Genomic DNA, 140,875 nt, shown 5'->3' with positions numbered 1-140,875 from the left:
TAGGTTTGATCAACTTTTAAGTCCATCTAAATACCCTCTTAGTTTGAGAAGTAAAATACTTTTTACTAAAGTGATTTCGTATTTAGGACTTGAAACTTGAGATAAAATACCTATCACTATCTGCAATTTTTTTTTATGGTTCCACACACTTTCTCAAACTTTACTTTTGGTTGTTTGGCCTCGATTTCAATTTATTTGATATAAAGTTTAGAAAATAAATATGTAATACTTTTAATTATGGTAGTTGTATTAAAATATCATTTAATTTTGTGATTTTAATATGTCACGTGAAAGTTAAAAAATTATCAAATAAAAAGTAGTTATTTTTTAATAGACTACAAATAAAAGTAAGAGATTCTTTGAGATAGATGGAGTATACGTTTTTCACATTAATAACGAAAAGCGTCATAATTGTCTTTAAAATTTTAAACTTTAACAAAACATGGTCGTTATATTTTTAGAAATCTTTTGGTGTGAGATATAAGATATAATAATTATGTTATAAAATATAAAATTATTTTATCCACTTTTAATTGTCATAGTGAGAAAATAAGTTATCTCATATATAAAGTTTCATCCAAAATTAATTATTTTGAGATAATTTATTTCCAACTAAACGAGTCCTTCAATTAATAAAGCACAAAAAATTTATATACACCACATATGTATGGTGGCTTTTTATAGTGCTTGAGTGATTGGCGGAACGACCCAACAAGCATGTCGGCAATTGAAGTTTACGCCCCCTTTATTTGGAGTAGTTCCCATTCTCCGCAATTGAACACACTCTTGTAAAAAAAAAAAAAAAAAATTCCTATGCACGATGTTTCCTTGAAAAGGTTAAACGAAGAAGACTCCATGGAGTCAACATATTTAAATAGAAAAAATCGAACAAGTCACGTTAGTCGAATAATTATTTTTTGAGAAAAATTACGCGGTTAAGTAAATTTATACTACTTAATTACTTATCATACTTATAGTTTGCTATAATTATCACTCGCGACTAACATTATTCATTAATTACATTGGCTGACTTTGAGTTTGTATAATTAGTCACGTTTGTATATGTATAATTCGCCAGAATATACAAATACATATGTATAATATACATTTATCTAACCGATATACATATACAATTCACCTCTCTCCCACTCTCTGCCCTCTCTTGCTCGTCTCTCTCCTCCCTCTCCCAATCTCGCTTGTCATATATACAAATGCATATGCATAATATACAATTATCTAACCGATATACATATACAATTCACCTCTCTCATACTCTCTGCACTCTCTCGCTCGCCTCTCTTCTTCCTCTCCCAATATCGCTCGCCTCTCTCCTCCCTCTCCCAATCTCCTCTCTCCTCCCTCTCCCAATCTCGGTTGTCATATATACAAATGCATATGTATAAAATTATCTAACCGATATACATATACAATTCACCTCTCTCCCATTCTTAATTGCCCTCTTTCGCTCGTCTCTCTCCTCTCTCTCCCAGTCTTGCTTGCCTCTCTCCCCCCTATAACATGTAGCTACGAATTGTAATTGTCAAATATAGCTATGAAGAGTAATTAGTCTATTTTTGAGTTGTTACATGTGAAAGTTCCTCTTATTTAAATTGCCTTCTAACATAAGATATGAATAATTTATACATATCACGTATATATAGAGAGAGAGAGTTACGGTCTAGTTGATAGTATTAATTGTTTGAAATCTTTTCGTTAAAATTATGAGGGTTTGAACTAAATCGGAGAATAGTATACCATATTCAAAGTATTATTTTAATTAATCACCGACAAGAGTGTGATGGAAATGAGAAATGTTCTCCTCTTTCACTTAAAAAAGACTAATGAAAATATAGTCTAGTTTAATAGTGTGTTAAAACTTTCTAGAATCGACTTCTACAACACGTTATTGAATGGTCAGTAAATTTTGAACAAATAAAATATTCAAGTTGGTTGGGTTCATAAGCAATTTTTATCACTGACAGATCAGTAGCATTCTTTCTGTTTTTACATGTGAGAAAAATTCCGTCCGGCTTTTACTTTTGTTTACGATAATATATTCAACATAATTAAACAAATGAGATTATGAAGGATAGGAATAAAATTTAATCAGATTTTACTTTTATCATTGTAAGTACGGGAGAAATTGTTTTTGTTATACCCTTGGTTCAAAAAGTGAAGTACTCAGAAATAGGTTGCATGAAGAAAAAAAAAATGACACTAAAATATTAAGCTACATATATCAAAATGTAGTAACAGATTACGGAAGACATTGAATTTGTTTTTACGGAATTACTAAATACTACTATTAATTAAAGATAATAGGACGTATGAGGCGAGATCCATGCCTCTCCCACCTAAAGTACCATCACACTCAGCTTTCTACTTATCTCCTATTCGAATTCTCAACCTTCATATCTTTCTATCTAGGGTCAGGTTGTATTGAATTGAAGTTGTGTCATGTCATGTCTAATCTCCCCCCCCCCCCCCACCTCCCAAAAAAAAAAAATCATCTTTTGAACGTGAACATTCTTAACTTGTCAGTACTTTATCCTACATACTAGTGCTAGTCTATCCACTATTCTGTAGAACTTGCCGTCAAATTTTGCAATACGTTTTTATCATATAGTACATCGGATGCGAGTTCACATATTGCTCATCCCGTTCTAATACGATGTGCGGCTTTTACTTTTCTTTCTTTCATTAAATTCCGTCCGTCTTTTGCATATATTGGTAGGTATGTTTCGTTATTTTGGTAATTAATTAGTGTGCTGTAAACAATGTGGAAACTCTACTTGTATAAAACAAAGATGTGGAGATGGAATCTGCACCAACCAAGTGACTGACTTTGGAAATTTTGACTTCGTTTGGTTGTTTCTGTATTCAAATCAAAGGTGGAGCAAAAATTTTGACTCGATAATTTTAAATTTTAAAATCACGATTTACTCATTAATTTTTGACAAATTATTATACGTATATTCCATACATGTTTATTATAAATATAAATTTGAGCCAAATTTTTTGAATCTTTTCAAATCCATAAGCAAAATTATTATACGTATATTTCATACATGTTTATTATAAATATAAATTTGAGCCAAAATTTCTGAATCTTATCGACCTCGTAAGCAAAATTATGGCTCCGCTCTTAATTAGAATAGTCCACAAGCAAGGAGCTGACTAGAAGGTGTTTGCAGGGTAGGTAATCCTATAATATTAATGTAAAAGAATAATGTATTAATTAGTTGAATATGACCCATACTTTAGCTTCTTCCAAGGAAATAAGAAAGAAAAAAAAATAGTAAATAGAAGAAAATATAAAATCATTCACTAATGTATTTCTTGACCAAATGACTCTTTGCCTTTTTAAAAAAAAATGTTCAACATGAAAAAATTAAGTACTCCTTGCATTATATATTTTTTTTATTCTTTCTAAAAAAAAAAAAACATGTCAATAACATATTCAGTTTAGTTTCACAAGTCAGGTCTGAAAAGAATAAACTATACATAAACTTTTGCCTTTTTTTTGGGGACGGATAGATTGTTCTCGATAAAAATAGGGTATAACAAAAAGAATGTTAATATATATAATTTTAAAGAGATTATTTTTAACTTAAAAATATCTAAAACTAATTAATTTATTTTAGATTTCAAATTCTTCATTTATTTATTAATTTTGGGACCGAATCAAATGGTCCACAAAATTGAAATAGAGAGAATAATTAAAGTTAAATAAAGAGTATTAAAATTCAAAAAGAATATTTGAAAGTTGAAATAGTACATGGGACGAAGATTTCACTTGGAGAAAAACTCAAAATTTTGTGGTGAAAACCTTTATTCTACTTAAAATACTCCTAAACTAATTACTTCAAGTTCTAATTTTATGTTAAAGTTGAAATCATGAACAACATTAGAAAATAAACTAGACATAGAGTCTGTGTCAGCACGAACCCAATATATGCTACTCTTTCCATTTTAATTTATGTGACACAAATAATGAAATGTAGAGTCCAAATTTTTATTATATATTTCAAATTGTTAGTTATTATGATTTAGGTATATATACGACTATCTAATAAGGGGTTAGAAGTAGGGGTGTACAAGCCAAACCGTAAAGTCAAACCGAATCGACGAACCAAATCAAATCGAAAAAAAATCGATTTGTGGTTTGATTTGGTGGTTGAGAAAAAAATCGACCACTCTTGGTTTGGTTTGGTATTAAAAGAAAAAAAGTTAAACCGAACCCAAACCAAACCGACATAATATATTTGGGTTTCGTCTCGGTAGGTGTATTATTATACATTTTCCCAAAAGAACATTCATTCATTTCTTATATTATGTCGGTTTGGTTTGGATTCGGTTTAACTTTTTTTCTTTTAATACCAAACCATATCAAGAGTGGTCGGTTTTTATTTTATTTTATTTTATTTATAAATAAAAAATATTATTTATAATCTACTTTGTTAATATATTTTTAGTTAGTTTATAGTTTTCAATGTTTATATATTTTATTTCAAATTTGGGATTGTAAAATTTGTAAATATTTTATTTTGTATTAAGATTCGAAGTGACAATTATATTGCTATAGTTTTTCAAATTCAAAGTTAACAATTTACTTTGTAAATATTTTGTTTTGTATTTAGTTTGCATGTAGCCTTTAATCTTATTAATTCAACATAATGAGCGTTGATATTTCAAAAAAAATATTTTGTACTCATGTGAATTTTACCGTCTTTTCAAAAATTTCTATTCATTTAACATTTTTTAAGTTTAGCTTATCACACAGGTAAGCGAAAATATATTTGATCTCTTTTTCAAATACCGTATAGTTGTAAAAAATCAAAATAACCGACTAAAGCCGAAACCGCAAAACTGACTTTATGTGATTTGATTTGGTTTTTAGATTTAATAAACCGAAATAATTGATTTATATTTTTTTCAATGAAAAACCAAACCACACCGACCTATGTACACCCCTAGTTAGAAGTACACATGCAGTTAAAATTGCATGAAAGTTTTTTTTTTTTTTTTTTGGTATTGAATTATTACATCAGTGCTTCATACATAGCTTTTCGACACAAGGCCCAAAACCAATTACATATAACTGATTGTAATTGATGAAACATTTATATATTTATTTTATTATAAAGAATACATCAGCGTATAGTTGATACTGGATACATAAAATTGTGAATTATATATAGATACAAATAGTTAGGAATAAGTGAGGGAAAAGCGAGTGAAAGAAGTAGTTTTAAGTGAGATACATTTATCAGGTACAATGTATCTAAAGAAAAACTCAAAAATATATGTAATTATGAAACTATCATTTCATTGAGTAATTAACACCTAAATTAGCGTGTTTTATGAAACTTTCTCAAATTTTAATGAGTTAGTATGGGCTACATTAATAATGGGTTAAGTTTGGACATAATTCAACTAAATCCATTTATTTCTAGTAGCTCAAAGCAGTCCATAGATTTAGCCCAAAGTGAGGGCAGGCTTTTAATTCAATTTGTGTTTTTTCTAATTCCTTGATGGATGTTTAGCATTAGGTTCAGTTGAATTTCTCCAAGATTATTCTGCTTGTAGCACTACCAATAAACATAACCTTTGTTGTTAATAATAATAATAATAATAAAGATAACATTTAAAGGATGTTCGAGATTCTTTATTTATGTGTATGAATATGTTCACTAAAAAGAAATTCACTTATTTTTCAAAAAACATTTTCTATAAAATCATTTTTAGTGGAACACATTTCCTTTAGTACAAAAAACACTAATGTCCCTTAAAATTATTTTCCTAATCCGATATGAAATCCTTGTAAGTGTAATAAAATTTACATATTTTATCATTATAATTTATACACTAGTATTTAGTAATTGGGATCATTTCATTATTTATGGCTACTAAAATTTATTTATACAAAAAATGAATAAAAAGTAAGCAAAGAACTATTATATGATGTATATATATATATTTGACGGTCCAACAATTTTCAAACTATAGATAAGATATTTGTTATTTCTCTCTTTATAATTGTTTTTTTTTTTGTCTTTCTTTCTAATTTTGAAAGACTAAAAATTTCACCTTACAATTTTATATTTGACATAATTATATTTAATTTCTTTCATCATCAATGCTATTAATCTCTTTTTCTATATTCCCTTAATCTCATCACTAATATTACTAGTGTACTTGTCCGCGCTTCACGACCCAAAAATGGACGTGATGACACTCGTCTTATCCCACCAAGACAAGTCAGCCTAAAACTCAACCATTACAATAAAATGCAGAAACTTTATAATCAACTCAAAAATACCCCCAAAAATCTGGTTGTCACGTGTACAAGCCTCTAAAGTATTACAATTGATTCAAAAGAAAAACACAAGTCTCAAATGACCTTGTTTCTATAATAGAACAAGATCATAAATAGGAGTAAGAAAGTCTGTTGAGTTGACAAATAGCTACCTCACAAATCTCCAAGAAGCCTCGGAAAAGAAGAGAATATATCACAAAGGTCCGGACTAGTAACCTACAAAAAAATGTAGTAGCAAGGGGTGAGTACCAAATCACGCGGTACTCAGCAAGTAAACCTCTAAACACAAGCTAAGGGGATAGAATACGGGTACTCCTTTACACACCAACCGAACCTCCACAACTACAACCTGCATAAAACCAGCCCAACCTAACAATTTACAATTTGCAAAGCACATAGCTCAACAACAACACTCTAACAATTTCATATCCGCAACAACAACACTTTAACAATTTCATATCCTCAACAACAACATTCTAACAATTGCATATCTTCAACAACAGGCTCAATATTCATCAGTCACAAGTTCCACAGAAAGGTACTTACAAGATCAGCAACACACAAGATCAAGTTCACCAATAATAAAGATATGTAATGTCAAGTATAGTGATGCATGTCTGATCTAACGATACACACCCGTTGTCTCTCAGTCCGGGACCCATAGGGGACATATCTGTCCATGCATCTATCGCGGCGCGCGATATGACCCTCGATAATAGTAACCATTGTGGCGCGCAATACGTCCCTCGAAATATAGTATCCGTCGCGGCGCGCGACACGTTTCTCGAAATATAGTATCCATCGCGGCGAGCGTTACGTCCCTTGAAATGGTACATCCTCTTTAATTTCTTATTCTTTCTCAGTTCACATAACACTTGTCACAACTATGTCTCAGAACAATGCAAATGACATGTTCACACAAATAATGAGGAGATGACCATTTTCATAACATTGCACAATTCACAACAACACAATCATGATACAACATCAACAATGATTCAACAAACCTTCAAACCATTCTCAACACATCACAAACAATTAATCACATTGCCTTTTATTACCCCTTATTCATCATTAGAATTAATCAACGTGGACAATTCAACCCATCACCAAGTCTCATTACCCCCAAACACATATTACAAGGAAATACACGAATTTCATACACTTAACAAGGGTATAGAAATCCATTTGCCTCAATTGATTCACAATTCACTCCGAGACTTGAGCCTTCCCTTTTCATTGAGTTTCCAAATCAATGTAATCTATTCAAGTACATAACCACAATGAGATTTCAAACACTTATATTAATGTGTCTAGTCTAAACCCAAAAGCTCACTAATTTGAATCGAAAGTTGCTTTTGACTCCTGCTCTTAATATTTTCCAAGTTTCAAGGCTAAGGTCAAGTCTTAATTCCTCCAATTATTATAAATTTAAAGGTATTCAAGTAATATAATACCCCTAATATTTAATTACTTATCTCAATATATTAAAACTAGAATAATAATGTAACCATAACAAGAAAATTAAAGCACGAAACAAAAATCCAATTTACCATCAAGTAACCAGACAGTGACGTGAATTTGGGAAAACAAAGTAACCATGCATCTTATACTCCTAATGACTATCTAATAATTTGTTAATTGTTACCCTTAATCATTATGCCATCACTATTGCCATGATTGTAAGTCAAACTTGTGGCTGTGCAAATTCTCAAGTGAAATTTTACTATTTCTATACAAATAATATTAAGAAAGTGCACTACCTACTACAGTTATCAACATTTAACCAATCAAAACTATTAACTTTCTCACTTTTAATCCCATGAAATTGTTCCACCTACGCTGTCTAGCTAGGAGAATTTCCAAGTTCCAACTCCAATCTGTTTCAGCTAACGCACATAATTAACCACAAAACATATAATTAAGTCATGAATTAAGTTATCCCAATCCAATAAATAAATGAAACAATAAAGTTTAACAATTACTAGAACGTGAATTCTTTTGATTTTCCGTCGACCACCCTTAGCACTTATTTATTCAATATCATAAACTATGAAGACTTACTACTACTTATCAATTGTTTTGCACAACCACAATAACTTACGCTTACTAAGAATTGTATAGACCCAATTTTCAGCCAACTTAATTTTGTACCCTCAGAAAACAAGGATCATTTCATTTTTTACCAGTCCATTTAGTTATGATTAGTATTCATACCATGTACACTAATATATACGAATAAGAAAGAATAATTAGATAGATTTTTACCTAAAGGCACTCCCGCTTCCTCCTTTGAAATTGAGCGTCGTCATAGGGTTTCTCTCTTTCTTGTTGTGACTAAAAGAAATAACATCCCCTTTATTTACTTATGGTTTTATTATTTTACATGGGTTAAGTGGTATTAATTATACTATACCACTTGACCCATTAATCACCAACTGAAATTAATTATTTAAAATCAATCGTCAACTAAATAATCGTATTAACAAATAACTCAAAAATATCCAAACCAACTTCTCAAATTGATCAAAAGTGACTTGGGATAACTATTGAGATGAGTAAAACGGTAATTTTATAATAAAAAATCAAAACTGATTTTTTGGGTCATTACAACGCGGTTATAAGAAAAACTTAAATATATTTTAAAATAATTAATTTTACTATTTGATAAATGTTTTAATAAATAATATAATAAAAGAGAGAACACAAATTAAAATACGACTTCGATGTTACTTATTCAGAAAAATTGCTAAAAATAAATTTTCATACTGATAAAAAAGTTGAAAATATAAACGTTGATATGAAAAGTTAAAAAGTTGTTCTCTCTCAATCTATTATTATAATATTATCGTGATAATTATTATAAATAAATTGGAGTAATAACTATACAAATGATAACACCTTCTTTAATGTAGAAAAAATAAAAGAAACTTTTATTTGCTTTCAATAATAATAAATTTAATACACATTAATATATATTCAAATTTATTATGGTAAAAAGAAAAAAGGAAAAAATATTACTCTTATTATCCTTATTTACACTCCATTTATGTTGTTAAGAAGAAAATTAATTTATATATATGACATTTGTTTTAACACTTTTTAACATAAATTTGTTATTGAGAAAATTAAATTATGGAATTTAAAGTTTTTCTCGAATAAAAAAAGAGTTATGGATTATGTATATATATATATATATAATCTTAATTTTACTATACATATAAATTTGATCATTTTTTTATAAATATTTTTATAATTTCCCTATTTATAGGACAACAATATGAAATATCAAATGATATTATGAATATGATTATTAATATAATTTAGGAGTTATGATCATCAAAAGTCATTAAAGTACGGAACATAAAGATACTTGAATTTTTATATTTATGAACCAATGGAGGAGCAGTAATTGATAACAATTTTACTAAATCATTTTTATCCTAAACAAATATTTTTGTATTTTAATTTTTGACCAAACAGATTGTAATAGTGATCTTTGAAAATCTCAAAAACTAGAGAACTTCTAATATTAATAATAAAAAAAAATTAAAAATATGAAGACTACAAAGTTCCATATCAATAAACATCTTTTTATAAATTATACAATATTATGCAAATTATGAATTAACTTTACATTCTCATGTTCTATCATAATAGTTATTAGAGGTTGATTTACATGACTACAAAATTATATATACATGCTTTATTGAGTAGCATACATGTGTGTGTTGATTTTCTTTTCAACTTCTATTTTCAAAAATATCCTGACATGAAAACATAATAAGTTAATCATACAACAACAACAATAACGACAAAAATATAAAAAATGAAGTTAACTAATCAAATAAAATATTTATAGAATATTTAATTATGAGTTAAAGATAAAGGGAGGAACTTGTTATCAACATTACATAATGCTCCAAAAACTACAAAAAGAAGAAATTAAAATCTCTATAAACTACAAAGAGAAGCAAAGAGAAAAAATCAAACAGTTTTTTCTAAAAAAATTAATTGTGATTCATAATATCATGAATTCAAAAATAATAATATTGAATGTATAATTGCAACAGAGAAAAAGTGATAACCATATTAGGCATACCAAATAGTTTACCTTGTAAAATCGAATTGCACAGAAATATCTAACAATCTTCATCCTGCAAAATTAGATCAAAGAAGACAAAAAATTAACCAATAAAAGAGATAAAAGATGAAGAATAAGGAAAAATGTAAAAAATATAATCATCACATATGTCTCAAAATAAATTTTTATAAGTGTGATTTTGGGATGTCATAAATTTGTATATTAAATTATTTGAGGGTTATGAATATGAAAGGTTAGGAGTTATGAAATTTATTAATATTTATTAAGAGTAATATTTATGTAATTGAAGAGGTAAGAAAATAAAATAATTGAGAGAACTAAGAGAAAAATGCCAATAAAATCACAAAAAAAAAAGATAAATAAGAATGAAGCCCTTAGTGAGCGTCACGTCACCGTTTTCATATTCAGCTTTATTATAATATATAGATTTATTTCATTTCCTTACATTACTCATTTTCCTTTTTTGTTCTTTTTGACTTCTTTTATTTATTTAGCAATTGAAATTAACTATTGTAACTCTATAAGCATTGCATTTTATTTTTACAAAATTTGATTTGTCAATTTTAAAAAAAAATTCATCACCTGTTCTTCTAAAGATCCATATCTTCTTCTATATATAAGTACTAAAGTTGATCAATAAAAAAAAGAAGTAACATATCTGATATCTCATTAGGCAGTATCACTATTATTTGATTTCTCAAATCTTTTTGAACGTTTATCTTAATTTCTTTATCAAAAAATTGATAAACTAATATATTTCTTTTCTTATTAATTATTTGGATTTTATAGAAAGTGTACAAAGTTAATAATAAACCAGTATTGTTAGACCGAGGAAGTAGTATATAATGAAAAACACGGGCATGAAATTTTGCATTCTCTTTCCAAAGTTAACTTGTGACTTGTGCGATCCTCATTGGTAAACTCATCTCTTCGTCTATTCGTTTTTGTTATTTATATACTAATATGTTGTCAATTAAAACTCAATTATTTTTTTTTTGTGTAATTATGGATCGTGTTGTTAATCCTATACCAGTGAATGTCAAATTAAAATGATGGAGACCTATTTAGTATCATGAGCCTGATTAAATCAAGTTTTTGCAATCTGCTTGACCACCTTTTAATTCATGATTAAAACTTTTATTTTCTTCGTTTAGGTCGCTTGCTCTTTTATAGATTCGTGTTGGAATACTAAATTTATGTTAAAGGTAGGTTCTCAATGCACTCACTTATTTAGTAAATGAGAACTTTAGTTGTGTTGCGTATAGTTAGTATCTTCAAGTGTATTGAAGACCTTAGTAACTCAGTTGATTGACTACTTGAATTTATAGCTTATTTATAAGAGTTTTGATTTTCTACCTTGTAATTTCCTTCGCCGTTTCCCTTTACCCTACTCCTGTATGATAAAAAATTTAGCTGTCTATATATATATATATATATATAGCCCCACATAAATGGTCAAGGACATGAACTATGTACGTACCTCATCCCAAATGCACAAGGACAATACCATATTGTTGCTGAAATTGCTAAGGTGACTCGTCAATTTCTTGAACCAAGCGTTACTGATCTTTGTCCCTTTAATATATAGTTCAATCCTTGTTTCTACGAGCTTTGAAGAATCACTTGGTGCTAAACAAGGTATGTACTTAGTACCTATGTATGTATTTGAAAGAAGATAAATTGGGTAAAAAATAAGTTCAAAGTTCGAAGTGATTGACTTGAAATTTTGGTACACTTCCGTGTCTCACAAACCAAAAAATAAAGTTTCTAAGAAAACGGACTCATCGAAAAACGAGAGCCACGGGGTGTTACGATACCAATGCTTGGTTATCAACATTACATGCCAGAAATATTTGTTTTACAATAAATATTTCCTAAGATTGCTTTCACTTTCGATGTTTAGTTATGAATGGAAATAAATTTACATAATCTAACTATTTTTAAAAAGAAAAGAAAACAGACGACCAAATTAAAAATGAAAGGAGTATTGCTCATTGTAACTTTAAGTAATATCAAGTTGCTATCGATTTCAGTGGAGGATTGATATAATATTTTTTGAAAGGAAATCGTAAAATAAATATTTTGTTGAAAAAATAATGCTATATATAATCATTTAAAATTAGTCAGATTAATCTCATAATCTTTAATATAAGATTTTGTTTGAGTCTTTATAATTTAGAGTTTGTTAACTCTAGGGTATTTATGGTCTCTTGAAATAACAACAGAGAAATTATCGGTTTCAAAATATAACGAAGGATATAAGTGGTCTATTTCACATAGTTTAGGAGTAATTTTGACGCTTTTCCATAAATAAAAAAAAGATGAGTCAGGGTATATATGCACCAATTATTTAACTAAAAGAGATATATTTATTCTAAATCGCAAAATTAAGAGGTATATTGTTATGAACACCAACTCAGCTGAAGTTGCACATACCCCTAGTCGAGTCAGCAGCCAGGTCAATATTCCTCAAGTAACAGAAAGCGTGAGACGCAGCACAAGAGTGAGAAAACAACCAATAAAGTTAACGGATTTCGTTTGGCATCCAAATAATGAAACGCGTGAAGTGTGAAATAAGAAATTAGGAGAGTTGACACTACATATAAATACCCAGTAGCATAAGCATTGGAGTAGAAAAGTTTTATGTGAAAGTTCTGTATCCCCTCACCCCCTGTCGTTCTCATCTCCTTCTTTGTAGCTTTTAATTTCCCTGCAATTCATTATCAGTCCTATTTCCGTTTGTATTTGACAGTTAGCAATACAATTACTACTTGGTGTCATTGAGTACATATCGACAATAATTTTATTTTTATTAATATATTATTATTCACTTTGAAGTTTGGTGCAACACCGAAATTACAATTCTCTAAAATGTCAGTGTGTTTTTTACACTTATCTCTAACGAAAAAGAAATAAGAATTCTATAGTTTCCATAAACATTCGACGATGAAACTCTATACTGTTTCTTGAAATTGTCATTTCTTTCCCAAAGTTTCCACTTTCTAGGGGGGAAAGAACAGAGTGATGTTCTATTCTTTAATACTTCTATTTACTGTAAGAGTTTTTTTCCAGTTTCATTTAAATTTATTTTTTATTTTTTTAATTGCATATAATTAAAAAACATTAATCATAAAAATTCACATAATAATATTATTATTTATAAGAATAAAGATTAATTCTTTTTAATAAGAGGTTAGACATTTATTTGCAATATATTAGTTGGATGTTGATGTAAAAAATTTACTTATTAATATGAAGATTTGAGTTGTTTAATTCAAAGTTCTAAAATATTTTTGAGAAAAATGTAAGCACTTCTTCTTTATTTATTTTTAATTTTTTTTATAAGGTTCAATAATATTTCAAATGAATTTAAAATCACAATAAAAAATACTTTGATGCCTCAAAATTTTGGAGCCTAAGGCAAACACTTTACTAGCTTTACCTTGAGCCGCACCAATTGTTACTGCTGTATATTTTGTTGTTTGTTCTTTGTGGAATCACACTATCAGCAGCGCATGAAAATTGCGAATATGTGAGATATGAATTAAGAACCTGCGGAAAGAAGAAGAGATGCAAATGTTTTGATTAATGTTTTTACTTAATTGTATACTACTTTTGTACTAAGAATCCTAGGATTTTTGATGATCTAGTATTTGATTTAAGGGAGATTGTATAAAATAGCAAATTATTAATTCAAACTAAATGTTATAATCACAGTTTTACTTAATTCTAATCCGTAGCAAACACTTGTCATTCGCCTCTCTCCCCAGAAATCCCCTTCGCCACTCTCCCTGATCTCGCTCGCCACTCTCACTTTTATACAAACACAAATGTATAAATTGTGTTTGTGTTTGTATAATGCAGGAAAAAACTGTACATACAAATACAAATACATATTTCCGTCCTATATATACACTTATAATTATACAAATACAGATCTTCCCCTACCAGTTCTCTTTTGCCTTTCTCTCTTTCTAGCTTTATACAAACACAAATTATACAAATTACAATGTATAATTTGTGTTGTATAAAGCGCGAGAGAGAGAGACTTGATATACAAATGTTTTATTTCGATTCAATTGTATACGAATTCAAATTTTATGCAGATATATACAAACACAATCATTGATACATATGCATAGTAGTTACATATATACAATTATCTAACCGATATACATATATAATCGTAGCGCTTTTATACAAACGAATGTCTGCCTGCGATTTATACAAATTTGATATTCCATAGCAAACATAAATTTGCTATGGAGCGCAATTATACAAACTATAAATATAGCATACAAATATGATTTTTATGTTTGCTAAACCTAAAATTTATTCTTGATTTAATACTTGGATTTTCTCTTGATAATGGTTGCTGCTGAATTTGTTCTTTATTTCATTTGGAAATTAACACTACAAAGTAGTTTGCTTTTATCAATCTTTGCTTGTTAGTTTTTACGTAATTGTATCCTACTTTTGTACTACTAATCCATGCCACTAATTTAAAATTCATGTGGATTTGTCTAGAAATCATGAGAAAATGTGAGTTTATGAACTCACCATTGTAGTGATGTATCTAGACATAATTTACAGAAAAGGGGAGAAGAGAATATTATTGATCTAGGAGAAGAAGTTAATCCAATTGAGTCATTTACACTGGCTTATATAGCCTGAAAACTAACCAACTAACTTTCTACTTGACACATTAATCGAGGTAACTAACTAGTCTAATAAGCATCAATTAACTACACTAAACTAATTAACTAACATTGGGAAATTTACTGTAGTTAACTAACTCGTACAGTAACAGAGTTTTATATTTGAACAAATCCCGACAATTATTACGATAGAACAAGTTTTTACCGTCACTTAAAAATTATGCTGTTATATTTTACTACTAAAATCTGGTTATTAATTAATATATTATTGCAAAACATTATAATATTGGGTAAAATTTTAAAATGGCACTTGATGTCTTGGAATGTTGTTAGTGTTAAAGCATGGCCCAAATAAGTTGGTAAGTTTGCAAGAGAAGGCCATATGCTATGCATTGGGCTTTCTAAAACTAATTAATATTAAAATTTTAAATTAATCTATATAAACTAATGATTATATAAAAGAACGATTTCTCTACTTTACACAACTTGATATAATATCTCACATTAGTTGAAACTTGAAAGAATGAGTTATTGGCTATTCCCATAGCTTTAACTAATGTTTACAATTTACATCGTGAGTTAACTTTTAGAATTCAGTTTGAACAAGATTTTCATTCTTTGTTATATGGTATCTGAATAAAGTTTATTTACATTCTTGATTTTATTTAGTATTGAATCACTTATTATATTATTGACGCTTTAGATCTAATTCATGGTGAATTGAGGTGTCACCTGTGGATTCACGTGAACCTTAAGCTTTTTGTCCACTTCATTCTATCTAATATTGAGTTACATGTTATGTAATTCACGCTCCAGATCTAGTTCATGAGTGAATCTACGTGTCAAACTTGTGCATTCACGTGAACCTAAAACTTTTTGCCCATTTATTGTTATTTAATGTTGTGGTACATGTTATGCTATTCACGCTCTATATTTAATCCATGAGTGAGTCTACACGTCACTTGTGCATTCCGTGAACCTAAAAACTTGTATTTAGATCCTATATTTATCAGTACTAGTTCAGAATACGTGTTTTGCACGTGTGTCTCACATAAATCAATAAAATTATACACATTGAAGAACATGCAACTCTTTATAAACTCTCTAGCCAATTAAAGAATGTAAAGTCCACCGAATAGAAAATTTTGGTTGATAACTAAAATAGGGCCACGAAGCAAGCCCTACCCATTGATACCATCTGAATATATATTTTTCTCCTTTTAATGATAAAAAAGTGGAAGATATTTTGAAGGGGTTTCGTGCTTTTATAATAAGTAAAGAACAAATTACTCTTATCCGAGATTTCTATTTTATTTTGAGAGTTTGTGCTATAATATATATTATTCTTTCCAATTTAGATCAATTGTCTTACTTTTCTTTTACTTTATTTAAAAAAGAATGCATCTTTTTTTTTATTAAAAAATTAAGTTTTTAGTTTCAACTTTTCACGTGATATATTTAAAATTACAAGATTTAAAAGTTTTTTAAATATTTTAAATTTTGTGTCAAATCAAACGGGACAAACAAATTGAAATAAAGGGCATTAACATACAAGTTTCAACTAAAATCTTGATTTTGCATATTAGGATATCTTATCTATTTCAAAGATTTAAATATTAGGATAATAATTATTTAAAAAAATAATAAACGAATACTTTTAGAAATATTTTAATCAATCAATATTTAGCGTTATAATATTCATATTTTACGATATATTTATGGATTAATTTGTCAAAAAATTATTTACAAAAGAAACCCTCATATAAATCTAAAGGATTACAAAATAATTGAAATATTCCTAGTGTGAATTGAAAACACTGTTAATGGAGTTGAAAGTGATTTTTATTAGCAAAATAATTTTCTGAAACTATGATTCCTATTTTACCATTAAAATTAATTCTAATATTTGGTTCTACATATAATTAGGACTTCCTATAAAATAGTTCAAATATGAAAGTTTTAATAAATAAACTCTTTACTGATTTAAACTCATAAATATTAGGAAAAATGGTGAAAAGATGATTTTGTCTAAAGCGAAATCTTTTAATGAACAGCAAAAAGTTCAATCAACATTTATAAAGACCTTGTGCTTTTAATATAGTATAGATAAATTATGAAATTAATTGAATATTTATAAATATTTAACTATATTCAATTATTATATATCAATAAAATCATTTTAAATATTAAATCCTAGAACCACCCTGCATCCGCACATGTCCAAATTCGCCTGCCCCGCACATGCACATGTCTGAATCCGCCCACCCCACAAAGATTCAAACCCGCCATAGCGTGTATTCGTTCCATTTCATAGCCATCTCTAATTCAATTTGTTTTGTTCTGTTTTTATTAACTTTATTTTAAGATTGTGATATTATTATTATCACACAAATATTATGATATATTTAGAATCATAAAGTTCTACTGGCTTCACGTTTTTCTTCAGCTTATTTTGTTTCCACTCTTCACGCTTTTCTTCAATTTCATGTCGAATCAAACAAAATAAATTATATTAAAACAGATGGAATATCACTACTCTAGGGACAGTTTCATTTGAAATCTATATATCTCAAGCTATACATGGATACCTTATCATAACTTTTACGAGATAAGTTATCCACATTATTGTTATAATTTAAATAATATTTTAGCTCATACTTTTAACTAAGCATGAATTTTTTTTATAATATCAAATTCAAAATCAGAATAACTCACCTATCCTTTAATTAGGGGTGTACAAAATCGAACCGAAATCGAATTAAACTGTAAATCGAGTCAAACCGGGAAAAAACTCGACTAATGATTTGGTATTGAAAAAAAATCTGACTATACTTGGGTTGGTGTGGTTTTAACTAAACAAAGTCAACCCGAAACTAAATCAATCCGAAATTATATGTATAAGTTTTAAAATTTATTTAATACATACAAATATTTACTTTGATGTAATTTCTAAATATTACTTACACGTTTTCATACTTTTAACATATATTTTCAAGTTTTTTGAGACTTACAGTTTTGAATGGTCCAATAAAGGTTATAGTCCATATATATTAGTAACTCTAATAAAGCTCAATTCAAAATCAAATCAATACTAATGCTAATAAAATAAATTAATTCAATCAGCTCAATTCAACATTAAACATGGCAATAATGTTAAATATTTGTTCTTTAGTTTTTCATTATGACTTATCAATTTGCAATAAATATTTTATATGATTTCATTATTATTTTTTATTAAATATTTTAGTGTCATCACTCATCTTATATTTTGTGTTTTTTTAAGAAACACCTTAGATAATTGAGAAAAAAGTCTGAATTTAATACCTCCTCAAAAGTAGAGAACCACTTGTATTGTGGAATGTGTTCTACACGCACCTCCACCTGTCAAATCTCCCTTCTTTATTTTTTCACTTTTTATTTTTTTTCTTCCACCATTCTTGAGATGGAGGGGGTATTTTTTATGCTACCTTTCTGGGTTATGTTCAATCATGGAAATTGAATAAATATCCGATCAAGCGATTCTGATATAGCTTTGAATAGCAAATTGGTGGTTATTGCCATGGGGGCTGCCCTTTTCTCTTTGTTTTGTTCAAATCAAACGAAGTTGAGACCTGCACTTTTCTCTTTTGCTTTACTCAAATACAATAAGTTTGAGCCATCAATAACTCATTAGAATTGGAAAATCCATTACATATTTTCTTTGAGATTTTAGTTTGAAGAATGGGACGTCAGAGAAATCGATATTAAGATATATCAATGGTGATTTGTCTTTTAGACGAAGAAAGCCTCTTTTCTTGTTTGCTTTTAAAATTATAGATTAAAAAACTATAAAGATGAAAAGAACATTCAAAGAAAATAGAGAGATTCATCGGAAAAAATGTCTGGCAATCTGTACATCAAGAAATTAGTTGCAGGTCTATATTTTGGGGGAAATGAAAGAAAGGAAGACGACTAGGAAAAAAAAGAAAAGTACTTATAAAATAAGAAAATAGAATGAAAGAGACTGTCCCACTAAAAATTAATTATCAGTCCCTAATTGAAAAATGACACGTGTAGAGCTAACTATTTTTCTGTACACTTTTTCATTTGCTACGCTCGTGCAGGGAAGTAGTTCCACTTTCTTTGCCACGTCACATTTAAGGGCGTATAAAATTCAATTGAAATTAAATTAGAGGGGTAAATAATTACCCGTAAAGTTAAAGTGCCAAAGTAAGTTTCGCTGCCAAGTTCAGGGGGGATTTTATGTATTTTCTCTATTTTAAAGGTATATATGTGTCCACGTGAACATAAAAAATATTGCATCATTTTAAATAGTAATGTGTCCACGTGGGCACATATATACTTTTAAAATACACTATTAAAAAGTGTAGGGGGTAAAAGGTCCTCTATAAAGTTTGGTATCGTAACAGCAATTTCGGCCAAAGTTGGAGTAGTTTTCAGACCCTTTTCCCTAGATAATTGTATTTTGGTTGGACTAAAGAAATATTTGGAGCCAAGTTAATTATATGTTTGTATGAATACTTTACCAGGAAAAAAAATATCTAAAACCCCAAAAAAATCTAAGGTTTATTAGTTTGATTTGATTTAAAAATTCAAATTTCGACACAAATGGTTTGGTTTGGTATTTGGAAAACCCGAACCAACCCGAAATTGAAAAACTCAAAAAAATCTGAGTTTTATTAGTTTTATTTGGTTTATAAAATTAAAAATTTGTCACAAATAATTTGATTTGATATTAAATAATTTGATTTGATATTTGAAAAATTCAAACTAACTCGATCATGTACACCCTATCTTTAACCAAAAGATCCCTTAAAGTATTAAGTAAATCTATATCTTTTAGACAAATATACAAAAAACACCTAGCATTTTTTGTTTATTTCTAAAATTTAAATTATAATCTCCCAAGTAGGGGTGTTCACGGTTTGGTTTGGGTCGGTTATTGGTCAAAACCAAAACCAAACCAACTTAATCGGTTTTAAAATTATCAAAACCAAACCAAACCAAATATAATATACATATATCAGTTTAGTTGTTTTCGGTTTTGGTTTGGTTTGGTTCGGTTATTAACCATACATAAAAATAAAAGAAACAATTCATTCAAAACGTGAAAAAAGTGACAACAATCCATTCAAACAAAAAAAATAGTTAGAATGACTGGCATTACAAAACTTTCGATCATTAAATTTACTGAATAAAACTTCAAAATTCACTATTTTGGCATAAAAGGAAGAGACAATGACATTTTCAGATCCACAAAGAATTTCCATAGACGCTCATATACATGAAACCAATAAAAAAAATGTTCTCACCTTGGACATTTTTTCTTTCATAAGTAAATTATAAATAAATTTTGATGAAACATATATAAAATCTTTAAAATTGTTTATGAATATAATATATTATGTATGTATAATAATAAAATTTATGTATATAACTTGTTGGTTCGGTTTGTTTATTTCTTCGATTTTTTTCGAACAAAACCATAACCAAACCAAATACTATCGGTTCTTAACAACCTAAAACCAAACCAAACCAAAACCCAAATTAAATCGGTTCATTTAATCGGTTTGATTTGATTTTTCGATTTGGATCGGTTTTTATCCAAACCATGAACACCCCTACTCCCAAGCATACATCAATTCTAATTTCATTATATTTTGCACACCCTGGGGTGAAAATCATTAAAATTAGGGAAAAGGGTAAAAAAATGCCCTTAAACTATGTGAAAGAAATAAAAATATCCTCCGTTTATAATTTGACTCAAAATGCCCTTACCGTCAATACTTTGATTCAAAAATGCCATTGCAGTCAATATTTTGGTCCATAAATAACCCTATTGTAACAAAATGGGTCCAAAATGTCGTTTTCCAAATAAATATATATATTTTTTCTTTTTCAACACATCTTCTTCCTAATTAAAAAATTATTAAAGAACACTATTCTTGTTTTCTTTCTTCTAAAATCACTTTAACAAATAAAAATGTAGGAAATATTTTTTTCTTCTTAATCTCATTTTATCAATTAAAATAGAGTAACTGCATGTATCATTTCGACAGATAATATAGTCATATATATAAGGTCATAGTATATCCATCATAATTTATATTTTATATAACGATAAAAATAATGATAATAAAAGAAGAAATATTTTTATTTTTTATTTTTTTCTGAATTGAAGTAAGATAAATATTTGCTAATTTTAAAAAATATTATTAGAAAAAGAATGTGTTAAAAAGAAAGTAGATAATATATTTATTTGGAAAATGACCATTTTTGACTCATTAAATAACAATAAGGGCATTTTTGGAGCAAACTATAAACGGAGGATTTTTTTTTGATCCTTTCGCATAGTTTAAGGGCATTTTTTGAACCAAAATATTGACGTAAAGACATTTTTTAGTCAAACTATAAACAGAAGACATTTTTGTTCATTTCACATAGTCTAATGGCATTTTTGACCCTTTCCCCTTTAAATTATAGTGAGTTAAATATAATTTATCTCTCCTTAATGAAAGATTTCACGTTTAAACGTGTAAAACACATCCGAATAGACATAGCTTCCCGCTTTAATAAATTTTATACGATGCAAATTAAAATTGGATGAGACATCATACAAATATCAAACATTGCATCTTGTATCTTTGGAAATCAATAAAATAACAAAGAAAACATTTACACATAATGCTCACAAAACTGCTAGATATGGTAGTAAAATTAATTGAAATTTTGTCAAAAGAAAAGGACTAATCAGTTACTCTAACCAAGTGATGAAAAGTTGGAATAACAAAAGTATTTAATTATTGACCAGTCAATAAATTAATTGTCTCTCCCACTATGGAAAAATATTTACAACAAGCCAAAAAGCTCCTCGAATACATGTTTATTCAATTTAATTTAAAATGCACCCTGATTCAATTTCCAAACACTACATTAGCAATAATAAAAGTTTTTATTTTATTATTAAGATTATATATGGAATTAAAATTATTTACCCCATCAATATTCATGAAGTAGCAATAATTATCTTATTTCCTTTTTGAGAGAAGTATTGCAAAAAAAATTCATTAACTTGACTCAAATTATTAGTTTCGTCCCTTAACTATTTACAGTTTTAAAAACACACTTTTACTTGACTAACTAAACTTAGATACACCATCGATTTGTAACTAGGGGTGTTCACGGTTCGGATAAAAACCGATCCAAACCAAACCAAACCGATAAAATAAAACCGATTTTATTTGGGTTTGGTTTGGTTTGGTTTGGTTTTAGATTTTTGAAAACCGATTGTATTTGGTTTGGTTATGATTTTATTCCAAAAAAACCGAAGAAATAACCGAACCGAACTGATGAATTATATACATATATTTTATTAATATACATACTTAATATATTGTTTTTATAAACAATTTTAAAGATCTTATACATATTTTCATTAAAATTTCTTTATAATTTACTTATTGAAAGCAAATATGCCCAAGATGAAACATTTATCTTATTGATTTCATGTATATGAGGGTCTATGACAATTCTTTGTTGGACTGAAAATGTTATTGTCTCTTTCTTTTAGGCCAATATAGTGAATTTTAAAGCTTTATTGTTAGTAAATTTAGTGATTGAAAATTCAGTAATTTAAGTCATTCTAACTATTTTTCGTTTTGAATGGATTGTTGTCAATTTTTTCATATTTTAAATGAATTGTTTTCTTTATTTTTGTGTATGGTTAATAACCGAATAACCGAACCAAACCAAACCGAAACCGATAATCACCAAACCGATAAATGTATATTATATTTGGTTTGGTTTGGTTTGGTTTTGATAATTTTAAAACTGATTAAGTTGGTTTGGTTTTGGTTTTGACCAATAACCGATCCAAACCAACCCGTGAACACCCCTATCTATAACATAACATAACAAGTGGTCACAAACTATTTTAGGAGCATGTGGCTCTTAATAAAAACTGAAGTGGTGAAAACATTCCTAAACTTGACGACAATTTAGGAGTATATTTCACTCATGTTGCAAGATCGGAATTATTTAAGTTCAGTTAATCAAGTAAATATGTGTTTTTAAGACTGTCAATATTTTAATAATGAAACTAATGATTCACGCAGAATTCATGAGCATTTTCAATACTTTCCTCTTATTTTTTTCCTAATAATAAAATAAATTCACCCACATGTTTTCCCCCCCAAAAAAAAACACCAATACACTAAGGAACTAATAATTAAAAAATAGACCAAAAAAATTAGCAAAAATAAATAAATAAATAAGGAAACGCTTATTGTTCTTCCTAAAATAGGACGTTATTTCTCAAACATTAATGGAACCAATTATAGTAACCAAACAAATTAGTAAAAAAAATTAAATTCCAATATAAAAGTTGAAAAATGAAAAAGGAAGCAAATACTAGAAACATAGAAAGTTTTAACCTTGATATAGAAATTTTTTAATAATGAACCTTTCTTTGAATGAGTCATACCCGGTGAATTCAAATTAGTCAGACTTTAACTAGATTCCAACCTCAAATAAAATAAAAATATTTTTTTTTTTGAGAGAAATACAAATACAAGTAAAAATAGAAAAATAATTACTATCAAACTTAGTTTAGAAAATTAATTAAATAATTTAGTTAATATAAAAAAAGAAAAGAAAAAAAAAAGTAGTATTATATTATGGTCCCATAGAGAGTCCACGCGGACACTTTATATGGTTCTTGAAATCGTCATTCTACACCCCAAATTCTCCACTTTCTTTGGGGAAGAATAGAGTTCTACTCCTTTAACACTTGTGTTGAGAGTAAGAGATTTTATCAGTTTTATTCAAATCTAATTTTATTTTTTTTTGAAAAAAACACTTTCATGAGGAGTTAATAGGAGACAGAAAGGAATTATATGTCGTTTGTGATCACAGGTGTAACTGATCTGGCGTAGAGCTTCTGAAAAGCTTTGCCTTTTTTTTTTTTTTTTCTCATTCACTGTTGTGTTTTTGTTTTCTTGGTTCAATTTTGTAGGCAAGAAAAGTGTCTCTTACCTTCTTCCATGATTTTTTAGACCAAAAAGGTATGATCTTGATCTTTCAATTTGTATTTTATAACATATATCTATGCATGTGATGTATGGTGTTTGTACAAATTCTTGTTTATATATGATTTACATGATTTTGTTTGTACATTTTTCAAAAGGAAAAGATTTACATGATTTGTTTCTTGTATTAGTACTTGTGAGACATGGGGTTTAAAGGGTTTTTTTGTTGTGTTTACAGGAAGACTTGTTTTGGAGTTGAGTGCTTTGAGGCTTTTCATGTGAAAAGGTTCTGTTTTTCTAATTTGGCTGTAGAATTTCTGGGGTTTTCTTGGGACTGACGATTTTACCAGAAATTTAATTCTTGGTGTTGGTGGAAGGTGAAAGGGTTTAGGGTTTATCTATTTTTGCCCCAAAATTGTTAAAGATATGAAGTTGGAAAAGGATGTTAAAAGGGAGAGGGTGATGGATGGTGGCATTAGTTCAGTGAGGAAAGTTCGAATCATCTATGATGATCCTGATGCTACGGACTCTGAGAACGATGATGATCGTTTTGATAAAAATGTCAGTAGAATCAAGCGTGTTGTTAAGGAAATTGTTATTCCTGTTGTTTCATGGGAGAAGGAGTTTAAAAAATGTTCTAAACTTGATGACATTGGGATTAAAGATTCCAAGAAGATTCATGAAAATAAGAAGGTGCAGCTAAAATCGTCCGCTTTGCCTAAAGGAATTAGGATGAGGAAATGGGGGAAATATGCAGCGGAGATCAGAGATCCCTCGCAGGGGAAAAGAATATGGTTAGGGACTTTTGAGACTGTGGAGGCGGCTTCACAAGCATACGAGGCAAAGAGGGCTGAATTTGATAGAATAATTTCGTTGGGAAAGGGTAAGAATTTGAGCTCTGTTGGAGCTGCTCCTCCTGCTGAGTGTTCTGTGGCTTGTTCATCTCATCCGATAAATGGGAAAAATCGTGTGTACTCACACCCATCCCCGTCTTCGGTGCTAGATGTTCCCACATCATCAGCTGCTGCCCCGCTTGAGTCCAATGACAATCCAACGAGAGATATGGCTCAAATGCCAGATTCAGGTTGTGAAGATTTTAATTTGAGTTTTGAGGATCAAATGCTTCATGAATTTATTAACCAGGGCATTTCAGAATTGATCGAACATCCTTTGATAGAACAAGGGTCCATTAGCAATAGCCTTGTGGAGATGACTCAAGTGAATATCAAGAAGAAAACGATAGCCAGACCACCAAGTTGTAAAAAATTAACAAAGGGGATTGAGGACCACCGCAATGACAAGTCCATTTTCAGTGTATTAGATAAGCCTCCAATCATGTCTCCTTGTATTCGTACAGAGCTGCTTAACTTGAACATCGAGGAAACAGCAGTTATGGGGAATAACTTGAAACTTCTAGGCTTTGATGACAATGCTTTATTTGATAAAGATTTAGCACAAACGTTTGATCCATATACAGATGCTATAGCCTTGGACAGCACTTTTCAATGCTGTGATGGTTGGAATGAGTGTGTTTATTGCAAAGTTTTCACAGATGAAGTTGATCTAGATGAAGTTGACCTAAGATGGTTAGAAAATGTTTTGTTATAAGATCAAATCAGCAAGTTGAAGAGTGTTGTAAAGTCGAAAATGTGGGCAATGAAGGGGGTGGTTCTTGGGATTTTTCGCCAAGATGTTCCCAATGAGGTTTAAAAAGGGAAGAGGAAATTCTATTCATGTTGTTAGCTATTGCTAATTATCAATATATTTGAGCAATTGTGTAATGCTTAGATATGGTTACATTATGCACATATTTTCTTGATTTCATGTGGAGAATCTGAAAGGTGAAAGGTAGAGACCCTTCTTTTGCTTTTTCTTTTGTCTTTCATTAAGGGACTCACCTTTTCATGTTTTCCAGAGAAGAAAAATAAAATCGACCCGAATATGTGTTTTTGTATGCGATAGATGATCTTTTGCTTTCGTTCAAGTTGTGGGTGGTTCAAATTGTGGCACGACCTGAACTTATTTACTTTGATGCTATGAAATATTTTCTGAAAATGATGGATATCTACCATTTTATTAGCCAAGTAGAATAGAAATATCAAAAGAGGTAAATAATTACTTAGCTTAGTGGAACATGACACAGAAGGTCGTATTACTCGTTAGTCAATTTTTGAAATTTTAACTGAAAATTCATAAATAATTTCAGATACGTCCAATTTATTAAAACAAATTTTCAGAAAAGCACAAAATTAGCAGCTTTTTAAGGTATGACAAGGTCAAATGTAGAAGATGTTTTAAATTAGCAGTTGACTAGATATTTGAACGTCTCTCCTTATAAGGTTGCAACTTACCATGTTTCTTCACAAGTTACAATGAACAGTGCATTCTTTTGTTGGAAACAAACCGAAACAGTTTTCTTCAGATGAATCCAGCAAAACTATAATTCAGATGGTTTTATTATATTTAATAAAACATTTATTTATAATTAATAAATCACTAAGATGAAGAGGACAGACAAAAAAAAATGAAATGGATAGTCTTTTCAATCCCTTTAATGTATCTTCGCGAGTTTCCGTTCCTTCCCATATTCCTCCTTGTACACTTCTGTTCCTTTTGTTTGCGCAAGATTCTTCTATGCACCGATGAATCTGCTTTTATCCAATGAAGCAGTATGTCATGCATGATGGACCTTCCGAATTGTATTTCAACTTTTAACTCAAATCGAAAGGAATAGTCAAGTCTCACTCCCTTCATCAGCGAAAGCCAGTTCACACACTAGAGAAAGATGGTCACTTCCCCATTTCTGCAGAAACAAAAAAATTGAATAAAGTTCTTCTGCTTTGTGATGCATAAGAAGTTGATCTTAGCCCAGCAAACTTTACGCACTGAGATTGCGCCTTTTGAAAGTTAATCGTCTCTTAGCTTTCATCAACAATATTATATTCTCTACAGAAATAACTCACGAGGCACTTATATGTTTTTCCTAAGTAGTCCTTGAATCAAATAGCTAGCTATTACATTACCTCACTAGGAAGCCCTCTTGTTCTCCTTAAAATATCAACAGGTAAGGTATCAAGAACTCGTACTGGAACAAACTCTGTTGTGTGCCTGCATCACCTCACAATGTTTAAAAAGGAAACTACCATTGACGCATGGTTGTAATACTCAATTTCAGGCAAATGCACAGCTCCTCTTAAGTAAAATGTACCATATATAGTCAACAGTTCCCATAAATTTGGAATGATATGATGTTGCCAAGGGTTCTCCAGAGTTTTCCCTGGTTCTAGAGCTTCCCTAAAAATTTAAATACAAAGACTTATAAAAGCAACACAACATAGAACTGAAGTTCTATAAACTGAAACCTGTTTTACATGAACGAAGTAATAAGCAGGTAAGAAATTTTGAGAAAGAAACATATTAACCCCATGGGATTATCTATCTCACCTTCTATGTGGGATATCCGGGATTATTATACTTATCCCACCAACCAAACGACCCTTAAGCATACGAAGTTCAATCTTAAGCTCATAAAATTTCTACACATAATTCTAAAGAAAACTGCTAAAATTGAGTGCAGAAATACTACTAGGAAAAGGACAACAGAAGGAAGCCAGAGCAGGGGGAAAAAGTGTTCTTGCCTCCCTCCACCCCCCACCCCCCAAAGAAAAAGAAAAAGTACAGTGAAGGAATAAAAATATTTTGATCTTTTTAGTTTAACGCTTTAGAGATATAATTAACAGAAATAATTCATGTTTGTGTAAGCTTAAAATAGTTCCTCAAAAAAATATATTTGATTAGTTTTGATTCCTTAAATTTATCATAAGTGAGCATTTTTTCGACGAGAGAGAGTTGTCGGATGGTAAACACCCCTCACTTCCAACCCAAAGGTTGTGAGTTCGAGTCACCAAGGGAGCAAAAAGGGGTGGGAGATCCTAGGGAGGGTTAAAAAAAAAAAATTAAAAAAAAAAAGAAAAAGAGGGGGACAAAAAACAAAAGAGAACAAAGAATAAGAAGGAAAAAGGAAGAAAGAGATAGTGAAGAATAAGACGGTAAAGGAAACTATCCCCACTCTTTTCATGCTCTTCTTTTTTCTGACTTTCTTCTCTATTTGCTCTAGTTTTGCCATTTTCCCTCTCCCCTTTTCCCTTATAATGATTTCCATTTTTTCTCTCCTAACCTTTCTTTACTTTTACTTCCAAGGGGAAATATACCCTTCCTGCTCTAAATTTTAACAGTTCCGGATTGAGAATTAACAAAGTGGCCAAGGGAAACAACAGTTTAGGTGCAACCCTTTTTGAAAATAAAATAAAATTTTAATTGACGTCAAAGTATGTTGGTGTTCCCTGAATTCAACAACTGAAGATAAATCTTTCACATTATCAACTACACAATGGCAGAGATCCATTAAAACAATTAGAAAGCGATGAAATTTGGAAAGAAGAAAGCATACAGGAGCTCCAGCATAGGCACTGCGAAGTTGTAACTGATGTATCAAGTGACTAGCTCCTGTTCCAGTAGCAAGCATTAGCTCTTCATTACTCCATCTATAACTTAATCTGTTCAAGGATTATAGGATTTCATGCATGTGCAGTTACTATTTGTTACTTAGCCACTTAATGTTAAAGTTAGAACTATTTGATACTTAAAATTGGCAAAGCAAAAATTAGGTGCCCAGAAATAATACAACACACATAAAAGGAACCTCAGGTTGAAGCTTCTATTTTGCAATGGATAAATTTGGCCAGAGATTTGCTTTCGGTCATGCATTTGGATGTCCAACTGTGCCAAATGCCACGTGATTTAGAAATTGCAAAAACTTAAAAAATTTGCAAGTTTTTTAAGGTAGCTATCTCACCTTATTTGAAGTCAAAAACTGATACATTGCACTCTGAGCAGCAACAAATAGAAAATTAGATCTGCAAGCTTCAAAATATAGCATTTCCAACTTTCCAGAATAGGTAAATTACCTGAGGCATACTATTTAGATCTCCAGCAAGCACGACTGGTATATCACCCCATTCATGAGATAGCCTCTGGGCACTCTCAAGAAAGAGTCTAACCTATTACATTAAAAAATAAGTTGCAAGAATCAATTAATCCATAACAGCTATAACCAACTTTATTGAAACTTTCCCTGATAAAATATTAATAACTTATTTAAAATTTTCTCATAGTTCGAGATTGAACTACAGGAACATTGTCTATTCCGAATAAGTCTAGGTAAAACTTCTTGATCAGAAAAACAATAAGTCTAGATAACTTTTTTCATGTTAACCCACAAACAGCCACATTCTCTTCATTATCCGCATTTCATGTCAACAGATTATTTCTAGTTCTTTGAAACTTTATCACTACAGAATCACCCTTTCAAACCAGTTTAAGATTTAGTTAATGAAATTTAAATTTCACATGAAGAGTGAATAAGTATAGAACAACTAACGTTTAAGCAAAATAAACAAGGGAAGTGCTATGCAAGCTTTAAGAATCCAACTGGAGACACTCCTTACAAAAATAAATAGAGAGAGAGATGCTATAGGACAGATAAAATTGTTGGTCCTGGAACCAAATTCAGTGACACAGTCACACCACTAGTCTTTGTTAAGGAGGCAGATGTAAACATGCATCAGGTAAAGCGAAGACGCTTTCGTAAGGAATTGAAGAATTAAACCCCAAGCAGAATTAATCCTGCTTTATTCAAATTAAATGGAAAAAAACTTCCAAGCATAAAACAGTCGAAATACCATTCAGTCCTACATGCCTAAACAAAATGATAGTTTTGTTTGGAAGGGGGGTTTAAGAGGGGTGGAGGGGATGGGATATTGGTGCTGGCAGTAAAATATAAAAAGCTAAGTTAACGGAATATTCATCCAAGTGTTTAGCGACAATACTATTATCCAAAGTACTAAGTTGCTTCATCATAAAATGATTAAACATTAGTTGTTGCTGAAAACTTATACCTGTCCCAACTTGATGTCTCCACGATTGGGGTTGTAGAGTACGTGAATATTGCCAACCAGAAAGCTTGGCGAGGATACACTCCTAACCACAAACATTCGAACAACCATAACATTTGACCAGAATTGAGAAACTGAAACTAAAATTTACATAAACTAAGTAAACACAAAGCATCATACAAAATTCAACATTTGAGAATAACAATTAAATAGAGCAGACTTACTCCGAATTTGAAGCACTCATATCCTTGCTTGAGCTTTTCACATTCATCTAAAAGTTAATGAAAAGAACTACAGATCAAAATAGATACCAGTTGACCATTAGAGTAAACAACTCTTTGCGACCATCTTGTAGTGTGCAGGGGAAATAAGAGCAGGCTTGCATGATACTCTAAGAAATTTCATATAACATCCATGTCCAGAACAGAGATGATGAAGCGATATACCCTGTCATGTCATAACATGTGTAGAGTGCATGCATGTCATGACACCACACCATTATTCTTAGCAAGGAGGGGGCATTTTGGGGAGGGTTGAGTCCGTTGACTAAAGGAATCTAACAATGGAGCCACCACTGAGATTAGAAGCCTATTTCTTTAAGTAAGATTAAAAATGCCTGATAAGATGAAGATGCAGCTGTCTCAAAGAGAGGGTAAATCCAGAAAAAGACATGTAATTCTGCACTGCAGCAAACCGATTTGTTTGATCAGCTGATTTTGCTAAGTACAAACTACCAAAAGCAACATTGTCTAGTAACTTATCAAAATAATAAGCACACTGGAAGTGCCAAACAAAGAGATCAGACAAATTAAAAGTGACGCCTCCAATAAATTGAGCACAGCATCATGACACTGGGCAAAATACTATCCCTAGTGCAAAGACACTCCCCCCCCCACACACACCTTAAAAAAAATGAAACTATCAATGAAATGCATGGCCGGTTTACCTTGAAAACACAAAGTTGGCAAACATTATTGCGAAGATTAAAATTCTGGAATTCTATGCTCTCCTCATGCAGAATGTCAAATCTGTAACCAGATATATATTTGTAAACTGAGAGTAGCATAAATTAGAAAAGAAAAAAGATGGAAATGATTAAAGCAGTCATTTTTCAATCTCCATAGAGGTAGCCAAAAATGACGAGCAAAAACTGCAGCTTTTGCCCGAACCTAGCTTAGTAAGCAACAAGAAAATCAGAAAGAATCAAGACCATACAGTTTGCAGTTCCAAAATATTGCACAACCATCACTTGCATCACCTGTACGAGCCTAGTAAAGGAAAAAAAAAACAGGCATTTGATTAAAAATGTGACAAAGAATTCAACACACAGGTCATCCATAAAAAAAGTTCCACTACATTGTACCTGATAAACCCCTTTGAAGCCCTCTTTCTGGAGGAGATAATCCAAATCATCAAAACGGTCAACCTCCTGCAGGTATACAAGTAGAAATAAGTTTCTCTAAAATAGCTGAACATCTACATAATGTGTTCAGACAGTAATTCAAACTTTCTCGGCAAGAAGACAGTGAAATAATAATTACGATGTTTTTATTTGGATAATCGAGAAATCAGTTGTTTACAACTTCCAACTCTATGAATAATGCGTCCGAACCTCTTTCATATTGAACCAAATCATGGGTGCATCTTTTAGGATGTTAATTTTTATAACATATATGTTAGGCTTTCTTAACTTCTTAGCTCTATTTTCCTCTCCTTCCCTTTTATGATGAATAATTATACAGAAAGCTACAAACTTTGAAACTAAAACTTACCTGGAAACACATTATACCCGGATTATAGTCCCTAATTTCTTTGCATATGAGCTTCTTCCGGTAGTCCCAATCCAAATATTTTGGAGAGACATTGCGGTACAGGTCCTCATGTGCTGCTGCATTTTTTACCCCTAGTATATTATACGACATAAAAACAACTCTATCTGCAAAATTAAGATGATTATTCAGACACAATAAAGGCGGATACACATTTGTCAAATTCAAAAAAAAGAAAAAAGTATAGGATTGCAGACACATTAAAGACTAAATATAGAAGAACCAGTGAAATTTCTTATCAATTGGTAACCTTGATTTGGGGAAACGACGTGAGTAGAGTAAACCCATTTGCGCTTATCATCTGCAATTGCCCTCTTTGCTTTTCCTTTACGTCGTTTTTCTTTGCCCCTACTGTACGAGTATGAGTACGAATTTGCATATGAATGTGTATAAGAAGTGGAAGTATGATTTAGGGCTAGGGTTGCAGTTGCAGTTTCAGTCTCAGTTTTACGAATTGATACTCTTTGCTCCTTCTTGCTACGGTGTTTACCAATATCATGTTGACGAATTCTTCTTTTCGTTGAAGCTGAAAACCGAGAAGGCTGTTCCGCCGGTGGATCTCTGCCGTCGCCGGTTCGGCCCATGTTGCCGGGAGATTTGAATTTGGGCGGCGCGTGTTTAACCTTTTATAGGACGAATAGGGGTGAAACTAAAAAGACATAAATACTTTCGCATATTAGAAAAAAAAAAATTGTCCACGTTTATTTGTAAATAAATAATGACAATTAAAACCTTTATTTTCAATTGGAATTAAGTCCTACTACCTAGATATTACTTCTACTTCTATGAATGATGAGTTATAACAATTTCACAAATAGTTATTATAAATTAATAAATCTAATTAGGCTATTTAACAATAGTTTGCATATTTACGAGTCGTAGGTTGTTGCTATAGTTTAAACTGCTATAGGCGATCTCGTTTGTATAATTCATATGTTTGTATTATTGACTTATTCTCATCCCTATTTGTATAAACCGGTTAGTATCAATTGTTGTATTAATTTTTATATAAACTCAAAATAACTAATTTATACAAGCATAAACATCTGAACTTTAAATAGTTATACAAATTACATTATACAAAAGTTATACGAAATTATATCATACAAACCTACACGCTTATACAAACTAAAAAAAGTAGATGATGTAATTATCATTGAATATTGGTGGCAAGTGGTAATTAACAAAAACTGTAGTTATAATGACTAAGTAACTAGTATATGTTTGCTTAACCACGCAGTTTTCCTTTCTTAGAATGTGATTCAAAATAAATATAACTGAAATTAAGTATACACACGAGAAGAAAAACCTAATTATACATATTTTTAATTTAATAATTTTAATCAGGCTTTAGGTTATCTTCTCTATAACTTTACTAGCGATCTTGTTAATTCAAAACCTAATTATTGTCTTGAATCCCTAAATTAAATTATTTTTTTATTGTTAAAACGACACTTTTTTATAATATATAGTTTCTCTTAATATTTTATTATTTGCTTAAATTTAAAGTATAAGTTGAAGACATCTCAATGTTGAAATGCTAAAAGAGACTAAGAAAACTTTATTATCATAGTTCATTGTGCACAAGTAAAAAAAAAAAAAGGTCAAAAACTAGATATGACCAATTTATAAATGTGTTGGCATATAAACTATTTTTAAAAAAAGAGTCAATTCAAATAAAAAAAAAAGGTTATCCAAATAAATGTTGTTCTCTCTATATATAATAATAATATATACTACTAGTATAATATGTGTATACTCCTCCTAATGAGCAAGATTGTTTATACTATCACTATCTTTTTGCTCTTCAATATTAGCTTCTTGTATTGTAACTTCAGCATCGTCTTCTTCTTCTTCATCGGGAGAAAGCATCACAATAACAATAATTAATTCGTGGTCATCCATTCGAATAGCCCAGATTTGAATCCTATCGCCTTTTTTGATTTTATTACGGATACGCATTTTAGTCCACTTCCCATTCAACACATAACTTGCACTCATATTCATCTCCCATCTCCTTAATTCCAATTCGTCAATATCGAGGGACGGATCAATCACTCGTACTTTCTTCAAGTTCCTTCTGTTGTCATTACTATACATACAAAGATACTCTTCTTCTTCATCTGTTAGAAATTTCTCCACGATTTGTGTTGTTGGTATGGAGAGACGGTTCTGATGTTCACTAGTATCCGTTTTGTATATTTCCTTTTCAATAATCAATTTCACCTCTTTTACATCTTTCTCCAACTGATTGATTCGATTCTTGACAATTTGGGGCATTGGGAGGATTTCCCCTGTTTCAAATTTTGTCCTCTTGAAATTCCTCTTTTTTCCAACAATACGATATTTTTCTTCTTCTCTTTTTCTTGATATTATTCGTGCTTTAACTTGATCCTTGAGCTTTTTTTCTTTCATCAATAATATTTATTGGTTAAATGGTTCCTGTCTCTCCGCTTGGTGCATTGCAGTTTCTGCTTCTTTTTCTTTATCAACAACATGTTCACAAACAACAGCCAAAATATCTAGACGGGTCCAATCAGGATTAATAGGAATATCTTCCATTGTGATATTCATCTTGAAATTATTAATGGGACTAACAATCTTGGTATATGTAAGATTGAAGAACAAAAAGATTTTCTACAAATCTAATCAGAGAATTATTTCTTAAATAAACAAATCGAGTTTCAAGCTAAACCCAAACTAGAACTCCCACTTATACTTGGAAAAGGAAACAGTTTAACCAAATACAGAATAAATAAATCTTGATAACCTATGAAGACTAGAATTTTAAGTATTGATACTCACGGAAGACTTAAAAAGCTGTTCCGCCGGTGAATCTTTGTCGTCGCCGGTTCGGCCCATTTTGCCGGGAGATTTGAATTTGGGCGGCGCGTTTTAACCTTGATAGAGGTGAAACCTGAAAGACGCATAAATATTTTTCGCATATTAGAAAATTTGTCCACGTTATTTGTAGATAATGACAATTTAAACCTTGATTTTCAAAAAAATTAATTATGAATTCATTATCTTCTCTGTAACTTTACTAGCGATCTTGAATGGCAAAATTATGCAGATAAGCAAACATTTGCTAGTTAATTAGCTAACATGTTATAGTTTGAATGGAGACTCGCAGATTAATTTTAGCTATATTTTCGTCTCCTCTCTTCCTCTCTCTCGCCTTTCTCCTCTTTCATACGTATACAAATACAAATTATACATATAAATATACAAATATATAACAGATATACAAATACAATTAGTCTTTCTCCACTCTATGTCCTCTCTCGCTCGCCAGATATACAAATACATATGTATACCAGTTACAAATATACAATTTATCTGACAAATATACATATACAGTTCGGCGTTCGCCTCTCTGCTCTCTCTCTCACCCGCCTCTCTCCTCCCTCTTCCAATCCCGATCACCAGATATGCAAATACATATGTATACCAGTTACATATATACAATTATTTTGACAGATATACATATACAATTCGCTTCTCTCCACTTTGTCCTCTCTCGCTCGCCTCTCTCCTCCCTTTCCCAATCTCGCTCGCTTTTTTCATCTCCCTAACATGTAGCTACAAATCATAATTAATCAACTATAGTTATGAATCATAATTAAACTATTTTTGAGTGGTTATTTGTGAAAATTCATCTTGAATTGAATCTTGACTATCGCCATTGTTTCCATGTCGAAGCATGTGATATATTATCCTACTAACAATGTGTATATATTTATAATTGAATATAAATTCACTTACAACTTTAATTAATTAATTTTTTAGAATTAAAAATAGTGCCAGACAATTGATCAGGGTTAATCAGACAATTGAAGGAACAAAGTAGAAATTAATCAACTGAATGTTAGTACTATTACCTACCCCATTCCATATAGTTATGACTTATGAGTTATGACATTTCGTTTTATTAAAAGTCCAACCAAATTATTTGTAGTACACTTTCATTTTTGTCATTTTGATACGAGAAAGTTACTCTACCCATTTCATATTATATGTCATAATTTCATTGAACACAAAATTTAATAAAATAGAAAAAAATTAAAGAGTAATACAACTAGACATACACAATTACACATATAGACAATAATATTCTTTTAAAAATAAATTTAAAAAATAAGTAAGTCATATTAATTGAAACAAAAAAAATACACTTTATCCAACTCTTACAAAGTATCTAGTTGTTAGAACCCAAGAATGTTATATTTATTTTTCTGGGTCTGCACAATTAGAGAACAAAATCGAGACATATCTTGAATAACTGCTCGATAACTTGAAGTTTTAGTATATGTATCCTCGCACACCTATTTTTTATAAATACCCTGGAAAAAAAAGGTTGGTCAAACACTACTAAACCAAAGCGCGCATATATATCACATGCTATATCGCTTACCAGAACATCTCCCTTTATAATGCCTCGTGCCGTCACCTATGAGTCTGCATGGACTATGCTCTACAAATATCAATAACATACCCAGTATAGTCTACGAAAAGAGAAAATAGTGGTATGCAAATCTAATTTGACAATATTTTAGCTTAAATTTTGAAAACTAGCAAGTGTGAATACACAGTTTGAGCAAAATGTCTGACACTTGAAAATTGCCTGGTCCTCCAATATTTTAATGCCGTTGTTTTACTTTACTACTACAAATCCCAGTTACTCTTTGCTGTCTCTCTGTCCTTACAATAATTTCCTCACCTACCATACTTCAATTCAATTGAAAAAACACTGTCATTGTGTACCAAGAAAACAGATCAGAAAAATGACATGCAAATTTCTTGTTCTTATTTACCTCTTAATTTTATTTCTCGTTTTACCAAAATGCATACTACCAAAATCAGTAATTGAACCATGTAGTGCATCTGATTCATGCGTTTCTTATCTCTCATATCGCCTTCCATGGGACTCCAAAATTTCCGAAATAGCTTTCAGATTCCGAATCAACGTCTCTGATCTTTTAGTAGCAAACTCTATCGATTCAAATCAACCAAATCAAATCCTATCCGAAAACTCATTATTAAAAGTACCAATTTCGTGTTCATGCGTGGATGGGATACGAAGATCTGTATCCACACATTACACGATTGGTGCAACGGATACTTTGATGTCAGTATCGGAAGGGTATGGAGGACTTGTTAGTGCAGAACAAATAGGGAATGCTAATGGGATTGATGAAGAAAATACTTTATCAAGTGGACAGAGTGTTGTGATTCCTTTGCCATGTACTTGTTTTAATAATAGCAATAATGGTGCGGATAGTGTGTATATGTCTTATGTGGTGCAGAGTGGAGATGAATTAACAAAAATTGCAACAGAGTATAGTGTCACAGTTGGTAATTTGGAGATCATAAATGGACTTGGCCAAACTCAAATTGATCCAGGGGATATTCTGGCTATTCCACTTGCTGGTAAGTAACCAAAACACACACACACACACACCAAAAAAAGAAGAAAAAAACATGTTTTGTACTATTTTCTGATGAAGGATTCAATTGATTCCACCTACCATCCTCGTGTCATACTTATGCATAATGTAATACATGTAAAATTAAGATATTTCGTATAGTACTATTTTATTCATAATGTCCCCTGCAGCATGTTCATCAGCAAATCTGAATTGGTACAACGAAAGCCTAATAGTTCCCAAGGGTTCTTATTCTTTAACTGCTAACAATTGCATCAAATGTGGATGCAGACCTACTGATTTCAGGTAATCAACAATGAAATTAGTATAATGCTACAGATTTGCAATCAATTTAGTGATAAATTTCGTTTTTTTGTTCTAATTTTTTTATGTTTGATCGAACATAGCCTGGAGTGTTTACCCTCAGGAATTGTGGAGAAATGTTCACATTTACAGTGCAAAGACTCCAATATCTTCATTGGAGAAAGGCATGAAAATCATACAACTTCTGGTTGCAATGTTACAGCCTGTATTTATCGTGGACATCTCGGAGGCAAAATATTTAGAAGGTATATACTCCCTCCGTCCCAAAATAAGAAGATAATTATATAATACTCTCTCTGGCCCAATTTATGTGAAAAAATTCAAAGTATGAGGGTCACAACACTTCATTTTCGATTTTAATTTGGATAATATTTTTCTTTGTTTGGTTTGTAGTTTGGTGAATTCAACTGATGTCAAGTGTTTAGGTAAATATTTCAGTTCATGGATATTTTTTTTAATCTTCTCAGTTATAATATTGGTGTTTTAGTTGTTTGATTATTTTTTGGGATGTGTGTAGGTAAAGAGAGTGAGGGTACAGGGTCACCAATGGAGTCTCCAGTAAGTAATTACATAGCACCATATTTGAGTCCATCACCATTATCTCCATCTCATTACTCACATTCAACCAAAAATCATTCATTAGGACTACTCAATTCCAGTTCTGCTCATAGACATACTCAAAAATCACTATCTCAACCATTACATTTTATAATCTTATTGGTTTTTGAGCTTGTCTTTGAAATATTCTTGTAAATAAAAAGAAAAGGGATAATGAAAATCAAACTTCCACCTATGGTATAAAAGATTGTTTTCTTTTTTCCCAATTTATATGGTACTTTTCACTTTCTCAATAATTACTTTGCCCAAGCTAAATTGAATTATATCAACTTAATATCTTTAAATTAACATTAAAATTAAAATATTAAAAAATATATGAAAACTACGAATATGTTGTATTTTCTTCTCATGTTAAGCAGATAAAAGAAATACACAATCTCAAAAAGCGAAAAATGCTACGTAACTTAGAGATCATTAAACTATAGCTCAGTCCTGGTACATGGTAGGTGTGTGAGATTATTCTTCAATTATCCCTCCTATCGTTTTAGCTCTTTTTACATCTATTAATAAAAAAGTACAAGGTGTCATATAATAAATTGCCCTATATTTAATTTATAAGATATTTCTTGAGAATTTAGCATTATTAAAAAAAAAAGTAGTCCTTAAATAGTTGGAACTTGGAAACCTAATTATAATCGATAAAAAAACAAATTATTGCTAAAACGACAGTACTTATTTTTAGACGGATAATATAGTTAACTAATTTGTTGGATCTTGATGAGTTCCAATCAGTCTCCACCGGCCTTAGTTTAACTGGTAATGTAGTCATTAATCAAGATGATGGGCACATGATGGCAATGACTCTGACTATAGTGAACTGAGGTCCCCATTAATCAAATTTAGAAACCTTCTAATTTAGGGACCCCAATAGTGGGACAAAAAAGATAAAAGAGGTATTGTGTGTTTTTGGAACATAAATATTATTTGCTTGTGTTTAATTTAATATATAAGTTATGATACTGTAACTTTTATTTTTTAATAAAAGGTATATTCACGAAATAATATATAAATATGTCATTTAACTTGATCTCAACTGATATTTAAAATCTTTAACTTTTAAATATATACCAGTAGACACTTGTATACACTTGAATAAACAGACACATACATTTTACGTAATGTCTAGCAGTTACCTTGCATCACAGGTAAAATTGTGTGATTTTGAGGATTTGGTACACATGAATTAGACAGTTCTAACAACTTATTCACCACGTCAATTTGAGATAAGTGTCAGCATGTTTCAACTAGTACATTAATTTCATGCCTGTCTATTTTACTGTCAATTTATTGTTGTACCAAAGATTCTTTATATGAATGCCCATGACTTCAACAATTCACCTTCATCATTTTTGTATCTTGTGTTCCAATTAATAAGATAATATTATTAAATCTATATTAATGGTGTAAAATTTATTCATATTATTAATACATTTTAATTTGTGGCAAGAGATTAATTATCTGCCTTTTTCAAAGTATAAATCTGGATTGTCATGGACAGTTACTTATGTTAACAGAAGAAGAAAAGAGATTGATGTATGTTTGTTGGCTTTAAACTTTGATAACAAATTTATAAAAAAAATTAGTAAATCCGGAATTGTCATCAAAATTTATTTAAACACTTCAAGGGGTCGTTTGGTAACTGGATAGAGTTATATATCTATAAATAATGTGGGTATTAGTTATGCAGGTATTAGTAATATGGGTATTAGTTATACAAATATTAGTAATGTGGGTATTAGCTATGCTAGTATTAACTATGCATGTATTAGTTATACAAGTATTAACTATGCATGGTTTAGTTATGCATAAATTATTCATTTGAGTGTTGTTTTATATATTAAAAATTAATAAAATTATCTATTTTTTAAATTATAACATTTTTTTACAATTATAGCCTTTCCTTCTTTAACTTTGTATTTAAATTAAAACATTTCTTTAATTATGTAGAAGAAGAAAGCAGTCAAGTGCGAGTGATAAGGGTAATATTGTCATTTTAACTTTTTATCCATGTATTAGCTATACACGTATTAATTATTCCACCTTCTACTCCGCATAAATAATACACAAATTTCCTCATAACTTATACATGTATTAGTTATACAAATTCCAAAATTGTCAACCGAACGTCGTATTAATTTTATACATAAATAACTTTTTTTCTTATCCACCTACCAAACACCGTATTAATTATATACATGAATAACTTTTTTCTTATCCACCTACCAAACATCGTATTAATTATATACATAAATAACTTTTTTCTTATCCACCTACCAAACGTCGTATAAGTTATACGGACTCTAGTACATTGATAAAAACTTGTTTTATCCATCTACCAAATGACCCAAACATACAACAAAGTGTTCAAATTAAATATTTTTGGTTCCAATCATACGATATTCATCTCAATAAGTGTAAAACTCCGAACATTAGAAGCGAAAGTTTCTAATTGAAACAATTTGTGTTATGTGTTCAAATGCTCAATTGAAACAAACAATAATTCGAGTGTCTAAATAAAATACTGATAAGTTTATGCGACTCACTATGTATTAAAATTTAAACCTAATATTTCTTATGATATATATGTTTTCGTCTTTTGTATGAAGAAAATTGTGGATCTGGTTATCAAGATTCTGTTTCTTGATTTCTTACCACAAGAGTACTACTCCATGCATGGCCCATTATGCTTATAGCTGTTTCCAGATTTATTATTATTTTTAAAAAAAAAAAAATTAACATACAAATTAAAATTACCCTATGAATAAATTTTGAGGCCATTTTTAAAATCTGTTACCATCCACTAGTGGATCAAGTGGAGGAGAACAATGGTTCAGATTTTCTCATCAAGCAAACATAAGTTGAAAGAGACAAAATAAAGGACCACACACACAAAAAAAAGTTTTTAAAATTCTTATAACTGAAATAATTGAAATATAGAGACAAAAATGTCATAAATAACACTAATAGCAAGTCTTCTTCATTCACATATTAGAAATAGGTCCCATAAGAATCCTAAATTTAGACATTTAACCAATGAGAATACAGTGTTCAAGATGGATTTTAGAAATTCAACCAATCAACAATTAGATGTGCCAATTTATGGGACCCAAAACAGCTTAATCTTATTTTCTTCTTCAAGGAAAATATTAGCCAAAAGTGCATGGGCTCAACAAGTCGAAACAATAAACTGTTATATCATAAGAAGTTGTTGTGGGAACATAAAAATGAACAATTATTGTACTAACGGTCCTTCATATATATTGAACTGTTCCACTTTGTTTTTTGGGGCTTGTTCAAATTCACTCTAATTAAATCCTCCGTAGCGTTTACCAATTTCACTATACGCTCCTTTATTTTTGAAATTAGGATCTCGTTCTGATATTATACTAGGACGATTGTAAATGATGACTAGTGGAAGCAAGATGGCAAATGCTATTGGAGGAAAAACAGCTAGAGCTTGCGATAGCTGTTTGTCAAAGAGGGCTCGTTGGTTTTGCCCAGCTGATGATGCCTTTCTTTGTCAATCGTGCGATGTTTCGATCCATTCGGCGAACCAATTGGCGAGTCGCCATGAACGTGTTCGTCTCGAAACATGTTCTAACAAATCTACCATTACCAAATTAGTCGACAAAACTCATCAACCTGCTTGGCACCAGGGGTTTACTCGAAAGGCAAGAACGCCGAGAAATGGAAAAAAGGCACAAATCAGGCAATGGAAAAAGAACGAGGAAAATCAGGTCCCGGAAATTGGCAGTGATGAAAATGAATGCGAAAACGAAGATCAGCTGCTTTATCGAGTTCCGATTTTCGATCCGTTTGAAGCAGAACTCTGCAATGTGCCAGATGAAACTGGATCTATTGCTGATTTGGACATTTTGTTGAACACTGAAGATGCATGCGATGATTTGAACCTTCCTGAATTTCTTTCATCTGATATTGAGCTTGCTGAATTCGCTGCCGATGTTGAAACCTTGTTGGGAGGCGAAGAAGAACAGAGTACTCGGTTATTAAATGCCGATTTTGAAGATAACAAGGCGATTAAAATTGAAGTTGAAGACGAAGAAATGAGAGCTGTTGTTGCTTGTCATTTGGATCCTGAATTGGACATGGAAAGGGAAGGACTGAATTGGAACTTTGATGAATATTATGAAGAAAGAGTTGAGCAGAAAGTAATAGCAGCAGTAACAGAATTTGTCGCTAGTGCAGAGTACAGTGGTAGCAGTACTAAATCTGATGAAAAAAACAGGCTGTTTCTCAGGCTTAATCATGAGGCGGTTATTAGTGCTTGGCCAAATCAATCTTCGCCATGGACAAATGGAATCCGACCCCATTTCAATCCTGATGACTACTGGCCCGATTTCTCGGTATTTTATTCTTCTTCCTCCACAATCATTGTTCGTGTTGTTGTATAACTAGTTATATAATAAAAGCAAAACAAAATTAGTGAGATATAAAACTTCAGAATATATAGAGGCATTTTTTTTGTTGATTTATCATTGATATTTTTGTATATCTGTTGATTCAGGAAACATGTGGAGGTAATTTAGGATATTATGTAAGAAGTGGCGATGGAGGAAGAGAAGCGAGGGTATCGCGTTACAGAGAGAAGAGAAGGACAAGATTGTTTTCCAAGAAAATTCGATATGAAGTTAGGAAATTGAATGCAGAAAAAAGGCCTCGGCTGAAAGGACGATTCATTAAAAGGAACTCATCGTCCTCCTTTTCAGTGCCTAGTTTTCCTTACATGATGAATAAACGATGATGAATTGATCTTGTAGTTGATAGAGTTTGCATTATAACATCACCATTTTGCTTACACTAGCAATCTGGAATGACTTAGGTTCTTTTTATCATAACCTATGTTTTTATTCAATCAATAAAATAATTAATTCAGCTTAATTTGGTTACATATATAATCTTAAGCAAATATATTTATTTTCCTCCCAATAAAGTATGCAATATCATTTTTACTTCAACGAATAAACTTGAAAATAAAAAAGGATATCTCAATCTGCAGCCACTTAATTAAATTTAAAAAGTTCATGCTACCTAACACTCGTTGTTAGAGAAAGAGCTTATTAATATACCCTAATTACAATACAAAATCACCCAGCTAGTGCATGCATAATCAAATTGATAACAGATTGTATCAAGTCAAACTACATCACATAAATTGAGATGAAGAGAGTACAAAATTCGTTGGAGAAAATAAGAGTTCATGATCTTTAAAGACGGTATATATACACGTGTCAAGTTAAAATTAATTTTGTGATTGAGGTTGATTAATTTATATATATATAAAATGGGATGCATGTGGGAACTCGGAATAGACGGTAAACCCAAATTGAGAGTGACACAAATTGGATCCATCGTTCTTTCTAATTTAGTCAGTTAAGACATGGGACACCCACCCCAATAAAACGTCCAATAATATCTCGTTTGCATTATTAATCATTAGACTAAACTTTTGGTGCAAAATGCACCCCTCCTAAAATTTCACGATCTAAATAAAATGTCTTAGCACATATAATTATATATATTCCCATGAATTAGTAATTAGTACCACATTTTATTACGCTATTTTTTCCTGCAATTCTGATAGTTGATCCATTAATTGACTTCATATATGGAAATTACTTTGATTAAGATCTCAACATGTCATAATTTTGTTTTTCCTGTATTGGAAGCAAATAAGGCACTGTATGACCCAGTCAAATATATATGCTCCTTGTATTTAATTGGTCAATATATCCTATTAAATTAAGAAACCAAAAATAAGTAGAAATCGACTTTCATATACTAGAGAATTTTCGTCCTATTATATAATCGATCAAAGCAACAATTTTAAAAAATAAAAATAAAACTCGTATCAAGAGCACCAAGTGCAAAGGTTGGACCCATGCCCATGGACAATACAAAAAAATTATAATATTGTTGTGTCTGACCATGTGCACTAACAAGTAACAAGTTGTATTTGTTGCATATTAAAAAAACATAATACGCAGCAAAGATATTTGCAAGATAACTTGATAATATCTCTTTCTTTAGAGGGAAATTTATTAAAAATCTCACTAGCTCGTCACTTTCTTATGTGTCTGATACCATGGATACATTCAACCACATGAGATACATATAAATGTGTGATTCACATGTATCTGAGATACAGAGCTATTTCAATTCTCATTTCGCTCATCTCTCTCCCAATTATAGTGTATCCGGTAAAAAAAAAATACATGTATCTAGGTATATTTTCCTCAATATATAATAGGAAAGTCTTAACTAACGGTAAGATATGTAATTAGTTAAAGAAAAATTACTTAAATACACAACTTATTTTACCATTTTCTCTAAAATTCCTTATCATATGAAAAAATTACAAAAAATCTTACTCTCTCCTATTCTCAGATACATCACTTTACACGATGTATTGGTCAGATACATCATTTTATGTGATGTACCAGGACGTACACAATGTATCGGGACATTGAGTAATGTATTCAAAACCTAGACGTGATGTATCGGAACGTGGAGGGATGTAGCCAAGACCGAGATGGGATGTATCGCGACATTTTGGGATGTATCCGAATTCCACTAAATTTAAGGATTTTTTGTAATTTGGAAAAGAGTATGAATAAAATGTAATTATCTCTTAATACTATAAAATTTGTGTAAAATTTCCTTATTTAAAAGTATAAATAAAACAAAAATTAGTATATATGATATGGATGTACGTCTAATAAGATAGTTTATCCTCTTTGAAACTCTACACTTCTCATTCTCGTGGGCCTTGGCCCATTTATCATGTCGGATCATTGAACTTTATTTAAGGGATAAACGAAACAGTAAAGTTGCAAAATATTTCTTGACACATTAAATAATTAAATTGTGTATAAACCAAACTGTGTATATTCCTCTTCATACATAAAATATCAAGATCTAAAAGAAGGGATGATATGATAAATGCTAAATTATGATCATAATTTAAGAAAATTTTCAGTATCTCTTTTCTCTGTGAGGGCTATATATGTCTCTTGAAATGAAATCCGACGAGCGAAAAGAAACAAAACTGAACCATACATAGTACATGCCTGTGCCTGTGAAGCAAAGTTTGTTTATTACTTTTTTTTTTAAAAAGGCTTAATGCATAGTCATCCTCTTAAATTTATCATGATTTTCTATTAAGGTTGGTTTCAATTGAAAATCTCAAACTCTAATTAAGTTTTTTATTTAGACACTTTCATTCAAATTTTGAAACAAATAATTGTGTGTGATTCATCCGTCTATTAAATAGTTAAGTTAATTATTCACAATATGTTATTTTCTTTAATTATACACATCAAACTCAAACAGAAAATGTTGGGGGTTTACGTCTTATTGAAATGAATGCATATAATTAAAAAAAATGACATATTTTATATAGTTGATATACCTATCTAATAGACGAATGAGGGGTTTGCTCAGGTAAGTGTAAATATGTGACACTCTTGTCTTACTCGACCTCAAAAGTTAACTTATATTATGAGTGAAAGATTATCCAAGTCCATATAAACAGATCGTCATTCCATTTTGCGAATCAATGTCGAATCTAACCCACTCTTACATCCCTTTACACCAAGGCCCAATTGGAGCCCAAACGGGGATGGATCTGCCTCTGATACCATGTAAATATATCACATTTAGAACTAACTCAACCCCGAAAACTAGCTAATGAGGGAGGATTATCCAAGTCTATATAAGTAAACAGTCAGTCCATTCCCCAACCAATGTCGAACTTTAACCCACACTAACAGTAAACATCCTTCAACTCCAACTTTAAGGTTGTGAGGCGAGTCATCAAGTGAACGAAAAGGAGAGACCTCCTAAAGAGGGTAGAAAAAAATAATAGTCAAATGGAGAACACACTAATTTTTCTTTCAAAATTGAACTAAAGAGTGTAATTAGAACAATTTATTAAAATTTGAGATGTTCAACTAAAACATGACTTAGTTCAATATCTAAATAAAATATCCCGATAAATTTTAGAAAGTATACCATGCCTTAAAGTATAAAGGGAGAGAAGAAGTAAATCCAAAAATAAGGTCATGTCACAATCTCAGGAATAGGGGAATCCTAAAAGGTTAGAAGGAAGACAAATACAAAAGATTCAAAACATTTCTTACAAACAAGGGAAGGACGATTTAATTAGTCACGGAGGGACCAAACAAAATACTAACGACCTCGGATTGTTGTCTCATTCTTTTAATTCATCATTTCGACAACACTTTGACGTTAAAAGTTAGCGATTTATCAATAAGTAATGTTGCATCGTAATCATAATGCAATTAAGATACTAATAAAAAAAAAGACAATCGTCATTGTTGGATGAAGATTGTTGAGATAATTACCCAATTCCATATATAAGGAGATTATAAGGTACGCAGAAAATCAAATCTTCGCCCATAAAAGTTATATTTAAAATATCATTAAGATAATTTGAGATTTAATTAACAACACTATGTAATATTGACTTGTAGATTTCTTTAAAATTTTAATTAATTTAATCATGGAAAATACATTCTAGAAAAAGTGCATCGGCCCATCCCAACTCATGACGTATATATGTATCATTTGTTAAACATCAGTGTATATATATACCGTTATATAATGAATGATATATTTATTCTAAAAGTACAAAATTGAAAGGTATATTTATACATTTTTTTCCATTTTTGATATATATATATTCACTTCATTTAACAAATGATGCATATTTATTATTATCGTTATTGATGTGAACATGTATGCTCCCTCATTGTAAACATGTTCATCAAGAAATTAAAAAAAAAAAAAAAAAACTAAATGATGCACGCGTAGCTCCATTCAAGCATTATTACAAGAGCAATTTTAGTACGGCTAGATTTAGTCAAAGATTTTATTTTTTTATGAGATACAAGTAATGTTACTAATGTACTACACCAGCTTTTATTTCCCATGTAGAGTCATATCAAGTGACAAAAGCAAACGACAAAGAGAAGCTTGATCACGTCACATAAGTTAGTTTGATTTGATACGAAATTTAAGGGAAAAAAAAAACTTTTGAAACTTAGGATTTAAAATAAGTAGTATGTATTTGTATGACGACTATAAATCATTTCATTAAAGATAAATTGAGTATTTTAAAGTTAAATTGTTACTTAATAAAGAAACAACAAAGGGTCAAATATACTCATGTACTATTAGAAATAATTTAAATATACCCTCGTTATACTTTATGTCTAAATATACCCTTCCAGTTATGCTTTAGATCCATATATACCCTCCAATTATACGAGGGGTACATTTAAACTAATTGTAAATATGGGTATATTTGATCATTTACTGATAAATAAATGTGTCATTTATTTTTCGGACTGATTAAAAATGAAATTAAGTCGTAAATGAATTGAGCATCAGCTTCTTCAGTCAAAGTATCCATTAGGCAATAGACAGAGGCTTGTCTGCATGAATCATGATTCCCAAACTTCAAAAAATGATTAGAAGTGGCATAGCTATGTTGCCTATTGTTATAGGTTACTAGGTAGCTCAAAGATTCCATACCTACCTACCCTACAATCTTATCTAAGTCCAACTTCATGTATAAATAGCTGATGGGAGGGAAGCTTCAAGTTCCACATACACACACTAAAAAGAAAGAAAAAAGAGTGAAATGTTGCTCAACTAGTAAGTTTTTTTATTATTATTTTCCATCCGATTTCCGAAGCCCACATTCTCAACTAGTAAGTTAAGAATGTGTAGATATAAGTAGGAGCTCCTTTCAGGCCAAGACCGAGGGACGAGGAGCGGCAAGAGCTGCCTAGTCATGCATATTGGTTAACCTTAACAAACTAATATATATAGTGTTAAGATTAACTAGTTGCATGTCATGGGAGCAACTACTTCCGCTAACTTGTCTCACTTATTGGACTGAAGGGAGCTCCTACTAAATTTCACATATCATACAATTCATTCGTAGTTAAATTAACTATATAAAATATGTTGATTTTAACCTTAGCTTGTTCTAGCTAGTCTAGCAGTACTAACATTTTGATAATAGTAAGTAAGAATTTTATGCTCTAGTAGTTAGGCAACTTTTCAATCGACTTCTCCATGGCACTCAATTTTTTGATAAAAGGTAATCTATTTCTTTATTTATATACCGTTGTATAATTGCAGTATCTATATATATACAAAAAAAAAAAACAGTATATATTATACATATATGTATCAATCGTACTCTTGTTAATTAAACATGAAATAAATATCTCTAATCATTTTGGTGGCAGAGGTTGAAAGAGATACATCAGCAAGGCGTCCAGGAACTCAATTGAGATGAGAAATACAATGTATATGGAGTATATACATTCTAAGACAATTTGTTAGGACTTACTCTTTTGTATACAACATGTTGTGCTTTTGTTGTAGACATAAAAGGCTATATTTAGTTGGACTCAACCCATTTGTTTTTGTGTTGGTTGTGTATGTAATTAAGATGATTTTGGGCCTAATCAGTTTCATATTTTGGATGGATTCACACATACAAATGCATATAAAAAAGCCCAACTCAGTGAGTAACATACATGTTGAGTGCTCAATGAGTAATTATGATCATATAATTATCCACTTGAACCTAGCTAGCTTGGACGGACCTATAATAGAACTTGATTTCTTATATTATTATATGTGTATTATCTCATAACAACAATGTATTCCTTACCGGATGAATTATTGGTAACATTGAACCTACACATTTGACTTGGACAAATTATGCTGAATCCGATGGCAATATACAAAATTTTAATTAGACCTAATGAGAAATCAGTCAATATAGGCTTGTTTGGTCATGAGAATTTTTCAATTTTTTTTATCAAACGCCCACTTAAAATAGTCTTTGATTAGTCGATTGCCTAGCTAGGTACAATCATGATGTAATACTATTACAATTTGCATTGGTAAAAAAAATCTATTAACCAACTAATCCAAAAGCGGTTTTTCATAAAAGAAGAGAGAACAAATTACCTTTACCAACTCAAAATAAACAAACATAGATAATGTCAAAATATTTGTGATGATAACATGACAAAAAGTATTGTTTCTTTTGTACGTTATAAAAGGTGAATAAACCAGAAACTTCGATGAAACAAATAAATTAATTGATCAGAAATTTTTTATTGTAAGGGGATATAATTTAAATCTTATAAGCCAACTACCAAGTAAATGAAAGGTAGCTATTCGTAACACACCAAACATATTCTAGTTTTTCTTAAAATATTTAGAAACAGCCAAACATATTATGAATTTGACCATAAGTTAACTTCTCAATGGAGTATAATTTCAACTAAACAGAACATAGCTTCACATCACAACTGGTACTAAAGTTTATTCAAAAATAATTATTACTGTATTTGAATACAAGTTCATCCATTTTTCAATAAAAACGTATATCCGAAGAATATAAGTCAACCAAAACATAGCCTTACAATATGCAGATTCAAATTTATACTCTTTAGGAGTTGTTTGACGTGAGGCATAAGATATAATAATTTCAAGAATAAAATACAAAATCATTTTATCCATATTTGATTGGAGATATTAAATTTCATTAAATATCTTGTTCCGTTATTTATATATTAGTGATGTGATAAATACATGATAAAATAACTTATCGCAGAAAAATCTATCTCAAAATAACTTGTACCCCACCCACGAAAAATAAATAGTTTCGAGATAAGGAAGGGCAAATGTAACTTAGATTTGTATAATCATATCTCTATATCTAACATTCACATTCCACATGGACTTCTTTTACCGCAAAAAGAATTACTAAAAGAAATACAAATCTACTTAGGAATAGACTCTAATAATATAAATAAAAAAAACCACCTTCCAAAAACTAGGGGCTCTCACAGGATTATCTTAAATTTAAACCCGTCAAAATAAGCTCCAACAGTTCTATTATACACGTGGCCTCATCCAGGCCGTTCATTCGTTCATCAGCTTCTCGACAACGGTAGCAACCCCAGCGTTAGTTCCAAGCCAACATCGCTCGAAGCTGGAAAGGCTTCAACAGTCTCCACCGAGCCGCTATCCACATCACCACTTTCTCCTTCCCGGCTCGGTTCTTCCGTCCGCTGTTGGCTCAGACCCGAATTAAGGCTCGGGGACCCGACAGCCTCTTCCTCCTCCTTATGACACCAACTCCACATCACCCTAGCCGCATCGTCAACATCCGGCGACTGCTTCCTCGGCTCCGGCTTAGCCGATACCCGCTTAAACCGGGTTCTCGACTTAACTTTGTGCAGATCGGGATCCGAGTTATTTTCTCTAGACACGTGGCGAATATCACATGCTTTAAGCGAAGGGCTCGTTGCATCTGCAGCCGAGTCGACTGAAAGTTTAACAATCGGCGCACCGTTTAGAACGGCTTCAACAGCAGCTTGACAGAGAGGCCAGTTGCCGGAAGTTAACAAACCAGTAGAACCGTAAATTGGATTTACGATACGCCCACAAGCTTCATACAACAACGATCTGAAAATAGCTGCAATCAACAGAATCAAAATTAATCATCATCACATCTAATTAGTACATTTTAGCTACTTATAAAATTTAACTAACCAGGACGCAAATGGTCAGGTCCAGAATTGATGAGATTGAGAAGCCCAGCACGGCCATAAAACTTAGCGAGGAAAAGAGTGGCGTTAGATTGAGCTTCTGGAGATTGTATCCATTGAAGACAAGGTTTAATGGAGCATTTTTCATTGCAACCTTTCCGGAGAACCCGGCAACCATTACAGCTTAAACGCATAGTAGCTTAATAGAGAAGAAAGATCAATTTTGTGAGAGAAATGTTTATGGAGTTGAGAAGGAGAAAGAGTTAATATATATTGTTGAAGAAGGAATTGATTTTCCATGTGAGGGGGGGGGATTGGAAGTTATAAGGGGCGCCCGCAAGTGGTTTTAGAACAGTGGTATCCTGGGAATATTTCAAATCATTTAGCTGTTTCAAGTATTTCGGAAAAGCTTATTCACCTACTTTTCAAATATATATTACTCATATTTTAATTTTTAATTGACATTTTATGCATACGACGATACTTGTGAGCTGCTTCTTGTTAAAAATAAATTTGCAAAAACCACGTGTAAGTTGCTTACAAAGTTAGATGTAAGTTCTTAATAGAAATTTCAAATTTACTTACAAAGTTATTTCTTGAAAATCAATTTACTAAACTATTTATAAATTATGAAAGTAATAAATAAATATTCCTAATTACATGTATTCAAAGAACTCTCTATTCTTTTCATTGTCTTGTGAGTTTTGGATGCTTATATGTTATTTTCTTTATGAATGATCCATAAATAGGGTTGTATTTTTCTTAACTTGTAATGGTGTTACCCATTTCCCAAACATCTAATATACCTCCTCTTTAAGAAAGGGATCTTCTTACATCTCGTGTATAATCCGTGACGGAGCTAGGTAGGGTTTGTGGTTTCGAACGAATTCAATAATTTTTTTGTAGATTTTATATTTGTATTAGAAAATTAAATACATATATATATGTAGTTTACTTTGTAAATCTCCTAACAAAATTGATTTAACGGCTCAATGATTTAAAAATATTTCTCTTATGTCCTAAAATTTTGGAACCTCCAATTTTTAATCCGGACTCTGACTCTGTCTATAATTATAAAGTACATAATCTTCTGCTTCATTTTATTAATATTGTAAAAATAATATCAACACAGCAATAATTAATTATTATATTTTAATTGTTGTTCCATTACCAAATTTTACTATACAATTTTTCAGCACTCAGTCCAGTGTATTACAAAACGAATATTGAGGGTTAAGTTTGGTCATTTGGAAGTTCACGGCAAACAAAATTCATGGAAAATGAGAAGGCGGATAATGACATGCAAATTGGTCCAAAACCAGGGATTGTAGCATAGTGACACGTGTAAAGCCTGTCGAATGGGCCCACAACTCATGGCGGCTCGCCACATACTTCTTCTACTGCATATCCATTCACGCACTCTATACTATTATAATTTATTTTTTTACGTTATATAGTTTGTTAAATATAGAATTTGAACAATATAAAAAAAGTAATAAATTTGTGAGGCCAAGGTAACAATAATTGTATCTTTTTACATTTCCTATCATATATTTTGCGTGCAAGCAAACAAGGGAATGAGAATTAAACTTTTTATTTCTTGTTTCTTCTTTCACAATAATTATATCACAAATACTCAAATCATTTTTAATCGATATGTTCACTTATGTTATGGTCATTTGTCAATATAATAACTAGTTATTTCGAAGGCTTCCCTGACTATTTTTCTTTTTAATGTTAGTATTGGGTGTCAACTTACACATTTGTTATGAACTCATTTAAATTCAATTTTAATTACGTAATTTGTTACTTTTGATTGAATTGTGAAGTTTCAAGCAACATAGATAGTTTTATGATTAAAAGTTCATATGAATTTGAAACAAAATCCAATTTGAGAGTAGATAGAGGAAATAGTAGAGTATCTTCAATTAATTACAATGGTTGTATTGATCGAAATATTAATTTGATTTTTGGATTTATTCAAAGATGACACATTACAGTTATAATCTAATTATGTTCAGCCCAATAGAAATAATAATGAGCAAATCAGCATGGCTCGAGAATAATGTGATCAAGAATGTTTCAATGATTGATAACGATAAGTTTTGTGGGTATTAAATTATAATTAATTTTGAACACACTTAGAGGGGGGCAACATTATATATTTATTTTTAGGATGCAATTAATTTTAGGTGTTTGGTTCTAGAGATTAAGGATAAAACAAAAGTTTGAAAACACAAAAGGAAAATGCAACAAAACTAATATACATTATTACTGAAGTATGTCTAACAAAATACCTCACTTTTGATCACTCTAGAATGCATTTATTAAGATGTAGACATTCCACATATCAAAACCAAGAAAAAAAACACCAAAAATATATAAATAGAACTGTTGTGTATTGCATTTTACATATCAAAACAAAATAACATAAAAGAAAAGTTAATAATAAATTGTCTATATAAATAATCAAGTTTTGATTGGTATTGATGGAGTATTACATAAATTATAATTTAAAATCTAAATAAGTATAATTTTAATTTTTTTACTATAATTAAATTAATAATTTCTGTATTTCTACATTAAAATATATTTTTATATAGTTATTATTTTCTATTATTTTTACTTATATCATTAGCTTATATTTTTAAAATTAAGGGAAAAAATATGAGCAAACTTATACTACTTAATTAGTCATTATAGTTATTGTTTGCTATAATTATCACTTGCGACTAACATTAACCATTAATTACGTGGGTTGACTTTGAGTTTGTATAATTAGTCACGTTTGTATAAATCACCACATTTGTGTAATTCACAACTAATAATTCTGTATTTGTATCTGATAATGATTTTCTTTGATTTTTTAGTTTTATCACCATACACATTCAATCTTTACCCTCGCTCGTTCACCTCTCTCCTTTCTCTTCCAATCTCGCTCGCCACTCTTCTCCTCCCTATAATATATAGCTATAAATTATAATTAAATTATTTTTGAGTAGCAATATGCGTAAGTTCCTCTTTAATTAATATGTTATCATTGTTCAAAATGGAGGAGCGAAAACGAGTATCACCTAAAAAGTGAAAGAAGAAGCTAAAGAAAAGAAGAAGAGGCGCGTGGGGAAGGTAAAGTGAAAAAGAAAAGTGGGACCCACGGAAAAAAAGCATTCCCGGTTTAGTGGAATACCGTACGCGGGGGACTATGGGCGCCCTTAGAACTGCTATTCTGGTTTTCCTCATAGACTACTTCTTATCCTATTTTCCTGGAAATGACCCCACCACTATTTTCATACTCATTTCCTTTTTTTATTATCTTTAAGTATTTCTTATTAATCATATTCATATTCTTTCATATCTCAAAAGTTGAGTGACCTTTTATTCGTTCATAATATTTTTTCTTGTATCAATTCTTATTTTAAGATATTAACTTCATATTATATGAACATGATATGATTTAATTTATATTAAGTTTTAAAAAAATAAAAAAATTTAAACTAATTCAAACGGGCTCTATTTAGAAAGCAGCTGACACATAAAATCAGATTCGTATCTGTACTTTTTTTTTTTTGGTGAAAGAAATTGTCTTTGGGTTGAAAAATGATGTAAACTGACCCTAAAAAAATATTCATAGACTATTAATGACATCCAAAGGTTGCTTATACCATTTCAATACCTTCAAAAGTGAGGTCTTCAATCTACAGCTAAAATGTACTCCTATAAACTATTTTTTTTTTTATTGATTTCATTTCTTGTCATCACAACTGTTCTTTGGTCTACATTAAAATGTACTAATAAGAAATTCTGACAAGTTTCCTGTTCTTTTTTCTCCTCCACAAGCATAATTTAATAATAACTCATGTGTGACATTTTTTAGGAGTGTTAATACAATGTATACTGAACAACTTGTTGAATAGAAATATGAAAAAATAACGACGATTGAATGGACTCGTGCTAAATGTTATAAACAAAGGTCTGGTGAAATTTAAACTACTTTATCACTAGTTGATTTTATTTTTTTAAAACGAAAGCAGACGCACCACAAAGTGTGGAAGAAAAGGCCAACCTTCTTGTATTAATTAACAAGAAAATATATACAAAGTCAAATAGTTCACATTAATCCTAACAAATATGAAAAACTAAATAATATTTAACAATTGTATTTACTCATTTAGCAGTAAAAAGCGCACGTACTAACATTTCAAATTTTACGCTAACTGAATTTATTTATTTATTTAATAAACTGAAATTGTTTGAAAAATCATTAGAGTTTGGTCACCTAATTGTATGATTACAGATTTCATTTTCGATTTTCTATTAGAAGCCCAATGAATCAGCCCTTAGCACTCCTGTATAAAAGTGTGCAAGCCCGATTGAATTGGCCCAAGTAATTAGCCCATACAAGTGTTGTGTAAAACAGTAAAAGCAAATTTAGACTAATACTATACGATTTAGGCTACATGACTTGTAACTTACTAGATTTACTTATAAAAGGCCAAATAGAAAGAAAAAAAAAATATGCAGAGTCAAAGAGTTGTAGATTTCAAAAGTGATACGAGGGAGTTACTCGGATGGCAAAGCTTCCTCGGGAGGGAAAAAATTATCTGTGGTGAATGTCCTGGAATTCCACAAGTAAAATTCGAAATTTTTTAAAAATAGAATCATAATGGACGCTATTTCGTGGAAAATGAAGGCCCACTCCAGATGCTCAAAGAATTTAGCCCGCAAAATGACCAGGAAAAAGCAAAATTAGTACTGTTCTGGGATTTTATAGACAATTCTTTATAGCTGTCTTGCAAGTGTATGCATAATTCTTTTTCTATTTGTAGCCAATAATTCAATGATCACACCCTGTATTGGTATAAATGCTTCACCTTTTCCACATCAAGTTTTGTAGGTTCAACAGTTTCCCCTAGTAAAGTAGCCAAGTGCAACATTTATGTTATAGATTGAACAGGGAAGTCGATCCAAAAGACTAGTCTAATAGGTGCAAGTGACTTATAATCCATTACCAGTACTCTTTGTAACAAATTAGAGGCACGATTGACACATAAAACTGTCGATGCACAGCCAGTTTCGAAATATATATAGCAAATAGAAGACGAATTATTGAACCAAATAATTGTAGATGCCGTCTTCCATATTTGACAGCACAAAAGGCTTTGATGCTTGCCACCATTTTGAGTAATATCTTTTTTTTTAAAAGGTTGAGAATAATTAGAAGAAAAAAAAAGGAGTGGGAGAGGGTAATTTGGTGGTTGGTTATGTAGCTGTCATTAAGAAAGACGAGAAGAGTAAAAGGTAAAAACAACATGAAACCCGCATAATCCAGCAAAACATACTTGTGAAACACCTCACTTATAAGATCACACTGGGTATAAGATCTCGGTGCAGGTAAGTTCTGAAAACACCTCACTTATGAAATTACACTGGATATGTTGATACAATGTGTGATTCTAAATTGGCAAGGATATTATCATTAGTGAACAGTGGCGACTCATGGTCGGCACACGGCATTCTTCACAGTTTGTTATCTGCACGATAGTTCGAAAAAGACACTTCTTGGAAAGTGCATGGGCCACCAATATGCCATTCTTTTATTGTGTGTGTTTGTCTTAGCAAAGTGGTACCCAACACATGACCAAAAGCCAGCCTAGCCTCTACACAAAACTAGTCAGCAATCAATAAAATGACTCTTCCATCCCTAAAATATAACAATCTGCAAAACACAAATACCCCACACCACCTATTCTCCCTTAATCTTAGGTGAGGGTCCATCTTTCACATGAAAATTCAATATTTTTCCTCAACCAACTTGCCATCTTCAACAATTCTTTATACCAAACAAATCTAATTAGTTAAGTACAAAATCCTCAAGCTGAATCACATAGTTAGTGGCGATAATAACGCTATTAAATGGACTTTTCATATGACTAAACATTAATGCTATAAAATTGATGATCAAAGATTGACAAAGAAATTAGCATTGCTATAAAGAATTAGACCATCTTCATTTCTCCTTCGGATTACAATTACAATAAAGGATAAGAGTGACAAACTTTACCGTCACAAAAGAAGAAGTCTTTCTTTTAGACTCTCTCACACTACAGTAGATACTCAATACAAACTTTAGCCTAATGCTAAATAAGAACCCTAATTAATCCCAAACGAAAGAGAACAATCTTTTGATTTATCGCTTCTCTTTGGGTTGTACTAAAAGTATTTATTTTCCGATATCAAACGAACACTCATTCATCACCTAATAAACATATTCACAAACAGGAGTTGAATGATGACTCTCTTTTTTTCACTCTATATATACAAGACTAAAACGAATTCGTTATGGTAACTCACCTCATCCCAAAAATCTCACATTTTTATTGTTTTTGGTTGGTTTCTGGTTTTACCTAAGCGAAAGCAGAGATGCTGCTGCGGCAATTGAAGCCTTCAATCCTCACAGTAGCTGGCTTGATCCCGAATTTCACCGGAGCACAGCCTCCTCCACTCTTACGAGTGGAAGCGGAAGGTTGTGGTGGAGAAGGTGCAGCAGCTGCTGCTTCTGGAATTGCTAGTATAGGAACAAAATTGTTGTTGCTGAATTGTGAATCCTGAATCAGGGGATTCGATGCCCTACTGGGTGGAGATCCGAAAAAAAACGGTGGAGATGAAGCCATATCAAAATTGGGCGTTTCCATATCAAAATTCCCCTGTTTACCAAAATAATAAAAAATCATCAGCATAATTGATATCAATTTCAATCAGTTCACATCACAAACTACATCATTTGCAGATGAATCGAAAACACATAAATTTTACCTTGCTGAGGATGATATCCAGAAGTTCAGTTCCGGCTTTCAAATCGCAACCCTCCGATTGCTGATTACTGCAACAGAAACACCATAACTAATTAACAAAAGGGGGAAAAACGGAGAAATTAAAACAGCAATCAAAAAAAGTTATATGAACCTACTTGATTTGGAGGAATCGAGAAGGTCTGATCGGTTCATTGAAAAGCCCATTCCGGCGAGGTTTGGGGTAAACAAGACCATCAGAAACAGAAATATCTCCCCGTCTAATTTCTCCAACACCAACACAACCCATCAAGGCCTTTTGCTGATAACCACACCTATTCATTTTTTCCTTTTTCGTTTTTGCAAAACAGATCTAAAAAACTGAAGCAACAAAGAAGAATATAGTATATCAAACACTTGAGATCTCTATGATAATACCTATGAACATATAATTTTTTTATATATATGTCTGATATTACTAAATATAAACACGATGATGATAAAAGAAGAGCTGACATAAAAAGAGTATGTAATTATGGAAAAATAATAGGATTAGAAAGAGAAAAGAGAGAGAGTTACCTGTGTGGGTGGGTGGCGTCTGTGAAAGGCGAAAATGGAGGAGAGAGATTTTTGATGAGAGGAGCCAAGGGACACACCAATCACCATTCATACAAGGTGCGCGACGAAAGAGACATTAAAAATAAAAATAATGTATAAAATTTCCGTACGGTTTTAGCGTGTAGCACGTGGGATAATCACCAACATACCATAAAGATCGCGGTGAAATGATAAGTATTTTTTTTTGCATATAAGTATAGTAAACATAAGCAAATTCAGATGAATTAGACTTAAAAAAAATATCATTAATAAAAAATTTATCCCTTAAAAGTTAATAATTACAGTAATCCCTCAAATGGATACAATAATATAAGTGTTGATACATTAATCTGATGCACGAGATACACTAATCGTTAAGTAAGATACATTACATTTTATACATGATACACTAATCTAATGTACATTTTATACATGATACACTAATCTAATGTACATTTTATACATGATACACTAATCTGATGCGCGAGATACACTAATCTGATGCGAGAGATACACTAATCTTATGTGCGAAAATGAGGAATTTTGGAGATTTGTAAAACTTATAGGGAATAATGGTAATAAGTAAACTAAAAGGTAGGATTTCTGTAATTTTATTATAAATTTAGAGACAAAAATTAGCAATCACACCATGTAAAGGATAAAAATTAAAAACTATCCTATTTTAGGAAGGGTGTGTGCAAAACAGCGAAGCCCATATATTTAATTGGGCTCAACAATAGCCCAAGGGGATTTGTTTCCCTTCAGAATTAATGTCAAATAAACCTAGTTAGGTTTTGTGTTAATGTTACAAGTTTCCACAGATAGCAAGGCTGATGATGATAAACTCTTCATCATTATATTACTCAAACAGTTGAAGATAATAATCCAACAAATTTAGTAGATCCAACCTTACAATTGCCCCATCATATTCTCTATTCCATATTTTCCTACCTTAGTTTTCATTATCTTCATCATGTACGCCTTGTAAACAACAATTGCCATCGTAACATCCCATCACACTTGGCTTTACACTTTAGTGAATCCCTTTTCCATAAATAAAATCCAAAAAGTTTCGGAATTCAATAAGTTCTTCTCTTGACACTTGGAAAAATAAGTTGTTAAATGTTGAAAAAAGAGTATTGCACATTCAATTTACCTCGTCACAACGATGTCCAAGATACAATGGAAAACGATTTCCATGAGGTCTATTTAAGCATTAATGAATGTTACTACTATTTTCCAGTCGAAATGTCTTACTATTCTTCATTTAACTAATTGTGGACTTGTTAAGCATGTGTTATGTGGTGTACAAATAATTCCCTCTTTGCAAGAGCTGAATTGGAATGAGTCACCTTAAATTATCTGAAGATATAATATCCAAGTTTTTTAGGAAGTGCCCTAATATTAGAGAATTGAGTTTGGTCACATGTTGGGGGATAAACTTTAGAATAACTTTCACGTATAGAAAACATAAAAATCATATTTGTATGTTATAACTATAGTTTGTATAATTGCGCTCCATAGCAAGCATAATTATGTATATTTCGCTATACATATACAAAAGAAAGCAGTTGTATAATCTGTTTCTGTTTCGGTATACATATACAAAAGATCAATTGTATAATCTGTGTTTGTATAAAGCGAGAGAGAGAGAAAGACAAAAGAAAACTGGCCAGGGGAAGATCATATTTGTATAATCATAGGTGTATAGGACGAAAATATATGCATTTGTATTTGTATATACAATTTTCTCTCGCTTTATACAAACACAAACACAATGTATACATTTGTGTTTGTATAAAGTGAGAGAGGCAAGTGAGAGTGGTGAGCGAAATCTGGGAGATGGGAGAGAGGGGAACGAAATATATATACAATTTTCTCTCGCTTTATACAAACACAAACGCATTTTATACATTTGTGTTTGTATAAAAGTGAGAGAGGCGAGGGAGACTGCCAGCGAGAACGAGATTCACCAGGAGAGAGACGAAATAGCAACAGTTTGCTACGGGGTACAATTAAATCAAACTATGTTTATAACATTTAATTTGAATTAATAGTTTGCTATTATATACAATTTTCCCTAAACTTTATCGTATTAACTAACTTAGCTTGTTTGGAGAAGCTTTACGTGAACGTTAGTAATTTAGGTTCTTTTACAAACATACAAGTTATTGCCCCGAGGTTACAAGTCTTCCATTTCATTTTTCGGAGTCGTAAAATTACTACTAACATGGATATTGGTGCTTGTAAAATGATGCGGGAATTATTAGAAATTTCCTAATGGTATTGATACTGAAAATTTCTGTTCGGACTTTCCTCATCTTGAAACATTGTTACTTGGCCCTTGTCATACAGAGAAGCCTATTATTAAAATTTCAAGTTCTCTTATCCGTCCCGGCCACAAGTAAACCAACTTTCAAGAGAAAGTATAGTTTCTTCTCCTAATTTACCTTTTTTTCCAATATAAAGGTACAAGACTTCAACCATATTTAGCTCCTCTAAGTGATACTTCAAAGCTTTTAGAGATCAGCTATAATATTGTATTGGTTCCTAAAATTCACGAGATCATGAATAGGGGATGGTTCCTCACATTGAGTAGTCACCTTGAGAATTTTAGCAACCACAATACAACATTGGAGTTGCGCATTCGTGAAGAGGTACATTATTAACACACCTTTAATTAATCAACTATGTTAATTATACTCTTCAATTTTCATATATTGTACATATCGATGAATCATCTTCGTGTACTATGTATAAAGACAATTACATATGGATATCTTGGGATCAAGGGGCGAAGCTACGACCAAGTAAGGGGGTGGTCAGCCGCACACCATTCGTCTAAAAATTATATTGTATATATAGGTAAAATATTGTCTAATATCTGAATATATAATAAATTGACACCCTTACACATAACAAAGATTGTTAGTCTTGCGGTAAGCACGTGCTTTAATAACTTTGAGGTCTAAGGTTTGATCTGAGTAGCTACATTTTTAAACACAATATTTTTTTAAACAACAAAACAGAAATAGTCGCCCCCATATCTTCTTTATGTTTTAACCTTAAAATTTGAATAACCTATTAATTAAGATTGTATCTTTATATTTTTTATCAATATTAAGTGAATCGTCAGGTATAACACACACTCAAGAAATTATTTTTAAAAATAAAATTAAACATTATTATTCACTATTATACTTTTGATTATTTCTAAACTGTTCTTTTAGAAAATGTAAAATTGTTAAGAATTTTATTCAAAGAAAAGGTAAATATGGAAAAAAAGTTTCAATAATTCTCTTGAACTTTGAAACAGTCATTTATTTTGAATCATGAAAAAATTTTCAACAATTCAATTAATATGAACTAGAGATGAAAAAACTTTCAACAATTCACTTAATATGAACTAGAGGAAGTATACTTAACTAGTAGCTAAAATTGTTTTTGTTGTTTTTTCTCCATTACTTTTGATTTATACCATTGATAGTTTTATAATTTAAATTTCCGTATGATTTAATTATTAAGTGATATGTAATCTAATTCTGAAATTTTGTGATCCCCACTTCGCTAATAATAATTTTATTGATTGTTCTAAAGTTTGAACACCCTTGTCGAAATTTCTAGCTCTGACACTATTGGGATCATGTCAAGTGGACGAGCTCCAACACAACCGCTATATCATATCAAACACTTAATGGTAGACATGCACAAACTCAACTATGAACATGAGTATTTGATGAGATACATTATTGATGACCTACTTTGGATGTCTCGTCCAAACACATTGACTCTATATATCAATACCGACTAGTTTTTCTCCAAGTGTAGTTGTAAGCTTTCTCTTCTTCCGGTTCAGTTTCTTATTTATCTTTTCGTAAAAGAATGATACATATTCTTATTTGAAAATAATTTAATTTTGAACAGGAAGCTAGCAAGCAGTTGTTGGCGCCATTACTTTAAGCATTTTGAGGTTAAAGAAGAAGAAATAAAAATAGAGCAACTATTTTGAGCTTTTGCATTCCATGGAAGGTTAAAGAAGAAGTTACTGATGTAAAGAAGTACTATAAGTCGAGGAAGCTCATTTTCGTCTTTACTTGGCAATTCAATAAATAGTTAGGCCACTCCCTCAGCTTCTTTTGCCTTTACGGGATGAATTGTAATAATTATTCATATTGTTTTTTATCCAACTCTTATTAGAATCTAAATAATTCATTCATCTCATGTGTTGTTTACACACATAAACTTAGGTCTACATGGTTGTGCTTTGTTTAGTATCTAACTGTCTGTTACTAAAGCCTTTACATTAGACAACATGCATGGCTTAGACTGGTGGCCTAATTGCATAGTTTTTGCTTCTCTGTTGGACTTTGTCACTGAATGTGTCATATTCCAACAATTATGTTAGTTGTAATTAATTACTGTGATGATTAAAGATGGAATCAAAAATAAAAATTGAAAAGAGAATATACTATGTGTAAATAAATGATAAAACATAGTACATAAACATGCCTTTTAATTCAAATTTTGTTATTAATTTGACCACCTACTGCCGAAAACAATTAATGATGACCAATCTACCTATAATATAGTGTATGATGAACAACAATGATGATCAATCTACCTATAATATAGTATGATGAAATTATTTCTAAAGCCCTGCTATAACTTTGTACGTACCTATTGTCAATGTTAGTTAATCTTGTCCCATCTCTTTGATCTAAGTTTGAAGTAGGGAGAATCAAACAAATTCTGCTAAACTTTATAAAGGTTTCAACTCTTGGTCAGTATGAACATAAAACTACACTTGGATATACATGCTTGTAAAATGTTGCGGGAAATTTCACTTGGATTGTTGGATATTTCCTAATGCTCTTTATCCTGAGAACTTCTCTTCAGATTTTCCTCATCTTAAAACTTTGTTACTTGGCCCTTGTCAAACAGAGAAGCCTATCAATATTTCAGGTTATTCATCCCTCAGAAAATAAAAAATGTAAAGATTTTTTATTTCTTCATTATTATTTCTTACTTGTAACTAAGTGAATTCAATTATTCCTATAAGTTTACTCACGGCAATCATTTAATCAGATGACAGAAAAAACACATATCAATGGATCTAATTAATTTGATCTTTTCAATTACAGATAAACAAAACAAAACTTATACTATGATAAACATTCTCTAAAAAGGTCTAGCTAGCGAAAATAAGTAATAAGGTGCCGAACCTTTCTGTTAATGTGAGCTGTCGAAGAAGACACGGAGGATAACAAAAAGGATATTTTGGTCTAACAAATTTAATTTTTAAAAAATACTAGGGATAAAAATTAAATACTAAATGTCGGTGCAAAAACTTGTTGGTGAAGCCCATATATTTAATTGGGCTCAAAATTACCATATGACTGACTACTCTTCCTCATTGCTCAAATCAACCTATAGGTTTCAGTTTCAGTTTCAGTTTCAGTTTCCACACCATGGCTAATGGTGAAGAGCGCTTTCTCATTTCTCAAACAGTTAAAGAAGATATCCTAACAAATCCAGTAGATCTAACGTTACAATTCCCTGATCATCTTCTCCATTCCATATTTTCCTGCCTTAATTTTCACGATCTACGCCATGTCCGCCTTGTTTGCAAAAAGTGGCATCGGAACACCCCATCACACTTGGCTTTAAACTTTAATGAATCCGTCTTCCGTGAAAAAAATCCAACTACATACTCGGAAAACGAGTATTGGAATTCAATCCGTTTTTCTCTCGATGCTTCTAAAAATAAGTTGATCAATGCTGAGAAAAGAGCATTGCGTGTTCAATTCAATGATTGCGGGGATCTCCACGATATAATGAAATTGCTCGACGGAAACGATTTCCACGAGGTTTATTTGAAAATTGAGTCATTTCGTTCATGCTGCTATTACTCCTATTTGCCCTATATTTTTCAGTCGAAATGTCTTACTATTCTACATTTAACTAACTGTGAACTTGAAAAGCATGTGTTATTATGTGGAGAAGAAATAATTCCATCTTTGCAAGAGTTGAAATTGGAAGGCGTTACTTTATCTGAAGAAATACTATCCAAGTTTATTAGTAAGTGTCCTAATATTAGAGAATTGAGTTTGATGTTTTGCTGGGGGATAAGCTTTATCGTATTAACTAAGTTGGATCATTTGAAGAAGCTTTATGTATACCTTAGTTATTTTCATTCTTTTACAAACATACAAGTTGTTGCTCCGAGTTTACAAGTTTTCCATTTCGTTTTACGGAGTTACGAAAGCAGAGGTGTTCCTGTTAACATGGATATACGCTCTTGTAAAATGTTGCGAGAATTTCACTTGGATTGTTGGAAATTTCCTAATGGTCTTGATCCTGACAACTTCTCTTCAGATTTTCCTCATCTTGAAACTTTGTTAATGGGACCTTGTCAAACAGAGAAGCCTATCAAAATTTCGGGTTCATCCCTCAGAAAATGGATCTTGTCCTTCCCACAACTATATGAATGTTCAAGAAGAAGTATAGATTCATCTCCTAATTTGTCTTCTTTCCAATATATGGGTTCAACATTTCAACCATATTTAGCTCCTCCAAGTGAGCTTTTAGAGAACAACAATAATATTGTATTGGTTCCTAAAGTCCATGAGATCATGAATAGAGCTTGGTTCCACAAATTGAGAAGTCATCTTGAGAATTTTAGCAACTACAATACAACATTGGACTTATGCGTTCGTGAAGAGGTACACTAAATCTTGTAGTTAATCAGTTTTGTTAACTACTCTTTAATTTTTAATACAATCATTTTCTTACTATGTATTAATTATGAGGAAGACAAGATCATGTGGACATCCTAAAGGCAAGCCAAGTGGACGAGCTCCTACACAGCCGCTACATCATATCAAACACTTAATGGTAGACATGAAGAAGCTCAAATATCAACAGGAATATTTGATGGGATATATTATTGATAACTTACTTTGGATGTCTCATCCAAACACATTGACTCTATCAATACCAGCTAGTTTTTCTCCAACTGCATGGGTAAGCTTTCCCTTCATGTGTTAACAAAAGAAGTTGTTTGAAATGATAATTTAATTTTGAACAGGAAGTAAGCAAGAAGTTGTTTGGTAGAGGGGATCGCAATTGTTGCTCAGGTACTCAAGACAAGTGTTGGCGCCATTTCTTGAAACATTTCGAGATTAAAAGAGAAGAAGAAAAAGAAAAGTCCAATGTGCTAAGCTTCCCCTATGTCCATCCAGGAGCGGTTAAAGAAGATAGTGATGAAAAGATGGACAAGTTAATTTTCGCATTTACTTGGAAATCCAATAGATAGGCCACTCTCTTTTAAGTTTTGTGGTTTCTTTTACTTTTACTGGATGAATTTTGGTCTGCTTTTAGCACGGGTTAAGCGCTGTAATAATTATTTATATGCTCTTCTCCTCGTGAAAAGTTAAAATTAATTTCTATTTGTATTCAAAGTCAAGCACTTCAATTTTTAAATATCATTATTTACTTTAAAAACAAAACAATCTCTTTTAGTTCGGTTTCAAGAAGTGCTTAAGTGATCATATTGGAGTGTGATCGATTGTAGAAGATAATGGATTGTGGAACTTTGGTTATATTTAGCGAGGATACCTTTCCTTACTTTTCCAATCCCGATGATATTTTTATTCATGTATAAACAGAGGATTTTGACTGATTGATATATAAATTTATTCTGTATACTTTTCTCATTCGGTCATAAGTAGGTAATTTTCCTTTACATTAGCTAGCTGTTTAGTTTCCTTTAGGGAAGATATCCTCCGTCATATTTTTGGGACATTGGTGCCCATGCTGTTCATAAACTAGAGCATATATACCCTTTATACTAACGAACATACACGTGGTATAATCTTATCCACCGACCCTATTTAGTCTTTTGTTAGAGTGAAGAGCATATATGCTCTAGTTTTTGGACAGCAGGGGCACCAATGTTCCAAAAGTATGACGAATGGTATTTGCATACCATTTACGATAGTTCGGGGATATATTTGTCCTTTTCCCCTTTACTTTATTCATCATTTATGATTCTGCATTTACTATGCAGACAGATTTAACGGACAGCTGCATTTAGATTAATCATACATCTTTCGATTGAGTTCGAAATATAAAGTCGTTTTTGATAAAATATATTAGCAAATTCAGATGACTTGGACCTCAAAATGGATATCGGATATGATGTTAGATATTCACTAGCATTGTTAATTACTGCCTTGGAAATTTATAGACATTGAAATTTTGTGAGACTCTTACAAAACATGTTTAAATCGAGTTTAAACTCTACAAAGTGTGTTCAATTTTAATTAGGATTATTGGAGGCTACTCAACCCTAACTATGTACGAAGACAAGTTCACGTGGAGTTCCTAGGAGCAAGTACATTCTATCAAACACTTAATGGTAGATATGCACAAACTTAAATGTGGAGAGGAATATTTGATGAGATATATTATTGATAACTTACTTTGGATGTCTCATCCAAACACATTGACTCTATCCATACCTACTAGTTTTATGTGACACAATTTTAATATTTCTTCTTGTATAAGAATGATGCATCTTTTTATTTGAAAATAATTTGATTTTGAACAGGAAGTATTCAAGCAGTTGAATAATAGAGGGGATCACATTGTTGCTCATGTACTCATGAAAGTGTTTGCGTTTCTTAAAACATTTTGAGGTTAAAGAAGTAGAAGAGAAGAAAAAATAGAACAACCCAATGCATCAAGCTCCCGCGATACTCATCCCGAGAAAAGGTTAAAAGAAGAATTTAGTGATGAAAAGAAGTACAAGTTGACAAAGCTCATTTTCGTATTTACTTGGCAATTCAATAGTTAGGTCACTACAATTTTAATTTTGTGGCTTATTTTGCTTTTAGTAGATGAATTCAAGAACTCAAATAATTATTCATGTGATCTTTATTTATTATCCTCTTCTTTTCAATTAGAGAAAATGCACAAGTACCCCCTTCAATTATACACGAAATTTCAACGACATACCTTAACTATACATGAGTCCTATTATCCCCTAAATTATTTTTAAGTGTAATAAACACACCCTTAACATAGCCTAAAACCTATATAGCCACTCACTTGATGGGAGGTGTTTTACACTGGCCTCCAAGTCATCATTATGTCAGCGCCACATCAATAAATGATCAGATCTATAAAAAAAAATATAAAAGCTTTATGTATACCTCAGTTATTCTTTTACAAACATACAAGTTGTTGCCCCGAGTTCGTTTTACGGAGCTATGAAAGCAGAGATGTTCCTGTTAACATGGATATACACTCTTGTAAAATATTGCGAGAATTTCACTTGGAACTTTCCTAATGGTCTTGATCCTGACAACTTCTCTTCAGATTTGAAACTTTGTTAATGGGGCCTTGTCAAACAGATATTTCCACAACTATATGAATGTTCAAGAAGAAGTATAGATTCATCTCCTAATTTGTCTTCTTTCCAATATATATATGGGTACAACATTTCAACCATATTTAGCTCCTCCAAGTGAGCTTTTAGAGAACAACAATAATATTGTATTGGTTCCTAAAATCCATGAGATCATGAACAAAGCTTGGTTCCACAAATTGAGAATTTTAGCCACTACAATACAACATTGGACTTATGCGTTCGAGAAGAGGTACACTAAATCTCTTAGTTATCAGCTTTGTTAACTACTCTTTAATTATTTTTTGAATCATCTTTTTACTATGCATGTTTTGTTTTAATTATGAGGAAGACAAGATCAGGCAAGCCAAAGTGTACGAGCTCCAACACAGCCGCTACATCATATCAAACACTTAACGAAGAAGCTCAAATATCAACAGGAATATTTGATGGGATATATTATTGATAACTTACTCTGGATGTCTCATCCAAATATATTGACTCTATCAATACCGGGTAGTTTTTCTTCAACTGCATGCGTAAGCTTTCCCTTCGTGTGTTAACAAAAGAATGATACATTTTGTTATTTGAAATAATAATTTAATTTTGAACAGGAAGTAAGCAAGAAGTTGTTTGGTAGAGGGGATCGCAATTACTTGGAAATTCAATAGTTAGGCCACTCTCTTTTTTAGTTTTGTGGTTTCTTTTGGTTTTACTGGATGAATTTTGGTCTGCTTTGGCTCAAGAGCTTGTCCTCTTCTCTTCGCAAAAAGTTAAAAACAATTTTAATCTGTATTTAAAGTCAAGCACTTCAAATTTTAAATATCATTTTTTATTTTAAAAAATAAAAACTTTTTTTTTCAAATTTCACTATGACCAAATGCATGCTTAGTGTCTCTAATTTGAGTCTAAAATTTAAAATTGCTTTTTGATATAAAAGTGATCATTCGAGTTCATTAGAACTCAAAATAAATATCCAATAGAGATGGAAGCAAAAAAAAAATGTGAATAATCACCGGATGCAAAAAATTCTAATATATACACTGAGTCCTAATAAATTTCTATTAAATAAAGGGAATTTTGTATAAATCAAGAGCTAATAATATTTTATTTCTATTTCAAATTACAAAAATCTTTTAAATTTGGTGAAATTCGGATACATTTCAAAACATCCCAATTTATCGCGTTCCGATTTCGGATACATTACTCAACATTCCAATACACCGTATCTCGATTTCGGATATATCACTTGACGTCTTGATACATCACATCTCGATTTCGGATTCATAACTAAGCATCCTGAAAGTGATGTATTAGATTGATACATGAAATTTTAGAGAATTTGATGTGTGTGCTGACAAGTTGTACAACATCCATTTTAATGTAGTGTTTCTTATTAGTAAATTTTGACTCTTCAAGGAAAGAGGAAGAGGAAAAGTTAGATTTTGAGTTTTACCCTAACTCATACTCTTTTAGATTTTGAGTTTTACCCTAACTCATACTCTTTAAGAGAAATATATTTGCTTTTTAATCAAAATACTAATTTTGGAGTTTAAATGTAAAGATAATTAATCAATTCTAGCTTTAAGAGATATGAGTATTGATTGTATCTTCAATAATATCGTATAAAATATTAAAAGTGGTAATATATGTAATGGTTTAAAAGTAGTGGGAAAAAATTAATATATATTGATAGTGATGTAGATCTAATAAAATAGTTTATCATGAAATAAATTGTGTATTTAGATAAAAACCCATATATATATTGGACTCGTTAAGTTACACCTATTTTAGATAGATTTTTCCTTCAAATTAACCTAGTTAGGGTTTTGTGTTAACGTTTCAGTTTCCACAGCATGGCTGATGATGACGAACTCTTCATCATTACTCACACAGTTGAAGATAATAATCCAACAAATTTAGTAGATCCAGCCTTACAATTGCCCCATCATATTCTCCATTACATATTTTCCTACCTTAGTTTTCATGACCTGCTTCATGTACGCCTTGTTAACAAAAATTGGTATCTTAACACACCATCACACTTCAATTTCCACTTTAATGAATCTCTTTTCCGTAAAAGAGATCCAACTTCTTACTCACTTAACGACTTCTGGGATTCAATCCGTTCTTCTATCGACTCTTCTAAAGAGAAGTTAATCAATGTTGAGAAAAGAGTATTGCACGTTGAGTTTATCAATGACGAATACATCCGCGATATAATGAAATTGTTGGAGGAAAACAATTTCCATGAGGTTTATTTGAAAATGTTTTACGACCATTTGCCCTATATTTTTCAGTCTAAATGTCTTACTATTCTACATTTAACTAACTGTGTAATTGATGACCAGGATGTGTTATGTGATGAAGTAACAATTCCCTCTTTGCTAGAGTTGAAATTGGAAGGCGTTACTTTATCTGAAGAAATACTATCTAAGTTTATTAGTAAGTTCCCTAATATTAGAGAATTGAGTTTTGTCAAACGTTGGGGGATAAGCTTTATAGTATTAACTAACTTACCTTGTTTGGAGAAGCTTTATGTGAACATTAGTGATTCATCTTCTTTTACAAACATACAAGTTATTGCTCCGAGGTTACAAGTCTTCCATTTCATTTTACGGAATCGGGATCTTGAAATCGAAGACGTTGTTGTTACCATGGATATTCGTGCTTGCAAAATGTTGCGGGAATTTCATTTAAATTGTTCAAAATTTCCTAATGGTCTTGATCCTGAAAATTTTTGTTCAGATTTTCCTCATCTTGAAACTTTGTTACTTGGCCCTTGTCAAACAGAGAAGCCTATCAAAACTTCGGGTTCATCACTCAGAAAATGGATCTTATCCATCCCAAAGGTATATGAATGTACAAGAAAAAGTGTAGTTTCATCTCCAAATTTGTCTTGTTTCAAATATAAGGGTACAACATTTCAACCATATTTAGCTCCTTCAAAACTTTTAGAGACCAACTATAATATTGTATTGGTTCCTAAAATTAATAAGATCATGAAAAGAGCTTGGTTCCTCAAATTGAGAAGTCATCTTCAGAATTTTAGCAACCACAATACAACATTGGAGATACGCATTAAGGTACATTAAATCTCTTAATTAATCATCTTTGTTAACTATACTCTTTAATTTTATATATTATATATGTATATTGATGAATCATCTTCTTACTATGTATGAAGACAAGTGTATGTCATCCCAGTAGCAAGCCAAGTGGACGAGCTCCAACACAGCCGCTACATTATATCAAACACATAATGGTAGACATGAACAAACTCGAATATCAAGAGGAACATTTGATGAGATATATTATTGATAACTTACTTTGGATGTCTCATCCAAACACATTGACTCTATCAATACCCACTAGTTTTTCTCCAACTGCACTTGTAAGCTTTTTCCCTTTCTTCCAGTTCAGTTTATGTGACACAGTTTCATTTTTTCGAAAAAGAATGATATATCTTCTTATTTGAAAATAATTTAATTTTGAACAGGGAGTAATGAAGAAGTTGTATGGTAGAAGGAATCGCAATTGTTGCTCAGGTACACATGACAAGTGTTGGCGCCATTTCTTAAAATATTTTGAGGTTAAAGAAGAAGAAGAACATCCCGATGCACCAAGTTCTCTCTCTGCCCATCCAAGGAAGTTTAAACAAGATAGTGATGAAAAGGTGGACAAGTTGACAAAGTTCATTTTCATATTTTTTTGGAAATTCAATAGTTAGGCCACCCCCTTATTAGTTTTGTGGTTTTTTTTTTGCCTTAACAAGATGAATTTTGGTCCGCAATTAGCATGGCTCAAGAGCTTTAATTATTTCTATTGTCTTTTTGATTGCCCTGTTCTCTTCACAGGATGAATTTTGATCCGCAATTAGCATGGCTCAGAAGCAACATCCTTCCGTTAAACATGTTACAAATGTTACAGTACTAATAATGGCAATCAAGTAACATCTGAAATGTCAAATATGGAAAGGGGGATAGTAACCGGGGTGGGTGGGGGAACTGGTAGCGCCTGTGAAAGGTGAAAATGGAGGGGAGACAAATAGCTAGTATATTGAACTCATATTAGATAAAAATGTTGATAAGTAATTCATTCATCTCAAGTGATGTTTACATACAGAAACTGCTAGATATTACAGGTCTACAATGTAATAGTAGTTGTATTAATATATATGACAACAACTTATCTTGGAAAATTTACTGGTGGTTCCAGGCTACTGACAAGTATGCTGAGATCAATGTCTTTGTCTTCAAACTTCTTAATGAAAGGGTGACTCTGAAATTGATATTGTCGTAATGTGGTGAGTTGCACATTTACACACAGCAACTAAAAAGGAAAACACATGAAAGATGATGCACTGAGTTATGCTTACCAAAAGGTCCAAAGCTGAAGATCTATCCCTGGGATCCTTTTGAATGCTGTGTTAATAAAGCAATGCAAGTTAGCTAGAGAAACAACAATTAAAAATTCTAGCCAAACAGATTATCAGGCAGCAAACATGATGTGAATAGATAATGAGGGAACTATGCTAAGAACTTTTTTTTGTTCTTGAAAATTAAATTTAGGGTGATAGAGAAAGACAAAAGTAAACTTGGTGGGAGAGTAAAAACTAAAACACTAACTTGCTTGGTGAGCGCAGTTCGAAGTCTTAACACATAAGCAAAAGATACTGTATCCTTACCAAGCAGAAACAAACGAACAGAATTCTGGGGAAAATTGATCTGCTGGAGCAGAAGGTGGTGGACTGCTAACAATAGCCTCCAGAAGCTCGTAAAAGCTAGGTCGAGCTTGCTGGTCCTCTGACTGTATGTATGGGAAACGTCCAATAGCACATTCAAGGATGACCATACCCAGGCTCCAGATATCACTCTTGTAGTCATAGGTACTTCCACTTATTCTTTCAGGCTTAATCAGGGTAAATAATGAGTCAGTTTACTGCTAAACTGCATTCAATCATGAAACTAATCCTGGAAGAAACTATTCACAAAATTGCTGAATTGATACTAGACAAAAATAAAAGGCAATTAATGTTGCGAGTTTGATTCCCCCACATACCGCAATTCTTTTCTTGGTCAAAAAGAGCAATTACCAAAACACAGAACAAAACAACTCAACTTCTGTAGGAAGAGGACTTACTGCCATGTAATTGTAGGTTCCAACAAATGTATCCCTTTGACCCATAGAGCTGGCTAGCATTGCACTTACACCAAAATCTGTAATTTTTACCTCTCCTTTGTGGTTCACTAGCAAGTTTGATGGCTTTATGTCTCTGTGGATAACATGTCTCTCGTGATGCAAGTAGACAAGACCTTGTAAAACCTGCAAGAAAATATCAAACAGTGGCAAAAATTCAGCATCTGGAGAGCAGAAATTTGTTCAAAGATTAGTTTCTAGAAAACCAAGAACCTGCTTGCAAACAACTGCGAGATATGGTTCAAGAATTGTCTTAAGTTGCCCGATTACATCAACTAAAGATCCACGGTCCATATACTCCAAAACCAGAGATATAGCTCCATTGTGATAGAAAGAGTGGTAGCATACAACAACATGTGGACATTGTGATGCTTGATTTATTTTCAGTTCTTGCACTATCTGCTTACGAATATCTTCTTGTATATTCATCTGGATAACCTGGATCAGAAACAATCATCCATCAACATTAAAGGAGGCGACCAGGATGAAGTTAAATCAAAATACAATTTCGGCGCACCACTGCAACAAAAAGCGAAATGGGTCAAGTTGCACCAAATGGCCAAGATACAAGGGTCAAATTGCACCAATGTGGGATGAAGGATTTAGCAAATTGTTATTCCAGGACACTAAGACATATGTGCTCGTATGGTTGCTTTATCCAAATGCTAAAACGGTTCTCTAATAGGGATTAGAAACTATGTTTTACAAATATTTAGTGTGGTCTGTTTCGAGTGCTACACCTCAAACAAGAAAAGCTTGCTCTTCTGCAATTCATCGATCGAGGATCATTACCATATCCACTATTGCATGATATTGATATTTATAGCGTCTAATGTGTTAGTAGTGTACTTTTCTTGGTCCTAACTACACACAGACATCATTAATCAATTAAATTGGAGAAAAGAGGAATTCCAAGGGATTCTTGCTTGGTAGGTACTGACCTTCAGAGCAAACAATGTTCCAACCCATTTATGACGAACAAGTTGAACAACACCCCCACTTCCTTTTCCAATGACTTTGATGGTTTCAAGATCTTCCAATGAAAACTGAAGATCTATCTCCTTAGTTTCTGAGGGCTGTGAACATTACACACAAAACATTGAAACTTTCCATCAGATCATAGAAATGTCCAATACCGAATTTTGAATTAACCTAAATTTAAGTATATATCTGCAGACTAATTAAACAATTAATCCTTGGTTGAAGCTAGATTCAATTTGACGAAATATTTCATCAGACAAAGATATCTACAAATTTACAAAAGTTAACAAATTGAAGTTTCCAAAGTGCAACTTTAGCTAAATAAACAATCAAAAAGAACCTGCTCAACTTAAAATGGAATAACAATGAAGACATATCAGGTCAAAAGTATCTACGAATTTACAAAAGTAAACAAATTTAAGTTTCCAAAGGGGGGCTAGAGCTAAATAAACAATTGGAAATAATCAGCTAGCTTAAAATGGAATAACAATGAATAAATATCAGGTTAAAAGTATATTCAAATTTACAAAAGTGAACAAACTTGAAATTTCCAAAGTGCAACTAGAGCTAAATAAACAACTGGAAATAATATGCTTAACCTAAAAAGGAACAACAGTGAAGACATCTCAGGTTGGTTTCATAACTGAAAGTAAATGCAATACGAAAACTTAAACTACAACATGTGGAAATAGCAAAAAAAATCAAAACGAAGTATCTCTGTTTCAAGCCCTGAGTAAGGAAAACTCCTTGGTAGAGAGAGCTTCCCTCAAATGGGCCCTACGCGGTGCGAATCCGGATTAATCAGGCTCCAATGCAGTTATCGGACAGTCGGACACCGATGGAAACCGAAAAAGAAAAATCAGAAGTAGATCAGTTAAATTGAAAAATCTAACCAGAGATTCATTCTCTTCAGAAATGAGTCTGAGTCCTTTCTGGTTCAAAAGTAAATCGCCATCATGAAACGTTCCACTCGCAGTCCTGAATCAACAGCAATCAATAGTATCAATTTTCATTTTTTCACTAAATAAATGGGATTTTTTTCAAAAAAGTTGTACTACAAGTAGATTCGAGGTAATGAGTAAGAAAGATACTTACAAGAAGCTGGAAATGGGAGTATCTTGAGCGGGTACAGAGAGCTTAAGTTGCTTCAATGGCTTCGCCGTCTTCATAATTTTGATCCCCTAGGGTTTGAAAGGGGAAGTGGAGATTTTAGATTTTGAAAAGTGAAACGAACCGCCCAAAATACCCACTGATTTTCAAACTCAGACAAATACCAACAAATTATATTCTATTTCTATTACTGACAGGTTTGAATGTTTAGCCTACACATTTTTATTTTTATTTCGAATAAAAACAAAGCAATCAGTGATCCTTTATTCTTTTTATTATTTAAACGAAAAGTTAAAAATATCTTTCAACTATTAAAATTAACCAATTATACCCCTATTATATCCTTTTTTTAAAAATAAAAAAGAATAACGTTGAGATGGATTCTACCTTTGTAAAAAGATTTTGCCTATATAAAATTTTATATATATATTGTGTTTTCTTCTCAACGGGATAAATATATGTCACCTAAATGTTTGAACATACATATATTACCTAATTGTTACTCCTAATATAGTGGAATTTTCCGATAAAAATGAGGTAATTTCTTTTCATTTGGATGTCTAGTTTTTCAAAGGAAGAGTTATTCGATGTTTATATTGATGCATGTAGCAAATACTAATGAAATAGTTGAATTGCACGAAAATACTATAACCCGTTCACCCATGATATTCTATCCGGCCAGCCCAAATAGTTGGATTTAAACCAAAGCGTGTTGAGTTTCAAGTAGAGATGGCTTGAAATCAATTTCCAGCTACCAAATCTTTACAAATATAAAGCAATTGGTTGAAAAGTCAAACAACAGTGCTAGCCTAAATAGCGTGACTATTCTCCCAGCTGATCTTTCATTGTAAACTTGAAATGCATTTGGTTGGAGCAATTCGAAGACAAAAAGCTTGGTGTTTAAGTGAAGAAGGTAGAAGAGAGTCCATCATCAACCAAGTAACTACTCCTCGGATATTTCTCGATTATAAAAGCAATGCTTTGCTTGGAGCAACTTTACAAGTCATCTGGTACGTAAACCATATCATTCTTCTCGATGAAGTCATATGTTGAGAGATGAACACATGATGTACAATAGATCAAAACACATTACACATCCACAAGAGTATAGATGCATCCATTGCATATTGATCACAAAACAGCTATTCACCAAATAAGGTTTTATAGACAAGTTCCACCTTGACAATGTCATCAACTTGTCACTGTCTACTTGCAGATTGCACAGCTTACTTAGTGTTAATTGGCACTTTATGACTGTTAAACCCAGCATACGATATCTAGACACACCACACTAAATCTTTGAACTTTTTAAAAAGGTCATTCACACATTTCAATGTTATACCAGAGCAAACAGCGAGTTCAAGTCTCGCAATCATCTGTCAATAAAATACTTCTACGAAACAAATCCAAGAAAAAGAATTCAGTCTTTACAAGGTAAGAGAGGGAGTGATGCAGCCCAGAAGAATATCTAAAGAAAAAATGTCATACTTAACCAACTAACAGCTTATAGATCACATGAATAAACACAAACTTAGTTGTCCATCATATCCCAATAGAAGTGATGCGATGCCCAAAGAAATGGGAGAAAAAAGATGCCGTCTACGGCCTTCCCAGATATCAGTTTTGCTTATCCAAGTTACTTTCTTCTTCGTTTTTTTTTCATTTAGCTGATAAATTTGCTAACATAAGTTTCAGCTCATTTGATAGCAACTCCTTTTTATCAACAGAAGCAACTATGCTTAGAAATTAAGGACCAGTAACAATTGGAACTAATGATACCAAGAAATATATGGGGGTCATTATCCTGCTTAATCAAAAACAATATTTACATAATGCATGTAATCAAAATGTACAAATGTGAACAATTCAACTGTGATAGGAGAAACCAGGAGACCCTTACATTAGTATTGTTCAACTCCAGATTGTAGAAGTTCATCGTATCATATGTAAATAATGCCCCAGCATCCCATGTTCAATGATTCAGCTATATAAACTTTGGACCTGAAAGTCTGCATTTATCAACAGGAGGCACATAAAAGTGCCCACAACGTGACTGCACAATTTCAGCACCCATGGCATCTTTGATATCAGCCGGATCCACAATAGTGGCTTAGCAACTCCCAGGACCATACTTAGCCTCCAATAGATACTAGACATTAGGTCAGAATTGGTATGATGCATTATCTTGGAAAATCTGAGTGAACGGTCTTTAAGCTGCATTAATGTAAAAATATAACAGAAAACACCAAGTACAAAGCCCAATTCACTTAATATCTCAATAACCAATCTAGCAAATCAATATTTGGATAAACAAACTCAAAAGAGGGAAAAGAGGACACTAGAGGGGGGAAATGAAATATAAAATCCTTGAGAAGTTTTAAGTTGTGGGACATAAATATTTTACATTTATCGCATCCCATTGATTGATAGGTTCATATTGAAATGGTCCTTAGGAATGTGCATAGCTACATAATTTAAAAGGTTGGCTATTCATATGTTTTAGTTGTTTAAGCATGTTCTGCATCTAATTAAAAAGGGTAGCTCTCCTTCACAACTATTAACTAACTTATCTAATGATGCAATCAGGGAAAGAATAACGACAAACTGATGAAGGTTTCTGGTTATACTTGCACTTATAATGGAAAAAAATTGAAATTCTGTCTCTTCAGTCAAGCCCTCTTCTTTGGTCTCTTTGGACCTGACTATTCTTTTATATTTTAGAGGACTCTATTATCAAAAAGTATTTAAGTATTAAATTTTGATTTATCTTATTAAGAGAGAGAGCCGGTGCGATTTACACCACTGCTGAAAATGAACATACGAAGACCCATTTCTTTACTATTCCAGGACTATACAATTTTGTTTCCTATGGTATGAAAATGGGTTCAACTGAAACAAATATTTTACATTCATTCCTCAAAACGACAGACTTTTTAATCAAAAGAACATCAATTTATACAAACAAGTGTTATCTGAGCTAGATAAAGATGATCACTAACCTGGGAATGCCACGGCTCAAGTCAGTGATAGCTATATGATAAGTTTAAATTCCTGAGCAGAATCACATAAACATAGTAGTGCCGATAATAACGCAATTAAATGCACCTTTCATAAAGATATGTGTAAAAAAACTCTATAACTACAGCGTTGATAAACAAAGTTTGACAGAAAAAAGTTCATTACGCATTCTTCCTTGCAACGATACAGCAGAAATTATAAACAAATCAGTAGCACAGGGAAAAATAAATTAGCACAATTAGTAGAATAAATACAAGATGAAAAGAATTTGTCAAAAGCCGATCATCTTCTCCTCTCCTTTGAATTACAATTACAATGAAGGACAAGAGCGACAAACTTTTCAGTCACAAAGACGAAGCCTCTTAAGAGTCTCTCACACTACAGTAGATACTCATTACATAACTTAAGCCTAATGCTTAAAAGAAAAAAACTAACAATCCCAATAGGAAGAGGGCAATTTTTTGGCCTCTCTCTACACTTTGGGTTTCTCCGTTTATTGTTTTTACGATCTCAACTTAACACTCATTCATCACCTCATAAACATATTCACAAACAAGATTTGAATGACAGGATATCGTACATAACTCATGGTGACCCTCTTTCTTTCACTCTATATATACAAGACTAAAACGAATTTGTTTTGGTTTCTCATCTCTCCCCAAAAACCTCACTTTTTAATATCTTTTTCTTTGTTGTAGTTGTTTTCATTATCATCGCTGCAACATGATTTACCTAAGCTACAGCAGAGATGCTGCTGCAGCAGTTGAAGCCTTCAATTCTCACAGCAGCTGGCTTAATCCCAAACTTCACTGGAACACAGCCGCCTCCATTATTACGACCACAAGTCGAAGTAAAGGAGGGTGGTGGTGAAGGTGCTCCTTCTGGAATTGCTAGTATAGGAACAAAATTGTCGTTGCCGAATTGGGCATCCTGAATCAGGGGATTCGAAACCCTGCTGGGCGGAGACCCAAAAAAGAATGGTGGTGATGAATCCATCTCAAAATTGGTCATCTCCACATCATAGCTCCCCTGTTTACAGAAAAAAAAAGTTATCAGCTGTAGTAATTGAATTATAAACAGTTCACATCACAAACTAAATCAACCATAATTTACCTTGGTGAGGATGATATCCAGAAGTTCAGTTCTGGCTTTCAAATCATAATCATTCATTTGCTGATTACTACAAGACCCAAAAAGAGAAACACCAAAATCAATTAACAAAAGGGAAAAAGGGAGAAACTAAAACAGCAGACAGAAGACGTATATGAACCTACTTGATTTGCAGAAATCGAGAAGGTCTGATGGGTTCGTTGAAAAGCCCATTCCGGTGAGGTTTGGGGCAAACAAGACCATCAGAAACAGAGATATCTGCCCGTCTAATTTCTCCAACTCCAACACAACCCATAAAGGCCTTCTGCTGATAGCATCTATTCATTTTTTTTCGATTTTGCACAACAGATCTAAAGGGCTGAAGCAATAAAGAAGAATACAGTGTATCAAAAACTTGAGATCTCTATGATCACAGCTATGAAGATGTATTGGTATATATATATATATGTTCGATATTACTAAAAATAAAGATGATGGGGGGAAATAGAAGGAGTAATTGGATAAGAAAGAGAAATACGTAAATGGAAAAAAGGGTATTTTACCTGTGTGGGTGAGGAACTGATGGCGCCTGTGAAGGGATAAAATGGAGGGGAGAGATTTTAGGGGAACGACGAAGAAAGAGAGGTACATATACCAGTACTAATTCAGTAGTGAACATGAGCAATAAAGAGATAAACATCTCAAACTCCGTCCGTCCGATTAAATTTAAATCGCGTATTATATGGCTCAATTAAAAATACCATTTGCAAAAAAACTTTCTAGTTCAATTAGAGAAATGTAGCTCTCAACTTTACATCATGAAAATCGGTAAATTATTTTTGATAAATAAATATACAGAGGAAACTTTTACATAAATAGAACTATAGAAGTAATAATTTAGTTAAATAAACTCGATCTCAAACAGTTACATTTATAACTCAATATAAAAATATAAACTTAAAAAAAAAAAAAAAAAAAGGTACAGTGAATTTGACCAAGTTGTTGACTGTCCGTCCGAAGGTCTAAATCAGGATTATATAGTAAACATCATAGAATAAATGAATTGTTCCATTGCTATAATTCTAAAGATGAAATGGTCAAATAATTTAATATTAAATTGAAGCATGCAGAAATTTTGATTTTAAATTCTACAAAAATCTAAATCAAGATTATATTTTGACCAAGTTGTTGAAATTAGTCTAAACTTACCAGTAAACTTTGAAATTAATAACAAATGCTCGAGGCCAACTCAAAAGGATTGGGGTCTAAAGCAAAACTTAACAGAGGGGCCCTAATATTTTATTTTTTCATCATATATACTTTTATTTAAATCTACTTTTCTAGCGTTTTTAGATACAAAGTCATTAGTTACTACTTCGTAATTGATTTGTTTTAATAATTCCTTTTCAATTGATAATATAGCTAATTCAATCAATTTCTCTTGAGACATTGTTAATCTTAAATAAAATTAATCAATTTTAGTTTCAAAAAAGTTCTTTCGACTGAGTCAATATTTAGCGAAACTGCTAACATTATTCTATAAGTAATATATGTATTTGGAAAAGAATCAATTCTTTTTATTTGATTGAGTATTTTCATTAGATCATTATCCTCTACTTATATTATTTCTCTCAACACTTTTAATTCAAAAAATAAATCTAAACTATCAATTTCAAAATAACTATTATGTGTTAAAGAAAGTTTAAGGTGAAGACAATATTTTTTTTTTAAAATTCGTCATCTAGTCATCTCAATTTACCACTAAATAAGAAACCAAAAATATTTTCATATGCTTTAATTGGTTCAAATATATTTTGAAGTAAAAAAATAGCATAAAGTAATCAACACTAATTTCAAGGGACTTAGTGATTTAGTTATCAATATTTTCATCAAATTATTTTTTACGAAATTCAGGTTCTATATACATCTCATAAGCAATTTTCATAGTAGAAATCATAGCATTCACAGTATATACTAATTTATTTTTAAAAAAATGGGAGTCCCTAAAAATATGGGGCTCAAGCGATGACTTTAGTGGCCTAGGGGTTGAGACAGTCTTGCAAATGCTCCACATTGGCTCAAATTCAATAATTGTGTTAAAAACTTTACTCAACGTATATAAATAATTAAACATAAAGTTAATAACTTTTTAGCAATCTAGAACGTAGAAATTTAACATCTTAACTAGCTCCATTTTTGTGCTTGTTATTTATTTTGTGAGAACTACGGTTAATGAGCTAGCTTTTTACTTAGAGATTCGACACATTTTGATACTTTGACACATATCATATTTCTTGTTAGGAGCAAAAATTACAAAATCGTTCATGCAACCAACCATACAATTAAATGAATTCAGATCTCACAGAATTAAAATTGCAAAATTGTGGCAATGAACAAAAAAGATTAAATAACGATCGAAAAAGGTGATGCCATGGTAGGTGAGCTTCTAACCTACCACCAACTATTTTGGGTTTAATTATTACTGTACACGGTTACTCCAACTGTCCAAAATTAAATACTTTTTTTACTTTCCTAATTTATGAATCACTCGTGAGAGTAAAATCTAGTGACTAGTATTTTTCTTTTTTATTCTATATTAGTTATTCATTTTATTAGAAAAGTTATCTTAAATCACTTGTCGATTGATAGATCGCATAAAACTGATGATACAAATTAAGACAATCTTTTGTTTGACTGACATGTGTTAAGCTGCTACCTTTTACTTTTCAAGTGCACAATCTTCAGCTTTAATTTTCCTTTTAATTCAAGTAAGGCTGCCCTTGTCACTATCCTCACATAGCCATCTTTTTCCTTTAATCCATTTGCTTATATAAACTTTCTCTCGTTTTAATTTGTTTGACTTGATGCGAAATTTAAAATCTAAAAAGAAATGGCTTAATGTTTGTAATCTAAAATCAGTGATACGTAGAAAGTATTAAAATAACATTTAGTCTTATGATTATATTTATATTATGTGAAAAGTTAAAATTAGAAAATTTTAAAAAAGAAAAGAAATAGTCTTTTTAAAACAAACTAAAAAAATAGTAGGACAAACAAATTAAAATAGAGACAATAATTCACTATTATCAAAATTGTTCATAAAATTCTTTTGTCATCCCAACAGGCCACATGCATATTTGAACTTACTTTAATTTGTACTATGCATGGGTCACCCACCCTTAATTTCTCTTTTTTCCAAGTACTTATTTACAAAACAACAAGTTTATGAGGGTATTAAATTAAAATAGCTAGAGTTTGAAATATACATTGTTAATGTAAAATAAATTTTACACTATCAAGTTATTTTTATCAGCTTATAACAGGTGATATATCTTATTTTGAATCCTACATTATAAGCGAAATCTACTTATAAATATTGATTTGATAGTATTAAAAAATTATCTAGTCGAACAATATATAAAAAAAAAACTTAAAATCATTCAACTAATGTGTGCTGGGAAAAAAAGTGGTGAAGCATCTCTATGTAATTTGCCATCAGAAACTCTGACTTTGCTCATTTTGTCTTCACACCAATGCAATTGTTCATCATTCACTTCACTCATTCTTAATACTCTTGATACCACTTTTAAATCTATTAATCCCATCAATATATCCATTTCTTCTTCTTCTTTTAATCTCCTTTTTCCCAAGCTGCATTTTCCTGACCTACCAATATCCTTCACCCTAGTCTTTTTCTGCATATATCAAATAAGTTGCTCGTTAAAATATGATGAGTATTTATAATCTTGAAAATAAATCAGATAGATACGCGCCTTTTTGTTGACTTTCTTGAGTAAGAGGAGAAGGGTAGGGTCAGTAGAGGCTTTTTTGTTTCTCCTAAAGAAAGCTGTCATTAGTAATTGACAAGGATTCTCTTTGTCTGCTTTGAGGAATTTCATAAATGTTCTGATTGCTTCTTCCATTATCCCAAGAAATGAATCTGATGATATTCTCGACCATAATTCTTCTTGTCCTTTTTCCTCATCTGAATCTAGTCAAAATTTTGTTATTTATAATTTCGAGATGGAGACAAAAAGAAGATCTAAATTACATACAATATCATATTATATTAGAAGAAAAAAAAGTTCACTATTACTAGTATAGTTTTACTTGCTTCAACAAGTCAGGTACACACTTCATTTGTTTCAATTTATTTGTCTGATTTTAACTTGACAATGAGTTAAAGAAAGTAAAAGAGATGTTTGAATCATGTGATCTTAAACTAATGATACATAGAATGTATTAAAATATCATTTCATCTTGTGTTCTTAAATCTATCATGAAAAAAATTGAAATTAAAGAGTTGTAAAAAATAAATACACATTCTTTTTTAAATGGACTAATAAAAAAGTATGACGAACAAATTGAAACGGAGGGAGTATCAATGTTAAGACGAACAAACTGAAGAGGATACACTATAATAAGTACTTTAAAGAAAAGTTCACCATTACTTGACAGTTGACACACGGAATTTAAGTAAATAAAGAAAGACATTTGAATTTTGTGACCTTAAACTAAGAATATGTAGATGGTACCTAAATGTCGTGTGAAAAGTTGAAATTTAAAAGTGTCAAGAAAAGGGAAGATACATTCTTTCTCGAACAAACTAACGAGAAAAGTAAGATCAACAAATTGAAATGGAGGGAGTATAATGTTAAGATGAACAAATTGAAGTATCACGTGAAGATGAACAAATTGAAGTATTATGTGACAACGAACAAATTGAAATAGAGGAAATATCATATTTAAGTCAGAACAAATTGAAATAGAGGTTGTACATGTTTCGTAGGACACCTATCCATGTTCGTTATAAAAATTATTCATAAAATACTTTAAACTCAAAAAAGGGATAAACTAAATTACCTCTATATTCAGGAACTTGAAGCAACTTTGGAGCTAAACTTCTCATCCTAGCATAAACCTCAGGTCTCTTACCATGTTCATATGGCTCATTCTCAATGTATCTTTGTAAAAGCACTTGAAACTGTTGAAAATGTTGAGCTACATAAGCAGGACAACCTGGATCTTCTTCAAGACGCGAAGCTCTTAGGCTTTTGAAGTATTTGTAATTCCAGCTCAGCGCTTCCCATGCTAAGCATACCTACACATGTCAGCGTATTCAAGATTTGAATTTGATGAATTTAATGTGTAACTTCTTAATATATACTTAACTCATCGCTACTCTTGTTATAATGGATTCAGAATTTAGTATGTGTTAAAATGTCCGTATGTATTTTTGCTTCCTGTGTACCTGTGCTACATAAGCAGCCTCCAATTCGTGATATGGATTGTGTCGAAACTCCGATGATTTCCTGTTTTTCATCGCCAATTTATGAACAACCCTGTCTGATATTGATCTTGGACATGATTGAATGGATCTTAGTGATTCTGAAGAAAAGAAAATGAAGAATTTAGATAATGTTGAAAAAATATATAAGTAATAAATTCTGAAAGTGTAACGTTTAGATGTTTGTTGCACACTTCAGTTCTATAGTTCAAGTCTTACTGTCACCCATTATGAAAAAGTTTTTCTACGTGTTTACCAACGAAATTGAATTTGAGTGGGCAAAGTTAGACATTACCTGTTTCATGGAGTTTTTGTACACTGATTTTATCTAAAAACAGCATTTCTTCATCATATTTTTGGAAGACGGTATAAGATTCCCATTTGGGGCAACTTCTTCTTGAAGAAGAAGAAAACGGATCTTCTTCTCCTGAACCCGAATCTTTAATGGAGCTTCTCCATTCAGAAGAACTCTTAGAAATGGACCCAACACTATAAGAATCTCCAAATATTTTATCAATATTATTATCCTCCTTTTTTCGAAATTCGAGTTTCTTGCTCTCTAACTTAGCTGGTGCATAAACCAAGAAATTATCCTCTCTACAAAACTTTCTACTCTTCTTTACTTTCTTATCCTTCGTGACTTTTGTATAAAATTTCCCTGCATCAACAGAAGCCAGTGTGTAAATCAACACATTTTTAAAAATTTAATCAACGATTAAACATTGTACGTACCATGATTAATGTCATTATCCATCATGTTCAAATCACATTTGTTAGTATTCGATTTGAGATTCTTCTCTTCAACATCGTTATCATCATCACTATGAACAGATTCTGAAGCTAGTGATGCATAAACAGAATCTCCTTCATCAGCCACTCTGCTATTTAAGTTATATTCAACTTTTTCACTTTCGCCAAATGTGTGTGCTAGAAAATGTTTTTCCTCCCCTGTTTCAGCTTTGTTATGATAATTATATTCATTTTCTTCGTCTGAAAACTCAGCAAATTCATATCCATTAACTCGATTCCTGCAAAACTCACAATAGTTTGTCACATGGAGTTTGAAAACATAGAGATAGATCATGACTAATAACATACGATACGATACGATACATACCTCCAGAAAAATAGATTTCCGCCAAGAAAGTAGAAGAGTTTGCTAAGTAAAATAGAAGTGAAGTAGGAGAAAATGAGGAAAAGTTGAAATGAACTTGAGACATTATAGAATAGCCTTGCAATTTTTTCTTTAGAACATTGCATTGTTTTCTTAAATTTGGTTGAAATTATGAAGATTTTTGAGTTTCTAATGATCTTCTTCTTTACTTAGGTAAAGCAAAAAATAACCAAGTGGCACTAAAGAATAAAAAGGTCAGTCCTTTAATTGCTTTCACAAATTTCCTTGTTTGTCAAGATGGTCCTTTGCTTTTTTTCTAGATCAATTATATATTCCATAATAAAAACACAAAATATAATTTTTAAAAAGAAGAGACCAAAACCCAGCCACACGCATTTGTAACTTGCTCTTTACAAAAGAATTACTCCATTAGAATACTCTGGTGCAGGCAACATGGACGGAGCTAGGGTATCGGAAGGGAACCCCATGTCGAAAAATTAAACTCTATATATAGCACCTCCATTAATTTCAATGATACATGTCACCATCAATAGATATCAGATAACTCTAGGTAACTCTATCCACCAACTCTGAAACACATAGGAAGAAATCACCTAGTGTTTTTTTTTCTCAATTAGAATTAAAACCTGAAACATTATGATTCTCAACCATTTTATTATCCACTGGTCACACCAATACGGTATAAGAATGTTATTCTTTTCATTCTATATGAAGAAAGAGCCAGGACAATAGTTAAAAAATAGTACTACATTTTAAGGTTCTCATATGGAGCACTTCTATTCTTAAGGTTAATTTAAGTTATACACATTTGATGATATATACGAGTAAAATTGTTAACTTGTTATAATAAGTAATTTATATTATTTTCTATTGTTGTTCATCTTAGTCTAAAAGTGTAAAAAAGTTGCACTGAATATATGGCCTATATTTTGTCTCTAACTTGGCCCCAAAGATTTGTCAGGATTACAAGTAGGATGTAGTAGTTCATTAGTGGGACAGCATCCTATCCTAATCGTGTTTAATGAACTTTATAAGATCCTTAAAATAAACACTTGACATTAACTAAATTTTGTGAAATTAAAGCACTTGTAATGTATGAAAAACAAAGTAAAAATGTTTTTCAGTGCTTACAAAAAAAGAAAAAATGTATTCATGCTCTAAACTTGTATTTAATATGTATATCGTCATATATAATTACTTTATAATCTATGTATATAACTGGCTAAGAAAAATAGTGAATTGGTCCGGCTATTTGTGTAAAGGTGAAAAATGTTGCAGGACTATTTTGTCAGTTTCCAATAGGGTAGTGGGCTATTATATGGGCCATAAAACTACTGGGCCATGAAAGCCCAATTAAGTAGCAACTGCTTTCTTCTCTTCCTCCTAAGGAAAAAAAAAAGAACATTCCCTTCCGTCCTCCGGCTGAGAGTACGGTGGAAGAGGCTGAGAGCAATGGCCGGCGACGGTTTACCGTCGAATGTGACTGGAATGTCTAAAATAGAGTTATACGATGTTATGTCTCAGATGAAGGTACTCATAAATGTGTATGCGTGTAATAATCCATACATAATTTTCGTACATGAAGATTAAATCAATTTTGATTGTTTTTCTTTTTGTTTGTTACTTGTATTCTCTTCCTAGATCTACCTGATGAAATTGCTGTAAATTCTTGTGTGTTCTTGTGTAGGTTCTTGTGGAACAGAACCAGCAACAAGCAAGGCAAATTCTCATCCAAAACCCTAGCTTGACTAAAACACTCTTTCAGGTCTTATTTCACTTTCACCTTTTCTTCTGATGTTACTCGTTTGGTTTACTTTTGACCTAGTATGTAAATTGTGCAACTATTACTGTTACAAATGCTGAAATTAGGGTTTTAATTTCTCTAATTATTGGAATAGTGTAGTTACACTGAGAAAGTGTGATTTGGTTTAAAACTTGAAATCAGATATTCATGAGAAAGTGTGATTTGGTTTAAAGCTTAATATTTGAAAGTTGTATGCCTTGTTATTTTGGAAGTTTGATGTTTTATATAATTTAACATTTAGAGAGGCGTGATGTAGTTGGTGAAATGTCAAATTTTCATGTCTTAAAGACAACTCTCCTTCCCCTCTTGCAAGCTCTCAAGATAACTTATGCATTGATTTTACTGTGGTATGGGTGATGTTTCAAGGAATTACTGTCTGTCTTGTATTATGAATCATCACAAGATTCCGTGGAAGATTGCGACTATTAGCTTTCACAATAGGAACCCTTCATATGAATTTGGAGGTTTCTTTGTTGACTTCTTATTCTCTGATGTGGGTTTTTACAATGATGTGTTTATTAGGCACAAATAATGCTTGGGATGGTGCAGCCCCCACAAGTGGTAAGTTGGTGTACATATTATTTTGACCTTATGAAATATCTATTTTCCACGCCTACAATGTGATGCAGTTCTAGATATGTACTTTTTTCTGCTTTTAGATACCAACCATCCAGCCAACAGGAGCATTGAGTACTCAGCCATCAGTATCTCAGCTTTCACAACCAATTGTTCAGACCACTCCATCATTGCCAGGGCATATTGGCATTCAGGAGCAAACAAGAAAGCAGCAGCAGAATCAACCTGCTCCAATAGTGCCATCCGCTTCTCTTCCACCCTCGAACCTTCAATCCACATCCATGCCATCTCATCCATTGCAGACAGTGCAGCAGCAGAAAGGACTTATTGGTGCTCAAGCCACACCAATCTCTTTACCACAAACCTCTCAAGTTCCTAATATGTCCCAGCTTCCTCGTCATTCTGCTCCACCACTGCCATCTCATCTTCAACAACAGATGCATCCAGCATCTCCCAAGTTGGAGCAACCAATGCAAACTAGTGGAAACCAACACCTGGCTATGCAACCACAGCTACCACCACAAGTGAGACCATCGATGCAACCCTTCCCCCATCAAGTTCACCCTCACATGGGGCCCAATGCTGGTTATCCGCAATCTGGAGCAACCCAGCACCACCATTCACAACCTGCTTATCATGTAATTATTATGCCTTTAGTGAGTTTAAGGTTTACTTTTTCCATGTATAAGATGTAAATATTCCTTTTATCATTCAGCCTGCAATGAGGCCTCCAGCAAGCATGGGACCTTCTTTTCTACCGGGACAACCACCTGGTCAAAGTCAGCTTCCACCCCAGCCTCTATATCAGGTGCCCTAGTTTTTTCAAATCTATGTGACTGAAACTTTATGTTACCTTTGGCTGTTTCTTGCTCTACTAAATTTGGTTGATGTTAGTAAGGACCATGGTTAAATTTAAGTGCCTCTTAATAGTTACCTCTTTTCAAATGCATGACTCCGTGCCAATCTTGCTGTTTAAGATTTCCACATAGCTGTATTAAATACGTCAATGTCATGATCATTCGTTATGTGGGATTATGAAGTAGGATAGATGTAGGGGTTTCATAGTCTTGGCTAAAAAATATCTAATACGTTCAGACGTATGCTAGAATCCATCATAGTTTGCATTCTATCTTTGCTCACTTAGCTCATGAATGATGCTTTGCTGGTACTGTTTTCTTTTGAAAGATCTGGGTTACTGACTTTCTTTAGCATACCAAATCATTCCTATACCCTTGGTCCCTTCAGCCCAAACTAACTGTTCTATTTTGACTCTATTTTCATATTTCTTATTTGACTATCAAAATATTCTTAGTTTATTTGGTATAGTTGGAACTAAAATGTAGTATTTTTCTTGTACTTTTACCATTTATTGTCAAGGTCATACAACAATTTGCAATATTGTTCTTGTTGTTTCTTTTGTTTGTACCTTCAACATTTAAGTTTGATATATTGTGTGACCATCTCATTTAAGCTTCTTAAACCTACTTAATTTTATTTTCGATATGCCCCTTTTGGTTTGATTCACAAACACGTGGATATTATTTCTGCAAAGGGTGGTAGTTAGACTTGAACTAAGGACCCTTGTGTTTTTTCTAATACCGTGTCAAATGTAGTATAACCTCAAAAAAAAGTTGTCAAAAAATACCTTGTCAAATTGTGTGAACACAGAATGTAAAAGTTAAGGTTGTTACAGGTGGCACACTTTATCTTCAGTAGAGTTTAAAACTTGACAAAGTATAACTTGTCAACCATTCCCAACTCATCTTTCTGTAACATGATGTTTCCAATGACAATCTAATATGTTAGTTCTGGCAATGGTCCACAATGCACTATAATTTTTGGTGTCTATTGCTTGAAAGAGAATTCTTAGCTCTTACTCATTTTAGAGTATATGTCTAGTACTATTATCATGGGATTTGACATGCTTTTGTATGTGCAAATATCTAGATGGGAGGTTCACATTTGAGACCAGAATTCAATCAAGTTGGAAATTCAATGCAAGCAGATCGAGGATCTCCTTGGATTCCCAGCTTACCAGAGAATACATCAGGAACACAGCTCCCAGGGCCACCATCTTTCCCTGCACAGATGGGCCCAGGCAATCAGCCTCCTAGACCAGGAGCAGTAATATATCTGCAGTCCTATTGTTCACGTTTTTAGTTTAAGAACAGACTGTTGGTTTCAGACAAAAAATAAGTTAATCTTGTTGATGTGCAGCTGTCCCCAGAGATGGAGCAGGCACTTCTTCAGCAAGTAAGGAGTCTGACCCCAGAACAGATTAACATGCTACCTCCGGAGCAAAGGAATCAAGTGCTTCAGTTGCAGCAAATGCTCCGTTAATCAGAAGCAAGTGCTGCAAAAGACGGTTCTGCCAAGAAACTGAAATATGCCTATCTGGCTAATCGATTTTTCTATTTATCAAACAATCACCATTGGGTGTAGATGGACAGTGCGCTCCTTGTTCAATGGTGTATTTCCCCCTTTGTTAAGGTTATTTTTCCTTAGCTCAAGTAGGGTTGCCTGTTGCTAGCAAATCATAACGGCTATAGGCGTTGATGGAGCTCCTTTGGTGCATATATATCCCATCTTCTCCATCCTGGATGCTCTCCACTTTCTTTTTTATGTACCGTCACATATATGTAGCATGTCACTGTATTAGAAATAGCCTAATGCTCCTCAAATATGAGATTGTGAAACAGTATAGTCCCTTCCATTTATCTTGTATCCAAAATTTCTAGAAACATTTTGGATTTGCAGATGCATCTTGTTAACAGTTTGCAGGACTTTGTGGAAGGTATAGTTGGATTTCATTTTGGGGGTGTGTTCTTTTATCACACTAGGTGTACACAATGATGTCAATTTTTTTGGATATGCGATATTTATTTTCATTGTTTAGTATCAGAAAGATTTGAGCAAAGCCTGGACTCATGCAACAGTGGATGCTTCTTCATGGATTTCATTTGCCCCTCATTACTCATGAAAGTAAATAAAGATGTCCAATTTGTATAGTTTAGACAGCCATGGTCCCAAAAATGCCTTTCTTGCAATCGTGTACTATAAGAAGAATGCTTCGAAAATTTGAAACCACATGAAAGTTTCCCTTTTGTTCTGTGAATCATAAATATTCACTTCTACTCGGTAGAAACTTAAAATCTAAAAGTTAAGAAATGGAAAACTAACTTATTCATGTTATCTTTTCAGTTTGCCTCTTTTTCCCCCTCGGATATGTGATACATCTTTGACAACTTTAGCTCTATAATTCAACATAGTAATTACAAAAACTGGAAGATAGGACAATTGACAAAGCAATTACATCTACACCCATTACAATGTTCACCCCAGAAGACAAGCACTCCATTTAATTCTTCCATGTACGATTCGGGCCAGTTCATTCTTTCATTGGAACAAACTGAGCTTGAATGGATTGAATGATGTGAAACCCCTTCCACAGTTTGAATCGACCAGTGATCCAAAGGCTCCATCAATGGCCATAAGCAAGTAGTTGGGATCTGTGACCTCAAATTATGATCCAAAACCTCAGAAGGATGATTGTTGTGGCTGCAATGATAGTGTCATACTTGGTCAATAAGAGCATACAATTTATAGTTGGGATCCATAGCAACCAAACAATAGTTCTAATCACATTTACGCACTGGAAGTTAATGCCACTGTTAGCATGCCATTTGTTAAAGTGTAGTGAATATTAAGCGCATACTCCCAACACATAAACTTATGTAGTTTGCAATTACTAGGTATCTTCTGGACAAAATTGACCAGTATATTTATTTCATTTGAAGACCAGTAAAACACAATGCAGTTGAAGACTTAATCCCACACTTGAAGTTAAAAAAAAAAAAAAGAGCAATAAAATAGTTTTATGACGGGCATTATGAGGTTTTAAATACAAACAAGTAGTTGGCAGATCTCGTACTGCTAGTGTGATCATAGAATTGATTGTGAAACATAATTTCCTTGTTCTTCCAGTTTGTTGGACCATCAACTTTTCCTAGAAAGATGTGCTATAGCTAACTAGTTCCAATCACATTCTTCATAGTCTAGTAAAAATGTAAAACTTCTCTCCGTGCCATCTTTTTACATTTTTCACTTGGTAATAATAATCATTGACCAGTAGATCTTATAAGTTAAAATGGATATACATTTATTCTCTTAAAACTTTTAAGGAATAAGAGCTCTAAGAGTAGTCTTAAGAATGAAGGTATGAGACCTCAATGATTACCTCAATAGGACCATGGCCATGATACAATGCAATTCCTCATATAGTATTAACCATGTGGTGTTGTTATCCTGTTTCATTGTCCTCAAGACTGGAGTACTCTGAATCGTCATCATTTTCCCATTCAGGATCTTCATCCTCGTCATCACCAGACTCTAAAGATGAATCTTCATCTTCACTCTGCACACCGAATAAAAATTTAGTCAATATGGATATCTCGTTATACTGATCCTTTTTCTTGAAATACAAAAAATTCACCCTTCCTCCCCTGGGGACCCCTCCACATCCTTCGCCGCAAGAAACTATCAACAGCTAAGACAAGAGGAAGCCGCGCACTTAAAGACAGTTCTCCACTATCATATAAGAAACCTCCCTGATTTTTCTTAGACATCCAGAGGAATTGTGGTAAACTTACTAGGGATTCCGAGACATGATTGAACTGATCAAGCGCCTCCAAATTGCTAGTATTAATGTCCGCCTTACCAAAATCAACCTATGGACAGACAAGAAGAAAATTCAGTTAACAAGTATAGAGAGTGGAATACCCACTTTGAACTTCAAAAGTACTGGTGAAGAACACTGTCGGTGCGCATAATACCACGGTTATCAAAACTAAAAGAAGATCCAATACGATGTGGTGTTGTTCATAGAGAACCATATTTTATGTAAGTTCTTCACTTTTATATACCAGGAATTCTCACACCATATCACAAAATTGTTACTCTATCAAGACAATGATGAAAATAGAAGTCCTTAGATTTGGTTACAGAGATCAGACTCGGTCTTCTTTGTCACATCTCTATAAGATTCTGAACTGAAATTTGTAACAGAATCTGAGTTTTGGTCAACTTCCAAATATTAGGATTTGGTCTTCTAAGAGATGGCGATCTTAATCAAGAAACAATTATTTTATCCATTGTAATTTATTAAGGTTTGTTTGTTTTTTGATGAAGTAATAGCAGATCGCATTACTGGCATCAAGATACATAAACTACAAAAGTTATGTAAGCAAAAATACTGTAAGCTTCTTACATTGGAAACTTTGACAAGACCATAGAGCTTACAAAATCTAAAATGTTATCTGGGGAATCTACAGGAGAGGAATTATGCCAGCTATACAAATAAACTAAACATCTAGCTTTAAGGAATTATATTTTAGTTGATAAGCCCTCAAAACATCATTTGTTCCTTTCTGTCCAGACACAGCAAAATATATTTGTAGGGATCATCTTCCATACTTGTTTGATGGCTTTACCAACTCTATTGGTACACCATCCTTCAATTGCATCTTTACCAACTCTATTATAATGCTTAGAACTATATTTCTCTATGAAAAACTACTACAGATGGGCTAAGGTCATTAATAGGAAATATTACTTTTTTGAGTAAAGAAATTGATTTCAAGAGTATCTTCAGCTATGCATGATCATTGGCCTTTGAAATATGAATAATATAATAATACTCCAATAGTCTGATCCCACATTAAACTTAATTTCAATATGCTCTATAGTTTATACGAGAAAGATGCAAGGATAGATTATGCACCAACTAGTAAGGATCCAGTTAACATTTTTTAAAGCTAACAGAACTGGAATCAGAAGCCTCCAAAAGGTTTGCAAAATTCGGGGAAATATCTCAACCGAACTGTTAGAATTTGCAGCAGAATAAACACCAAGAAAAGAAGCACGAATAATCGGACAATTTGCTGAAGTTGGACTACAAATTATTATGATACATGAATATATAAGTTCAAGCAGTATAAACTATAAAGCTGGCTACCTGACACACAGGCAGAATAACTGAAGAGCCCAAATCAAGAGGAAGGAGAGTGCACAGTAACATAAAAAGCGGTAACATGAGGTATATTAGCGAATTGCACTACAATAACAAATCCAAGATCAGAGATTTTGCCTTACAATTTTACTTTTCGTTTGCTCTATCGTCGTCTCCAGCTCGGCTATATGTTGACTGAGAGCCTACAAGAGAGCATTTAGGATGCCAGATAAAACAAGTAGATTATCAGTAAAAAGTGAGATAACATCAATTTATAAATGGGACAGCTGACAGGTATAAGATGAAAAACCTCATAACGCTGCAGTGCCACTCTACGTTTTAGTGCTTTTGCTTTTGTCAGAAGGTTCCTTGGCCTGAGGCTGATAGGCCGCCTATAGTTCTTCCCACGGTAGAAAATAAGAGCATAACCTTTTGGCACTCTTTCTATTGCCACTAAAATCCCACCACTTTCATATTCCAAAAGTCTAGCTGTTTCTTCAACGAAAGCAAGTACCTTTTCTTTTGATATTAACTTAACAAGTTCTCTATGTTTCCAATGCAGATGCATGTTCTCAATAACACCATCAAAGACACCACGAATACCTGGTAGGTAAGCATATACATGAGTTCTCAGTTAAATACAGGATGTAATCAATAGATTGACCACAATATTTTTGTTCCAAAAACAATGAAAACTCACCAAGTGGCAGGTACGACTTCATTCTTAATCCAACTCTGCGCAACATGACCCTTTCCTCCTCTGTTATCGTTTCCAGGTCATCAGAAGGACCAGCAGGAATCCAGGATTCCACAATCTTAGCCAAAATTTTCTCTGCTTTAAGCTTCTTGGTCTGGGACTGTTCACGAATCATATAAAAACTATTAATAGAAGACAAAGGAATCACCAAAATAAAAAATGAAACATGACTAGGGAAAAATAATTTTGGAAACAAAGATTAAGGGAAGAGTTTAAAAACTTCTTTTGGCAGGACAGTTTCAGAAGAGCCAAACATTATAACAAAGAATGAAAGAAAAAAAAGCTACAGAATCAAAAAACATGAATAAACATAAGAAGTTTTGAAAAACCAAAAAGCCTATACACATAAAAGGGTATAATGAAGAATTCCAAAGACACCCAAACTAAAGGTAAAGAATTCTATAGCTCATCAATTGATACCTTCCAATAGCTTGATAATGCAAATACACCTCGATGACACCAAGCTTTCTTTTTAAAAATCAAAAGGAAATCTGATGGATTTGAATAAAGACAAACATTTGCAACAGAATGCTAAAATAAATTGCAGTAAAAACAACGGGTCATCGTGAAAAAAGCTATCGTGAGAAGTTCTTGTAAAATTATAAGGAAAAAAATATACTTACAATCTCAAATTTATGTTCAAGCCGCTTGACTACTCTGGCCGTCTTAGCCATTGCTGCTTCTTTTAACATTCTCTCACGTTCTTCAGCAGATATTTCTCTCCCCCACCGAGCCTGAGCCTCATAAAATTCTGCTAAAGAACCGGCAACGGCCTGTCCATCTGTGGTCAATGGTGCCACTTTAGCAGGCCCGCTCCGTGTTTGCTCTTCAACATCTTGGATCTGTTTTGTCAACTCTTGCCTTTCGGCTAAAACAGCCGCAACAGTAGGTGGGACAAAATCCTTTCCTCGATAAAATATTATGTAATATTTGTTTCTCAGAAGTAGGACCCCTCCTGTTAACATCTGAGATGCAACTGATATGTTAGTGGTATTACTCAGCAGATTTCCTATTTTAACGGCACTCAAGATGTGCTGCTCAGTTAGGTGTACCTGTCTACGCCCTAATTCTACAATCCTTAACCCCACCCCCACCCCCACCCCCCCATCCCCAAACAACAACAACAAAATGGGAGGCATACTTCTAAATAGTTTCTCTAATTTACCAACAGAGCATAGTCTTCCCATTCATACAGTACAAGAATTCTCATAGAAGCCCGTACCCGATTAAAAGGGACAAAAGAACCTTAAAATCTGACAATCCACGGAAGAATATTTGTATGAACTTTATTATAAAAAAGGAATAACTTTAAGAACTTCTGACTTCCTAGAAAAGCTGATTACCATATCATTGTAAAACTGAAATCAGCTGATATATGATTCCAACATAGGATGGCGCCCATAACTCGATGGTGATTATATACTGTATGGCGTAAACAGCTTATGATGAGACCCAAGAATCACATATGACAGGATACAGAGCATGAGCTTTTTGGGCAAAGAAATCTGTACATGATGGGCTATGGCACTTTAAAAGTGACAGAAGGAACAACTAAGATGTATTCTAAATTCAAAAGTACTGTTACGTCTCCTCCAGACAACTTTTCAGGTTCACATAAACAGGATCAATTTTTTCTTCTTTCAACTATAACTGGTGTCTGCAGAAGGGAAAAAGAAATGGAAAACACAATGTGAGAGCCAACACTTCCTTTTGGAAGGTGGAATTATGAACTATGATCACTTGGGCTATTAAGGACCATCTAGAAGTATTTATACAAGAAACTTAGGTGATATGACTAACAACCTTAACACAACCTAATTTCATGAAATCAGTATTCCCTGTGAGGGAAGATTATAGTACCTTTGAATTAATATGGCATCACTCAGACTGAAAGCAGTCACAAACAGAAGCAACTAATATATCAAGGACATTCTTTCCCATATCTTTTTATTTGGGATAAAATCATATCAAAACATTCTAACACACCTTTAACTCTTCTGACATCAGCTTGTTGTTTGTGTTCTGAATTCCACGTTTGACTGCTATTTTCACAACTAAACTTTTCTCCCAGAGCTTGACTATAGCAGCAGCCAGCCCTTGATGATTTCTGTTTCTCCCTAAAAGGAACACCAGGAAGATAACCGTGTCATAAGGTTAAACGATAAAAAAGTAACAGTACTTAAAGGGTTGAAACTTACCAAGAGCAAAATGACAGGGAAGTGATTTAGCAATTTTTCGTAAATTAGTCATTTCTGCATTTGTTAGGCGTGATCTCATTCCAGTAGGAAGAAGTCGGAAAGGTGTTTTATAGCCAGGAATTGTTTGAGGGAGCAAATCAGCATCAACAGGAAGTACTCCCGTACCCCACCAATCCTCAAAACGTGGGCCTAAACCATCTAATACCCTACTGAATTCTGATTCCTCCACAGTCATGCTTTGGACACTATTAGGATGAACTTGATTACGATTTTCAATAACTGGATTAAAGCTTTTGTTGTCTTTTGTAATAGATTTGTCAGATGAAACATCTGGAACAAAGAGAGCATTGTCTTCCTCATTCACAGATTGAGATCTTGAAGAAGGCCCCTCGTAGTTACTTCCTCGATACACCACCATAACGCTCCCAGCCCTCCATATCACAAGCCCTCTTGTCCGACGCTGACATCCAGAAAAAAGAAAGTCCGCACTTCAAAATTTCTTGCAAATACAATATTCAGGTAAAATACAAATGATAAAAAAAATGTATAGTGAGGAGTAGTGAAGGCTCAGATCAACTTGTTCAGGAAATACTTTTAGGAGTTTGCAGGGTTAGTCCTTTTGGTTGACAGGGGAAGTCTTTTAGGTTGACTGATAAATCCATCCTATAACCCTTTTAACAAAATGCTTGGAATTAAACTTGAGGTTTGATATGCAAAGAGTTCATTAGTTGTTGCAAAACTATGTTACAAGATAATTGCTTGTAAATTTACCTATGTTTTCCTTGAAATGGAGTTGAAGACAATAACTCTACTTATTCTACATCTACATGGAATACATATGGAAAATATGGAAATCATAGTGATGAAAATTGTTCTCGTTTAAATCGAGACCATTTAAGGTCAAATAGCAATTTCATTTCTAAATGAAGATTTATGAAGAGATCTCTTTCTTCAATGTAATGGTGGTTTTTAGTATTGCTTCAGAAGTATTATCTAATCTAGTTGGACCTTTAGATTAAAATGTAACTAGGACTATTCGTCGTAATCATGGCCATCACAAGGACAGTACAAGAAGAATAGAACATTTATACAGAGTCTGGAAATTATCTTAAAGAATCAAATGACGCATACCCAAAGAACGCAAGACAAATTCAAACAAATGCAAAAGCACTACACGACCAGTTAGTGCTATCATGGTAAAGCCAAGGGCACCAACCTCTACAATCTCGTGGCCTGTTCTCATATCATGAGCCAAAACCTCATGAAACTTGAGCCTTACCAGCTCATTCTTCCTCCATGAATGATGAATCTTCTCCAACACTGCTCCTGTAACCCCAGCCTTAGGTACATTAATCCTTTCTCTCAAAGTCATACCCATTCTCCTCAGCCTCCTCAATTCCTCATCCTCAATGGTTAGCTCAGCCAGTGACGGTGCCTTTACCGTCCTCTTCCCTCCCCTCTGCACCTCCACCGCCTCTTCCTCCACACTTCGTTCCCATGGCAAATATGTATCTCCCTCATCATCACTCTCTTCCAATATCATATCCGGTCGAACCCAATCCCTCTTCAACAAATCCCCTAACTTCTCTTCTTCACCGTTAACCTGCATTGTCGAACTAGAATCCAACTTCAAATTTCCCTCTTCTTCATCTTCTCCTTCTCCTTCATCGTCAGAGCCTAATCCTAAGTTTCTCAACCGAAGCACAATCCTATCTATGGCTGTAGTCCCTACTCTTGTGTTCTCGTCAAAATATCTGGTTTCCGTTTTGGATTCGACGGTTCTGGAATTGGATGAATGCTTTACTGGAGGAGATGTATTGGGCCATTTGTTTAGCCAAGTAGAAGAGCGAGAGTTGTTTGATTTCACAGGGGTCGAACTGGAATTTGAGTCTCTGTAAGGTTTCCGATTATCCTTCCGGGGAATGTTGGTTCTGGTGTTGCCGGCGGTGATAGTGCGGCGAAGGAAAAGGAAAAATGGAGGTCGATCAGAAGGTGTAGAGAAGGAAGAGAACAACTGTGGTGTCAATTGTGTAAATTTCGCCGTCGACAAGGCCATTTTTCAATTAGCTCAGCTTCTTCTTCCTTCAGTTAGCTTCATAGTAATGGGGGCAAAATGGTTTCAGTTGACAGAGCTTGACGATAAGATATCAATTCGGATATTTTTATATCTACACGTCAGCCTTCGAATTTATGACCCGACCCAAGTATTACTCTTGATCCTCGTTCTGCCATATCGGCCCGCAAAGGATTTTGGGCCCAGAAAATGTCGTGGAACTGGCACCAAGTAACCACTTAGGACCATTGTTTAAGTTTTAGCCAGTACCCTGAAGCTCATTTCAGAACAATAAGTCCTTAATTTCAATATTTTAGTTCAAAGTTGAAACCTCATGCTTGAGCCTTATAATAGCGCAATATAAGCTTTAAAATAACTTTCAAACCCTGATTAAAACTTAAATAGCAACCCAAAATAGTTATTCATGCACCTCACTCAAATATGTATCTGTAGACTGTTTTTTCGAAGAACTAAACACGATGGGATGAATAAAATTCTTTATCCTTAACTAGAGATTTCAAGCGGAAAAACTACTAGTAGGCAATGAGTCCCCCTTAGATGGACTCTGATCTTGATTAGTCGGACCAGTGAATTACTGACACCCGATGATTAAACCAAAAAGATACATTTGAAAAAAAAGAAAATATGTGTGGAATAGAAAAAACACTGAAATATACATTGGAAGAGAAATGTGTGATTCTTAGTCATTGTATATACAAACGTAACGTTTTTATCAACCAGCAGAGGAAGCTGACTTTTATGCTTCTTCATTACAATTACAAAAAGTTACACATCACTGGTTCAAGCCATGAAATCAGCCACTAATATGTGCATCAGGGTAGACTGCCTACATCACACCCCTTAGGAGAGCAATCCTTCCAAACCCCTGCATGAATGATGCTTAGTCCACCGGACAGCCCTTTCTTTTAGCCAATGGCTTCATTTTGAAGGTGTGAATGTATTTTTCTTCCAAGTTAATATACATACAGAAAAATCAATTATACATCTTGAAAAATTCAACAAGATCAATATGGGCCTATGACCTATCTAGTGTAATAATCATATAAAGTATATTAACAGAAAGGATAACAATGGGGTTATAGTTTTTTCAGGGTAAAGTAGGTCTTCTACTCAAAGCATAGGGAGGTGATGAATTAATGATTTCCTGTCCAAGCTCATTTATCTTGCTGAGCAAAAGTGTTTGTTCAGTCTCAAGCTGGACCATAAACTCTTCCTGTGTGTCATGTAGGCTTTCCATTTCGTGCAACGATGCTGAAAGTCCTTCCAGATCATCGTCTTCAATTAAAGACTGGAACTTGATCATAATTTGCTTCATCTGATAGAATCAATCATCAAGATGGCAGGTACAGTTGATCAAAGGTAATATATATATCTTCCAGCATTTGGTTGGAGAGTGGAAAATTTTTGTTTGATGAAGTATTTGAGTTTCAAACATTGATGTTTTGATATTGAAGTGTTTGTCAAAAAAACAATATGAAGTTAAAGATATAATTGTGATGAAAAGATCATCTCCACTCAAAAGCAAGGGATTCCACTTCTCCTCTTTTGGTGGATAACATTTTCCATCATAACAAACACACAGTGTCAAGTAATCTACAAAATGTAACGACATAAAGACCTACTCTTACCTGGTTAGAAATTTGGCGGCGTGCTTTGGTTACTGAAGACTCAGAATCTAAGCTTGATTTCTTTTCTAGATCTGGAACTTTACGCGTGACTTGAATATGGATCTCTCCCTTTTTTACATTTTGAAGAGGTATCCACTTATCGAACATTTGATTTGGAGGCAACCTCTGGTACTCAACAACACAATCACCTATGCTTGATGTTGGCAGCAAATGGTTGTGGTCCTTAACATGCAACTCCAGGGGACTCCCGTCATCAGGAAATTCTAGCGTCTGGTGCCATTTTGGATTCACTGTTTTATACATAACCTGCGAAGAATACAGGACAGATAGAAATTCTAGTTAAACATTCATATTTTTCAATATAGACAGTATGTAAGCCATTTCCACTCTCCAATTTTCATTGCAGCTGGAGTATTTTGCAGTGATAACAACAACATACCCGATGTAGTCCCATAAGTGGGGTCTGGGGAGGTAGTATGTACGCAGCCTTACCCCTACCTTGTGAAGGTAGAGAGGTTGTTTCCAATGAACCTTTGGCCTAAGTAACGCATATATAAAAGTATTTTGCTGGTGATGGTTTAAAAAAAAAAACAGAAGTTTGATTAACCGTTCATTACAATTTGGAGTTGGAGGAGAACATTCTACAGATTGTTGGCAACAATAGCTTAACATGAGACAAGAAACCTTCAGCAGATACTAGACTTCAGCATGAGACTGCTAATTTAGCACATATATGAAATGGTATCAGTAGTCTGAAATTAATTCCTTTCTAAAACTCTTACCTTAGTTCTTCTCTTCAAGTTCCCATATTGTACCCTCACATAAGGATCACTGGTTCCTCGAAGATCCGCACCAACAAGGTCTTTAGCCTCAATGAGAGCAAGTTCAACCCAACCATTGGAAGTTGAACCCTAAAAACCAAAAGTAGAATGGAAGTGGAATCAAAATCGAGAACATGAGCATGTAGGTGTTATGGTTTTCCTTTCTCTAGCACACAGCGCTTACTTTCGGATAATATTAATTTCTGTAATGTTTATCTGAAATTCCTCTTTTCTCATCATTTCCTCATTAAATTACTAAATGAATAGATAATACCTTGGGTCCTTCAAAGTCCTCAACTCTGACTGCTTCAACCTGGAGCCGCAATTCTCCAGAATTCACTTTTTCAAGAGGAATCCACACATCCCTTGGGGAGCCTTCTATAAGTCCTTCTAAGTTTACTCGTGCACTACCAATGTTCTCATCTGCAAACATCTCCTCGATGAAGCATTTTATCTTCAGATATTCACCACCAGCAATTTCATCGAACTCAAACTTCTGATTCCAGATAGCATCTGATGTATGTGGAACAGTTTTCGATCTTTTGAGAGCCTAAGAAAAAAGTTCAAGGTTCACTATAATTTCGATCAAGCTCCCTTGCATTGTATTATTGAAATAAAGTTAATATGAAACAGCTTTAAGTATTCCATTTCTAAACCAATTCAGAAAAGGCAGCAAGGAAGAGCATATATGGGAATTTAGTTTTGGATGTGATATTTCAAGTGACGAGTTCTGTGAGGACAAAAGAGGAGATATACCTTCCCATACTGGAATTTCACGTAACAGCCAGAACCAAGCTTTCCATATTTATCTTTTGATGGAAGATCTTTTCCTTCAACTATTGTCACATATATTTTTCTTCCTGTTCTAGGTAGGAAACTTGATGTGCCGTTGAGTGAAGGCTGAGATCTCATAGGCAAACCATTTGAGCTATGTGAACCATCAGCAAATTGCCATTCCTTTAAAACGAGTTTCACCGTCAACTGAAACAATAATTTAAACAAAGAAATTAGCAGTATAACTTCATAGTTACACCAGATAAAAACACAAGAACAAATATTACTTTGTTTTTCATTTCAATCCTTCTACTTCCGGTGGAGCATATCCTTCTAAGGTAGTCTCACACGTGAAAAATAAAATGTTCAGCAGAAGCAGGACAAAACACTAATTATGTGGTACATATTAACCTACAGATTGTTATTGGTCGAAGAAAAACAGTTAGTAGGGACGTAATCAAAGCTGGAAAGAGGGAAAAAACAAGGTAAGGACTATCTTTTAATTGGTTTGAATGACATGCAAAAAGGCTACATATAGGGGGTGAGAGTATATGGAAAAAGGGAAACTTTACACAGCATAAAATACAGGATCTATTACAAATTTGCTCAAGCTCCCTTGTATTGTATACAGGATAAATCTACCCATATTTTACTACAGGAGTCCTACCTCTGATGATCAAAAGCAATCTATGATACGACGAATGGGTGGAAATTGAACGACATCATACTTGTGATGATAAAAATGTAAATAATACTGTTCTGTATTATGTTTTCTGCATCATCTTTATCAACTAAACGATATGCAAGTTCAAATGAAGCCAAAGTATAGTAATTATAGGGGTTGCAACTTTATATGGACAATAGTTTAAAATTAAACTCCTACCTCCCCTGAATTAATCCCCTCAAATGGCACCGTCATTTCAATTTCTTTACCACAAAACTCCGCACGCCTGGCTATAGCAGTGGAGTCTGCTCCAGTCGCCCAAAATATTGTTGAATCGTCTGCAACATATTTCATCTGTTTCATAAAGCCACATGTCACTACAAACTGTTAGATAACTAGTAAATGTTTAAGCCTGTAAACTGAGTGAACTGAAAAATTACTGCATTAAGGTTCACCCCTTTCTAAGATGTTAATCCATAGTTAATAGTTTCTGTTTAAAGATTGAAAAAAGAAAAAGATGTCACTGATCTTTAACAAGATTTATGCATCATGTTATGACATTCAAGTCAACCAGAAACGATTAGTACTACATCACACAGTCCATTTTCCCCGATGTACCCGTGCCAGGCGAGTGTGCTGAGCATGTGGTATACACTAAAAATTAGCAAAAATCCACCACACGTATATAGGATACTTGAAAACAAACTCGTGTGAGATACATACCCATAAAGAAGTCCATGTGACAGAGCTTTAATATATAGAGCATGGGTAATCATATTAATCTACACATATTCACCTTTACTTCACAGCTTGTCAGAAAGTCATACTTCACACTGCCGGGAGTGCATTCAAATAAATTGAACTTAATTGTTCCTGCATCCTCATGTAAAGTCATATTGAACTTTGAGTCCCATCTAGGGCAGGATCCTGGTTGGACCTCTGTTCTCCTGGTTAATTCTTCAAGTTCAACCTCAACAAATGTCCGCAAATCCTTGTAATCATTAGAATTCTCCACATAACCATCTGTTGATGAGCTGTGTTGTTTCCTGGAAGGACTAGTCCTCAGGTTACTCCTTGACAATTTGCTGGCAGACATCACGGTGACAGAGAGTACACCAGCAACAGCCCTTTTGAATAAATTCACCGCGGGCAAAGAAAAACAATTACGGCGAGGTTCAACCATCCTCTTAGCTAAGGAGTCATTAACAAGTTTAACCTGTGTAAGAAAATAAACAAAATAATAAACTTGTTAATAATGTACCAGAATGCTTCTGTAAACTGAGGCCAGAGAGAAGGTCAATAACATAGAAGCACAAAACCTTACTAATGGTAACAGGATGTGTGAAGTTAAGATCAGAAAATTTACTGCCAAAGAGCAGTTTGGGAAGGAAGATGTCATAATGTAGTAAATTCAGTTGCATACCAGCCATGCAGAAACCCCTGGCAGCTCAGTTGCTGGAAGAGATTGGCTTCCACCACTTCCAAACGCAACACCTATCCTAACATCCGGGGAAGCCACAAATGAGTATAAAAATGCTCTTCCATCTAAAACTGGCACTAAGCGGAGCTGTAAAAGTTAAATAAAGGAACTGTCATTTACAGTAGTAATTCTAGTAGTCAAGGAAACAACAAAACAGAAATTTGACCCTGAGCAGATGGCTATGCAGTTGCAGCCAAAAGTCATGAGAGTCAAGTACCAGTTAGTTATCATCTCAAGGACTTAAGTTAACTATCTTAAGTAAATTCTTCTGCAGCCGAGCTGTTTGAACAAAGCTGCCCACTTCAATTTAAATTGAGGATTGCATAGTTGCTGGCTTATGTGAAACATAAATACTAGCAAAAATAACTAATGACATGTTTGTACAATGAATCATTCTTCTAGCTACTTTTATGTTTTCCAAGAGGCTGAAAAGGTAAAATTGTACATACATCACCCTTGATGTGGATACTGTTAATGACTATCCGAGCAGTCCCCATTAATGGCTTTCCCAACTTGGCAAGCAACATGATACTTATATCAGTAGTGTCCCAGTCAAAACCAAGATGTGCAATTCGCTGTCCACGAAAGCAATAGTTAAAATACAGACATGTATTACTAATAGAAAGGGAGAAAAAGGAAAGAAAAGACAAGTTTATAAATGAAAACAAAGGTTTATAAACTAAAAGCTCAAAACAAGAACTTGGACAAGCACCCAGGATATCGTCTAGCCGGTTAATGAAACTGAAATAAGAATCATGCAGACAAGTTTATGAATTCAGCAGAGTTCAAAAAACTATTTGATTAATTTTAGAACTGTCTAAACTTTGGCGGGCAGAGTTACTGAACCGGGTATTATACCAAGCAAGTGAGGTCCTTGCTTTAGGTCCCTCAAAATTTGACATCTCAAAAGATGATATGTAAATATTTTTGGTTTTTATTTCATATTAAAAGATTGAGATTACTGGAAATTGGACCATGAGAATTTAAAAAATACAATAGTCACTCTCATAATGACAGTTTAGACTTTTTTTAAGGAATTAAAAGTGCCAAAAGAATTGATCAAATAGAATATAATACTCCGATTAATTACTTAATCAGATAACGATACCTTGTTATACTTCAAATAACTATATTACTAATAGAACAATTCTAAAAAAACTCTTGTAACAATTGTCTCATCTGAAAGAAGTTTTCAAATTTGAAACTGATAAATTAATAATACCTTAGATCAAGACTATCAAACTACAAATTAATACATTATAGCTGGTAAAGATACGTGCTGGGACAGGGGTTATGATTACACACAACCTTTACATGTATCCCTTGTCTGTTTAGCCATGAAGCTAAGTAATAACTTTTTTTTAAAAAACCATTAGTTTCTAAATCAAAGTAACTCCAAGGTACGTAAAAAGAACCAAACCTGATCATTGGAAGTTGACCACCGTACTCCACGAAGCCCTAAAACTGGAGGCTTAGAACCAAGTGAAAATTCTTGTAATTCAATCTTTTCCTACAATCATGATCAAGTCTGCAATCAGTTTTTTGTAATTTAGGCAACATTTAGTACTTCTAGCACCAATCATCATATGAATGGGGTGGACAAGAAAACTCACAATCAACTTTGATCTTCGTTGTTTCATGCGTCTCTGTGTCATAACAATTAAAAGAAGAAGGAAAAAAAAGGAAAATAGTTAGATAATAAAACAGCTGAATCTGTGTCAAAAGAAAAGCATTGTCATTATAAAGCATCACATATACATTATTTTCCAATCCTTCGAAACATAAACATAAGATTAATACACCAAAAGCATTTTTCGGTTATCAAAAGAAAAAGATTAAAGCAAAGAATGCATCAGTATAAGTTATGCATCATACACACATCAATCATGTTGAATCAATCAACTATACACATCATGCAGATGCCTCAATCACGAGCTAGTTGGTGGATCAATCTTGTTACTTCAGGAAAGAAAAAAGTTAAAGCTTCTATGTGCCCCAAGGGACTGCAAGTCAGAAACTCGGTTTCTTCTAATGTCCAGTTACAAGCATCTAAAATGATGGAATTCCTTTTGAAAGTTCCGATCAAACATGACTTAAAAGAGCTTTGTAACTATTTTCAGAGGTTTAAGGTGGCCTTTGCTTCACAAAGTGGGTTAGGGTGCCTTTAACTTTGAACAAGGTTTAAGGGTCTAGGATTAGCTTGTCCATATAATAGATGCTTGGACAGTTGGACTCTTAACTAAAACTTCCATTAGGCTAGTCAGAACCTCCATAGCCAATTGATACATTCTCAGATATCAGGATTCAGCGTTTAAACCTAGGATCACAATGTAACTCTCTCTTAATACTACTAATTCATATACACTAGGCAAAAAACTTGTATGTGGATCAAGATTGTAAAATATGATCAATCTGACGCAGATTATCTGAGTAAAATATTTAACAGGATAGAGTAAAATAGCAAAGAAACAAAACAAAAGAGAGAGGAGAAGTTTGTGGTTATCAGGTATTTGTAAGAATGAAAGACTGTCACTTAAGTTTCTGGTATTAATGATACATCAAGATCCATTGACAAACAGTAGCTGGGTGAAGATCAACCTAACTGATGAATGACCAGATTGAACCTTCTAGAGAGCCAGGAATTTAACACATATCCTACTCACTAAACACCTACTATTTATCCTATCTGCTTGTTCCATCAACATTGACTATCACGTAAGATTCTTCTGCTTGTTGAGAACAAAGTAATTTACCTCGACAATAGAAGAGAACCTCAAAGAAAGCCTCGGGCTAATATAATTAGGCCAAACTTCAATTAATAGCTTATTCAGCCACTCACACTGCTCCAAAGGTGTTGTTGGCTGTACATCATCGTCAAAGGCCAAAAAAAAAGAGCAAAATGAGAGTAAATTATTACCTAACTCGTTCAGGAAACAGTGGACAAAGAAAAAAAGTCGCAAGGAGAAAGGCAAAGAAATTACGGATGTCTCCAGCAACACTTGCTTCCATTTATTATTCAAGTCTTCTGCAAGAATTTTGCGTTGGTAACTTCCATACTGCAAATAGAAAGATTGGTGTTTTATTAGACACTTATTGTATACCTTTTGTCTCGATTCAAATATAATAGGACACAAAATCTGGGAAAGAAAGGGAGACTAGACTATACCTGGCTTGATAAACATTAACTAATAAAAGCTATCAAATACCAACACTAAAGACCATTTTTTTTCACATTGAAGACTATGTTTAAAGAAAACAACATAATCAGTGTAATCCCACAAGTGTAGTTTGGGGAGGCTAGAGTGTAAGCAGACCTTGTCATTGCCTCTAAAAATAGAGAGGTTGTTTTCGAAAGACTTTGGCTTAAATAAAGCATGTCAGGATGCTTAAAGACATATTTGATAAATTTCACAGCAAATAGTGATCATCTAACTCATTGATTTTATAAATAAACAAGAGAAACACTAGCTTGTCTATGAAGACATGAAAAGTACAAAACCACAGATCAAATCAGAAGAAAAATTAACACAAAAGATCAAGCAATATGTCAGCAGGAACAAATAAAAATATACTATTTCATTCCCTATAGATCCAAGAACCTGTTAAAGATGAAGATATAGTTGAAGAAATTCTCATCCAAAACCAATCAAGAATAAATGTTACCTGAAAAACAGCCCAGACAGCCACAACAAGAGGAACCCAATTGGTCAGAGAGAAAATCCACTTTTCTATGCCCCAAACAACTAAAAACACAGGAATTACAACTGGAAGAAATGGCTTATCAGCAATCAACTGATTCAAGAAACCCATAACTTCCCTCACATCCAAAGAACTTGCTCTCTTTTTCTTCACCATCTAAAAAAAATGCAACTAACTACAGTTACCAAATTCTCAACAACAGTACTTCACTTGGTCAACTTTAGACATTCCCAAAAAAAACCAAAGATTTAAAGACTCTGGCTTTTTCACTTCTTCTTTTGTCAAGAATCAAGAAAAAAAGAAAGACCCCCAGAAACAGAAAAAATGAACAAAGATTTAAAGACTCTGTCTTTTTCACTTCTTTTTTTTTCAAAAATCAAGAATTCAAGAAAATATGAAAAAAGGGAAAGACCCCAGAAACAGAAAGATTAAATTTTTTCTTTATTTCTTTGGAAATATATGAAAGGGGAAGCATACCCCTTTGAATCCGTTAAGGGAATTCATAGAGACTGCTATTAGACTTGGTAAATATTGTGCCTTTTTGTTTTCTCTTTTCCAAAATGGAGAGCTGGAAGATTGGTAGCCAAGAAGAAAAGTCTAAGTCAACAGAGCCTCTTGGACAATGCTGCAATACTCTAACATGTTGAGAATTACTATATTTTATTACTATTCTATAGTTATTATATATACGAGCAGACAATGTCAGCTTTTAGTTTTAATTTATCAGGTAGTTTTGAGTGAGAGTCGGAACTTCTATTCCCTGTATTTTTTGTCATATACAGTTCCGTTTGGCCCAGAATTTTGAAATTGAAACTTTAAAGAATGAGTTGTTAAAAGTTAAACTCCGGGAACAAATTATTTCGAGATATGTTATTCTATTATTATAATAAAAATAATAAGATAAATAATTTAATAACTATCTAATAATTTTAACCAAATATGATATAAAATAATCTTATACTTTATTTTTGACTTATTATATATTATACCTCACACCAATCAACTCCTTAAATTTTAAAACTGACCCTTATAGGTAAAATTTTGCTCATATTATGAAATCTGATCAAATTTTATGGTCAAACGTATATTTAAAAATAAATTTTCAAAAATACTTTTTAAATTTATGGTTAAACACTAGCTAAATTTTCAAAGTTTTGGATTAAGATTTCTTTTCCTTTATTATAATTTTTAAGTGCTGCCTTCTTTACATTTTATTTGGCTCCAATATTACAAAAAAAAACTACTACTCTTGCTTGCCATTTTAACAAATTAGGAGAGCTTTCTTAAAATAAATTTCTTATATAATACTTAGGTCTTAAATAACTACATAAAATAATAGCAATCAAATTTTCATTTATCAAATTAATTTAATAAAATATAAAAAATAAATAGGAATGCACCAAAAGTTAAGATGAACCAGGTAACTAAATAAATGTAGGGTGTAATGGCTAAACATGATTATGATCGAAGAAAACACAAACTCATATATTATCGGTATTATGTAGATCGTTACTATTGTAATTTGTAAGTGCTCATATTTATCTTAAAATATTTATCGTATTTTTATTAGTTCTTTCTTTTAAAAAATATTAATTAAGATGAATATTTTTTCCTTATTTGTATCTTGGTGTTTGTAATTTATTAGAGCAACTATTATTAAAAATTAATTTTATGTTAAAATTTTAAAATAATAAATATTTTGAAATGAAAAAAAAAGAAGAGGGGGTTATAAAATTAACTAAAAGTGGAGTACAATGGACAATAATTGATTTTCTTAATTAAATAATGAAGTCTAACTAATTTACTATTTACAAGTCTTTTTTTAAATCATCATAATATTTAATTCGTACAATCTTTTAATCTATGTCCTTTTTTTTTTTTTGCTACTATGAATAAAAAAGAATTGTAATGTGATGATTAAGACAAAATATGTAGAATTTAATTCCATGACTTTGTAGTTAGGTGCGTATCTATAGAGAAAGATTCTTCATTTTAGCCTAATTATATTATTATTCAATAACTTTAGTCTTTTAACATGTGGGGTACTTAGCTTTTGACGTTATTTAGTCTAAAGTGTCCAGATTTTTTATATACTATTATTTTGTTAATCTGATGTGAACATCAATTTAAACTTAATTTGCTGTATAATTAAGCATGTAATTATCTTTTAAGAGTTTTTTTTTTTAGTTTACTTTAAATGGAAACTTGGGACTGAAGTTGTAAAGAAATTTTTTTTTCCTGTTGTCTATAGTGTTCGGTATTCTGGTAAATTTGGATTCGCGCAAAGTCTCACTAACAAAGGTGATTTCATATCAAAGGAGATTTGAACCCGAAACCTCTAACTAAGAATGAAGAAGTACTTATTGTTAAATTAGGTCTTAGGCCTAACTCACACCCCAAAAGCTAGCTCAAATGGAGGAGGATTGCCCAAGCCTTATAAGGAATCCACCCATCTCATTAACCCCCGATGTGCGACTTTTGTCACTCTTTAACACTTATCATTCCACCACAATTCTTGTTGGTGAGTTCAAGAGAAAGTTCTAACACGAGAAAAGTATTAGTAGCTGCTTAATTGAACTTTTTTCAAAAAATATTTTAGTTGACCTGAATAATAAAATAAACTTTTTTTCTGATTTTATTTATGCCTAATATAGAACAATATATTTATGAGCAGCAAAAGAAGATAATGTTATCACGTATATATTACTCCTAAATCCTTATTATTGACTCATTGACTGTAATGACATTTTTAAAAAAAAAAACCCTTTCCATTTTTGTCTTTTTTATTTCCATAGTACGATTTGATAGCATTATCATTTTGTGATCCTTTTTATGTATTGTTAAACATTACATCAAGTCCAATTGTGGTTTTCATATGATTATACAATAGATAATAGATTAATTAATCTTTTGGTTAAGATAATCGAGGTGCAGTAACGATTTGTAGTTGTAATTTGATAAGTTCAAACTTCAGAGGTTTCATCCTCAAGTTTACAAGACATTAGTTCACGAATCAGTTGATAAATACTTTTGTATTTTTAATTAGAGGTCTTGTGTTTAAGTTCTGAGCATAGAATCATATTTAATATATCATGTATAATTCTTAAGAAAAATTTAATATAATGTGCAATTTGACTAATATAACTTTACTATCAATCATTATTAAAATGGCTTGTACTTTTTGAAAACTGTAAAAATAACTTTTTCACATTAAAGTAGTCTTGTAACTTTAAAATGACTATTTTTTTAAACTAGTAGTTATGTAATTATTAAGGGCAGAATTAGAAAAAAGTGACTAATTGTTTCTTGATTGTTTAAAGGCAAAAGTACTCATTACCCTCCTGAACTTAAAGTTTTTTATATGGTGTACACCTAAACTAAATTCCGTTTTAATTACTCCCGAGCTTGTTTATTCCTCCGTCGCGTACACCTTTTTTGTCCACTTGGCGTAGAAATTGACAACACTCTCTACTAGGCGCGTGAGGAAGTGATTTTTTGCCACATCACAAAGCTACAACGGTAAAAAAAAACGTAAAATCTCCATTTTTCTTTAATATTTGGCATATTTTAAAAGAAAAATATGGCAAAATGTAAATGAAAAGTAAAGGAAACAAAGATTAACACTTATTTGGTAAGAATTTCCGACAAATTTGAAATTCAAGGAGTTCCGCGAAATCAGCCCTTATTCAAAAATAACTTTTAAATGATGAATTTTAATATTTGGCATATTTTAAACGAAAAATAGGGGAAAATGTAAATGAAAAGTAAAGGAAACAAAGATTAACACTTACTTGGTAAGAATTTCAGACAAATTTGAAATTTAATCGATCAACTTCACATCTAGAAAAATCCAAATCCAGAAGGAGTTCCGCGAAATCAGCCCTTATTCAAAAATAACTTTTAAACAATGAATTTTAAATTTAAGAAATTTATTTTTTGCAATATTAATTTATCTAGGTGGCTATTATTTATCCAGGTGGAAATCCACATCACCACTTTTGTCAGTTGTCGCACACGTGTAGTCACAATAGGAGCAGGTGAACGAAAAAAGTGTACGCGACGGAGGAATAAACAAGTTCGGGGGGTAATTAAAATGGAATTTAGTTTAGATGTACACCATATAAAAAGCTTCAAATTCAAGATGGTAATGAGTACTTTTGCCTTGTTTAAATTGACAATTAAATTTGGACTGTTATTTTTGGTATACCTGACAAATAATAGTGGACAGAAAGATTAATATTTTACATCTCAATATGAAACATTTCAATGCAAATCCAAATAATATTTTACCAATGAGATTGATCTCATTATAAACTTTTGGAGGAAAGACTCAAAATAGTCTCTCATCTTTGGGTTAAGGCTAGGGGTGGCAGGGGGACCGGGTCGGCCCGCCCCGGCCCGCGATCGGTCCGAGAACCGGCCCGCCGGACCCGGTCCCGTTTGAAGAAGGGGGATGGGGGATTTTCGGGATAGGGGACCGGTACCGGTCCGGTTCATCCATTGGTCCCGGTCGACCCGGCCCGGTCCCGGCCCGGATGAACCGGCCGGTTCGCGGGATCCCCTAACAATTTTTTATTTTTATTTTTTTAAAAAAAAAAATTCTATCCGTTGGGCAACGGCTAGTGGGCCCCCCCAACGGATATTTTGGCAGTTTTTTCCCCCAACCAACACCCCCTACCACCCCTACTTTTAATAATTTACTTTAAACCCTCAAGTTATTATAAATACACTTTAACCCACTTTTAATATTATAAATACCCCTCTATCCCTTATTATTTCTTACAAAATTATATATTCTCTCATCTATTTTTTATATTCTTTCAAGTCTCAACTCTCAACTCTCAACTCTCAATCTTAAGTCTCAAATCTCAATATTTTATTTCATTTAAGTCTCATATTATATCATAATACATATATTTCAATTCTAAGTTTTCATATTATATATCATAATATATATATATCTAAGTTTTCATATTATATTTGCTATCAAATATTGGAGTTCCAAATTACAAGTTACAAGTTACAACAAACTACAAGCTTCAAGAATCGGTTATAACGTCTGCTATTAACGCAGACGTTTGGTACATTCGTTTCATAATATTTATATTTTATTTTTCGTCATTAATTTTTGTGTTATTATTATTTTTATATTATACTTTACATATAATTAAATATGAGTTCTAACAAAAAAGATACCGGTAAAGGAAAAGAGAAGGAACCAAGTGCCATTAGTAGATTATTTAATTTTACTAAAAAAAGTAGTAAGGAAAAAAATAAGAGTAAATGTGGTGGTACTTCTAGAGTTAGATTTAATACAAATGATTCTACTTATGTTGATAATACTTCTTATGATATTGATTCAAATGCTCAACTCGATCATGAACTTTTACAACAAATTTATGGTGATAATCCTTATCTTGATGAAAATTCAGGTGAAGAAGTAGAAGTTGGTTCGGGAGAAGATGAATTAGAAGATACACCTACTAGTCCGGTGACAAATGTTCCAAATGAAACTACAAATTCAACGGAGCAAAATTATGGACGCCCACCCCTTATACCTCCTACAAGGGAGAAGGTGAAGTATCAACGCCCTAAAACTTCTGTTGTGTGGCAATTTATGACTTTAGATAAGGAAAATTCTATTGTTATTTGTAATAAATGTAAGCAACCTTTTAAACATAAACAAGGTGGAGGTCAAGGTGGGACGGGGGGCTTAAATAGACATTTGTTATCTTGTGTGCCGATTCAATATAAAGAAGCTAAATCATTATCCAATAGAAAAAAAGGAATTCCAGTTAATGATTTTGATATTAATGTTAATGAATCGGTAGGGGCTTCTAACATGGTTCAAGGAACATTAGATCCTTCTAACCCCGGTGGTCCACTAACACAACGTAAATATAATAAGGAAAGAGATCGTGAAAATTTAGCTAAAATGGTTTCTGTTTGTGGTTTACCTTATAGTTTTCCTTCACATCCCGGTTTTATTGAATATATTCAACAAACTTATAATCCTAATTATAGAGGTTTTTCAAGAAATACTGTTAAATCTGATGTTTTTGTATATCAAGGTAAACATTGTCAATATCTTCGTTGTGTGTTTAGCATATTAGATTGTAGAGTGTCTATAACTTCGGACATGGGTCGTAGTGTTAATGGACGTGATTATTTAACTGTTACAGCACATTGGATTGATCATAACTGGAATTTACAAAAAAAAATCTTAAGTTATAAAGAATGTGTAGAGAAAAAAACTGGTGCATATTTAGCTTCAAATATTTTGAGTGTTATAGATTATTACATGCTTATAGATAAAGTATTGTCTGTCGCATTAGATAATGCATCTAATAATGTAAACGCTGCTAGTATGTTAAAAATTAGATTATGTCCAATTGATGATAATTCTTTTCATGTTAGATGTGTTGCACATGTATTAAATTTAGTTGTACAAGATGGTATTTCATTATTTGAATGTGGTTGTATGAAAATTGAATATGCTGTTGCCTGGATTTTTTATGCTAATAGACCTGCTAGAATTAGGGAATTTAATGAGCGTTGTGTACTATGTGATTTGCCACCAAGAAAAATTCCAAGACATATTAAAACAAGGTGGAATTCTTTTTACGAAATGCTTTCAGTTGCTTACGAATATAGAGGACCCATACAAATGGTGTTTAATGCTCATAATGCTGACCCATTAGACAGAATTTGTGAAGAAGATTGGGAAGAAAGTAATGAACTATTAGAATTTTTAAGACTTTTTTATGATGCAACAACCATGTTTTCTGGAATTTATTATCCTACTATTTCATCAGTATTAATAAATATTTGTGCTATTTCAATTCAATTTTCTAAATACAAAAATATTGAAAAATTTAGAGTTGCAATTGAAGGTATGATTGAAAAATTTTAAAAATATTTTTTTCTTATTCCTCAAATTTTTTTAACTGCTACTTTACTTCATCCTGACTATGAATTACAAGGTGTGCAGGGACTTGTTGACACTTTTTATAATACCTTAGAAATTTCACCGGAAATAAATCCAACTAGTCAAATGTGTAAGTGTAGCATAAAAGTAGAAGCAAAAATTTTGTATGAAAAATATAGAACTACAGGAAATATTCAAGAAGTTGGTCAAACTTCTAATCCTCAGAGTAAAGCTCGAATTTCAAGTTATATGCGAGATTTTCTTGGTCTTAATTCTACTAACCGTGATGATTTTGAAGAATATTTTAATCAATCTTTAGAAACAGTGGAAGACGAAGATGGCAATGAAGATTTATTAGCATGGTGGAGGAGGCGGAGCGTTGCATTTCCAATTTTAAGCAAAATGGTTCGTGATGTTCTAGCTATTCAAGCTTCATCAGTTGCATCAGAGGCTGCTTTTAGTGCGGCAAGGTTTCAACTTGGCGATCATAGACATTCATTGGCGGAAGACAGTTTGGAAATATCAGTTTTATTTAGAGATTGGGTCAACGCCGAAAGGAGAAATGATAATTTGCCAAAGTTAAGTTCCAAACAAGAAGCTTGGATTAATGCGGTACTTGGATCTAGTGATGATGAATTAGAGTCACAAGAGTTTCTAGCAAGTTTGCCAACACCGGAGGATGTTACCGTCGATATGATGCGACAATTAGAATTGAATTTTAAAGGAAAATACAAATATTAGATTACATCAGAGAACTAATTGAAACAGAACCCTTCCTAGAAGGTGGCTGCGTAAATTAGTTACTCATCTAATATTTGTAACAAATATTAGTTTTACATATGAGAACTTATTGAAACAGAACCCTTCCTAGAAGGTGGCTGCGTAGATTAGTTACTCCACTAATATTTGTAAATTGTAACTTCTAAGTTCTAAGTTGCAATTAGATTTTATTGAATAAATTTGAAGGCTTTATTAAGTCTTTTTTATATAACTATTGTCTTGCATTTTAATTTTAATATATTCATACATATATACTAATTTGTTTGAAAATAGTTGAACATAATAAAAAGAGAACTAGCTATTACAAAATTTTATAATAAGGAACAAATGTTAAAAAATGGAACTTTAATACATCAACTAACACCTAGATTATTAAAAAAAAAAAAAAAAAGGAAAATTCAAAGTATTGCACATAACGTCCTTTTTTGGGGCCTTTTCTTCAAAATCAAAATTTCAAGTTTAAATTACTTTAAAATATTTAAAAGACAAATTTGAACTTCTCAAATTTGTAATTTCAAAATTGAAAATTGAAAATTGAAGTTTGAAATTTGAAAGTTGAATTTGAAATTTGAAATTTGAAATTTGAAGTTTGAAATTTGAAGTTTGAAATTGAAATTTGAATTTTGAAATTTGAAAACTTAAGCATTATTTATTAGCTAAAAATGTTATTGAAAAAAAATCAAATAAACTAAAAATGTTATTCAATAACATATAATTTCAATACAAATAAATAAGTATATAAAAAATAAAAAATCCCCCGTCCCGTCCCGTCCCGTCCCCCCAAAACCCGTCCCATCCCGTATATATAGTGGGACGGGATGGGACTTATTTTTGTCCCCCCAATCCCGGTCCCCCCAAAATCCCCCCAGATCCGTCCCCCGTCCCGTCCCGTCCCCCTTCGTCCCGTCCCCCAGTCCCCGTCCCCGTCCCCTTGCCAGCCTTAGTTAAGGCTCAAAGTCATCCTTGAGTTTTAACATAGAGCAGTAATAATCTTTCATGTTTGCAATATTGGTGCACTTTTGGTCCTTCTCCAAAATGTTGCGTATTTTTTAACATTGATTTTATCCATAACTTATGTATGATATGTTCAATCGTCATTTTATATATTTAGTAGAAATAATAACTCCATATGAGAGAATGTGAGAAGAAAAAAATCTTGTTTTGTTTAGTAGAAATTGTATTGCAGGTAAAGTCGAGAGGTTCATCGCAATAATTTCACGTGCAATAGTACACATTTTTTTCTTTTCTTCTAACATCATATGTTAAGATGATCTTAGTTTAGTTGCAGTAATATTTCTACTGAACAGAACAATGTGTTCTTTTTATCACCTTCTCTCACATAGAATTATTATTTCTACTAAATATATAAAAAGACAATTGGTCATTACTTACATAAAATTGTGGACAAAATAATTTTAAAAAATAGGCAAAATTTTTAAAGAGGACCAAAAGTGCACCAATATTACAAACATGAGGGACTATTAGTGCTCCATGTGAAAACTCAAAGATGACTTTGAGCCTTAACCCAAAGATGAGGGACTATTTTAAGTCTTTCCTCTGAACTTTTGACATGTTAATGTGTAGTAATCATAGCAATATCGATACACGCTGGTTGATAAAAATTGGCAATTGACGTAGACATTTTGGTCAATCTTAATTATTCATTCGGTCCCTAATTATTTGTCTACTTTTAAATTGACACATCTATTAAGAAAATAATGATTGACATAGTGAGTTTACTATTTTGCCCCTATTGATTATGAAGTAGATGAATTAAAAACTTACGATTTTCAAGAATAACTACATTTTTCAAAGTAATTAATTGAGAGTATAATAAATAAATAAAAAATGTTTTTTCTTGATTTGTCAAAATAAACAAGTAATTAGGAACAACTAAAAAAGAAAAAGTGAACAAGTAATTAGGGAGGAGGAGTATTGTTTACTGTTCTAACCATGCTTTAATAATGCATATGTCACATCATTATTCTAAATTAGTTGTGGATTATTAAACTAGTAGTAAAAGTTCCTCTTTCTAGACTAGAAAATGGGGAAAATTAAACCTAGCTAGCTACTAGAATGACTATGATATTCCTTGGTAGAAATCAAAATTGATTTTTTTTTTAATTATGTAAGAATATTTCTGGATTATTTCTCGTTGGGGTTAAATAATACTCAATAAGTTATTATCTCAATAAGTTATTTTTCCTCAACAATTTTTTTTAATACAATGATTATTAACTGGATGACCCTATTAGAAAAACAAACTGGAATATTTAATTTTTTAAAATAAGTAAAATTGTACCTAATAATATTTCATGCTGTAGTAATAATTAGTAGATGTACTAGTTTCAGGACCACCTCAATTAATTAGCATCATGGAAAAAAATTGATCGATCACCAAGAAACTTAGACATTTCTATTGCCATTATTCGAGATTCTTGTCTGTTTATACAGCTACAACTAATTATATTATGTTGAATTCATACGAAGTATTTATAATTATATCATTAGAGACTAATGTAGGATTTAAGTTTGTTTGATTGATTGGACCTGTAGTCTGTAGAACTAATTATATATTTGAAATATTTGGTTCAAAATTTAGTATTTTTTTCATGATGCAGTGAGTAGATTTATTTTTTTCTTAATTTATTTCCATGTATATCTATGATTACAAACAGTGAAAGTTAGTTGGGAACATCAACCTAGAAAGGAACAAAAATGGAAACCCCACCATAATTTAGTGGATTTACTTTTGTCTTTGTGAGATCGCGTACTATTGGTAAAATCATTTAACAGCTAGCAGCGAATTGATTCGTAAAATGGCAACGTGATACACACATCTATGTTTAAATTTAATTAAGTCACGGACTACGTCATGACATAGGTGAATTCAAAATTTAAACTATATGAGTTTAACAATTAAGATTATTTTGCCTTCAACTCGTTATATTTTTAAAGTTATCGATTCATATAATTAGCTATTTATTGAAATTTTACAAAATGTTATACACATAATTTATATTCAATATTAATAATACTGGTCCACGTGAATTTGACATTGACAAGATTCATTGCATGTTAGATTTTCTGGCAGTAATAATTTTTGTGTTAGTTTTACATTAATTTGGGTGGTGTGACTATTAATGAAGGGACGGGTGGAAGTGGAAAAAGTACTTGAGGCATTAATGGTGGATATGAAGATCATGTCCTACATTCCCTTTCTAGTGTATTTTTTTTTATAAACAAATATATACTATTTAATTAGTTAACATAACTATAATTTATCTTAATTACAATTCGCGGCCTATTTAACTATAATTATGCGGCTTCGTTTTTTTGTTTTGTATAATTCAGAATTGGTATAATAAAATTTATATAACTTTTTACAATTCTAATGTTTGTAAGTGTATAAATTCGTTATTTCGAGTTTACACAAAAATAATTGAATTATACAAATGTACCCGTAAATTATACAAGTCCGTGAATTATATAAACGATGCAGCTTAAATTGTAGCTACAATCCATAAATATGCAAACTAGAGCTATGAAGCATAATTAAGTTTATTATCTTGGCTATTTGCGAAAGTTCCCCCGAATTAAATGCGATAGCTTTGCAAATATTACATACTCCCTCTGTCCTAATTTATTGTCCAATTTTCCTTTTTTTACTTGTCCAGACAAATCAAGAAATGAGAATTTTTTTTTATCTATTATACTCTCAATTACTTAGTAATTTGGAAAAGGTAGAATTTTTTGAAATTATTAAATTTTTACTTCATCCACTTTATAATTAATAGAGGTAAAATAGTAAATTCACAATGTCAGTCATTTTTTTTCTTAATAGGCTCCCTCCATTCCATATTAAGTTAATTTTTTAGGCACTTTTCATTTTTCAAATTAACTTAATTGTTCAGTTTTCAAGACTACTTTTAGAGTTTCCAATTTTACCCTTCATTAGTTAGTATTGGAATTAGTGATTAATTAATATTTAGTTATTTTAATCATAAATTTGACAATAATTAATAAGGGTAAAAATGGAAAACTAGGTTCAATTTAGGTCTTAATCTACTTTTCTTAAAGGCCGTGAAATACCTTAAAAATTAACTTAATATGGAATGAAGGGAATATGTCAATTTAAAAGTGGACAAGTAATTAGGAATAGAGAGAGTATTACACAGCAAGTCAACCACTTATTTCTTCTTTATTAATGCCTTTGTATACTGTAGTAGTATATTTCTTTCCCTTTGTTGTAATTAGTAGGGGTGGAATGAGAGTACTAAAAAAACACTCAAAGTATAAATATATGTGAGATATTGTAGCAAATACATATTAAACGACTCTTAAGATGTACTTGCTTTTACTTTAAAACACCTATGTTTTTTTAAAAAAATATTTCTAACTATTGATTAACTCGACGTAGCATGAAGAGTAGAGTCAGTATTTAACGTATTATTAAAAGACAATGGACCCTGCTTTGTTAAAGCTGAATGATCTTGTGGGCTGGTTCTGTCTCACTAATGGACCTAGTTCTGGATGATCTTGTGCACTGGTCCCGTCTCATTGGGTTCAAATATTTCCTGAAAGCCCATCAAGGGTTGATCTGGTGTGTTTCGATTTACCAATGAAAATGTTTTCTTGAAAAATAAGTAGGTTCTTACTTATTTTTTAAGTGTTTGATAAATAAGCAATAAAATATTATCTCAACAATATTTATAAGTTATCTAGCAAAATACTATAGAGGCAGGATGAGAATGAGAGTTGGGATGAGGGGGATCGTCAAGGGGTGAAGGTTGGAAGAATTGGGTGGGTAGGAAAGAGACAATTAACTTGGAATGTCACTTATGCAAACAACGAAAGTCAGTTTTCTCATTTAAAAGGAATTTGCTTTCTTACAGAATATTTTTGACTAATCAAATATGAGAAAATTGAAAAATATTTTCCTCCATAACCAAACACGGGCATTTGGCCATGAAAATAACAATATTATTTGTTTTTATTTTAAATTGAAAATTAGAATTGTTATACCCTGATATACATTGAATTTTTTTTAAAAAAATCTATGAGTAATTTAAAATAAAAATAACCTTTTCAAATTTATATATTTATATAAAGGAGGAACATAGACAAGGTGGTGTGACACCTCTTTATGACCTCCATTTATATTTATCTTTTTCCTCATTTTTTTTTTACCAGTTTTCTTCATTTAATTATCTATTTTATTTTAATAACTCATAAAGTCTTTATATTCAATTACTCAATTTTTCATCTCTCACTATGATATATCTTCTTTATTAGATATAATGTGCATATATTCATAACTCTCATAATTTTCAACTCTTCATATTCATAACCCTCTCCCACCATAATATATCTTCTTTATTAGACATAATATGCAAATAGTTAGAACTCTCATAATTTACAACTTTTCATATTCATAACCCTAAAATATTAAATATGAAAGTTAAGATACCTTATGATATTCCTCTATTATTTCTATATAAATTTATATTTTTTGTTTCATGAGATTTTATCCAATGATATCCTTCATTTTTACTATAGAATTATATTCATGCTTTTATTTGGCTTGAAGAAGAAGAAGAAGAAGAAGATAGTTATGTATTGATTTCTTTTCCTTCTATTTTTAATGATATGTGTATTGTACTATTCCTTTTTACTTTTTTTTTCTCTTTTTTTATATATATCTCTACGATGACTCTTAAATTTATTTTTTATACGAATAAAGCATTTGAATAGTGATAGATTTGTGGAGTAGATATCAACAAGAGTGATGTCTCTTTGCTTTTGTTTGACTTGAAAAAGAAGAAGAAAACTCTTGAATATTGATAGGCTTATGAAGTGGATATGACAAGATATTAGACAATATGTATTGATTTTGTTTTTCCTTCTATTTTTTATTTTAATGATTAAAGTCGCAATGATATATGTATTGTATTATTTCATTCATTCTTTCTTTCTTGTGTATCTCTATGATGGCTTTTAAGTTTAATTCTCGTACGAACTTCTTATTGTTGTAAATTTATAATTTCTTTTACTTATAATTAGTATTATAAATTAGTGCTAGATTTTTCTCTAATATTTAAAATAAGAAGATGATGTATGTATATTTAGTCAAATATATATTGTATCGGGATAAATAACTTAAATATAGAATAAATATGAGAAGAGGACATTTTGGGTCATTTTTGTTTGAGTTCATTTTGGCTTACATGCTCATAATGTTTTAAAATTATAATAACAATAATTAATTGACTTGACTTTTTAAGAACAAGAACACTAATTATATTTTTTTCATGTTATAAAAATTATTATTCTACATTAAAGTTAATTGGTAAGTAGAAGTTCCACGATTAAAACATTACTCATTATAAGAATGTTCTTTCATCTAAAGAAGATATTACATGTAATCTTTTTTCATATTTTTTTCTTATGGAACGAAATTATACATCTATACATTTATAGAAAGGCATAATATAATTATTTTATTTTATATTTTTTTTATGTAAGAAGAAATTCTCAAAAAGTATTTAAAAGTTTCAACTAAAATTCAAATATATTAAATATACATAAGAAGCCATTTATATATATATAATACCTCTTCTATGTAAATAATATTTAGTAAATTATTTGTATTTTTTATGACAACTAGTAACAATTTCAGCGCATATTCAAATTAATCTGAGATTAATAAAAATAATCAACGGAGTTATCTCAGTTAAAATCAGAGACCTTAAAAATGTTAAAATAGTTACTTTTTCCCTTTCGTTCTTTTTTTCTCGGCAGAACTACACAGCATCTGCAGAACTCTCTGGGATTAACAAGAAGGAAACCTTCTGCTGCTTCATCTTCTGTTTCGGCCAAATACGAAATCACGCCGGATAACAGGTATCGTCTTCTCCGACCATGGTAACCGGAGCTCAGATTTTCTTATTAAGTTCAAAACCCTAGGTTTTCTATTCATACTTACCTTGCTCCATGCCTTTTGTTTGATTGATTGAAATTGAAAAAAAAAACCGTCTCAGTTCATGTTTATCTCTTCTAACGATGCATCTTCTTGGATTTAAGTAGATAATGCTTGATATCTCCAAAATAAACTAGTTATTCCTTTACTAAATGGCTACCTAGGTTTTGAGGAATTGGAATACTGCAATGAATCCGTTGACGCTAGTGAAGCGCATTCAGAATATTAATGCAAAAGAAGCATCTTTAGGGATCTCCGATCAGGCATCCTGGCATGCTAGATACAAAGATTCAGCTTATGTATTTGTTGGTGGAATTCCTTTTGACCTCACTGAAGGTGATCTCCTCGCTGTTTTCGCCCAGTAAGTCATCTTACACTTTGAGCATTTCTCATGCCTTGCCCACTTTGTTTGTTTTCATCCAATAGAAGCGTCTTATAGATTCTTTGATGTTAATTAGGTATGGGGAAGTTGTTGATGTCAATCTTGTTAGAGATAAAGGTACGGGCAAGTCAAAGGGCTTTGCTTTTGTTGCTTACGAGGATCAAAGGAGTACAAATCTTGCTGTGGGTATGTCTCTATCTCTCTCTTTCTTTTATTCTTTTAGATTCAACCTCAAAAATAATTTCTAGTGCTTGATTTGTCCTTTCTTTAACTGATAAGATTTTAGATAAGGTCACTTAGTTCAACATATTTTGGCTAGATAACTCACTTTTTTGTTATTCAACTTGCAGATAACTTAAATGGTGCTCAGATCCTGGGTAGAATAATCAGAGTCGATCATGTTACCAACTATAAAAAGAAAGAAGAAGAGGATGAAGAGACAGAGAGGAAAAAGAGGGAGGAGCGAGGGGTCTGCCGCTCTTTCCAGAGGGGTGAATGCAATCGTGGTGCTGCGTGCAAGTTCTCTCATGATGAGAAGGTTTGCTCTTAGTCATTCCTTTTGTTCTTGTATATTGTCTTGTTTCTTTATATGCCATCTTCTATGTAATGTTGTTATTATTATTATAATTTGCGTTGTGATAGTAGTTTGGGAAGTGTAGTCACTTCTGAATTTGTATAATGAATGTTGCTTGGGTTCAGTCTGTGTATATTAGTTTGTGCAAGTTGAGTTCAACGGCGGTGTCTAGCCATATGCTTTACCGGGAGGTAATAGTTGCAATGGCTTCTTCAAGTGTATTAGTGAATATGTTAGGGATGGAGAACACACTCCTCTGTCAGTTTAGAAAACACACACACACACACACACTCCTCTGACAATTTTGACTTTGACATGTGTATTGGAGAAAACAACAACATACCCGGTGTAATCCCAGTGTACTGGGAGGAGATGATCGAATATTGCTTTAGATTGTGTAATTCTACATATCATTGCATTTAGGTGGTAACATTCTCATTTCGTAGAACTTCAGTCTGAAAGGTAGTGAAACTCAATAGTCCTAGTTTTGAGTAATATCTTGAGCAAAGCTGTAGAATGTTGAAATGAGATTTAGTTGTCCTTCTGCACCCAAGGGTGTGAGTAGTGAGTAGCAGTCAATGAAGTGGAATGAAAACTAAGGGAGATCAAAATTTAACAGTCTTTTGTTCCATTGTTAGGAGTTTTTCTCGTTACCTCATTACGAAATTGGGTTATCTTTCTTATGATCTTAGGCCTTAACTGCTGCTAGTTTCCTTGCATAGCACAATTTTAAAAGCTTTCTTTTGGAGAAGCAGCACCTTTGTTTTTCAAAACTGTCTGCTGATTATTCTCTTGAAGCTTTACTTTTAAACTAAGGTGATCATACGAATTTCCTGTAAAAGTGAAACTGGAAAGCAGATTTTTTCTTTTCTCACAATATTCTGTGATCTCTTGACCCTCTTTCTCCATTTGTTGGAGTTTTCAGCTTTCTAAACTTCTAAGACATCTTTTATATAATTAGGGTACTAAAATTCATTTTCTTTTTTGCCTTTAGAGAGCTGCAAACACAGGTTGGGGTGCTGAGGAAGATCGAAGTTCGAGATGGGCCCATGACAAAGCTGAAAATTCTAAGAAGGATGGAAGATCTGGCCAATGGGGTCGGCCTCCTCGGCCTGACTACAAGGAAGAGGTCAAAGTCTCTGATACAGATCCAAGAAATTCTAAAGCAAAAATTAGTGACATAGAAAGGCTTGAGCAGAGAGATTCGACTGCAAGAGATCATTATAAGAGAGATTCAACTGCAAGAGATCACTATAAGAGAGATATCGAGCAGCACAGGTCAGAGCGGAAGGAAAAGGGAAGTAATTACAAAGAAGATGATCTGGATAGGTCACATGTGGAGAGAAGATCTAGGAGGTATGATGATGTACAAGACTCGGGGGAAGCTATTGAGAGAAAATCTAGGAGGCATGATGATGTGATCTCAAAGGAATATGATGATAGGAGAGATGAAAGAGGACAAAAAAGATATGAATCTGAATCTTATCATACAGAAAAAAGAGAAAGCAGGGAAATGGAGAAACAATCTCGCCTCCACCGTGATGGACGGGATGAAGAAGATCGGAGGCAAAGATCACATAGATAATGGTCCCCTGATTTAGGACTTCAGCTTTATGTCTTGCACTGGTGCATAGATGACTACTGAATTGTATTAAATTTGCAACTTCAGTTCCAATTTCGAGTACAATGCCTTGTCTGACAGCCAAGGTGATCTACCCTTTATACATGAAAGAGCTGTCTCAGAAAGGGGCCACCTGAAATGGAATCTCGGCCTCTTGTGCTCTATACTAAACAAGGGATAGCGAGTAATAGCATCTCAAATATTTTGGTGCAATTAAAGGTCTTGCTGGAAGGATACAAGTTGCCATTTAGTGTACTTATAAGCTGATTTTGTCTCCATTTTGGCTTGAAAGAGCAAAATATTCCGTTTCATTTGATTTGGTCTTCTTAAAATTTCCATAAACTTGAGCTCAGCCTCTTCGAACGTGAGATCCCATTTTGACCTGTCACATTGTTGTAAAACTTGATAATTCACTAGTTTTCAGCGCGACACCTATTAGTTTTACCTGCTCTATAAGTTGAGTAGTGCATTTATTTTGATTGCTGGCCCTTTTTTTTTGGTTTGTTTGTCATGATGATCAAATTGTAACCAGTTGTCTAGTTACTTTTTTGCGATAGTTTTTTCAGATGTAGCTGAGAAACAACACAAAGGTATGACATTGCTCATGGTACAGTTGTTCTGCTGAACTGAAGTCTGAAGCTTTTTTATGTTGAGGTACAGACTGAATTCTGGTCCTTGAATAAAAGGTTAAAGTCATCATTTGCCAGCTTAAAGATATCAAGCACATTGCACTGTTTTGAACTAGAACACGAGCTATTAGAAGAATGCCATTGAGAAATAAGGAAAGTATAATGTTGACAAATGAGACATCTTTATCAGCAATATTACGCAGCTCCATCAAATATGAGCTAGCAAAAGCGCAGAGTCAAGAATTGACTCGAAAGAAATTTGATTTTGCATCCACAATAAGACGCTCTTTTTCCCCACAAATGCCTCCAAGATAACCAATCCTCTAGCTTAATCCTAGTTGCTCATCTTTTTCTTCCATCAAGCAATGAATGGAAAAAGGACTTCAATACACAACTGAAGAACAGATAAAGGAATGACTAGAGGTTTAAAGAACAGCTCCAAAGATCAGAAAGTAAATTTCCAAACTCTTGCGTCTTGTCATGTAAAACCATGTCTATTCTAACAACTCTGAGTGATCTAACAGCAGTTCACAGAACACTGTTTGTGTATCTTTCCTTTGACAACAGTACATAATTCTCTCATCTTACATCAACCAAAAGAGAACGAACAAACAAATCTTTGACATCAGTATAATAGTTTCCGGAATTAGATGTCAGCATCAAGAAAGTTCGTGGAAAGCGTGACCTGCCAAATGAGAGAGATAGTGGTGTCAGACTCTCACAATACTATCACAATGCAAACAAGAACATACTAATAGAATCAACAACGATCAGGGCTACCCTAAATCATCCCTCAGTGAAGCACCTCATCAAGTGCCATGGCCCTAAATGATAATGTTGGATAATGATTCACATTTCAACAAGAATCACAAACCAACCACCAACCAAATCCTCAGTAGCATCAATTTGATGGCCAAGGCTCCAACAATGTTCAATAAACTATCAAACTGGATGGTCATCGAGAATTTTATAATGAAGATAATATTAGCTACCCCCAAGAATTCACCACGTCCATCTCTTAGAGATTGTTCTTTGGAAAGTAAATAATCTCTAAAATTTAATTCATTTAGAATTCAAAAGAAACAACAGCAGCAGTATGATCAATGACCAGATGAGATCCAAGAAGGTAAGAGACAATGTCGTTTTTCAATGTCCAAGTCAGATTTGGTGGGGAAAAGACATCAATAACTCAATCATTTATCATCAGATCAATTAGAAAAAAAGACTGCACTATGCTGTCAACAACGGATGGAGAACTTGAATGTCTATGCCAAATGAAGATGCACCACAATGTCAAACAACTCAAATGATTAAGTATATAGTTTGATCTTTACTTCCATGATGAACATAATAACAAACATCCTGCAGAGTTAATCATTCTCTTCTCATATTATGTTTCCCAAACATCACAAGTATAGAACCCCCCACCCCTTTGCAACACTTCTTCCACATGTTCTCAGAGTTCAAAAAACTTATAGTCCTATTGCAATTAACACAGGCGTCTGAACTACAAAATGTTAGTAATTGTTGCCTTCCCGTGTACTGCAATCTTTTTCCTCTAGTAAGTAATAGATATATTAATAGATACTTATTCCTGTATAAGTTTATAACACAACCGACCTCACAGAGAAAAAGAACAGAAACGTAGCTTGTGTTTGACATGTACCTTTTCACCAAGTTTGAATGGAGGAAGACCCTTATAAGGGCATGTACCGCAACGGAAAGCATCACCTAGACCACACTGTAAACATAGAAGATGTCACCCAAAAAAAAGCAATTAAAAAGAGAACCAAATGCAAAACTCAAAAGGAAGATCAAGAATGATAAGGACGAAGAAAGAAACCAACTAGTTGTTCAGATGTCTACTAATCACACTATAAACATCAATCAATTACCAAATGACACAAATTTGGCAATATTGACAATTGGCGTGCACTAGGTTTCAATTTACCAGCAGAAACTACTTAACTAATGTACTCAGTCCTATAAAACTGGAGTGCTTTAGAGCTTGAAATAAGAAAATGAAATAGGAACAACCACGTTGGTCGGACCGAAATAGTGTCCAATGAAACCCATGATTGTTATCATTTGTTATTTAGTTCCCTTTCTTACTTCCATAGCAGCCAATTCTTTTTTTGAATTTTATAGGATCAGAAGGAACCGTGATAATGACCTCGGGTGGAAATATCATACTTTCCTTGCTTCCCAAAGGGATCTACTAGTTTGGCAAAAAGAGTAATCAACTATATGACAAATCGATATAGAAGAAACCATACACTGCCACAAGCAGACTGTGGATTATCCAGTTGTTCAGCAGTTGGCCCAAGTTGCACTTTAGTCTCTGCTTCAGCACGTCCGCACGAACAATTTTTGCATGCTTTCTTTGTTTTTCCGACTTCACAATCCCCAACTGCACCAGCAAGTGAGCAACAAATTGAGTTCAATGTACTACTGATAAAACTAATAATGTCAGAGATAAACAACCTTATTGCACTTCTCTTACCATTTGGCAATAGAGGTTTCTTCAGATCTTCTTCAGTGAGAAGGCTATCCTCATCAATGAGATCTGAATCATCATCAATCTGAACTTTCGGTAAACTTTTCGTGATTTTCTTGATAGAGAAGGATGAACCAACTTTCCATGAAGGTTTCTTTGCTGTTATCTGTTGACAGATTAAATCAGCCATACGACTTTTTAAAGTCAAGATCAATAACTTCAAGGCTTTTTTACAACAACATCTGTGCCCCAATCCCAACTTAATTGGGGTTGGCTTTGTGAATCCTCTAATTGCATTCCACTTCATTTGGGCCCATTTCATTTGACTACTCAATTAATCAGTTAGAACAGGTGGAGGTTCTGTAAAACTAGGGATTCTCTAGATCTCAAAGTTGGGACCATCATAGAATATTGAACCGACCCAAAAAGACTACTATCAAACACTAGATACTGCACTATGAAGACTAACTTCAAGGCTTTTAAAGAACATTAGTGTATGAGAGCACCACAACAATAACAATAAAACCACAGGTCGCAGTTGAAAACTGAATAAAGATCAAACCATATTATCACTTCAGTGCCTAGAGTAGCAGCACACCAATAACAATAAAGCCATGAATGACTCTAATGCCATGAAAAAGCTGTTAAGAATCTTATCAAAACTTCTTTATTTATAAAGCGAGGTGTTATCACAGTTTAAAACAAGGAAAGTAATATTGAAGTGGCGAGCATGCGGAGGAAGAAAAGAAGCAAGATATAAGGCACATGGATGAAATACTAACCACGATAGAGTGGCCGGCTTCAGATGACTGAGCATCAGAGAATCCAGCCAACAATAACTTGTGCTCGTGGGTGGAGTTTGCCTGCTATACGGAAAGGACAGTTCAGAGCCCACACAAATTCTCCAAGGAAAAAATATGTACAAAGGGACATTTCACACACCTTCGAGACTGATTGAGAACTTAGGCTAAGTAGGACTGTTCCACCTGGCTTCAACACTCTTAAGATGTCCCCACACATTTTATCACTAGGAAACTCAAGGGACCTACAGATGAGAGCAACAATGTCCCTAGATGCAGACTCCACTGATGTCAGACCTGTAATAACCAGATTTTAACCCAGGAAAAAAGAATACATCATCATGGCCAAGGGACAAGCACTTATCAGATAGAGGTACAAGATGATTAAGTAGAGGTCGCAGAGAGAGGGAAAACGGAAAGGAAAAAAAGACGAGTTTGCACTCTTTCCTAACCAACCTGAGAACTTCTTTCTCCACACACGCTTCTCTCTCTCTCACACACAAAGAAAACAAAAAAAAAAGTTCATGTTTTAAAGGCATAATTATGGTAAAGAAGAGCTATTTTCTTCTGTTTCCTAACCAATAGCAATCTTTTTTTGATAGGTGTAACATTGCAACAAACTTTTTCTTTGATAGTATAAACATAGGAACGAACTTAAGAAGAGAGAAGCCAAGAGAATCATAAAATCCATATAGACGCACATCCAAAAAATGAAGAGATAAACATCTGATTGCTGACAAGAAGTGAGCAGAATATTGACACAGTAAACAAAACCAGTCACTCGTGATCACAGCATAAGTAGGCTAGAGAAGTATCACTTAGCAGACATTAAGGAGAGAATTTTACTCTGGGTTGAAGCTTGAGTTACAATCATAGGATCCAACTTCTCAACTCCCTCTTTCTTCAAGATACTGATGGCATTGTATACCACACTAATTGGTACCATAACATCCTCGACAAGCACCAATATACTACCATCTCCAACTTGACCGTCCTACAAAAGAATGAAAACCCAAATTTAGAGAAAAAACAATCATACATCCCCAAAACTAAAAGATAGAATGAGTTTGCAACATTTACATCTCAAGGAACCGTGTTAGCAAGAAAACAACACATTCCACCTTCCCCTAATAAAGTGGCAAAATGACCAAATTGCGGCTCAAACCAGGAAAAATAATTCAATTTCCTCTATACTATCACAATTTTATGTTCTAGGTACATAAATGCAACACCCTAAAACTAGAATCATGAGAAGGTGGTTAGTTTACCCATGCGAATACACATCCTAAAGAGTAACATAGGCATATGAAGATCGGCTCAAGCCAAGACTCTTCATTAACTAATGATGAGCCTACCACAATAAATTGACCTAAATGTGTACATTCCAATTCGGAATAAGAACTGATAAGTGACAAACATTTAGCCCTATGTAATCCAACTTATCTATAGTCTTCAAACTCAAATTTTACATTTTTCCTCTTGCCTCCTTCTTACCCTTTCTTGATAAAACTCACAGTCGGGAAAAAAAAAACGCTAACAAACACAAAGGAAAATAAATTTCCAAGAAAATAAAAAATACAAATTACTTCTGCCCATTATTTTTTTCCTGATAAAGCTCTAGGCAAACTCACGATAAAAGAAAAATAAATAGGAGCTTTAGAAACACTAAATTTCCAAGAAAAGAAGAGAGCTACTAGGTCAAGAATTCACTGGAAACATGTAAAGTTCAATTTCGAAAGAAAGAACAAGTACAAGAAACTCACCATACTGATCAAGAAAACAGTTGAACGTTAATACTAAGAAACTTCAGGCGATAGATGATCGGAGATCGGAGTTGTGCGGCGGTGAAGTCAAAAGTGCCGGTGACAAATGTCTCTGCTTTTTATTCGTCTTCAAACCTATTTATACTTTTCTCTTTCTTTTTAACCGACTTCAACTAATTGGGTCGGGTCTAAACATAATGGTATTTATTTTTCTGTGACATTAGTGATCCAAAAATACATTTGACTTTTCCTGTGTTTCAATTTATATGATTTATTTTTCTTTTTAGTTTGTTAAAAAAAATACATATTTTTATATTAAGTAATAATTTAACTTTAAAAAAAATATTTTACCTGAAATAATTTATAGTCACACAAATATCTATCATTCATTTTAGACTACAAATTTTAAAAGTCTTTCTCTCTTTCTTAAATTTCGTGTCGAGTAAAAATGCCTCACATTAAAATGGGACAGATGGAGTATTAATACTCCATGCATTGAGGACATAGCATAGAAGAACTCGTATACTTTTATATCAATTATCAAAATAAAACTTATATTAAGCTTTGTCTCAGCATCATCAATAATCAATTCATCATAGTATTATTTTTACTAGATTGCTTGTTATTTTGGATTTGTTTTTTTTTTGTTCGTTAATCTATACGTGTGAACTCTCAGTGTAACAGATTATATTTTCAATTAAAGTTAACAAGATTGGGTGTTAAATAACTTATACTAGTTTTTTTTTTTAAAAATATGAATTTTACTATACAAGGCAAAAAGTCCTAGGAGAGTATGATGTCTCCTTGGCCTAAACTAATATTAACCTCATTTTCCCTACAAATCAGCTGCATTTGACACTCTCACACCATCTTCCTAACAAATCTTCCATTCTATTCTCACATATAATCTAGCTAAAAATTTACCCACATCAACTCTAAAAATACGTGATATATATTTGTCCATAAATATTTAACTCTAGTTATAATAATAATAATAATAATAATGTATTATTATGATGTTATTAAATCATTTAACTATAGTAAATTTAGTGTAAATACCCTCAGCAGCAATTGTTAACTACAATTAGCATGAAGCCTCCAACATCTCCATTGAAGATGAACAAGGACTCTTGTTACATCAAGAAATCCCCTTCATCCTCATTCCTAAACCAGCAGCAGCGGCATCATCCCGTTATAATTTATACTCATTCCCCCAAAATAATTCATACCAATCCCTATGATTTTAGGGCATTAGTCCAAAAACTCACTGGTCTTTCTAGTCATAATTCTGACCCAATTACTAATTATCACGACAACAACAACAGTTGCGATGCCAGGATTAATTCCTCATCAGCTACCATTTTTTATCCGCCTAACACTAATCAAGATACAAATAACAATGATATCGGGATTAATTCATCATCGCCTTGCTGCATTCCTCAGGAACGAGCCATTTTTGATGTGCCTCACACTATTGATGAAAATGAAAATGAAGATACTGACTTGGATTTCTTGTATTCAGCTTCTTATGAACCGCTCTGTAATTATACCGATTCTTTCTTCATCAAATAGATTTTTGAAAATTTTGTTTTAGGACTATTTTTTTTTTTAAAGTATAATAAATGTTTGATATTCCCGTTTTGATTTGAGGGGAATTCAGTATTCATTTAATCATCTTTACTTGCTTTTGTTTTATGGAGTTAATAATATATCTTTCCTTCTTTGCAACTAGACAATTTTTATTGTTGATATATCGATATAATGAGGAGCAACTTTATGGGAACATTATAAAAGGAGAAGTGGTGGTTGTCGCACACTTACCGGAAATGACATTCGTTGGAGCTTCGAGTCCTGTTGGAGTCTTGACCCGTGACTCACAATTCAGGACATAAGTAAATTTCATTTCTTGTACACTCACATATAAATGCTTTAAAGTCCGACTGGAGTCTTGGCCCGTGACTCGCAGGGCATAAGTAAATTCCATTTCTCGTACACTCATATAAATGCTTTATTTTAGCTGAAAATCTTTCAAATATCTCGATCAATAAAGGTAAATCTACCCACACCATCCTGCTCAAGCCCCACATGTGGGATTACATCAGATAAGATGTTCTACACTCTTTATATGGCTGTGAATATGATTTTGCAATTGAAATTTCTCTGAGAACAATAAGACCATCAAAGGTTAAGATGACGAGAATCTCAAGTTAACTCAGCCAATTTTTTCTCTAGATGATTTAAAATAAAAATGTTGATAAGAAATCCGATCTTATAACCCATGATTAATAGGATACAACACATAATAAGTTTCCAATACCCAGAAACAGTGATACAACACTAAAAACAAACGTTAATGGAGACCTCACCAAGGCCAATGACGTTACATCTTTATCTTCTCTCATATAATACAAATTTACAACCACAGGACATACTAGGATATTGCTCCGCTGATAAATCTTTGATTATGTACAAAGATTTTCATCATCTCTTCTTTTTGTCTTCTTTGGCTTTTTCAAGAACTACAGGAGCTGCAGGGATACTGAACCACCATTCCCTTAGTCTTCTAGCCCATTTTTCTGTGCTTGCTTTCCGAATAGGTGAATATCTTGTGAAGAGTTCCAGGAAAGTCAGAAGGATTATGTATTTCAAAGGTAAGAATGCCAGAACTAGTGCCGAGACCAAAAAAACACCCACTAAATTCTCGGTGGCCTGAAATGACAGGAACAAGATATAGGTTCACAATTCATATTATCTACATCCAAATAACAATGCAACAACCGTTAGTCACAGTCAGGCAAAGACATTTTGTTTCAAACTCCTATCACGAGTATGTGAAAGAAACATCTAGGAATGTTCCATTGTGTCATCCTGGTTCAGCCTCAGTGGCAAACCAAAGTTTTCAGATAAAAAAAGAGTAGGGTTCAGTAACCACAAGACTTGTTCATTCATGACAGTTAGGAACCACTAATTACTAAACAACTTTCCTAATGAAAAACAAGTAAAATTTGCACAAACCTGTGGGAAGATGGACAAAAGTAAAGCGCGAAATTTGAGAAGAACGATGTTTCCATCCTGGATTAGTTCTTCAGCTTGAGATATTACATTTTGAACAGCCAAAAGTTGCTCCATGGCATTCATTGAAGGCGGAACCATTACTTTTAGTTCATCAACTGTCTTGCCTTGACTTAAGCAGCGAGTTATTACCAAAAAGACAGCAAAAAAAGTTAGCAATAGTGCAAAGGCATAGCACAGCCATCCCCTGCAACCAACAAAAAGAGAAAGAAAGAGGAGGACATCAGTGAATATTTTTCAACCACCACATTTTCAAGAGATTCCATCCATGCGAGGGAGTGTACAAGGAAACACAGCAGAACACCAAAAGCCAGATCAACAAAGACTATCAGACCAGCTTTTAGTTGGAAATGCCACAAATTAAGGGAACAGAGCAATGAATTTTGAGAACCAAGGTGTTTCTTAGGACTTCAAAAGACTGAATAACTAAAGAATCTAATTGGACTCATTACACAGATAAGATCAGCTAACTACCTGATAATAATGAATGAGAAAACCAGACAGAAAATCATGGACTTCAAAGGGTCTTCCCAGTAAGCCAGAAGAAGAATCCAATTCCCAAGTTGCATCATAGGAGAGAGCAACTCCTGCATGTCAACAAATTTCAAAGGATTAGTACTCCTGCATGTCAACAAATTTCAAAGGATTAGTATGTGAGGTAACTCAATTTAAAGATACAGCTCAAAACAAAAATCTGTTGTAAAGAGATACTCCAACGGTTCTGTTCAAAAAATTGTGCTACGTAAATATCAAGGCAGCTTCATAAAAGTTCTTAAAGACCCACTCCCGATTTCCTCAATAAAATGGCAAAATAATTCAGTTTATCCTCTTTCACCTCACTGTCTAGTTTGAAGCTGCAGTAGTTATAATTACCTTCATCACTGCCAAATTGGTGTCAAGACCATCAACTTTCACTCCATCAACTGTAGCTTGTGCTTGCACCACCTTTCTATAATTGCTTCTGGATTCCTTAACTGCTTTTTCCAAGGGAGTCATCTCCCCCACAGAAATTTCACCCACAACAATTCCTGGCTCATTAGGAACATTAGAACTTGTCCCAAAAACTAACCCCAGGTTGGAAGCCAAGGCTGAAGCTGAAATTGAGTACATTCTGTTTTTAGGTTTGGTAGAGTTTGTCCGCTCCAGTGCCCTCACAGTTGACCTATTTGCAATTGTTTCTAGTATAAGGTCTCCTCCGGGAAGCTGATCACATACATTGAACATAAGAAGATCCTCATAGCAAAGTGAATGTTTAGAGCTCATATCTTTCAGGGCTTGTACTCGCAATATGCCAAATATAGCTTTTAGAAGCGCCTCATCACGCTCAATTCCAGTAATCTGGAATTTAAGAATGAACTGATGCACATGTAGAACTTCCCGAATAATGGCTAACCAATAGTCACGGCGTGTATGTCCTTTAAGCTCAGGAAATTCCATTATAACAGGTTCTGACCTACAACATTTTCCAAAGACCAATAACAAATTTGAAGGCCGCTTGAACTAGAAAATAATCTTATAGGGTAGATGAAATACACAAAATTCTGCAGAGAAGTATGACCCACACAGGAGTCATCATGTGTCATGCCTTACAAGGAAACTGATTTGTAGGAGACTGCTTTATCAAAGAGTCTTGTGCCCCATGGTCCAGTTAGTTCAGGTCTAACAATCTGGTTCAGATCATCTGACAGATCATATAACTTTGGCTTGTCATAAGACACAACACGATGTGCCTCAAAGTAGAGAGCATGATCCGTCAAAGTTAGCCGACCTGAAAATCACAAATACATGGACACAAAATATATCAAATAGGCTAATAGATACACGTAATCCGCTCAAATTCCAAGTGATATCATCCCTTTCATCTCTGGAGATGAGAATTTCAAGCAATTAAACCCATTACTACCCACAAAAACATACCAGGCCATGCGGAAATTCCCACATGTTCAAGCACCGGCTGGGTTGTCACAGTCCCGTCCAGCTCCAGAATTTTCTCCCCTCTTGCTGTACGTAAGGCAGACAGATGGGATGACTCAGACTGGTTCTTAAATTTTTTAATTACCCTGAAAAAGTTCCCAAACAAGCAACATTCTCAACCAATGATTATGAATGGGCTGCTCATAAGACACTGTAATGAAACAGTAAAGAAAAGATATGCATTATGAATCACATCACTTCACTTCACTTCAAAGTGTGAGAAATATAGGAGAAGGATATTATTGAATTGTTGTGTTGTTTACATTATTACATTGAGACCCTATTTATAGACACTACAATACAATCCTTTACTAAGTAGGATACAATTTAGTGTTCCTATTTCTATTTCTATTCCTATTCCTATTCCTATTCTAATAGGATTGTATAAACCTATTCCTATTCTAACAGTAACTAAAAAGGCCACAACAATCTCACCACTATGAAAACATTACCCGACAATAAAGAAACTACAGGACAACCCTATGCAAGCACACATAGGCTTATAGGTTACTCTTCCCGACCAAAACACACTTAAACTTAGCACTCCTCTCTCAACTTGAACTTAGGTAAGATATAAATGATAATAAAAGAAGCCTATAATCTATAATTTAAGCATTCCCCAAAAAAACAAAGTAGAAGGAGCACAAATAGAGGGGCACTCATTCACTTTTTTTTTGTGTGTGTAGGACCTGTAGGTAGGGGGGAGGGGGTGGGGGGAATTGTGTCAGTTCTTCTATTCAATGTGAGGAACCTTTTCAACTCAGCCTCCAAGCGCTCTATAATATACCAGATCTATTAGCTGTTAACAGCATACCACCAAGGGTAACATGCAGTATGCTCAGAAATTGGCAACATGAACCAGTTTATATAGTACCTAAAGCATGTGGATATATAATAACAGAGCTAAACAGCATTTTGTGATCCCTTAAATAACTCGAGTGCCTATGCCATGTGTTGGTAGAAATATAAATGTTTGTGTTATTTACCTCGATTATATTACCCAGGTTAGAAATGAAAATCTATCACTAGAACCTATGATCTGATAAGTTAGTTGGAAGATGAACTACATACTGAAGCAGCAAAGGCATAAAGATGAATAAAACTCGAAAAGCATGGAACTCAAGAATTTGCAAGTAATAAAATACCGAAGTTGGTAGTACCTTTCCAAACAGGTCAGGTACTTGTCATAGACTGAGAATAGAAGTCGACCTCCTGTTGATGACGTAAGCACACCGAAAATACTATCAGTAACTATCGCATTGGAAATTAAAGGAACTGCTGAAGCAATACGGGAAAAGGCCTCAAGACCAGCAGTGACATCTTCATCCATCTACAATTAAATGTAAAGTCAGTTAATAACCCAGAAGACACACGACAACAAGCAATACGTGACTAATGGACTAGTCAAGGATTTCATGATTAGTCCACACAACCAAGGAAGGTTCAGTGGTGTTCAACAAACTATAATCATTCTGTAGAATTAAGGAACACATGGGAAAGCAATTCATACACTTGCAAAAGGCTGACTTGAAGCTGCTGGAAACTCCCATGCAACCATCATGTCAAATGTAAGGCGTCGAAACTGTTTGTCGCCTAGGTAACCATTTACTTGTATAGACAAGGCAAGAGCCCTGAAGCAACAGTATTCCAAGAAGTTCCTTGCATACTGAGATTTATGCTTTATGGATTCAGAAGCCTCAGCCTCAAAGTTTTCTTGAAGTTGACTCATGGGAATACCAAAGATTCTGCATAGAATCAGATTTTGGTTATTCATATTATGCAATCTAAATTAGAACTTGGCAACCAACTCAATGCTTTTGTTCCAGCTAAATGCATCCATCAGCTCACTCGCTGAATCCACTAGAAGCAATCAATATTGTTAACAATTACTACATTGTATCTAAATGCAACATCTCAGTTAAGCAAAATGGAGTCCTGTTTGATATTTGGCATATTATATTCACCTAAAACTGCAGAAGCCTGAAAGACAAGAAAGAATCGGAAACTTACTTTGAGCATTTTCGGATAACTACATTTGCAGCAGGAGATAGCTCTGGCAACCAACTCTTGCCAGTGGACGAAGACCCCATCTCATCTAAATCTTCATCACATGAACTCGGGGTTTTAGTCAACCATTTAAATGACCCCTCTTTAACCAGACCCTCCAGCATAGTTTTGGTTTTACTAACCATTGCCATTCAAAAAAACTCTTCCTCAGATCATTAACCAATAGGAGGTCACTCACTTAAATCCTTACACAAACCACTGCATTAAGAAAAATCAACAATATGAAATACCCCCAAGCTTTCGCAAAACACCAAAAACAAGAAATACTAGGTCATGATTACTCTCCAAAATCACTTCTTTCACAGATTTAGGGTGCCCATAGTCGAAAAATCACAGTTAAAGACTAACTCTTGAAACTCTAATCAACTATTAAAAGCGATAAACATCAATTTCTTTGATATGGGTCAATTCAATACTTAAAGGGGTTTTATTAAAAAAAAAAAAACCGATAACCCCAATAGACCGTTTGAAGAGCTGAGTAAAGAGCATATACCTGTAAAATCAATGGCAGAAGTCTCGAAATCAGAAGTGTGAATGAGAAATAGGGAAAGTTAGTTGTGAGAAATCGAGCAGTGTAAAAGCAGATATTGAGGTCCACCGACTCATATACTAGTATGATTATTTTTTGATAAGAGATAGAGACAGGGAATAGGTGAGTGTGTGCGTGTCTTGTTGTAGATGGAAAGAGACAAAGACTAATCAGATCGAAAATGGTGTCGTCGTCTTGTGAGAGTTAAACTCTGAGATGAAACTGTGAGAGAGCAGCTACGGTTATAGAAAAGATCTTGGTGGTGTTAAGTGTGAACCACGCACATAAAAGAAAGAAAAAAGTATGTAATTTTGGGGACAATATTAATTTATCTTTCAATTGAGTATGCCATTATTCGAATGTTTTTTTGTCAATATTATTTTATTTTTTTTATTGTTATCCATTATGTTATAATAAGGTTATTTTTTAATGAAATTCATCAACAAAATAATAATATAAACTTATAGATAAATTTAATAATTTTTAACACTTATGATTATAAATCAAGTTTATTGAAAAAAAAATATTTTTCCTAAAATCTATAGTATAATAAAACTTCATCAAAAAATAATATCCAAAAATACTTTAAAATTTATGATCAAACCTAATTAAAAGAGTTGAATATGGCTTTTGGAGAAATCAATTTTGACGAAATTGGGTCTAGAAATTTATGGGTTAAGCACGAGATAATTTGGATTTGGTAAATTTTAACTCATTCAAGTCTTAACCCATATTAAAAGAATTTTCAATTGAGCTCAAATTTCAACCCGTTTTAAAACTCTTTATTTTCATTAGTGTAGTATGTTCCCGTAATAAAGGTATGGATTACAATCTATTTTATATCTTTTAGGATTTTATATATTCATTTGTAACTTTTTTTTTCTTGAGTTGAAATATAAAATGTGGTCATAAAAGTTAAATAACAATATGTTAAAATTATTGAGATTAAGCGGGTTTAATTAGGCTACTCATGATCCAACATGATTTTTAGCTCATTTGAACTCAAAGTAAATTCGAGCAGGTTATAATCCAATCCGATTTCTATTTCAATTCATTTTAATATCTTCAATTTCAACTTAACATGTCCAACACCCCCAAGTCACTAACCAAGCCGAGTTGTGTCAAGATTTATCAGACGCTTATTATTTTACAAATAAAAAAACTAAAGAACCTAATTAGAATAAATCAAAAGGTCTTCTACAAAACTTAATGATACGAAAACGTGTTTTTGTTTTGTAGTTTGATAGCTCACGTGTCCTACACATTATCGTCTCCTTTTATTTTGATTGCGAAAATAAATTGGAATTATTTGTATGCTCTTATATAAGAAAGGCATAGTTGAGCAGCTTCAACTATCTATTTCAAAATAAGTTATTTTGTTTATTTTATGTAAAAAGTTTGATTTAGCTATTTCTAGTCTTGTAGTTAAAACTGCAACTACCTGTTTCATGGTCTTTATCTTGCAAGTTCAATATTATTTGAGGCATTTGAGGCGTAAAGAATTGTTTCATTGGTCTAAAGATTTTGTTGGGAAAGAAACATGAAAAAGTTTAGATTTTGATTTAAGTAGCAGAACTAATTTTGTTAGAGTACAATTAAAATTATAATTTTAATCATATAAATTTGGTGATAATTATCTAATTCATCTGATGATATAGAATATTTTACACTAATATAGTAGTTATACATGGATTGAAAAATAATGCTAATAAAATGTATTAATAATGCTTACATTAGTAATATTTGTATTAGTTATACTTGAATTATGTATTATACATTGTTTGATTTGGTGTATTAAAAATAATATGCATTGTATAAAAATATTTATGTATCAAATATTCTCTACAATTATGATACAGAAAATGCAAAAATGTTTTTGAGAGGTAATTGAGTATTTAGAACATGTTTGACATTACAACTAAAAATTGTTTATTTTCAAAAACACCTTTTTAAAATAGTGTTTCAGAAAAATGCTTTTGAAAAAAAAAAACAATTTGTGTTTGGCTAATTCATTTGAAAAATGTTTTTTATAAGCAAATTGTGTCTACCTAATCTCTTTTTAAAAGTGCTCTTGAGAGTCAAATTACGATTAATGACAAATATTAATGTACTTTTAATATTAAGATTATTTAATAGAGAGTAGCTAGTTTAAACATCTATTACAAAAAAACTAAATTAAATTTTTATTTTTATTAAATTAAAATGTTCATATTCAAATTTTCAATCAAATACATTTTTTTGAAGGGTTGAAATCTTTAATTGATATTTTTTTTCTTCTAATCTTACAAAAATATTGTTGT

At 32.5% G+C, this 140,875-nt stretch overlaps 16 protein-coding genes and 3 pseudogenes across 20 annotated transcripts; 8 read left to right on the top strand and 11 right to left on the bottom strand.

Moving 5' to 3' along the window:
- Window positions 1-24,068: 24,068 nt before the first annotated feature.
- On the top strand, window positions 24,069-25,716 carry LOC125832602 (uncharacterized). Its single transcript, XM_049511795.1, has 2 exons — window positions 24,069-24,144; window positions 24,347-25,716. Exon 2 carries the CDS (start codon window positions 24,535-24,537, stop codon window positions 25,714-25,716), a length of 1,182 nt encoding a protein of 393 aa, XP_049367752.1. The 5' UTR covers window positions 24,069-24,144; window positions 24,347-24,534.
- A 1,046-nt stretch (window positions 25,717-26,762) lies between these two features.
- Window positions 26,763-32,537, bottom strand: LOC125832601 (carbon catabolite repressor protein 4 homolog 5). Its single transcript, XM_049511794.1, has 14 exons — window positions 32,142-32,537; window positions 31,835-31,998; window positions 31,426-31,491; window positions 31,278-31,330; window positions 31,009-31,090; window positions 30,287-30,333; window positions 30,066-30,147; window positions 29,076-29,168; window positions 28,964-28,996; window positions 28,811-28,887; window positions 28,559-28,664; window positions 27,317-27,402; window positions 27,132-27,216; window positions 26,763-26,911 (listed from the first exon to the last, which is right to left on the bottom strand). Exons 1-14 carry the CDS (start codon window positions 32,473-32,475, stop codon window positions 26,843-26,845), a joined length of 1,377 nt encoding a protein of 458 aa, XP_049367751.1. The 5' UTR covers window positions 32,476-32,537; the 3' UTR covers window positions 26,763-26,842.
- Window positions 32,538-33,655: 1,118 nt separating this feature from the next.
- LOC125832304 (B3 domain-containing protein At2g32645-like) lies at window positions 33,656-34,465 on the bottom strand (annotated as a pseudogene).
- Window positions 34,466-36,716: 2,251 nt separating this feature from the next.
- Window positions 36,717-38,397, top strand: LOC125832604 (lysM domain-containing GPI-anchored protein 1-like; annotated as a pseudogene).
- Window positions 38,398-41,446: 3,049 nt separating this feature from the next.
- LOC125832613 (zinc finger protein CONSTANS-LIKE 16-like) lies at window positions 41,447-43,156 on the top strand. Its single transcript, XM_049511806.1, has 2 exons — window positions 41,447-42,623; window positions 42,785-43,156. The coding sequence occupies exons 1-2, from the start codon at window positions 41,661-41,663 to the stop codon at window positions 43,019-43,021; spliced, it is 1,200 nt and encodes a 399-aa protein (XP_049367763.1). The 5' UTR covers window positions 41,447-41,660; the 3' UTR covers window positions 43,022-43,156.
- Window positions 43,157-50,007: 6,851 nt separating this feature from the next.
- On the bottom strand, window positions 50,008-51,184 carry LOC125832607 (LOB domain-containing protein 41-like). Its single transcript, XM_049511798.1, has 2 exons — window positions 50,890-51,184; window positions 50,008-50,812 (listed from the first exon to the last, which is right to left on the bottom strand). The coding sequence occupies exons 1-2, from the start codon at window positions 51,077-51,079 to the stop codon at window positions 50,268-50,270; spliced, it is 735 nt and encodes a 244-aa protein (XP_049367755.1). The 5' UTR covers window positions 51,080-51,184; the 3' UTR covers window positions 50,008-50,267.
- A 5,683-nt stretch (window positions 51,185-56,867) lies between these two features.
- LOC125832608 (uncharacterized) lies at window positions 56,868-58,134 on the bottom strand. The gene is made up of 3 exons (XM_049511799.1): window positions 57,853-58,134; window positions 57,699-57,765; window positions 56,868-57,589 (listed from the first exon to the last, which is right to left on the bottom strand). Exons 1-3 carry the CDS (start codon window positions 58,014-58,016, stop codon window positions 57,290-57,292), a joined length of 531 nt encoding a protein of 176 aa, XP_049367756.1. The 5' UTR covers window positions 58,017-58,134; the 3' UTR covers window positions 56,868-57,289.
- Window positions 58,135-59,072: 938 nt separating this feature from the next.
- On the top strand, window positions 59,073-60,939 carry LOC125832303 (uncharacterized; annotated as a pseudogene).
- Window positions 60,940-63,738: 2,799 nt separating this feature from the next.
- LOC125832302 (uncharacterized) lies at window positions 63,739-65,585 on the top strand. The gene is made up of 3 exons (XM_049511442.1): window positions 63,739-64,992; window positions 65,084-65,293; window positions 65,358-65,585. The coding sequence occupies exons 1-3, from the start codon at window positions 63,739-63,741 to the stop codon at window positions 65,583-65,585; spliced, it is 1,692 nt and encodes a 563-aa protein (XP_049367399.1).
- Window positions 65,586-69,535: 3,950 nt separating this feature from the next.
- On the top strand, window positions 69,536-71,409 carry LOC125832600 (uncharacterized). The gene is made up of 3 exons (XM_049511793.1): window positions 69,536-70,765; window positions 70,867-71,073; window positions 71,179-71,409. Exons 1-3 carry the CDS (start codon window positions 69,536-69,538, stop codon window positions 71,407-71,409), a joined length of 1,668 nt encoding a protein of 555 aa, XP_049367750.1.
- Window positions 71,410-71,734: 325 nt separating this feature from the next.
- Window positions 71,735-75,151, bottom strand: LOC125832603 (mitogen-activated protein kinase kinase 6). Its single transcript, XM_049511796.1, has 8 exons — window positions 74,955-75,151; window positions 74,753-74,837; window positions 73,820-73,954; window positions 73,092-73,316; window positions 72,822-73,004; window positions 72,367-72,590; window positions 72,058-72,103; window positions 71,735-71,960 (listed from the first exon to the last, which is right to left on the bottom strand). Exons 1-8 carry the CDS (start codon window positions 75,026-75,028, stop codon window positions 71,868-71,870), a joined length of 1,065 nt encoding a protein of 354 aa, XP_049367753.1. The 5' UTR covers window positions 75,029-75,151; the 3' UTR covers window positions 71,735-71,867.
- A 3,061-nt stretch (window positions 75,152-78,212) lies between these two features.
- Window positions 78,213-79,536, bottom strand: LOC125832609 (uncharacterized). The gene is made up of 3 exons (XM_049511801.1): window positions 79,262-79,536; window positions 79,101-79,167; window positions 78,213-79,016 (listed from the first exon to the last, which is right to left on the bottom strand). The coding sequence occupies exons 1-3, from the start codon at window positions 79,420-79,422 to the stop codon at window positions 78,720-78,722; spliced, it is 525 nt and encodes a 174-aa protein (XP_049367758.1). The 5' UTR covers window positions 79,423-79,536; the 3' UTR covers window positions 78,213-78,719.
- Window positions 79,537-82,496: 2,960 nt separating this feature from the next.
- Window positions 82,497-85,695, bottom strand: LOC125832410 (uncharacterized). Its single transcript, XM_049511556.1, has 7 exons — window positions 85,481-85,695; window positions 85,096-85,391; window positions 84,659-85,021; window positions 84,328-84,464; window positions 83,940-84,177; window positions 82,850-83,067; window positions 82,497-82,771 (listed from the first exon to the last, which is right to left on the bottom strand). Exons 1-7 carry the CDS (start codon window positions 85,621-85,623, stop codon window positions 82,517-82,519), a joined length of 1,650 nt encoding a protein of 549 aa, XP_049367513.1. The 5' UTR covers window positions 85,624-85,695; the 3' UTR covers window positions 82,497-82,516.
- A 1,177-nt stretch (window positions 85,696-86,872) lies between these two features.
- LOC125832346 (uncharacterized) lies at window positions 86,873-90,795 on the top strand. Its single transcript, XM_049511488.1, has 7 exons — window positions 86,873-87,028; window positions 87,186-87,263; window positions 87,825-87,863; window positions 87,962-88,516; window positions 88,594-88,686; window positions 89,826-90,002; window positions 90,096-90,795. The coding sequence occupies exons 1-7, from the start codon at window positions 86,951-86,953 to the stop codon at window positions 90,216-90,218; spliced, it is 1,143 nt and encodes a 380-aa protein (XP_049367445.1). The 5' UTR covers window positions 86,873-86,950; the 3' UTR covers window positions 90,219-90,795.
- Window positions 90,796-92,055: 1,260 nt separating this feature from the next.
- LOC125832067 (CRM-domain containing factor CFM3, chloroplastic/mitochondrial) lies at window positions 92,056-98,975 on the bottom strand. 2 transcript variants are annotated; one of them, XM_049511201.1, is made up of 9 exons: window positions 98,057-98,975; window positions 96,841-97,300; window positions 96,629-96,759; window positions 95,266-95,607; window positions 94,586-94,742; window positions 94,196-94,488; window positions 94,029-94,088; window positions 92,528-92,605; window positions 92,056-92,292 (listed from the first exon to the last, which is right to left on the bottom strand). In XM_049511201.1, the coding sequence occupies exons 1-9, from the start codon at window positions 98,894-98,896 to the stop codon at window positions 92,179-92,181; spliced, it is 2,475 nt and encodes an 824-aa protein (XP_049367158.1). In that variant the 5' UTR covers window positions 98,897-98,975; the 3' UTR covers window positions 92,056-92,178. The 2 variants fall into 2 exon arrangements, with proteins under 2 accessions (XP_049367158.1, XP_049367159.1); XM_049511202.1 differs by lacking the exons at window positions 92,056-92,292; window positions 92,528-92,605 and adding an exon at window positions 92,787-92,926.
- Window positions 98,976-99,843: 868 nt separating this feature from the next.
- LOC125832705 (uncharacterized) lies at window positions 99,844-108,656 on the bottom strand. Its single transcript, XM_049511918.1, has 15 exons — window positions 108,458-108,656; window positions 107,945-108,136; window positions 107,263-107,337; window positions 107,035-107,142; window positions 105,895-105,927; window positions 105,702-105,791; window positions 104,731-104,856; window positions 104,225-104,368; window positions 103,598-104,017; window positions 103,021-103,155; window positions 102,120-102,344; window positions 101,638-101,913; window positions 101,325-101,453; window positions 100,543-100,848; window positions 99,844-100,229 (listed from the first exon to the last, which is right to left on the bottom strand). Exons 1-15 carry the CDS (start codon window positions 108,482-108,484, stop codon window positions 100,002-100,004), a joined length of 2,514 nt encoding a protein of 837 aa, XP_049367875.1. The 5' UTR covers window positions 108,485-108,656; the 3' UTR covers window positions 99,844-100,001.
- Window positions 108,657-122,496: 13,840 nt separating this feature from the next.
- LOC125832708 (zinc finger CCCH domain-containing protein 25) lies at window positions 122,497-125,673 on the top strand. The gene is made up of 5 exons (XM_049511921.1): window positions 122,497-122,591; window positions 122,832-123,028; window positions 123,126-123,235; window positions 123,400-123,587; window positions 124,618-125,673. Exons 2-5 carry the CDS (start codon window positions 122,856-122,858, stop codon window positions 125,206-125,208), a joined length of 1,062 nt encoding a protein of 353 aa, XP_049367878.1. The 5' UTR covers window positions 122,497-122,591; window positions 122,832-122,855; the 3' UTR covers window positions 125,209-125,673.
- A 600-nt stretch (window positions 125,674-126,273) lies between these two features.
- Window positions 126,274-132,781, bottom strand: LOC125832709 (anamorsin homolog). 3 transcript variants are annotated; one of them, XM_049511923.1, is made up of 8 exons: window positions 132,755-132,781; window positions 130,017-130,164; window positions 129,313-129,467; window positions 129,153-129,233; window positions 128,377-128,536; window positions 128,150-128,283; window positions 127,540-127,614; window positions 126,274-126,558 (listed from the first exon to the last, which is right to left on the bottom strand). In XM_049511923.1, the coding sequence occupies exons 1-8, from the start codon at window positions 132,764-132,766 to the stop codon at window positions 126,520-126,522; spliced, it is 804 nt and encodes a 267-aa protein (XP_049367880.1). In that variant the 5' UTR covers window positions 132,767-132,781; the 3' UTR covers window positions 126,274-126,519. The 3 variants fall into 3 exon arrangements, with proteins under 3 accessions (XP_049367880.1, XP_049367882.1, XP_049367881.1); XM_049511925.1 differs by lacking the exon at window positions 132,755-132,781 and adding an exon at window positions 130,934-131,052; XM_049511924.1 differs by lacking the exon at window positions 132,755-132,781 and adding an exon at window positions 130,934-131,042 and having other exon boundaries at window positions 129,153-129,236.
- A 397-nt stretch (window positions 132,782-133,178) lies between these two features.
- Window positions 133,179-138,845, bottom strand: LOC125832707 (uncharacterized). 2 transcript variants are annotated; one of them, XM_049511920.1, is made up of 10 exons: window positions 138,540-138,845; window positions 137,990-138,244; window positions 137,490-137,724; window positions 137,140-137,309; window positions 135,923-136,065; window positions 135,596-135,773; window positions 134,879-135,458; window positions 134,480-134,592; window positions 133,949-134,192; window positions 133,179-133,642 (listed from the first exon to the last, which is right to left on the bottom strand). In XM_049511920.1, the coding sequence occupies exons 2-10, from the start codon at window positions 138,175-138,177 to the stop codon at window positions 133,415-133,417; spliced, it is 2,079 nt and encodes a 692-aa protein (XP_049367877.1). In that variant the 5' UTR covers window positions 138,178-138,244; window positions 138,540-138,845; the 3' UTR covers window positions 133,179-133,414. The 2 variants fall into 2 exon arrangements, with proteins under 2 accessions (XP_049367877.1, XP_049367876.1); XM_049511919.1 differs by lacking the exon at window positions 138,540-138,845 and having other exon boundaries at window positions 137,990-138,448.
- Between the last annotated feature and the right edge of the window lie 2,030 nt (window positions 138,846-140,875).

Source organism: Solanum verrucosum, unplaced genomic scaffold, assembly GCF_900185275.1.
Source record: "Solanum verrucosum unplaced genomic scaffold, falcon-dt-bn FXZP01000009.1, whole genome shotgun sequence".
Classification (NCBI taxonomy): domain Eukaryota; kingdom Viridiplantae; phylum Streptophyta; class Magnoliopsida; order Solanales; family Solanaceae; genus Solanum; species Solanum verrucosum.
Note: the sequence above shows the minus strand (reverse complement) of the source record. Positions and strands in the feature narration are given on the sequence as shown.

What these genes read in the sequence shown, in the direction of transcription:
- LOC125832607 (XM_049511798.1), bottom strand. Translation starts at nt 51,079, where the DNA reads ATGCGTTTAAGCTGTAATGGTTGCCGGGTTCTCCGGAAAGGTTGCAAT. An exon ending in ACCTGACCATTTGCGTCCTG is followed by an intron (nt 50,813 to 50,889) that starts GTTAGTTAAATT and finishes TGTTGATTGCAG; the next exon opens with CTATTTTCAGATCGTTGTTG.
- LOC125832709 (XM_049511923.1), bottom strand. An exon ending in GTTCTCAATCAGTCTCGAAG is followed by an intron (nt 129,234 to 129,312) that starts GTGTGTGAAATG and finishes TCCGTATAGCAG; the next exon opens with GCAAACTCCACCCACGAGCA. An exon ending in CACAGTCTGCTTGTGGCAGT is followed by an intron (nt 127,615 to 128,149) that starts GTATGGTTTCTT and finishes CTATGTTTACAG; the next exon opens with TGTGGTCTAGGTGATGCTTT.
- LOC125832613 (XM_049511806.1), top strand. Translation starts at nt 41,661, where the DNA reads ATGATGACTAGTGGAAGCAAGATGGCAAATGCTATTGGAGGAAAAACA. An exon ending in ACTACTGGCCCGATTTCTCG is followed by an intron (nt 42,624 to 42,784) that starts GTATTTTATTCT and finishes CTGTTGATTCAG; the next exon opens with GAAACATGTGGAGGTAATTT.
- LOC125832603 (XM_049511796.1), bottom strand. Translation starts at nt 75,028, where the DNA reads ATGAAGACGGCGAAGCCATTGAAGCAACTTAAGCTCTCTGTACCCGCT. An exon ending in ACTCCCATTTCCAGCTTCTT is followed by an intron (nt 74,838 to 74,954) that starts GTAAGTATCTTT and finishes CTGTTGATTCAG; the next exon opens with GACTGCGAGTGGAACGTTTC. An exon ending in GAACATTGTTTGCTCTGAAG is followed by an intron (nt 73,317 to 73,819) that starts GTCAGTACCTAC and finishes TTTCTGATCCAG; the next exon opens with GTTATCCAGATGAATATACA.
- LOC125832705 (XM_049511918.1), bottom strand. Translation starts at nt 108,484, where the DNA reads ATGAATTCCCTTAACGGATTCAAAGGG. An exon ending in GGTTCTCTTCTATTGTCGAG is followed by an intron (nt 105,928 to 107,034) that starts GTAAATTACTTT and finishes GTTATGACACAG; the next exon opens with AGACGCATGAAACAACGAAG. An exon ending in GGTCAACTTCCAATGATCAG is followed by an intron (nt 104,857 to 105,701) that starts GTTTGGTTCTTT and finishes TTTCGTGGACAG; the next exon opens with CGAATTGCACATCTTGGTTT.
- LOC125832707 (XM_049511920.1), bottom strand. Translation starts at nt 138,177, where the DNA reads ATGGCAATGGTTAGTAAAACCAAAACTATGCTGGAGGGTCTGGTTAAA. An exon ending in TACCTGACCTGTTTGGAAAG is followed by an intron (nt 136,066 to 137,139) that starts GTACTACCAACT and finishes GAACTTTTTCAG; the next exon opens with GGTAATTAAAAAATTTAAGA. An exon ending in CCAATTTGGCAGTGATGAAG is followed by an intron (nt 134,593 to 134,878) that starts GTAATTATAACT and finishes GTTGACATGCAG; the next exon opens with GAGTTGCTCTCTCCTATGAT.
- LOC125832708 (XM_049511921.1), top strand. Translation starts at nt 122,856, where the DNA reads ATGAATCCGTTGACGCTAGTGAAGCGCATTCAGAATATTAATGCAAAA. An exon ending in CTCCTCGCTGTTTTCGCCCA is followed by an intron (nt 123,029 to 123,125) that starts GTAAGTCATCTT and finishes GATGTTAATTAG; the next exon opens with GTATGGGGAAGTTGTTGATG. An exon ending in GAGTACAAATCTTGCTGTGG is followed by an intron (nt 123,236 to 123,399) that starts GTATGTCTCTAT and finishes TTCAACTTGCAG; the next exon opens with ATAACTTAAATGGTGCTCAG.
- LOC125832600 (XM_049511793.1), top strand. Translation starts at nt 69,536, where the DNA reads ATGGCTGATGATGACGAACTCTTCATCATTACTCACACAGTTGAAGAT. An exon ending in CATTGGAGATACGCATTAAG is followed by an intron (nt 70,766 to 70,866) that starts GTACATTAAATC and finishes CTATGTATGAAG; the next exon opens with ACAAGTGTATGTCATCCCAG. An exon ending in GTTTTTCTCCAACTGCACTT is followed by an intron (nt 71,074 to 71,178) that starts GTAAGCTTTTTC and finishes AATTTTGAACAG; the next exon opens with GGAGTAATGAAGAAGTTGTA.
- LOC125832067 (XM_049511201.1), bottom strand. Translation starts at nt 98,896, where the DNA reads ATGGCCTTGTCGACGGCGAAATTTACACAATTGACACCACAGTTGTTC. An exon ending in CAGGCCACGAGATTGTAGAG is followed by an intron (nt 97,301 to 98,056) that starts GTTGGTGCCCTT and finishes TCTGGATGTCAG; the next exon opens with CGTCGGACAAGAGGGCTTGT. An exon ending in ATCATGTCTCGGAATCCCTA is followed by an intron (nt 92,293 to 92,527) that starts GTAAGTTTACCA and finishes TTCGGTGTGCAG; the next exon opens with AGTGAAGATGAAGATTCATC.
- LOC125832346 (XM_049511488.1), top strand. Translation starts at nt 86,951, where the DNA reads ATGGCCGGCGACGGTTTACCGTCGAATGTGACTGGAATGTCTAAAATA. An exon ending in TGACTAAAACACTCTTTCAG is followed by an intron (nt 87,264 to 87,824) that starts GTCTTATTTCAC and finishes TGTGTTTATTAG; the next exon opens with GCACAAATAATGCTTGGGAT. An exon ending in TGGTGCAGCCCCCACAAGTG is followed by an intron (nt 87,864 to 87,961) that starts GTAAGTTGGTGT and finishes TTCTGCTTTTAG; the next exon opens with ATACCAACCATCCAGCCAAC.
- LOC125832601 (XM_049511794.1), bottom strand. Translation starts at nt 32,475, where the DNA reads ATGGGCCGAACCGGCGACGGCAGAGATCCACCGGCGGAACAGCCTTCT. An exon ending in AGTTTTTGACTTCAAATAAG is followed by an intron (nt 28,888 to 28,963) that starts GTGAGATAGCTA and finishes CATTTGGCACAG; the next exon opens with TTGGACATCCAAATGCATGA. An exon ending in CAAGAGGGCTTCCTAGTGAG is followed by an intron (nt 26,912 to 27,131) that starts GTAATGTAATAG and finishes TTGTTTCTGCAG; the next exon opens with AAATGGGGAAGTGACCATCT.
- LOC125832302 (XM_049511442.1), top strand. Translation starts at nt 63,739, where the DNA reads ATGGCTAATGGTGAAGAGCGCTTTCTCATTTCTCAAACAGTTAAAGAA. An exon ending in ACTTATGCGTTCGTGAAGAG is followed by an intron (nt 64,993 to 65,083) that starts GTACACTAAATC and finishes ATTATGAGGAAG; the next exon opens with ACAAGATCATGTGGACATCC. An exon ending in GTTTTTCTCCAACTGCATGG is followed by an intron (nt 65,294 to 65,357) that starts GTAAGCTTTCCC and finishes AATTTTGAACAG; the next exon opens with GAAGTAAGCAAGAAGTTGTT.
- LOC125832602 (XM_049511795.1), top strand. Translation starts at nt 24,535, where the DNA reads ATGAAGTTGGAAAAGGATGTTAAAAGGGAGAGGGTGATGGATGGTGGC.
- LOC125832609 (XM_049511801.1), bottom strand. Translation starts at nt 79,422, where the DNA reads ATGAATAGATGCTATCAGCAGAAGGCCTTTATGGGTTGTGTTGGAGTT. An exon ending in TCTCGATTTCTGCAAATCAA is followed by an intron (nt 79,168 to 79,261) that starts GTAGGTTCATAT and finishes TGGGTCTTGTAG; the next exon opens with TAATCAGCAAATGAATGATT. An exon ending in TGGATATCATCCTCACCAAG is followed by an intron (nt 79,017 to 79,100) that starts GTAAATTATGGT and finishes TTCTGTAAACAG; the next exon opens with GGGAGCTATGATGTGGAGAT.
- LOC125832410 (XM_049511556.1), bottom strand. Translation starts at nt 85,623, where the DNA reads ATGCAATGTTCTAAAGAAAAAATTGCAAGGCTATTCTATAATGTCTCA. An exon ending in AGGCTGCTTATGTAGCACAG is followed by an intron (nt 84,178 to 84,327) that starts GTACACAGGAAG and finishes TGACATGTGTAG; the next exon opens with GTATGCTTAGCATGGGAAGC. An exon ending in TCAAGAAAGTCAACAAAAAG is followed by an intron (nt 82,772 to 82,849) that starts GCGCGTATCTAT and finishes TGATATATGCAG; the next exon opens with AAAAAGACTAGGGTGAAGGA.
- LOC125832608 (XM_049511799.1), bottom strand. Translation starts at nt 58,016, where the DNA reads ATGAATAGGTGTGGTTATCAGCAAAAGGCCTTGATGGGTTGTGTTGGT. An exon ending in TCTCGATTCCTCCAAATCAA is followed by an intron (nt 57,766 to 57,852) that starts GTAGGTTCATAT and finishes TTTCTGTTGCAG; the next exon opens with TAATCAGCAATCGGAGGGTT. An exon ending in TGGATATCATCCTCAGCAAG is followed by an intron (nt 57,590 to 57,698) that starts GTAAAATTTATG and finishes TTTGGTAAACAG; the next exon opens with GGGAATTTTGATATGGAAAC.